The sequence below is a fragment of the Dendrobates tinctorius genome, unplaced genomic scaffold (genome assembly GCF_039654945.1).
Source record: "Dendrobates tinctorius isolate UK_male_01 unplaced genomic scaffold, ASM3965494v1 ptg000020l, whole genome shotgun sequence".
NCBI lineage: Eukaryota > Metazoa > Chordata > Amphibia > Anura > Dendrobatidae > Dendrobates > Dendrobates tinctorius.
This window is the reverse complement of record NW_027361688.1, coordinates 30,944,955-31,087,264: the sequence shown is the minus strand read 5'-3', so window position 1 is coordinate 31,087,264 and position 142,310 is coordinate 30,944,955. Positions and strand designations below refer to the sequence as shown.

At 43.6% G+C, this 142,310-nt stretch overlaps 3 protein-coding genes and 1 long non-coding RNA gene across 5 annotated transcripts; 3 read left to right on the top strand and 1 right to left on the bottom strand.

Annotated features, from left to right (window-relative positions):
* The first annotated feature begins 13,633 nt into the window (after window positions 1-13,633).
* On the top strand, window positions 13,634-35,836 carry LOC141083591 (ganglioside GM2 activator-like). The gene is made up of 4 exons (XM_073567935.1): window positions 13,634-13,879; window positions 15,329-15,481; window positions 32,867-33,049; window positions 34,012-35,836. Exons 1-4 carry the CDS (start codon window positions 13,712-13,714, stop codon window positions 34,171-34,173), a joined length of 666 nt encoding a protein of 221 aa, XP_073424036.1. The 5' UTR covers window positions 13,634-13,711; the 3' UTR covers window positions 34,174-35,836.
* Window positions 35,837-57,902: 22,066 nt separating this feature from the next.
* Window positions 57,903-122,802, top strand: LOC141083588 (proton-coupled amino acid transporter 1-like). 2 transcript variants are annotated; one of them, XM_073567933.1, is made up of 11 exons: window positions 57,903-58,052; window positions 65,251-65,413; window positions 67,164-67,254; window positions 69,564-69,652; window positions 69,839-69,934; window positions 77,891-77,975; window positions 78,534-78,752; window positions 87,176-87,274; window positions 99,168-99,334; window positions 101,669-101,838; window positions 117,257-122,802. In XM_073567933.1, the coding sequence occupies exons 2-11, from the start codon at window positions 65,256-65,258 to the stop codon at window positions 117,529-117,531; spliced, it is 1,449 nt and encodes a 482-aa protein (XP_073424034.1). In that variant the 5' UTR covers window positions 57,903-58,052; window positions 65,251-65,255; the 3' UTR covers window positions 117,532-122,802. The 2 variants fall into 2 exon arrangements, with proteins under 2 accessions (XP_073424034.1, XP_073424035.1); XM_073567934.1 differs by lacking the exon at window positions 87,176-87,274.
* Window positions 87,281-90,422, top strand: LOC141083590 (uncharacterized). The gene is made up of 2 exons (XR_012230760.1): window positions 87,281-89,717; window positions 89,808-90,422. It is a non-coding gene; the product is annotated as an uncharacterized lncRNA (long non-coding RNA).
* Window positions 122,803-127,587: 4,785 nt separating the features above from the next.
* Window positions 127,588-141,855, bottom strand: LOC141083587 (melatonin receptor type 1A-like). The gene is made up of 2 exons (XM_073567932.1): window positions 141,200-141,855; window positions 127,588-128,469 (listed from the first exon to the last, which is right to left on the bottom strand). The coding sequence occupies exons 1-2, from the start codon at window positions 141,384-141,386 to the stop codon at window positions 127,691-127,693; spliced, it is 966 nt and encodes a 321-aa protein (XP_073424033.1). The 5' UTR covers window positions 141,387-141,855; the 3' UTR covers window positions 127,588-127,690.
* Window positions 141,856-142,310: the final 455 nt, after the last annotated feature.

Sequence of the window (142,310 nt, the reverse complement as noted above, 5' to 3'; positions counted from 1 at the left end):
AACAGCTTTGTGGGCATTCCAAAGGGTAAAAGGGTTAGAAAGTTCAGTATTGTTCTCTTTGAAGTAATTTAGGAGGGCTGTAGTAATCTCTGCATTTTAATGTGGGATATTAATTAAAGAAGAGTTGCACTTCCATAAAAATTGTTGGTTGGTAGCAGGGCCGAGAGTGAATGTAGCTACTACTGGAGCGTGATCAGAGATCGTTTTGGGGAGGATAGAAATGGAAGTAAATTTGGGGAGAGAAAAGACATCGGTTAAAATTAGGTCAATACGAGAAGCAGTGTGATGGACATCCGAAAAGTGAGTGTACTCAATTGAAGTCGTGTTTATGGAACGAAATGTGTCAAAGAATTCATTGTAATATATCCAGTTGTTTAGTGTTCCTGCCTTGTGTCTATTGGGGGCTGAGGAGTCCAATTTTCCGTTTGGGACCATGTTAAAATCTCCCGCGAATATTAAAGAACCCTTTTTTATTAGGTTGATTTTCTTTAGAAGTTTGTTTAAGAATCTGATTTGACCTGTGGTAGGGACATAGACGTTCACAATAGTGACAGTTGAGTTATTGATATTGCAAACTAGAATGTGGTAGTGGCCTTTCTCGTCTCTTAGTTCTTCTATGAATTTAAAGTTGATGGAATTTTTTATCATAGTAAGGACTCCTGCCTTTTTCTTTACTCCCGATGATTCATATATGTGGGGAAAGTTTTTGTGAGAAAAGTTGGGGTGGGCCTCTCTTTTAAATTTCGTTTCCTGAAGACATACAACATCGGAGCCCAGCCTGTTGGCCTCGCAATGTGTTACATGGCGCTTCCTAGGGCTGTTCAGACCCCTGACGTTGTACGTGGCCAGGTTTATTTTCATTGTCAGAGTGGTGTTTTGTGGTTGTGGAGGTACCTGTGATGTTGTTGAACTCGGTTGGGTTGTGGCTGATGAAGAAGTTTAGGCACAGATGGATAAGGTTGAGGTTGTATAGGCTGCAACTGAAACACAATATAATGGAAAAAACAAGACAAATTAGACAAATTTGTAGCAAATTTGGTCAGAATAATCTTACATGGACCCAACAGGAGCAGATTTCTACGATGAACTCTGCTCAACTCAGGGGGGACCACCAGGAGAAGGTTGCCTAGGCAAACTCTTCTCTAACTCGGTGGAAATTCCGTGGGAGAATATCCCGAAAACAACCTCTGAGAGGAATAAACCAACATCCCAGCCAAGTAGGGCACTTGACAGGAAAAAAGAATCTGCAGTCCATCTTTGCAATTTTAACGATGGTGACAAAATTAACGGCCCAAAAAGGGAAATGCTGCGTGGCCTGCTAAATAAAAGGAAGAAAGGAAAGAGACTTGTGATGGTTAAGACCGCTCGGGTGATCAGGTTGGAGTCTTGGGATGAAGCCGGCCTGTTCCTGGGCTTGATGTTCATTGACTTCAAAAATCTGTGGCCTTCTTCTATGGAGGAAAGGACTGTGGTTTTGCCATTGTGGAGGACCAGGAGTTTTAGGGGAAAGCCCCATTTGTATTGAATATTATTGTCTCTCAAGGGGATGGTGATATCTTGGAAAGCTTTTCTTCCTTCTATGGTATGTTTTGAGAGGTCTGTGAAGATCTTGAGGTGGGAATATGGGTCTGGGAAGCCTCCATTATCTCTGATGTTATTTTGGATCCGTTCTTTGGTGTGGAAAAAATGGATTCGAAGGATTGTGTCTTAGGTAGGTGAGCCGGTTTTGGTAGTCTGTGTATTCTGTCAATGATAGTATCATGGGCTGAGAGAGTCGGTTCGATTTTTTTGAAGACTTTTTGGACATAGTCTTCTAGTTTGGTAGAGGTAACGGATTCTGGAATCCCTCTGATTTTTATATTGTTTCTTCTGCTGCTGCGATCTTCTAGGTCTGCCAGCTTGTGTTTCAACTGGGTGATCTCTGTTCTGATTTGGTGACTCTCATTAGTTGACTCCTCGGATTTCTTTTCTACTGTGACAATCCTGGATTCGAGGGTTTCTAATTTTTTGTTAAAAGATTCAAATGTTGATTGGAAGATTTTCATTTGAGATTCGAGGGTGGCTTCCAGGGTGATTTTGAGATTATTATTTATTTTTTCCGCCAAAGAGGTCATATATAGTTCAATAGAGTCAAGGTTTGTTTTGTCACGGGAGTCCAGTTTTGGTTTGGATTTTGCTGGGCTGGAATTCGGAGTTGAGGCCCATGAATCATTATCGGAGTCGTCTTTATGGTCGATTAGAGGAGCGAATCTCTCGTTTCTGGCTCCTGGGTTCCTTCTTTTTGTGGAGACAGAAGTGTCCATATTGGGAGCGATTTTATGTGGGGTCCTGGACCTAGTGGGGCTGATTGTGTTGACTTTGTACGAGGGCGGGTGAGATTTGCCCCCTTGTCTCCACCCCCTTTAGGGGATAAGGAGGCAGAGGAGGTCGGTGTTTTGGTTTGTTTAGCAATATTTGATTTATTCTGGCTCATTTTGCCAAACTGTGTAGAGCACTCCTGTAGGATGGGAATTAAAGAACGCTTGTAGGACGAATTCTAGTAATTTAAGGGAGAAGGCGGTTTATATTTGAATATGGTGCCCTGGTCGGAGTTAATCAACCCCTTTGTGTTAATGTTTGGTGTGACAATGATATTGTGGTTGCCACTTTTATGCTGGGTAGCCTTGGGTTGTTAATTTTTATTAAAACAGACAGGCTCAGCAGCACTGTTTTTTTTTTTTTGTTTTTTTTTCCCTTAGGCTACGTTTTTTGCGTAGCCGGGGAACGTAAGCTACGCAATTGGCGTAAGGAGTGTGCGCGCCTGCGCACTGAAGCACCTCTTTGTCAGCGGTGAACTCCGCTCTGATGTCGGGACATTGAAGGCTGCAGACAACCCGGGTGGCTCCCCACTGATGTCCAGCAAGGAGGGAAGGACCCCCCGGGATCCGAAGGAGTTGGGAGCGGTAATGTTTTAGACTCCTTTTTATTACAATTATCCGCGGCAGATGGGGATGACAGGCGGGGTCGCGGCTAATGCGCCTGTGCGCCGGCTTGTATAACTAGCCGCCCAGCCGCGGCAGCAGATCCTCCCCACCTCCTCCTCACTCCCGATGGCCGGTGGGGGGTCCCGGTCAGTGGGAGGAGATGTTTTTGAATGCGGGCAGGGGCCACGGGATTCCCCGAAGTCAGCGGAGGTTGTGGAGGAGTTATTCACAGTACTCCGGTTGCCGCTATTGTCCCTGTCGCCTCGGAGTTATCAGCCCGGGTGTGGGGCTGTTGCACATGCGCAGTAGGAAGGAAACTCGTCGGGGCCGAGGCGGCAGTGTAATAAAAGAAACGGCCGCGGCTGTTCTTACCGGGGATAGTAGTAGGAGTAAATTTAAGTACCGAGCACCTCCTCGGGGAGCACCGGGGGCCCCTCTTTCGCTGTTCTTTGCTGCAGTGGATCTTGAAGGAGCCGTGGTGCGGGCCGGAGAGGTGGGCCGACAGGCACAGGGAGACAGGGGCTACAATTGTTTTTTCCTGGGCCAGATGAGTCCTTCCGAGGATGGGCACCCGTCAGGAATTCTGTGGGGATAGATTAGTCCACGGACAGTCTTGGAGGGGACAGTCTTGGTAGGGATAGGACCGGTAGGCCTCAGTGTGCCTCAGAAATGAGATCAGGCTTTGCAGTTCTGATTTTTCCTGGATGACAGTCAATGGTGGTTTCAAAGTAGGTCTGTGATAGCCGTTGAGTATTCTTTCAATAAAGAATTGGTCAGGATGGGTCTTTCCTGGTTGATGGATGTTGATTTAGATAGGCTGTATCAGGAGCTCTCGGGCTGCACCTCTTCCTCCATTGCAGTCCAGGCCACGCCCCGTCTGTGGTCGGTTGTAAGGAGGGAAGACGAAGAGCCGCATTCACCGTGTTTCTTGTGCTGCGTTCGTCGTGTGGTCCGCATAAGAGTGTCTGAAGAAGTGAGGTGCTGCTGTAGATGAAGATGTATTGCTGGTTCCGTGCTGAGAGCCCTAAAGGCATCATGGATGTGCTGTGTCCTGAGGAAAATAAAGTTGAACTGTTTGGCTGTGTACCCACATATGCAGAAAAAATAACTGACTCCTTCCCAGGAAAAACGCGCTTTTTTTGCACATTTTTTATGCGTTTTTTACAGGAGCATCCACCTGCTCATAGAATATAGTTAGAAATGCGGATTTTTCAGCGAAATTAATGAACATGCTGCGTTTTTTTCCACGAGATGTGCGCAAAAATCGCGGAATTCATTAAAAAAATGGGATGCTTCTTTTAAGCGTTTTTGCCGGGAAAAACGCTTAAGAAACATGAAAAAAATGCTTACATGGGTACACAGCCTTTATGTTTATTCCTAATTCTGACTACAATTCTTTGAATGCCAGGAAGAGTGAGCATCGTACCAGGAATGAAGCAGCCTCCAGCACAGTGAGTACTGGAGCTGCTGATGACGCTACCCCCCAGCACCTCCCGTCTTTTTACAGCTGCATTGCTGACTCTGAACCCTCAGACAAATACTACTTATACCTAGAGAAACATCTGTACATAGCAGTGTATTTCTACAGTGGGTACGGAAAGTATTCAGACCCCTTTACATTTTTCACTCTGTTTCTTTGCAGCCATTTGGTAAATTCAAAAAAAGTTTATTTCTCTCTCATTAATATACACTCTGCACCCCATCTTGGCTGAAAAAAAAACAAAAAAACAAATGTAGAAATTTTTGCAAATTTACTAAAAAAGAAAAAAATGAAATATCACATGGTCATAACTGGTACTGGTCAGCGCAGTCTGTGCTGACTAAAAGGATAGGGCAAAGGCTGAGCTGCAGGTGGAGACAGTCAACATGCTGGTACTCTGCAGCACACTGTGTTAACTAATCAGAGAGGACAATGGCTGAGCTGAAGGTGGATATCGTCAACATGCTGGTATTGGTCAGCACAGTCTGTGTTGACTAAAAGGATAGGACAACGGCTGAGCTGTAGGTGGAGACAGTCAAAATGCTGGCAATATGCAGCACAGTCTGTGCTGACTAAACGGGTAGGAGTACGGGCTGAGCTGTAGGTGGAGACAGTCAGCATGCAGGTACTGGTCAGCACAGTTTGTGCTGACTAAACGGATAGGACTACGGGCTGAGCTGCAGGTGGAGACAGTCAGCAGCATGCTGGGACTGGTCAGCACAGTCTGTATTGACGAAAAAGGATAGGACAGTCTGCTGACTAAAAGGATGAGACTACGTGCTAAGCTGTAGGTGGAGACAGTCATCTTTCTGGTACTGTGCAGCACAGACTGTGCTGACTAAAAGTATAGGACAACGGCTGAGCTGCAGGTGGATACAGTCAACATGATGGTATTGGTCAGCACAGTCTTTGACTAAAAGGATAGGACTACGGGCTGACCTGCAGGTGGAGACAGTCAACATGCTGTCAATGTGAAGCACAGTCTGTGCTGACTTAAAGGATATGATTACGGGCTGAGAAGCAGATGGAGACAGTCAACATGTTGGTAGTATTCAGCACATTCTGTGCTGACTGAAACGATAGGACTAAGGGCTGAGCTGCGTGTGGAGAGTCAGCAGCATACTGGTACTGTGCAGCACAGTTTGTGCTGACTAAAAGGATAGGACAAGGGTTGAGCTGCAGGTGGAGACAGTCAGCATGATAGTACTGTTAAGAACAGTCTGTGTTGACTAAAAAGATAGGACAACAGGTGAGCTGCAGGTGGAGACAGTCAACATGCTGGTATTGGTCAGCACAGTCTGTGCTGACTAAAAGGATAGGACTACGGGCTGAGCAGCAGGTGGAGACAGTCAGCATGCTGGTACTGTGCAGCAGAGTCTGTGCTGACAAAAAGGACAGGACAACGGCTGAGCTGCAGGTGGAAACAGTCAATATGCTGGTATTGGTCAGCACAGTCTGTGCTGACTAAAGGGATAGGACAGCGGCTGAGCTGCAGGTGGAGACAGTCAACATGCTGGTACTGTGCAGCATAGTCTGCTAACTAAAAGGATAGTACTATGGGCTGAGCTGCAGGTGGAGACAGTCAACATGCTGGTACTGGTCGGCCCAGTCTTTGCTGCCTTAAACGATAGGATTACGGGTTGAGCAGCAGGTGGAGACAGTCAACATGGTGGTACTAGTCAACACATTCTGTGCTGACGAAAAGGAAAGGATTACGGATTGAGCTGCAAGTGGAGACAGTCAGCAGCATGCTGGTACTGTGCAGCACAGTCTGTGCTGACAAAAAGGATAGGACAACGGCTGAGCTGCAGGTGGAGACAGTCAACATGGCAGTACTGTTAAGAACACTCTGTACTAACTAAAAGGATAGGACAAAGGCTGAGCTGTAGATGGAGACAGTAAACATGCTGGTACTGGTCAGCACAGTCTGTGTTGACTAAAAGGAGAGGACTACGGGCTGAGCAGCAGGTGGAGACAGTCAACATGCTGGTACTAGTCAGCACAGTCTAAGCTGCCTAAATGGATAGGACAAGGGTTGAGCTGCAGGTGGAGAAATTCATCATGCTGATACTGTGCAGCACAGTCTGTGCTGACTAAAAGGACAGGACAACGGCTGAGCTGTAGGTGGAGACAGTCAACATGCAGGTACTGGTCAGCACAGTCTGTGCTGACTAAAAGTATAGGAATACGGGCTGAGCTGCAGGTGGAGACAGTCAACATGCTGGTATTGGTCAGCACAGTTTGTGCTGACTAAACGGATAGTAGTACGAGCTGAGCTGTAGGTGGAGTCAGTCAACATGCTGGTAGTAGTCAGCACACTCTGCTGACTGAAAGGATTGGACTACGGGCTGAGCTGCGGGTGGAGAGTAAGCAGCATGCTGGTACTGTGCAGCACAGTTTGTGCTGACTAAAAGGATAGGACAACAGCTCAGCTGCAGGTGGAGACAGTCAACATTCTGGTACTGTGAAGCACAGTCTGTGCTGGCTAAAAGGATAGGACAACGGCTGAGCTGTAGGTGGAGACAGTCAACATGCTGGTACTGTGCAGCACAGTCTTTCCTGATTAAATGGATAAGACAACGGCTGAGCTGCAGGTGGAGACAGTCAACATGCTGGTACTGGTCAGCACAGTCTGTGTTGACTAAAAGGATAGGACTACGGGCTGAGATGCAGGTGGAGACAGTCAGCAGCATGCTGGGACTGGTCAGCACAGTCTGTATTGACGAAAAGGATAGGACAATGACTGAGCTGCTGGTGGAGACAGTCAACATGCTGGTACTGGTCAGCACAGTCTGCGCTGACTAAAAGGATATGATTATGGGCTCAGCTGCAGGAGGAGACAGTCAACATGCTGGTATTGTGAAGCACAGTCTGTGCTGACTAAAAGGATAGGACAACGGCTGAGCTGTAAGTGGAGACAATCAAAATGCTGGTACTGTGCAGCACAGTCTGTGCTAACTAAAAGTATAGTATTATGGGCTGAGCTGCAGGTGGAGACAGCCAACATGCTGTTACTGTGCAGCACACTGTGTGCTGACTAATCAGAGAGGACAATGGCTGAGCTGAAGGTGGATATCGTCAACATGCTGGTACTATGCAGCACAGTCTGTGCTGACTAAAGCGATAGAACAACGGCTGAGCTGCAGTTGGAGACAGTCAACATGCTGGTACTGTGCAGCGCAGTCTGTGCTGACAAAAAAAATAGGACTACGGGCTGAACAGTAGATGGAGACAGTCAACATGCTGGTACTGGTCAGCACAGTCTGTGCTGACTAATAGGATAGGATTACAGGCGGAGCTGCAGGTGGTGACAGTCAATACGCTGGTACTGGTCAGCACAGGCTGTGCTGTCTAAAAGGGTACGACAACGGTTGAGCTGCAGGTGGAGACAGTCAACATGCTGTTTATGTGCAGCACAGTTTGTGCTGGCTAAAAGGATAGGACAACGGCTGAGCTGTAGGTGGAGACAGTCAACATGCTGGTACTGTGCAGCACAGTCTTTGCTGATTAAATGGATAAAACAACGGCTGAGCTGCAGGTGGAGACAGTCAACATGCTGGTACTGTGCAGCACAGTCTGTGCTGATTAAAAGGATAGGACTACGGGCTGAGCTGTAGGTGGAGACAGTCAACATGCTGGTACTGTGAAGCACAGACTGTGCTGACTAAAAGGATAAGACAATGGCTGAGCTGTAGGTGGTACTGTGCAGCACCGTCTGTGCTGACTAAAAGTATAGGAATACGGACTGAGCTGCAGGTGGAAACAGTCAACGTGCTGGTACTGGTCAGCACATTCTGTGCTGATTAAAAGGATAGGATTACGGGCTGAGCTGCAGGTGGAGACAGCAGCATGCTGGTACTGTGCAGCACAGTCTGTGCTGACTAAAAGGACAGGACAACGGCTGAGCTGCAGGTGGAGACAGTCAACATGATAGTACAGTTAAGAACAGTTTGTGCTGACTAAAAGAATAGGACAACAGCTCAGCTGCAGGTGGAGACAGTCAACGTGCTGGTACTGTGCAGCACAGTCTGTGCTGACTAAAAGGATAGGACTACGGGCAGAGCTGCAGGTGGAGACAGTCAACATGCTAGTACTGTGAAGCACAATCTGTGCTGACTAAAAGAATAGGACAACAGCTCAGCTGCAGGTGGAGACAGTCAACATGCTGGAACTGGTCAGCACAGTCTGTGCTGACAAAAAGGATAGGAGAACGGGCTGAGCCGTAGGTGGAGACAGTAAGCAGCATGCTGGTACTGTGCAGCACACTCTGTGCTGACTAAACGGATAGGAGTATGGGCTGAGCTGTAGGTGGATACAGTCAACATGCTGGTACTGTGCACCATAGTCTGTGCTGACTAAAAGGATAGGACTACGGGCTGAGCTGTAGGTGGAGACAGTCAACATGCTGGTACTAGTCAGCACAGTCTGTGCTAACTAAAAGGATAAGAACGGCTGAGCTGTAGGTGGAGACAGTCAAAATGCTTGTACTGGTCAGCAAAGACGGTGCTGAGTACAAGGATAGAATTTTGGGCTGAGCTGCAGGTGGAGACAGTCAACATGCTGGTACTGGTCAGCACAGTCTTTGCTGACTAAAAAGATAGGGCAACGGCTGATCTGCAGGTGGAGACAGTCAGCAGCATGCTGGTACTGGTCAGCACAGTCTGTGCTGATTAAAAGGATAGGACAACGGCTGAGCTGTAGGTGGTGCAGTCAACATGCTTTTTCTGTGCAGCACAGTATGTGCGGACTAAAAGGACAGGACAATGGCTGAGCTGAAGGTGGAGATCGTCAACATGCTGGCACTATGCAGCACAGTCTGTGCTAACTAAAAGGATAGTATTATGGGCTGAGCTGCAGGTGGAGACAGTCAACATGCTGGTACTGGTCAGTACAGTCTGTGCAGAAAAAAAGGGTAGGATTATGGGCTGAGCTGCAGGTGGAGACAGTCAGTAGCATGCTGATACTGTTCAGCACAGTCTGTGCTGACTAAAAGGACAGGACAACGGCTGAGCTGCAGGTGGAGACAGTCAACATGATAGTACTGTTAAGAACAGTCTGTGCTGACTAAAAGGATAGGACAACAGCTCAGCTGTAGGTGGAGACAGTCAACATGCTGGTACTGTGAAGCACAGACTGCTGACTAAAAGGATAAGACAATGGCTGAGCTGTAGGTGGTACTGTGCAGCACCGTCTGTGCTGACTAAAAGTATAGGAATACGGACTAAGCTGCAGGTGGAAACAGTCAACATGCTGGTACTGGTCAGCACAGTCTGTGCTGATTAAAAGGATAGGATTACGGGCTGAGCTGCAGGTGGAGACAGCAGCATGCTGGTACTGTGGAGCACAGTCTGTGCTGACTAAAAGGACAGGACAACGGCTGAGTTGCAGGTGGAGACAGTCAACATGATGGTACTGTGCAGCACAGTCTGTGCTGACTAAAAGGATAGGACAACAGCTCAGCTGCAGGTGGAGACAGTCAACATGATGGTACTGTGCAGCACAGTCTGTGCTGACTAAAAGGATAGGACAAAGGGATGAGCTGCAGGTGGAGACAGTCAGCAGCATGCTGTTACTGTGCAGCACAGTCTGTGCTGACTAAAAAAATAGGACAACGGCTGAGCTGTAGGTGGAGACAGTCAACATGCTGGTACTGGTCAGCACAGTTTGCTGACTAAAAGGATAGGACTACGGGCTGAGCTGCAGGTGGAGACAGTCAAAATGCTTGTACTGTTCAGCACAGACGGTGCTGAGTACAAGTATAGAATTATGGGCTGAGCTGCAGGTGGATACAGTCAACAAGCTGGTACTGGTCAGCACAGTCTTTGCTGACTTAAAGGATAGGATTACGGGCTGAGCTGCGTAGTGGAGACTGTCAACATGCTGGTACTGGTCAGCAAAGTCTGTGCTGAATAAAAGGAGAGGATAACGGCTGAGCTGCAGATGGAGACAGTCAACATGCTGGTACTGTGCAGCACAGTCTGTGCTGACTAAAAGGATAGGACTACGGGCTGAGCCGCAGGTGGAGACAGTCAACATGCTGGTACTGGTCAGGACAGTCTGTGCTGACTAAAAGGATAGGACTACGGGCAGAGCTGCAGGTGGAGACAGTAAACATGCTGGTACTTGTCAGCACAGTCTTTGCTGACTAAAAGGATAGGACTATGGGCTGAGCTGTAGGTGGAGACAGTCAGCAGCATGCTGGTACTGTGCAGCACCGTCTGTGCTGACTAAAAGGATAGGACTACGGGCAGAGCTGCAGGTGGAGACAGTAAACATGCTGGTACTGGTCAGCACAGTCTGTGTTGACTAAAAGGATAGGACTATGGGCAGAGCTGCAGGTGGAGACAGTCAACATGCTAGTACTGTGAAGCACAATCTGTGCTGACTAAAAGGATAGGACAACGGCTGAGCTGTAGGTGGAGACAGTCAACATGCTGGAACTGGTCAGCACAGTCTGTGCTGACTAAAAGGATAGTACGGGCTGAGCTGTAGGTGGATACAGTCAACATGCTGGTACTGTGCACCACAGTCTGTGCTGACTAAAAGGATAGGACTACGGGCTGAGCTGCAGGTGGAGACAGTCAACATGCTGGTACTAGTCAGCACAGTCTGTGCTAACTAAAAGGATAGGATAAACGGGCTGAGCTGCAGGTGGAGACAGTCAACATGCTTGTACTGTCAGCACAGACGGTGCTGAGTACAAGGATAGAATTTTGGGCTGAGCTGCAGGTGGAGACAGTCAACATGCTGGTACTGGTCAGCACAGTCTTTGCTGACTAAAAAGATAGGGCAACGGCTGATCTGCAGGTGGAGACAGTCAGCAGCATGCTGGTACTGTGCAGCACAGTCTGTGCTGACTAAAAGGATAGGATTATGGGCTGAGCTGCACGTGGAGACAGTCAACATGCTGGTATTGGTCAGCACAGTCTGTGCTGACAAAAAGGACAGGACAACGGCTGAGCTGCAGGTGGATACAGTCAGCATGATAGTACTGTTAAGAACAGTCTGTGCTGACTAAAAGGATAGGACAACAGGTGAGCTGCAGGTGGAGACAGTCAACATGCTGGTATTGGTCAGCACAGTCTGTGCTAACTAAAAGGATAGTATTATGGGCTGAGCTGCAGGTGGAGACAGTCAACATGCTGGTACTGGTCTGCACAGTCTTTGACTAAAAGGATAGGACAACGGTTGAGCTGCAGGTGGAGACAGTCAACATGCTGGAACTGGTCAGCACAGTCTGTGCTGACAAAATGGATAGGACTACGGGCTGAGCTGCAGGTGGAGACAGTCAACATGCTGGTACTGGTCAGCACAGTCTGTGCTGACTAAAAGGATAAGAGTACGGGCTGAGCTGCAGGTGGAGACAGTCAACATGCTTTTACTGTCAGCACAGTCTGTGCTGACTAAAAGGATAAGACAACGGCTGAGCTGTAGGTGGAGACAGTCAAAATGCTTGTACTGTTCAGCAAAGACGGTGCTGTGTACAAGGATAGAATTTTGGGCTGAGCTGCAGGTGGAGACAGTCAACATGCTGGTACTGGTCAGCACAGTCTTTGCTGGCTAAAAAGATAGGGCAACGGCTGATCTGCAGGTGGAGACAGTCAGCAGCATGCTGGTACTGGTCAGCACAGTTTGTGCTGACAAAATGGATAGGACTACGGGCAGAGCTGCGGGTGGAGACAGTCAACATGCTGGTACTGGTCAGCACAGTCTGCGCTGACTAAAACGATAGGATTACGGGCTGAGCTGCAGGTGGAGACAGTCAGCAGCATGCTGGTACTGTGCAGCACAGTTTGTGCTGACTAAAAGGATAGGACAAGGGTTGAGCTGCAGGTGGAGACAGTCAACATGTTGGTACTAGTCAACACAGTCTGTGCTGACTAAAAGGATAGGATTATGGGCTGAGCTGCAGGTGGAGACAGTCAACATGTTGGTACTGTGCAGCACAGTCTGATATGCGCTGCCGGAAATCTGTCCATCGGTGACCCCTGTCACGTGACTGTGGGTGACCTTTGGGTTGGCCTGAGAACCAGAGATCTCTTGCATAGCAAGTCAGCAATTCTGCTACATACGGGCGAACTGATCATTGCTTGTATGTAGCAGAGCCGATCGGGTTCTGGCAGATTCCAGTCTGCCATGGAAACTATTGACACATGCCAAAAGTAATGAAAAAAGAAAAAAGTTTTTTAAAAATATAAAAAGAATTAACAAGATTTAATAGTACAAATCATCCCCCTTTCGCCCCATTTAAAATAAAACAATAAAAAAATCCCACATGCACATCTTAGGTATCGCCGCGTTCAGAATCGCCCGATCGCTAAACGGCGTAGCGACAAAAAAAAAGGAAAAACTCCAGAATTACGGTTTTTTGGTCGCCACAACATTGCATTAAAATGCAATAACGGGTGATCAAAAGATCGTATCTGCACAAAAGTGGTAGCGCTAAAAGCGTCAGATCGGCGCGCAAAAAATAAGCCCCCACCAGATCACGAAAAATGGAGACGCAACCGGTCTCGGAAAATGGCGCAATTTTTTTTTTTTTTTACTAACTTTGGATTTTTTTTTTCCACTTAGATAAAAGAGAACCTAGACATGTTTGGTGTCTGTGAACTCGTAATGACCTGTAGAATCATAATTGCAGGTCAGTTTTAGCATTTAGTGAGCCTAGCAAAAAATCCAAACGTAAAACAAGTGTGGGATTGCACTTTTTTTTTGCAATTTCACCGCACTTGGAATTTTTTTCCCGTTTTCCAGTACACGTCATGGTAAAACCAATGAAGTCGTTCAAAAGTACATCTCGTCCCGCAAAAAAAAACAAAAAACCCAGCCCTCACATGGCCATGTTGATTGAAAAAATAAAAAATGTTACGGCTCTGGGAAGAACGCGAGCGAAAAACGAAAACGCAAAATAAAACGAAAATCCCTCCAGTCACGAAGGGGTTAACGCCTATGGATTTAGAATGGGAGGTCGTAAAAGTTCCTGTACGTGGAATATTTGGCGTCCCTATATTTTGCGAATAAAGCCTTAACGGCGAAATAAAAAATGTTTTGACTCGTAATGATGAAGTGATGAAAAATGCAGAGAATAAAACTGAGTTCATGCTATTGCATGTGCTAACAGCAGAGGGCAGCAGAGCACCTACAACTGCAACTGTGTGGTCACACAGTACATAACAAGGCAGCCTTGTCAGCTGTTGGGTCATGATGTGATTGGCTGACTACCAGCTGGGAAGGGACAATATGCAGCATTTCCTCTTTCTGACAGTGCATGCAAGGACTCTGCAGCACCCATAGGGGACGACTCGGGGTCTGGGCGCAGTATTCCTCCACTATGGCACGGCTATATATATGTTTTGTCCTGGTGTGCATGGCTGTAGTGCCGATGGTGACGTCTTCTGGAATAGTAGTCAACCGACTACCATGGAAGATCAAGACGGTAAGTTGTAACATCCTTTAAATGATTTACGATGTTAATTTCACTGTATTGTTAAAAGATTCGTTTTATAAATAAAGTTTATTGAAACGCGGAATTTGGAAACAAACGCGACCTGTCCTTGTGCCTACGGTCCCAGAGAACCGCCACGATTGCTACAGGGCCAGTATGACAACCGTAGACAGTGTCCTTTTCAATAAACTTTATTTATAAATAAGATAACACATCCCCTTAAGTCAGTTGTCGCCATCTTGTGCCAAGTTACAGCTCCAAACATGCCCCGCTATGATCCTCTGGTGAGTCATAGCCTTATGGCCTTATGGCATGGTGGGAGTTATAGTTTTGCAATATCTGGTGGAAGACGTATGCCTTAAAGGGATGTTGGCATCAGGTTTTTACTTATGAAAGTAGTGGTATGGCTGTGAGGGCGCTTATCCCCTGATAAAAATGAGACCTTTTTTCTAGAGATCCGATGTGCCAGTCCTGAGAAATCCAGTGTAGAAGCAGTATGCAGATCAGGCTGGGAGAGCACTAGGGGTGTGTCTCAGTGCATTGCCACACCCCAGCCTGATTTCCATACAGCTTCAATGCTAAGTTTCTCATGATTGGCATGTGAGATCTCTATTAAAAAAGGTATCATTTTTATGGGGATGCAACCGCCTTCACAGCCATACTGCTACTTCCTCTACTTCTGTGATAACAGGTTCCCTTTAAATATTAAAGGGGTATTCCCATCTTAGTGATGTGATCGTATAACGGTAGAATATGTAGTGGTTGCTGGAGGTTGGGAATAATTCTATAGCAGTACTGTGTCCCTCCATTGCCAGGATCATTCGGGGGCCCTGCGATCGAACTCCGGGTCATCATTAAGTGATGGCACATCCTAAAGAGGTGCTACCACTTACTGAGATGGGAATACCTCTTTAAAGGGGTTGTCCGGGACTATAACATGGATTGCCTATCTTTAGGAGAGGTCATCGATGTCTGATCGGTGTGACACCTGTAACCCCGCCGATCAGCTGTTCCCCGTATCGGTGGTAGCTGGAACTGCTCAGTTACGGTCCTGTACAGAACAGCTCCATCGACGGAATTGTGGCCGTGGCCGGTACTACACATCCACCCCCTATAGAATTGTATAGGGGATGAATGTGCAGTTTCCATGGTAACAGACGACAGATAAACCCCTGTGTAGTCTGATGCTCCAGCCACGCTCCCTTCCATCTGTTTCCTACTTATTGCTCACATATATTTGATATTTTTGGAGAGAGTAGGACTGACGGCTCAGACTACAGGGGTCAGGTTGTAGTCTGTTACCATGGAGACAGAAAATATTACAAGGAAGAATGTAAATTGTGAAGGGTCCGAGTCCCAGTGCGCTTAGTCTCTCTCCCCCAGAGGGGAGGCGATACATTACTACTTCAGTTATTTCACAATTCTATGATGTTTTTACAGATTAATGGTTTCTCCTGGGCCAATTGTGACGCCGAGACGCTACCTGGTAAAATAAAGTCTCTCACTCTTCTGCCCGACCCCTTAATAATTCCCGGGGAGATTACAGTGTGCACCATCCTGAACACCACGGTACCAGTGGAGTCTCCAGTCAGGGTAAGTCCTACAGCTTCCGGTATATAATATGGCCCGTGTGATTCTTTCCTACTCTAGTCCATGACTGTCACAGGGAATTATGGGCGCAGTGTTTCGGTAGGAAAGCAAAAAAATTTCAGGATGTTTGGAAGAATTCTTGTTCTCTGTCAGTGGTGTAATATGAAGGTGGTGCTTCCCAGTGCAAAATCTCAAGAGGGCCTCAACTCGCCCGGGTCCTCAATAGTATTTGTCTTCTCATAAAGGCCATAAGGACCTCGTGGGCAGAACCCAATATTACCTGCCTGTAACAACCTGGCGCGGCCACTGTGCTGCCTGTGCCGAGACGCCATTATGGGTCAGAATCTCCGTCCATTTGTGTATGTGTAATATACGGCGTATGTGTGTGTGTATTTAGCATACAGTGTGTGTGTGTAATATACGGCGCATGTGTGTAATATACGGTGTATGTGTGTGTGTATATAGCATACAGTGTGTGTATATAGCATACAGTGTGTGTGTGTGTAATATACAGTGTGTGTGTAATATACGGTGTGTGTGTGTGTGTATATAGCATACAGTGTGTGTGTAATATACGGCGCATGTGTGTAATATACGGTGTATGTGTGTGTGTGTATATAGCATACAGTGTGTGTGTAATATACGGCGCATGTGTGTAATATACGGTGTATGTGTGTGTGTGTATATAGCATACAGTGTGTGTGTGTAATATACAGTGTGTGTGTAATATACGGCGTGTATGTTTAGAAAGGCTTGTGTGTAATAGTATATGTGTAACATGCAGTGTGTGTATGTGACGTTCAGTGTGTAACCTACAATGTGTGTAGCATGTGTAATGTACAGTGCAATATACAGTGTGTGTGTAGCATGTAGTGTGTAACGTACAGTGTGTGCAATATACAGTGTGTGTAGCATGTAGTGTGTGTAATATACAGTGTGTGTGTAACATAGTGTGTGTAATATACTGTACAGTATGTGTGTGTAACGTACAGCGTGTAGCATGTAGTGTGCAATATACAGTGTGTGTGTGTGGCATGTAGTGTGTGTAACGTACAATGTGTGCAATATACAGTGTGTGTAGCATGTAGTGTGTGTAATATACAGTGTGTGGCGTGTGTAACGTACATTGTGTGTAATATACAGTGTGTGTGTAATATACAGTGTGTGTAATATACTGTACAGTATGTGTGTGTAGTGTGTGTAACGTACAGTGTGTGTAGCATGTAGTGTGTGTAATATACAGTGTGTGTAGCATGTAGTGTGTGTAAGGTACAGTGTGTGCAATATACAGTGTGTGTAGCATGTAGTGTGTGTAACGTACAGTGTGTGTAGCATGTAGTGTGTGTAACGTACAGTGTGTGCAATATACAGTGTGTGTAGCATGTAGTGTGCAATATACAGTGTGTGTGTAATATACAGTGTGTGTAATATACAGTGTGTGTAGCATGTAGTGTGTGTAACGTACAGTGTGTGTAGCATGTAGTGTGTGTAACGTACAGTGTGTGCAATATACAGTGTGTGTAGCATGTAGTGTGCAATATACAGTGTGTGTAGCATGTAGTGTGTGTAATATACAGTGTGTGTGTAGCATGTAGTGTGTGTAACGTACAGTGTGTGCAATATACAGTGTGTGTAGCATGTAGTGTGCAATATACAGTGTGTGTAGCATGTAGTGTGTGCAATATACAGTGTGTGTAGCATGTAGTGTGTGTAATATACAGTGTGTGTGTAGCATGTAGTGTGTGTAACGTACAGTGTGTGCAATATACAGTGTGTGTAGCATGTAGTGTGTGTAACGTACAGTGTGTGCAATATACAGTGTGTGTAGCATGTAGTGTGTGTAATATACAGTGTGTGTGTGTAGCATGTAGTGTGTGTAACGTACAGTGTGTGCAATATACAGTGTGTAGCATGTAGTGTGTGTAATATACAGTGTGTGTGTAACATAGTGTGTGTAATATACTGTACAGTATGTGTGTGTAACGTACAGCGTGTAGCATGTAGTGTGCAATATACAGTGTGTGTAATATACTGTACAGTATGTGTGTGTAGTGTGTGTAACGTACAGTGTGTGTAGCATGTAGTGTGTGTAGTATCCACATGTAGAAATCCTAGCAGTGCAGATAAGGGTTTGTCTTGTAAGTGTAAATCTGACACCTATTATCCAGCGATCGATCAGAGCTTTCATACATTCATTGGATTATTTACTCCGACACCAAAATCCTAGTTCTCGGCAGCAGATCGGCCAGTATGATGATGGTGATATACAGTATGATGATGGTGATATACAGTAATGATGATGGTGATATACAGTATGATGATGGTGATATACAGTATGATGATGATGGTGATATACAGTATGATGATGATGGTGATATACAGTATGATGGTGATATACAGTATGATGATGGTGATATACACTATGATGGTGATATACACTATGATGGTGATATACAGTATGATGATGGTGATATACAGTATGATGATGGTGATATACAGTATGATGATGGTGATATACAGTATGATGATGATGGTGATATACAGTATAATGGTGGTGATATACAGTATGATGATGGTGATATACAGTATAATGATGATGGTGATATACAGTATAATGATGGTGATATACAGTATAATGATGATGGTGATATACAGTATAATGGTGGTGATATACAGTATGATGATGATGGTGATATACAGTATAATGATGATGGTGATATACAGTATAATGATGATGGTGATATACAGTATAATGATGATGGTGATATACAGTATAATGATGATGGTGATATACAGTATAATGATGATGGTGATATACAGTATAATGATGGTGATATACAGTATAATGATGATGGTGGTGATGGTGGTGATATACAGTATGATGATGATGGTGGTGATATACAGTATGATGATGATGGTGGTGATATACAGTATGATGATGGTGGTGATATACAGTATGATGATGATGGTGATATACAGTATGATGATGATGGTGATATACAGTATAATGATGATGGTGATATACAGTATGATGGTGATATACAGTATAATGATGATGGTGATATACAGTATGATGATGGTGATATACAGTATAATGATGATGGTGATATACAGTATAATGATGGTGATATACAGTATGATGATGATGGTGATATACAGTATAATGATGATGGTGATATACAGTATAATGATGGTGATATACAGTATGATGATGATGGTGATATACAGTATAATGATGATGGTGATATACAGTATAATGATGGTGATATACAGTATGATGATGATGGTGATATACAGTATGATGGTGATATACAGTATAATGATGATGGTGATATACAGTATAATGATGATGGTGATATACAGTATGATGATGGTGATATACAGTATAATGATGATGGTGATATACAGTATAATGGTGGTGATATACAGTATGATGATGATGGTGATATACAGTATGATGATGGTGATATACAGTATAATGATGGTGATATACAGTATGATGATGGTGATATACAGTATGATGATGGTGATATACAGTAATGATGATGGTGATATACAGTATGATGATGGTGATATACAGTAATGATGATGGTGATATACAGTATGATGATGATGGTGATATACAGTATGATGATGATGGTGATATACAGTATGATGGTGATATACAGTATGATGATGGTGATATACACTATGATGGTGATATACACTATGATGGTGATATACAGTATGATGATGGTGATATACAGTATGATGATGGTGATATACAGTATGATGATGGTGATATACAGTATGATGATGGTGATATGATGATGGTGATATACAGTATGATGATGGTGATATACAGTATGATGGTGATATACAGTATGATGATGGTGATATACAGTATGATGATGATGGTGATATACAGTATGATGATGGTGATATACAGTATGATGATGATGGTGATATACAGTATAATGATGATGGTGATGATATACAGTATAATGATGGTGATATACAGTATGATGGTGATGATATACAGTATAATGATGATGGTGATGATATACAGTATGATGATGGTGATGATATACAGTATGATGATGGTGATATACAGTATAATGATGATGGTGATATACAGTATGATGATGATGGTGATATACAGTATGATGATGATGGTGATATACAGTATGATGATGATGGTGATATACAGTATGATGATGGTGATATACAGTATGATGATGATGGTGATATACAGTATGATGATGATGGTGATATACAGTATAATGATGATGGTGATATACAGTATAATGATGGTGATATACAGTATAATGATGATGGTGGTGATATACAGTATGATGATGATGGTGGTGATATACAGTATGATGATGATGGTGGTGATATACAGTATGATGATGATGGTGGTGATATACAGTATGATGATGATGGTGGTGATATACAGTATGATGATGATGGTGGTGATATACAGTATAATGATGGTGATATACAGTATAATGATGATGGTGATATACAGTATGATGGTGATATACAGTATAATGATGATGGTGATATACAGTATGATGATGGTGATATACAGTATAATGATGATGGTGATATACAGTATAATGATGGTGATATACAGTATGATGATGATGGTGATATACAGTATAATGATGATGGTGATATACAGTATAATGATGATGGTGATATACAGTATGATGGTGATGATATACAGTATAATGATGATGGTGATGATATACAGTATAATGATGATGGTGATGATATACAGTATGATGATGGTGATGATATACAGTATGATGATGGTGATATACAGTATAATGATGGTGATATACAGTATAATGGTGGTGATATACAGTATGATGATGATGGTGATATACAGTATGATGATGGTGATATACAGTATGATGATGGTGATATACAGTATGATGATGATGGTGATATACAGTATGATGATGATGGTGATATACAGTATAATGATGATGGTGATATACAGTATAATGATGGTGATATACAGTATAATGATGGTGATATACAGTATAATGATGGTGATATACAGTATGATGATGATGGTGGTGATATACAGTATGATGATGATGGTGGTGATATACAGTATGATGATGATGGTGGTGATATACAGTATGATGATGGTGATATACAGTATAATGATGATGGTGATATACAGTATGATGATGGTGATATACAGTATAATGATGATGGTGATATACAGTATAATGATGGTGATATACAGTATGATGATGATGGTGATATACAGTATAATGATGGTGATATACAGTATAATGATGGTGATATACAGTATGATGATGATGGTGATATACAGTATAATGATGGTGATATACAGTATAATGATGGTGATATACAGTATGATGGTGATATACAGTATAATGATGATGGTGATATACAGTATGATGATGATGGTGGTGATATACAGTATGATGATGATGGTGGTGATATACAGTATGATGATGATGGTGGTGATATACAGTATGATGATGATGGTGGTGATATACAGTATGATGATGATGGTGATATACAGTATGATGATGATGGTGATATACAGTATAATGATGGTGATATACAGTATGATGGTGATATACAGTATAATGATGATGGTGATATACAGTATGATGATGGTGATATACAGTATAATGATGATGGTGATATACAGTATAATGATGGTGATATACAGTATGATGATGATGGTGATATACAGTATAATGATGGTGATATACAGTATAATGATGATGGTGATATACAGTATGATGGTGATGATATACAGTATAATGATGATGGTGATGATATACAGTATGATGATGGTGATGATATACAGTATGATGATGGTGATATACAGTATAATGATGATGGTGATATACAGTATAATGGTGGTGATATACAGTATGATGATGATGGTGATATACAGTATGATGATGATGGTGATATACAGTATGATGATGGTGATATACAGTATGATGATGATGGTGATATACAGTATAATGATGATGGTGATATACAGTATAATGATGGTGATATACAGTATAATGATGGTGATATACAGTATAATGATGATGGTGGTGATATACAGTATGATGATGATGGTGGTGATATACAGTATGATGATGGTGGTGATATACAGTATGATGATGATGGTGGTGATATACAGTATGATGATGATGGTGATATACAGTATAATGATGGTGATATACAGTATAATGATGATGGTGATATACAGTATGATGGTGATATACAGTATAATGATGATGGTGATATACAGTATGATGATGGTGATATACAGTATAATGATGATGGTGATATACAGTATAATGATGGTGATATACAGTATGATGATGATGGTGATATACAGTATGATGATGATGGTGATATACAGTATAATGATGGTGATATACAGTATAATGATGATGGTGATATACAGTATAATGATGGTGATATGCAGTATGATGATGATGGTGATATACAGTATGATGGTGATATACAGTATAATGATGATGGTGATATACAGTATAATGATGATGGTGATATACAGTATGATGATGGTGATATACAGTATGATGATGGTGATATACAGTATAATGATGATGGTGATATACAGTATGATGATGGTGATATACAGTATGATGATGGTGATATACAGTATGATGATGGTGATATACAGTATAATGATGGTGATATACAGTATAATGATGATGGTGATATACAGTATGATGATGGTGATATACAGTAATGATGATGGTGATGTACAGTATGATGATGATGGTGATATACAGTATGATGATGATATACAGTATGATGGTGATATACAGTATGATGGTGATATACAGTATGATGATGGTGATATACAGTATGATGATGGTGATATGATGATGGTGATATACAGTATGATGGTGATATACAGTATGATGATGGTGATATACAGTATGATGATGGTGATATACAGTATGATGATGGTGATATACAGTATGATGATGATGGTGATATACAGTATAATGATGATGGTGATGATATACAGTATAATGATGATGGTGATATACAGTATGATGGTGATGATATACAGTATAATGATGATGGTGATGATATACAGTATGATGATGGTGATGATATACAGTATGATGATGATGGTGATATACAGTATGATGATGATGGTGATATACAGTATGATGATGGTGATATACAGTATAATGATGATGGTGATGATATACAGTATAATGATGATGGTGATGATATACAGTATAATGATGATGGTGATATACAGTATGATGATGGTGATATACAGTATGATGATGGTGATGATATACAGTATGATGATGGTGGTGATATACAGTATGATGATGGTGATATACAGTATGATGATGATGGTGATATACAGTATGATGATGATGGTGATATACAGTATGATGATGATATACAGTATAATGATGATGGTGATATACAGTATAATGATGGTGATATACAGTATAATGATGGTGATATACAGTATAATGATGGTGATATACAGTGATGATGGTGATATACAGTATGATGATGGTGATATACAGTATGATGATGATGGTGATGTACAGTATAATGATGATGGTGATATACAGTATAATGATGGTGATATACAGTATGATGATGATGGTGATATACAGTATGATGATGGTGGTGATATACAGTATGATGATGATGGTGGTGATATACAGTATGATGATGATGGTGGTGATATACAGTATGATGATGGTGATATACAGTATGATGATGATGGTGATATACAGTATGATGATGATGGTGATATACAGTATGATGATGATGGTGATATACAGTATGATGATGATGGTGATATACAGTATGATGATGATGGTGATATACAGTATAATGATGATGGTGATATACAGTATGATGATGATGGTGATATACAGTATGATGGTGATATACAGTATGATGATGGTGATATACAGTATGATGATGGTGATATACAGTATGATGATGATGGTGATGATATACAGTATAATGATGATGGTGATATACAGTATGATGATGGTGATATACAGTATAATGATGATGGTGATGATATACAGTATGATGATGGTGATGATATACAGTATGATGGTGATATACAGTATGATGATGATGGTGATATACAGTATGATGATGGTGATATACAGTATGATGATGGTGATATACAGTATGATGATGGTGATATACAGTATAATGATGATGGTGATGATATACAGTATAATGATGATGGTGATGATATACAGTATAATGATGATGGTAATATACAGTATGATGATGGTGATGATATACAGTATGATGATGATGGTGATATACAGTATGATGATGATGGTGATATACAGTATGATGATGATATACAGTATAATGATGGTGATATACAGTATAATGATGGTGGTGATATACAGTATAATGATGGTGATATACAGTATGATGATGGTGATATACAGTATGATGATGATGGTGATGTACAGTATAATGATGGTGATATACAGTATAATGATGGTGATATACAGTATGATGATGGTGATATACAGTATGATGATGGTGATATACAGTATGATGATGATGGTGATATACAGTATGATGGTGATATACAGTATGATGATGGTGATATACAGTATGATGATGATGGTGATGATATACAGTATAATGATGATGGTGATATACAGTATGATGATGGTGATATACAGTATAATGATGATGATGGTGATATACAGTATGATGATGGTGATATACAGTATGATGATGGTGATATACAGTATGATGATGATGGTGATATACAGTATGATGATGGTGATATACAGTATGATGATGGTGATATACAGTATGATGATGATGGTGATATACAGTATGATGATGGTGATATACAGTATGATGATGGTGATATACAGTATGATGATGATGGTGATGATATACAGTATAATGATGATGGTGATGATATACAGTATAATGATGATGGTGATGATATACAGTATAATGATGATGGTGATGATATACAGTATAATGATGATGGTGATATACAGTATGATGATGGTGATGATATACAGTATGATGATGGTGGTGATATACAGTATGATGGTGGTGATATACAGTATGATGATGATGGTGATATACAGTATAATGATGGTGATATACAGTATAATGATGGTGATATACAGTATAATGATGGTGATATACAGTATGATGATGATGGTGATGTACAGTATGATGATGATGGTGATATACAGTATAATGATGATGGTGGTGATATACAGTATAATGATGATGGTGATATACAGTATGATGATGGTGATGATATACAGTATGATGATGGTGGTGATATACAGTATGATGGTGGTGATATACAGTATGATGATGATGGTGATATACAGTATGATGGTGATATACAGTATAATGATGGTGATATACAGTATAATGATGGTGATATACAGTATAATGATGGTGATATACAGTATAATGATGGTGATATACAGTATGATGATGATGGTGATGTACAGTATGATGATGATGGTGATATACAGTATAATGATGGTGATATACAGTATAATGATGGTGATATACAGTATGATGATGGTGATATACAGTATGATGATGATGGTGATATACAGTATGATGGTGATATACAGTATGATGATGATGGTGATGTACAGTATAATGATGATGGTGATATACAGTATAATGATGGTGATATACAGTATAATGATGGTGATATACAGTATAATGATGGTGATATACAGTATGATGATGATGGTGATATACAGTATGATGATGATGGTGGTGATATACAGTATGTTGATGATGATGGTGATATACAGTATGATGATGGTGATATACAGTATGATGATGGTGATGATATACAGTATGATGATGGTGATATACAGTATGATGATGATGGTGATATACAGTATGATGATGGTGGCGATATACAGTATGATGATGGTGATATACAGTATGATGGTGGTGATATACAGTCATATGTAAAAGTTTGGGCACCCCTATTAATGTTAACCTTTTTTCTTTATAACAATTTTGGTTTTTGCAACAGGTATTTCAGTTTCATATATCTAATAACTGATGGACTCAGTTATATTTCTGGATTCAAATGAGGTTTATTGTGCTAACAGAAAATGTGCAATCTGCATTTAAACAAAATTTGACCGGTGCAAAAGTATGGGCACCCTTATCATTTTCTTGATTTGAACACTCCTAACTACTTTTTACTGACTTCCTGAAGCACTAAATTGGTTTTGTAACCTCATTGAGCTCTGAACTTCATAGCCAGGTGTATCAAATCATGAGAAAAGGTATTTAAGGTGGCCACTTGCAAGTAGTTCTCCTATTTGATTCTCCTATGAAGAGTGGCATCATGGGCTCCTCAAAACAACTCTCAAATGATCTGAAAACAAAGATTATTCAACATAGCTTTTCAGGGGAAGGATACAAAAAGTTGTCTCAGAGATTTAACCTGTCAGTTTCCACTGTGAGGAACATAGTAAGGAAATGGAAGAACACAGGTACAGTTCTTGTTAAGCCCAGAAGTGGCAGGCCAAGAAAAATATCAGAAAGGCAGAGAAGAAGAATGGTGAGAACAGTCAAGGACAATCCACAGACCACCTCCAAAGACCTGCAGCATCATTTTGCTGCAGACGGTGTCACTGTGCATCGGTCAACAATACAGCGCATGCATAACTCCTTTTTGTATGACCAAACAACTCAATCTTTGTTTCATCAGTTCACAGGACCTTCTTCCAAAATGTAACTGGCTTGTCCAAATGTGCTTTTGCATACCTCAGGCGACTCTGTTTGCGGCGTGCTTGCAGAAACGGCTTCTTTTGCATCACTCTCCCATACAGCTTCTCCTTGTGCAAAGTGGCTGTATTGTTGACTGATGCACAGTGACACCATCTGCAGCAAGATGATGCTGCAGGTCTTTGGAGGTGGTCTGTGGATTGTCCTTGACTGTTCTCACCATTCTTCTTCTCTGCCTTTCTGATATTTTTCTTGGCCTGCCACTTCTGGGCTTAACAAGAACTGTACCTGTGTTCTTCCATTTCCTTACTATGTTCCTCACAGTGGAAACTGACTGGTTAAATCTCTGAGACAACTTTTTGTATCCTTCCCCTGAAAAGCTATGTTGAATAATCTTTGTTTTCAGATCATTTGAGAGTTGTTTTGAGGAGCCCATGATGCCACTCTTCATAGGAGAATCAAATAGGAGAACTATTTGCAAGTGGCCAATTTAAATACCTTTTCTCATGATTTGATACACCTGGCTATGAAGTTCAAAGCTCAATGAGGTTACAAAACCAATTTAGTGCTTCAGGAAGTCAGTAAAAAGTAGTTAGGAGTGTTCAAATCAAGAAAATGATAAGGGTGCCCATACTTTTGCACCGGTCAAATTTTGTATAAATGCAGATTGCACATTTTCTGTTAGTACAATAAACCTCATTTGAATCCAGAAATATAACTGAGTCCATCAGTTATTAGATATATGAAACTGAAATACCTGTTGCAAAAACCAAAATTGTTATAAAGAAAAAAGGTTAACATTAATAGGGGTGCCCAAACTTTTACATATGACTGTACAGTATGATGATGGTGGTGATATACAGTATGATGATGGTGGTGATATACAGTATGATGATGGTGATATACAGTATGATGATGGTGATATACAGTGTAATAATGATCATTCCGTCCCCATCATTCTTCATCAGCCGGTGTAAGGAGGGCGGGAAACAAGCGCTGAACGCCTTGTATGCCAAGTGGCGCACTTTTATCGGGCTGAAATTGGTCCCTGTACATTCTCCCCAAATGTTTCTCTGTGATGGGGCAGTATGTGAGCATTTGGGTCCTCACCTTTAGTTTATGCCTAGGACCCCACTTTATCTAAAATCGTCCCTGCATGCCCCCATACTGTGCTGATGCCCAGGGACTGGCGAGATCCGATGACCCCTCTTTGCCCTAGAAAATGCTTATGGAAATAGCATTGCTGATTCAAGGATTTCAGTGCAAAGGCGCTGATAAGAGCTGACCGGGTAATGGTGCGTCCAACAACAAGCAGCTCATGTCGCAATACCCCGTGTGTACAAAATATTCCTACTGAACACACGCAGCTCTTCAGATATCGGATCTTGTCCTTCAGGTCGGGGTGTCAGGTATGACTATGGTATTAGCCTCAGATATACAATCACAATGCTGCTTATGGTGACTAATTGGTGGGGGTTATAACCTCTGACTTTGGGGTCATCCAGGGCCAACCACCCCAACCGGTAGCACCCAATTTTGGTGGGCACCCACAGGGAGGAGGTATGTGGCCAGGTGACCTGATTGTCTCAACCTGGGTTCTCCAAACGTTCTTTGTGGGTTCAGTGATGGGCAGTGGAGCAGATCTGTATTTCCCTAGTTGGATCCATGGTTCCACAGTATAATAGTGAAAATAGAGAGCGGTGCGCCATAAACAAGTCATTCCTCTGATCCATGCACTGAGCTGTAAACCCATGAAGGTTACGCGAGGGAGACTGCTCCTAGACGTGGCACAGACCTTTACCCTGGATTTATTACCTGACGCAGCACTGACATATTCCACAGCGCTGGTCACACATAGAATTGGTCCTCAATAATTTTACAATGATAATTTTTGGGATTCTGAGAGAAAATGGCGTCGCCCACATGAAAACTGGGCATAGATGTAGAGGAGATGCTGCCTTACCCAAGGATGGGACAAGCTTTCACCCCACTCCCGTCAGATAAAAGTGGACTGAAATGGACGCTTTCGATCATAACAAATGATTGTCTGCTGGACAATCGGTGTCGGCGAAATATATGATTGTATTTTTTCCACCAATGACTGACCGATAAACGTTCATTTACTCAAAAGACTCATCGGCCATGTTGAATTTTTTTTCGGCCGACCATAACCGCTGGTTGTATCATTGGCCAAAAAAATAAAATGTGATATCAGATTATGTTCTGCCAGAGATTTGATCTTTGCACGGGGATGGGATGAGAGGACATGGCTGCTGAAGAGACATGAGCGAAGGGGACGGCACCTGCTGTGTGACCGGGTGACAGAAAGAGGAGCCCATAACCTAACACTGCTGACCATAGTTGTCAGGCAGCTACTTCCTGACCCACAGACAGAAGGGAGGAGAAAAATTCCATATCGGGGATAAAAATTTCCCGATCTTCCGGTCGGTGCAGGTCCCAGAGGTCGGACCCCCATTGAGTAGTATCTTATCATTTATCTGCTAGAGGTTCTGACTGAGCAACCTCTTTAAACCCCAAATGACCCACATGCTCTGCAGGTGTGTGGGGGTCTACCGTATGATCTGTGAGGGTACAACCTCTCAGAACCATCACTGACCCGCGGAGCAAAGTGAGCACAGCCCTGCTGTGTACCATTCACGTTATGGCTTTTTAGACCTCTTTACGTTCTGTGTTTTGCCAGAAAACCGCATTGGAGAGTCACGCCCCTGTTATGTGGGAAAAAATGCAGAGTGCTTGTCAAAACAAGCTTGTTATTAAGAATCCTCTCTGTTGTCAAGGTCGAGCGGGGGTGATTATTCATTTTGCAGTTTACTGCTTATTGCTTAGGTTGCCGGTCCCTTATTGCGCAGTGCTTACAAGCTCTTACCAACAGATCTTGCACTGAGGCTGTCTAGGATCAATTGAGCACTGACTGCCCCTGTGCCCCATGTATAGTGCAGAGTCAAAGCTGCCCCATATACCAGCATTAGAGAGCGCCAACATCAGGCCTGCGGAACAGGCTGAGCTGTCAATCAAGCAGGAGTGCACCGCCCTCCTGCAAACATCCATAGGCCTGTGTAATAAATAATCGGTAAGCTCCCCCTAATGGTGGCTGCTGGCAGGCAGTATTTTGTCATTTAAAGGGAATCCGTCAGCAGGTTTTTGATTTGTAATCTGACAGCTGCACAATTTAGGGAGAGAGACCCTGATTCCAGCGATATATCATTTCCCAGGTGCAGCAGTTGTTATAGAATCACTGTTTTCTCTAGCTTTGAATGCTGAGCCCTGTATAACCCCGCCCCCACCACTGATTGGCAGATTACTGTGTACGCTGTGCATAGACAGCCGCTAATCAGTGGTGGGGGCATGGATGGACCAGAAGGCACGAGACACCTAGTCTTGTAGTGATAATCTCTTGCTAATTAAACATTGATTTTATAGAAACAACAAAATACAGCCTAGTAAGTGACACGTCACTGGAAGCAGGGTCTCTGCCCCTACATTATGCTGCTCTCAGATTACATAACAAAAACCTGCTGACAGATTCTCCTTAAAGGAGTTGTTCCAATTGTGCAGTTGTTCCATCTAATCACTGGGGGAAATGAGATTTTTTTATTTTTTAGGATCTCTGTGCCTTTCATTCTAAAAATGAGTCATTTTCATGCATATACATACTGACCACATTACTTACCCAGGGGAGAGCTCATGCTTTGCATTATTAGGCTACATTCACATTATTGTATGTTTTTTTCTTCTTTAGCCCTCCATGGTCCACTGTTACTTACAGGGAAAGCCATACACGGTATTTGACCCCAGTTTTTCTCTCTTGTTTGTTCCCTATGCCCTTAAGATAAGTAGAGTGGACTGTTTAAACACTTCATGGATTATATAAGTCTTAAGTGCTGGAGTGTGTGTTTTGTTGGATCAGCTGTAAAAAATTGCTTAAAAAGCAATTTCTAAAGAATTATGGTTTTATCAAAGTCTTTCCCCTTACTAGAGAATATGTTTTTACAATGCACGTTATATGATCCGGCAAGGTGTGATCACGGGAACTTCTGTCCTGGAGGTTCGTCATGTGCAGGAATTGTAAGGGAACAAGGATGTTGTGACAAATGTGTGACAGAGAAAATGGGACCATAAATAAAGGGAACTTGGGGCCAGAACCTCTGCTGGACCACATGCCACCATGGGTGGTTATGATGCATAGAAAGGGCACCGATGATGAGACAGGCTGGAGTATAGTGCTCTGGGGCTGGGCCAAATGGAGACTGGAGTATAGTGCTCTGGGGCTGGGCCAAATCGAGACTGGAGTATAGTGCTCTGGGGCTGGGCCTAATCGAGACTGGAGTATAGTGCTCTGGGGCTGGGCCAAATCGAGACTGGAGTATAGTGCTCTGGGGCTGGGCCAAATCGAGACTGGAGTATAGTGCTCTGGAGCTGAGCCAAATCGAGACTGGAGTATAGTGCTCTGGGGCTGGGCCAAATCGAGACTGGAGTATAGTGCTTTGGGGCTGGGCCTAATCGAGACTGGAGTATAGTGCTCTGGGGCTGGGCCAAATCGAGACTGGAGTATAGTGCTCTGGGGCTGGGCCAAATCGAGACTGGAGTATAGTGCTCTGGGGCTGGGCCAAATCGAGACTGGAGTATAGTGCTCTGGGGCTGGGCCTAATCGAGACTGGAGTATAGTGCTCTGGGGCTGGGCCTAATCGAGACTGGAGTATTGGTGCTCTGGGGCTGGGCCAAATCGAGACCAGAATATAGTGCTCTGCGGCTGGGCCAAGTCGAGACTGGAGTATTGGTGCTCTGGGGCTGGGCCAAATCGAGACCGGAGTATTGGTGCTCTGGGGCTGGGCCAAATCGAGACTGGAGTATAGTGCTCTGGGGCTGGGCCTAATCGAGACTGGAGTATAGTGCTCTGGGGCTGGGCCTAATCGAGACTGGAGTATAGTGCTCTGGGGCTGGGCCAAATCGAGACTGGAGTATAGTGCTCTGGAGCTGAGCCAAATCGAGACTGGAGTATAGTGCTCTGGGGCTGGGCCAAATCGAGACTGGAGTATAGTGCTTTGGGGCTGGGCCAAATCGAGACTGGAGTATAGTGCTCTGGGGCTGGGCCAAATCGAGACTGGAGTATAGTGCTCTGGGGCTGGGCCTAATCGAGACTGGAGTATAGTGCTCTGGGGCTGGGCCTAATCGAGACTGGAGTATAGTGCTCTGGGGCTGGGCCTAATCGAGACTGGAGTATAGTGCTCTGGGGCTGGGCCTAATCGAGACTGGAGTATAGTGCTCTGGGGCTGGGCCTAATCGAGACTGGAGTATAGTGCTCTGGGGCTGGGCCTAATCGAGACTGGAGTATAGTGCTCTGGGGCTGGGCCAAATCGAGACTGGAGTATAGTGCTCTGGGGCTGGGCCTAATCGAGACTGGAGTATAGTGCTCTGGGGCTGGGCCTAATCGAGACTGGAGTATAGTGCTCTGGGGCTGGGCCTAATCGAGACTGGAGTATAGTGCTCTGGGGCTGGGCCTAATCGAGACTGGAGTATAGTGCTCTGGGGCTGGGCCTAATCGAGACTGGAGTATAGTGCTCTGGGGCTGGGCCTAATCGAGACTGGAGTATAGTGCTCTGGGGCTGGGCCAAATCGAGACTGGAGTATAGTGCTCTGGGGCTGGGCCAAATCGAGACTGGAGTATAGTGCTCTGGGGCTGGGCCGAAATGAGACAGCTGAGGACGTCAGTGAAAATGCGTGTATGGCCAGATGCAGAGAGGTGAGCCCATTATGAAGCAAACTTTGAGAGCATTAGGAAGCTTGTCGGTCCGATAGTTTTTTGTAGGTGTGGATTGGAGGCCTGTGGCGGCTCCATTAAGCAATGTTTGCCCTCTTTATAAGTCACAGCATTACTGCAGTCAATAACAAGCGGAGATACGCCCGCTGATGTGCTCTTCTAGCGACCTCCAGCAGTGCAGTGCCAATGTGGCAGATGTCGCCTAAGAGCCGCCACAGACCTTTGGAGTAGCCTAGACTGGATGAATGAAATAACTGCGAGCCCATCAGTGAGGTGGCTCTGAGGGGAGAATTCTGAGGTGATTTATGACCACATCAAAGACTTTCCTGCCATCATAAATCAGCTCAGAAGAGTTCCGTAAAAGACAGATAACCCGGCAGTGAGCTAAGACAGAGAGTTATCAGTAAACTCATTCTGCAGCCAGCGATAGACGGTGTAACACAGAGGCCATAAAAGGCAAATGGTGCTATATTTTAAATGAAACTCGCTTGAAAAAATGATTTTTAACTTTTAAATACGTGCAATTAAGTAAAGATGAAATGGCCCCCGAAAGTGTCCGTGTCCTTCAAGGTAAAGAACTGCCAGAAAGACTTAGTGGCAGTGACAACAAGAGCCTCCGACCCCACCGAGGACCACGGATGACCCCCACTGGATCTCCGAAACAGTGATACTGTCCTGTGGGTTTGCGGTCCCTGGTAGAAGGCTGTGAGAGTGCAGGATGTTACTCAACGGCACCAGCGCAGCTTCCCCTTCTCACTTCCTCACGTCATGGCCACCACACGATGTGATCCTCTGGGTGCCGGACATTTATCTTCTTGTTTTTTTTATTCTCCCCACAGGTGATTGTTACAGCGGAGAAGCAGATAATGGGCGAGTGGCTGAAGATTCCCTGCTTGGATAATGTGGGAAGCTGCATCTATGACGATGTCTGTGATGTTCTGGATGCGTTAATTCCACCTGGGCAGCCATGTCCGGAGCCGCTGCACACATACGGGCTGCCCTGCCACTGTCCGTTCAAACAGGTAAGGGCCAAAGAGCGGCGACACAGTACTGCATCATCTGCTTACATGGAACATGCAGATCTATCTATCTATTTATCTATCATTGTTGGTGCCCCTCGTTTAATGACAGAAAAACCCACAATGGTGACAGAAATAACTTGAATCTGACAAAAGTAATAATAAATCAAAAATCTATGAAAATGAACAAATGAAAGTCAGACATTGATTTTTCAACCATGCTTCCACAGAATTAAAAAAAAAAAATAAAACTCATGAAATATTTTTTTTCTGCCATTTGACAGATTGCAGCGATCCAAAAATATATGGGACATATAATGATGGGTCTGGTGTATATATGAAGACCGCTTTCCCCGCCTCTACCTGCCCTCCTGACAGTGACTGCTGGACCGCTGTGTCTAGCACTTAGCGTTCACCTGTGAGAGGGGTGAATGGAGTGATAAACTACTGCATATGCTCCTCGTAGGCGTGGCCAATTAATATTCCCAATGGCCCACGTAAAAAACAGGGACTCTTGAGGAGGCTGAAACCAACAGGCCAGACTTAATTCTGCTCAATATTAACTTTATCAGTAAATTCTAAGGTTTAGATTAGCTGCTGTTAAGAATACATAGTACGGTACTCCCTATGGGTGTGGTCTCCAGCTGTTCCTCGTGGGCGTTTACTTAAGGACCACACCCAGTATTTATATACAGGGAAGAAAGGGCCATATCTCAGGAAAGGAGAGGAGCAGGAACAAAAGAAAAACAGCGCCGGATTCAGGAGAACAGCAGCAATTATAACAGATAAAACAATTAAATGCTCATGGCAGGTGACCTTCCACAATCATGTTTAATGTCATGCCGCCACTGGAGAATGCGGACGTATAGACGTAAAATTTTTGCACCAGATGATGTGAACAGAGCCCACCCTGCAGTGTCATGTAATAATATAGCATTTAATTATATTTTCTCCTTATTTTCCAGGGCGCCTACTATTTTCCTGTCACCAGCTTTGAAATTCCAAGTCTTTCTATCCCGTCCTGGTTCAGCCACGGCAATTACCGCACAAAAATTGTGGTCGGCCACAGAGACCAGGAGATCGGCTGCGCCCAGCTCACTTTTTCTCTGGCCGGTTCTTATCTCTGATGGATTTTGGGGACAGTTTATCTCAAAGTGATTACGTGACACCTTTTCTGGCACCTTATACATGCAGCAATGGGATGTGCCGAGCCATACAAACCGCGTTTTTCTACTGCTAGATGTTTTTAACGTCTCTTAAGACTTTTAGGTAAAAAATGAACGTGATGTTTTATAACTTTACGAGTTTTTAATATGCAACAAGTGAGGATATGGATCCTTCTGTGGGAAAAAAATCTGTAAAAAAAAAAAGGGGATTAAACACAGCAATAAATAGACTAATACAGAGGAGAGGTAAGAATAAATCACAAATCCTGTCGTTTTTAGATTATACAGGTAATGGTGCACTCTAGGGATCCTGGCCAGCTTCAAAACAGCGCTTACAAGCTCAATGGATAAGGGCTTGTAAGCACTGCACAAGTTCTGCTGTCTAGCTGTGGTTGGTCGGTCTTGAAGGCAACAAGCTGTAAACAAAATAAAAGCCGTAATATCTCACAAATGGCGGAAAATTTGAATGAATTGTCAACTGCAGAATTGCTTGTATTTGCAAGCAGTATCTCGCAAATATCTGTTTATGAAGATGGGGAATAACCCTTTAAGGAACCTCTTTAATTAGTCTTTAAAGGGTTTGTCCATTTTGAGGGACTATTTATTTTTTCTCAAATGCATGCATTTTGAGCTAAAAAAAAACATTTTTTACAAGTGGTGTCATTAAAATGTTTGCATTGTTTGGCTTTTACAGGCTCTTTGTGTCCATCACAGTGAACTTTGGTGTGATCTGTAGACCGAAATCAGCTGAGAAAAAGACAGAAAAGAGTTGCAAACAAATGCTCGTAGCTTATCAGAGTGAGCTCACTGACAGATTCTCAGTGAACTCATTCTGCAGTCAGTAATAGACAGTGCTATAGGAGGCAAAAGGTGTAAACATTTTTTATGAAATCTATTTGTAAAAATGATCTTTAGCTTCAATTACACGTATTTAAAGGGTATCTGTCACTGGATTTTTACTACTTTATCTGAAAGAAGCATGATGTAGGGGCAGAGACCCTGATTCCAACGGTGTAACACTTACTAAGCTGCTTGGTGCAGTTCTGATTAAAAGTTGTTTTCTTTGCTGCGGATCTAGCAGTTTTCTGAATGCTGAGCTCTGTATAACCCCGCCCACATCACTGATTGGCAGATTTCTGTGTATACTGGGTGTAGGCAGAAAGCAGCCAATCAGTGGTGAGGGTGGAGTTGGATTACCTAGCAGCAGGGTTACTAGTCCTCTAGTGATGATGATCTCCTGCTGCTAAAACAGTAATTTTATCGAAGCTACAGCAAGCAGCCCAGTAAGTGACACATCACTGGAATCAGGGTCTCTGGCTGTGTCTTTTATTATTTCATGCACCCCGCCACCCCGAGCAATATTTTTGAGACAACTTGTAATAAACTTGGAATTGTTTGATGTCCCACTGGACCTTGACCAATTTGGCCGCATAAAAAGTGTCAGAGTGACTGTCTGTGTCCTGCTTAACGTCTGCAGCTGATTTCCTGCTCTGAAGCATTGTCTCTGGAAGACTTACATGTGCCTTGGTTGCATAAGATGTAAATAGATTTTTGATTTTAGGAATACTAATAACTAATGATGTCACATGATAATGAAAACCGATAATAAAATTTCCTAACGTGACTCAGTTTGTCCCTCATTGAACGTACTCGGGCTGTAAGGTCTCTTTCCTGTCAATGAATCATTAAACCTAAACCCAAATGTCTCACATCGTTCTGTGATATATTAGGGCAGAACTATAGTTTTTAAAGAGCTTTTCATGCCCTTAAAGGGGGTTTTCAGGTTTCGGAGTAAAAATAAACTCTGCTTTACTCACCCATCCCAGGTCCAGCGCTGAGCCTCTGGTGTCTGTTTTTGTTTGCAGCTCTGCAGTTATTAGCCACAGGGAGTATAGTCGGAGGCTCCGTGCTGAACCCAGGGAGGGTGAGAAGAGAACAGGTTCGTTTTTTTTAACAAACTGAAGCTGAGGAAGAGGGGGTTTCTAACTCTGGAGACCCCTTTTATTAGTGGTGATATTTTCTTGGAATAGGTCATGAGTATAAGCTCTGTGTCTCCAGCAGGGGTGTGTATAGAAATCATGGCAGAATCCTAATTGGGCACCTCTCCCATCACCCCCCCCCCCTCCCCCCCAAAAAAAAAGTTAAATATTTCTCAGGATCACAGAAAATCATAGCTCACAACTATGCACCCATTACAAAGTAATAGTTCTCCTTTTGAAGCCCCTTATATACCACTTTCACCCCCATACAGCCCTCTATACAGTATAATGCCTCTTGATACAGTATAATAGCCTCACACAGCCCTCTATACAGTATGATTACCCTTACAATGCATTGTGGGCCCCCATACTGTATAAAGCCCCATCACGCAGTATACTTGCCCCAACACAACCCTCCAGTTTAATGGCCCCATATAGCCCTCCAAACAGTGCAATGACCCCCCCACATAATATGATCATCCCAATGTACTCACTGATTAAAAAAACACAGCCTTACTACCTATGGAGATGGCAGTGACAGCTTATTACTGCACTGCTACGCAGTCAGGAGGCTGCATTTTCCTTGTAACTGAGGCTAATATACCAGTCCCAGTTATAAGGGAAATAAGATGCAAATAAAAAAAACCGAAATATTGAAATGCCTCTGTGAGGAGACAGCCTGGACAAGGGGAAAAATGTAAGGATACAGTATGGGGGGTATTTGAGGAAATAGTATGGTGGATGTGTGAAAAGAAAGTATTGGGGGATGTGTGAGGAGACAGTGTGGATATGGGGTTGGGGAATATGTGAGGAGAAAGTATGGGCATGTGAATGTTTGAGGAGACAGTATGGCAGGGTGGAATGTGTAAAGAGACAGTATGGGCAGGGGGAAATGTATGAGGACAAAGTTTTGGGAGGGGCAATGTGTTAGAAGACAGAATGGGCAATGCGGGAGAGAAATGTGTGAGGAGACATTATGAGCAGTGGGGGAATGTATGGATGAAGAGGATGTGCAAAGAAACAGTATGGGCAAGGGATGGCAACTTTGTGAGGAAACAATATGGGCAGGCATGGGGAATGTGTGAGAACACAGTATGGGGAGTGGGAAAATGTGTGAAGAGACAGTATGGGGGACGTGTGAGGAGCTAGTATGGTAGGATTGTGGGACAGTATGGGGAGGGATGGAATGTGTGAGAACTTAGACAGTATGGGCAGGAGGGGTGGGTATGTGTGAGGAGACAGTATGGGGAGGGGAATGTGTAAGGTGTTAATAGGGGGAATGTGAGAGGAGATTATGGGGAGAGAAAAGGGGACAAAATACAGGTAGGTAGTGTGGGGGTGGTATAGAGATGATACAGTATGAGGGACAGTGAGAGTGGACAGGATAGAGGAGTCAATATGCAGAGGGGGAGTGTGAGGAGGCAAATGAGTAGGGCAGATATTATTATGCAAGGAGCATTATAATTCTTATTTTTAAAGGTACCATGTCGGGATGTGCTGAAGTAGACCGGAGAAGATGGGAGTCTGCAGAAACGAGCTGTAGTTGTGAAAAGTCATTGTGGCATTTGGAAAAGCTGGAGAAGAAAAGAAAGAGAACTACTTCAATCAAACATGCAGGTCTCCTGGCGGTGTGCCTATTACACACTTGCTCCGTTTCTTAAAGGTGCAGCGCTTTGGAAATGTCCCCAGCCAATAGCTGGGAGGTATCCGGTATTTAAGGCACTCTCCCCAGTATGGAGGTGCCTGAGCAACCTCTGTAGTTTCCCTATTTAGTGTGTGCAGCTAGTATGTTGCCAGGTCACTGTCCTTCAGTTCTGTATTGTCTGAACCTGAATCCCGTGTTGTCTGAACCAGATCCTGTTCCTGAAACCTGTGTTGTCTGAACAAGCACCAGTGTCCATCCCGGCTAGTGTTCCAGATTCCGTACCGTCTGTACCAGCTCAGATACCTGTATTCGAATCCTGTCAGTGACTCCGTGTCCATGACTGCTATTCTGACCCTTGGGGTCATCAGCTGCAGTAGCGGGGACCGCCCAAGAGTTTTACCTGGCAGAGCAAGCCTAACTCCACTGTAAGGAGCGCTATCAAAAAACAGGTAGCTGCTTTACCACTCCCCTACTGGGTAAGCCCGGCTTGTGGCAAAGTGTGTCCACGATCCATGTGTGTGTGAGTTTGCTCAGGACCCTGCTGATCCCAATGCCTCCTCACACTCAGAATTGTATCAAAAGATGTCCCGCCAACGAGATCAGCAGGATAAAATTCTGTCCTATCCGTGGACAGTGAATACCTGTTTGGAAGCCCTGACGTCTGCTGTATCATCCACTCCAGATCAAGTTACAGCAACTGCGGCCATGACTACTCAGCCAGCAACTCGTCTATCTGCTCCGCCACATTACGGCGGGGATCCTAAGCAGTGCCGTCGGTTCCTAAATCTGTGCTCGCTGCACTATGAACTATTGTCCCATCAGGTTCCCTAAGGATCGGGCTAAAGTGGGAATCCTAATGTCCCACCTTGAAGGAGAGGCCCTAACGTGGCTCAACCCCTTGAGGGAGAGAGGGGACCGTGTGACCTTGGGTCTACAAGCCTTTCTGATGGTCTCCCATAAGGTTTTCGATGAGCCGGGTTGTATGTCTTCTGCTGTATTTTCGAAACCGTCTCAGACTGCGTCATGGAGGTCTGTAAACCAGTATGGCGTCCGGTTCCGCACCATCTTCCAAAATTTGCTGAAACAATTAAGCTTTGCCAGCCGCCTTCTGAGAGGGTTTGTCTGGAAGGATTATGCACGAGATGGCTGATCGACCACAGGTTCCAGGAACAGAACCTACAGGGTCTGTGGGCGAGAGTAATAGGTCTCCAGTGTTTACTCTGACTGTTTCTGTATCTTGTGGAGGCTTCCAGTTCGGTGAGACCGCCTACCTCGACTCCGGTTCAGCAGGAAATTTTTTTGCAGCAAGCCGTGGCAGATCGGTATCAGATTCCTGTCTGTCGTCTCCAAGAGAGAAAATGATTCTTGCACTGGTTTCTGTTTTAAAGCATTTCTTTTGCTTGTCATCTTCATAAGCGTACCAGCCCTCTGCCTCCTGACTTCTTTCCTGGGCGGGAGGTGCTCTTCTTAAGATTGATAGTTCGGACCAGTGGAAGCAGTGGCAAAACCAGAGTGTGGTGGGCCCCAGTGCAAAAATTGGACCAGAGCCCCAGCTGCTTGTTGGTCAGATGTATGGGCCCTTGTAGCTTTCTAGAGCCAATAAAAACATATGTGGTCGTCCCTCACCTCCATGTAATAATGTGAAGTTACTGTAATAATGTGACCCATCATGGCCCACTTCCTGGTAAAATGTCCCACATCCTGGCCCCTTCCTGTATTAATGTACTACTTCCTAGGCCCCCCACTGGTATAAAGCCCCCTTGATGGCTTCTTCCAGTAATAATGCCCCCCTTCCTAGGCCCCACCCTGGTATAATATCTCCCATCCTGGGCCCCTTCCTGGTAAAATGTCCCACTTCCCGGCCCCTTTCAGTAATAATGTCACCCTTCCTAGGCCCCGCCCTGGTATAATGTCCTCCATTCTGTGCATCTTCCTGGTAACATGTCCCATATCCCGGACCCTTACAGTAGCAACCTACCCCTTCCTATGCTCCGCCCTGGTAAAATGTCCCACATCCAAGTTCTTTCCAGTAATAATGCCCCCCTTCCTAAGCCCACCCCTAGTATAATGTCCCCCATCCTGTTCTCCTTCCTGGTAAAATGTCCTACATCTCGGCCCCTTCCAGTAATAATGTATTTATTTATTTTACTCACTTATATAGCGCCATTAATTTCACAGTGCTTTACAGATATTATCATCACTGTCCCCGATGGGGCTCACAATCTAAAATCCCTATCAGTATGTCTTTGGAATGTGGGAGCAAATCGGAGAACCTGGAGGAAACCGACACAAACACGTTTACCCCCTTCCTAGGACCCAGCCTGGTATAATGTCCCCCATCCTGTGCTCCTTCCTAGTAAAATGTCCCACATCCTGGTCCCTTCCAGTAATAATGTCCCCCTTTCTAGGCCCCGCCCTGGTATAATGTCCCCATCCTGGTAAAATGTCCCACATCCTGGTCCCTTCCAGTAATAATGTCCCCCTTCCTAGGCCCCGCCCCGGTATAATGTCCCCCATCCTGTGCTCCTTCCTAGTAAAATGTCCCACATCCTGGTCCCTTCCAGTAATAATGTCCCCCTTTCTAGGCCCCGCCCTGGTATAATGTCCCCATCCTGGTAAAATGTCCCACATCCTGGTCCCTTCCAGTAATAATGTCCCCCCTTCCTAGGCCCCGCCCCAGTATAATGTCCTCCATCCTGGGCTACTTCCTACCACCTCCGGGTTAGCCCCCCTTAGTGAGAATTTGGGTAAAAAATGATTACATTCGTTAGATCTTTGTTAAATCCGGTTTGATCAACCAAAACTAATGTTAGATCACCCCTACAAAATGAGATATTTACGATCTTTTCCAGGGGGGGCTAACCCATAGCTAGCCCCCCCAACTTTGAAATTTGCCGTTTTTTGGATGGATTCTGATAGATATTCGTTAGATCCGGTTTGATCAGCAAACAGTAACGTTAGATCTCCTTTCGTTCCCGAGATATTGGGGGTGTCAGGTGGGGGGTTAGCCCCCCCTAATTTGAAATTTGCCGTTTTTTGGATGGATTCTAATAGATATTTGTTAGATCCGGTTTGATCAGCAAAAATTAACAATAGATCTCCTTTCGTTCCCAAGATATTGGGGGTGTCAGGTGGGGGGTTAGGTACGGGTTAGCCCCCCCTAATTTGAAATTTGCCGTTTTTTGGATGGATTCTGATAGATATTCGTTAGATCCAGGTTAGATCCAGTTTTATCAGCAAAAATTAAAGTTAGATCTCATTTCGTTCCCGAGATACTGGGGGTGTCAGGTGGGGGGTTAAGTACGGGTTAGCCCCCCCTAATTTGAAATTTGCCGTTTTTTGGATGGATTCTGATAGATATTCGTTAGATCTGGTTTGATCAGCAAACTCTAACGTTAGATCTCCTTTCGTTCCCGAGATATTGGGGGTGTCAGGTGGGGGGTTAGCCCCCCCTAATTTGAAATTTGCCTTTTTTGGATGGATTCTGATAGATATTCGTTAGATCCGGTTTGATCAGCTAAAATTAATGTTAGATCTCCTTTCGTTCCCAAGATATTGGGGGTGTCAGGTGGGGGGTTAGCTACGGGTCAGTCCCCCCCTAATTTGAAATTTGCCATATCCTGCGCAATGGGAATCTCTTGAATACCATTAATAGAAATAATAACGTGTATAAGGTCAATAATACTTGCCCATTTGACTCTCTGCTGCATAGTTTGTCAACCATGTTTGTTGATTATGACTCATACAGAAACTTCATAACTAACTCAGAAAACCCATTTTTGGGTGTTTTTAAGTATTTTGTGGAATTTGGGGCAAATCAAAACATGTACAGAAAGAGAGCTCAGTTGATACTGGAAAATTACACAAGCCACACACTTCTAGGTGGAATTACGAGCTTGGATGCAGAAGTCCAAGAAGTATCATTTCTCCTTGCGGAGAATGACATGCTAAGCATGTCGAGGTGAGGAGACTTAAAGCCGCAATGCTCCTCTGGGAAATATGCTAATTATGCAAATTGTCTCTTCAGAGAGGAAGAGGACTAGAACTCTAGTGCCACCTATTGGAGGTAGCAATCCTAAAAGTCAATATTGATTCTTTAACGAGCCTAGTTACATGACTTAGGATAAAAACCAAGCCAGAATCTCCATTTGCAGACACTGTGTTTCTTTTTTTTTTTTTTAAACCATTCAGGTTAGTTATAAACAACTCAATATAAGCTCATCAACTTAAACGTCGTTGTTTCAACTCTCATCATCATGGTTCATATTTATTTTAGTATAACAAACCAAGGGTATACACAAAAGACATCCTGAACATCAATAAACATCACTAAAATTCACTGATATTTAATCAGGTGCTGCCATTTTTTAAATTTCCAGACACCCTCTGCATCAGAACCACCACTGCCTTCGCTGTCTAATTTATAAATCAAGTATAATCTAGAAAGGATCAGCCCGACATACTTATTCACAGATACATGCTTTTCTTTGAAAATTCCTAAATTCCTCACATCCCACAAACTCTGCATCACACAAGTCATAATTAACCATAGGATTCTATTTTTCACACGACCACATGCACCAATTCCAAACATCGCAACACGCCAGTCAATAAAACTCACACCTGCTAACTCCTTACACAACCCACCTACACACTTCCACACACTGCACGTGTAATCACATTCCCACATAGTATGCCACACAGTCTCCCATCCACCACATCCTTCCCTTGGGCACACATCAGTTCTGGTCAGACCTCTTCTCTTCTGAACCTGTCGCACAGGCAAAATATTGTGCAAGGACATCCATACAATATCCCTTTGTCTATTAGACATCCTGTGCGTTTCCAAGCTCTTCCATGCAACCGAAACTTCATTCCCTCTCAACCCCACAATATTACATTCCACATCATTCTTACGTATTATTTTCATCACATTCTTAGCCATTCTAAAATCATTCATCAGTACACTCAGAAAATCATGCTTCCTCACAAACTTCTCAATCACTTCATACCAGACCGGACACTGGAAAGCAACAAGCACTCTAGCATCCCTCATTCTCCAACATAAGCCATATAACATCCAACCAGCAGAATAACTTTCCATATACGCTCCCTTATTTCCTTTATTCAGCAAAATAACAACAGTTTTGATATACTGAAGCCCCAGAAAAATCTCAGTGTTTGGAAAGGCCATGCCACCATGGTGACACGCCTTGAAAAGACTTTCTCTCTTAAGTTTCTCTATGTTACTGCTCCAGAAAAAAGTAAAAACTAACTTTTCCACTCTTTTTATTTTCCTACATGATGGTGGAAAAACTGTTGCAATAAAAAGCAAAATCGGAAGAATCACTGCTTTTATGACCAAAATCTTACCACTCAAGGTCAAGTCTCTCAGTCGCCAAAAATGTAACTTACGCTCTATGCACAAAACACACTCCTCCCAGCTCTCCTTACCTTCCAAGTCCTTATTAAATAATACTCCCAGCACTTTGATAGCACCCTCCTCACACTTTACCCCCTCCATTTTAACCCTGTCATCCCCAAAACATTTAAAACTACATTTATTCCAATTCACTCTAAAGCCAGATGCACCACAGAAAAACTCCAGAAGCAACTTAACCCTACTCATAGACGCAACACTTTCATTCACAGCCACAACATCATCCATATATCCAAGAACTTTCACATGCTTCCCACCACTCCCAGGTACCAACAAACCTCGCATCATTTTATCACGTCTCACCAAGCACACCAGAGGTTCAATCACACATACAAACAAGACAGGGGACATGGGACACCCCTGCCTCACACCAGACTTAATATTCACTTTCTCACTCAACCACCCATTAACAAGAAACTCACTTGACACACAATCATACAAAGACATTATCCCATTCACAAATTTTTGAGGAAATCCCATTCTCTCCAGAACTTTAAACAAAAACACATGCGAGACCCTATCAAACGCTTTCTCAAAATCAATTGACAGAACCATACACTTCCGTTTCCTTCCCATGCAGTCTCCAATCAAATCCCTTAATAACAATAAGTTATCACTCATACTTCTTCCAGGCACAGCACACACTTGATCCTCATCCACAACACCACCAATCACCTCATGCATACGATTCGCCAACAATTTGCTATAGATTTTGTAATCTGCGTTCAGCAATGTTATAGGTCTCCAATTCTCTAAACACTTTCTCTCACCTTTCTTATGCACAAGCACAACCACCCCCTCTTTCATTGATTCACACAACTTACCACTCTCCCACATATACTTACATATCTCAGTCACATCAGCTCCCAGAATATCCCACGCCTTCACATAGAATTCTACCGGCAATCTGTCTTTACCTGGAGTCTTATTCTTTTTAGCACTCTTCATCACATTTTCTACTTCTTCCATAATTACGTCCTCATTCAAAATATCACATTCTCCACTATCCAACTTGTCCTCTAACCCAGGGGTCCCCAACCGCCGGTCCGCGGCCCAGCACCGGGCCGCTGCAGTGCCCTTGCCGGTCCGCGGACACAAGGGGAGCCAGGGGCGGTCAGTGGCGTAGCGGGGGCTGGGGCGGCGCGCAGCAGTTCTTAGCGGCGGCCAGGGAGCGAACCAAGCAGCTCCGCTGCCTGCAAGAGGGAATAGCAGGAGCGGAGCTGCAAGGACCCGTCCAGCTTCCTGCCCGCCGCCCGCGCTTCCTGTCTCTGACTGACACAGAGAGGAGCGCGCCGCTGCTGTGTCAGAGCGAGGAAGCGCGGGCGATGCTGCGACAGGTGAGAGGAGAGAGGTGGTGTGTGTATGTATGTATAATGTGTGTGTGTGTACATGTATGTCTGTGTGTGTGTGTGTGTGTGTGTGTGTGTGTTGGTCTGTGTTTGTGTAGCCTGGCCCTGGAGGAGATGGGGACATGAGGAGAAGGCCATGAGGGGAGTGATGGAGAGAAGGGAGTGATGGGGTGAAGGCAATGATGGGGAGAGGGGAGTGATGGGGTGAAGGCAATGATGGGGAGACAGCAGTGATGGGGTGAAGGCAATGATGGGGAGAGGGGAGTGATGGGGTGAAGGCAATGATGGGGAGAGGGGAGTGATGGGGTGAAGGCAATGATGGGGAGACAGCAGTGATGGGGTGAAGGCAATGATGGGGAGACAGCAGTGATGGGGTGAAGGCAATGATGGGGAGAGGGGAGTGATGGGGTGAAGGCAATGATGGGGAGAGGGGAGTGATGGGGTGAAGGCAATGATGGAGAGACAGCAGTGATGGGGTGAAGGCAATGATGGGGAGAAGGGAGTGATGGGGTGAAGACAATGATGGGGAGAAGGGGGTGATGGAGCACTTATTCAAAACCTATGGTGAGTTGAGTCACATTATAAATGTTATTTAATTATAAGTATGCACTGCTACACTACAACCGCGTCCATAGCCCCGCCCCCTTATGACCAAAGCCCCGCCCCTGCCACACCTCCATCCCCGCCCTGCCGGGCCATGGAAGAATGGTCTTGCTTGAAACTGGTCCCTGGTGCAAAAAAGGTTGGGGACCACTGCTCTAACCCATTCGGCACTTCTGAAACAAGACCAGAATCAATCCATTTTTTATCATATAACTTGCTATAGAACCTATTCACCTCCTTTATCACATTGTCACCTGACACACACAAACCATTCCTATCCAGGATTTTATCCATATCAGCCTTTCTCCCATTCATTTTCTTAAAAAAGAACCTCGTGCACTTTTCATCTTTCTCAAGATGTTCTATTTTGGTGCGATAGATGATTTCTTTCCCTTTTTCATCCATAACACTATTTAATTCACTCTTTGTCTCAGCCAGCAGATCAGACACATCCATGCCACTTTCTCCACACTTCCTTAACCAGTCTAAGCGCCTGTTTAAATCATTAAATCTACTCCGACAAATAGCAGCTTTTTTATAGCCCCATTTTTTGAAGAATTTTTTGCAACACACCTTAACCCAGTCCCACCATTCCAGTACACACGCAAAATCCCTCTTACATACTCTCCACTCTTTATACTTTATTTTTAATTCATTCATCACATCCTAATCTTCTAACAATCTTACATTCAGCTTCCAAACCCCACCCCCATACACACGGTCATCAATCGCACTAAACACACCTCAAACACTCATGATCAGAAAAAGGTACAGCATTTTGTTCAAAATTCATACACAACATATTTTTGGAAAACAACATTTTATCTATCCTGGATGCAATACCACCCCTATCAGCATGGTACGTTGGCGGTGGTGGGATGCCAAATTTCAGAGCAGCAGCATCTAGAGGGGAAAAATCAGAAGTAAGATTGGATAACTTTTTACCAGTTATGTCACAATTCCCTTCTGTGGTGCAATTAAAGTCTCTAACTAAAACTGTAGGCATTTTGCCCGGAAGAAACAAACTTAATTTTTCCAAAAGAGCCAGACGCTCCTTTTTCCTGTCGTGTCCTGATGGACAGTACACATTAATAATTCTAGCCCGCCACCCCCTATAGCTAACATGTGCAATTATACATCTACCCACCTCTACCACCGTGTAGCTATCTAAACTAATCTCCCTGTTACCCATTAATATCCCTACACCATCATTCCTATTAACACATGAGCCAGACCATACATGCTGTCCGTAAGGCCAGTCCTTATCGCTTGGAGCGTCCACAATCCCACATTCCTGAAGACAAAAGATGTGAGCATTCATCTGTTTAATATAATCTAGAACGATTGCCCTCCTGAATTTGGATCTAATTTGCCTGACATTCAGGGACGCAATGCCCCAACCAGCTTGGGGAGCCATAACATGACTGTGTTATTTACATGACGACAAACACGCCACTTCCTCTTCAGCCGTTTTCGTCTTCCATCTGGAACTGCAACTCCTTGAATCTGTTTACGTCCGCGGGAATGCCTAAAAAAGCATTGGTGTCAGGAGAGAAGACATTCTGAGGGTAACTACGTTCACTCACCGGACTTAAACCAACTTCACCGGGGTCTGCCCAATCCGTTCTGGGCTTCTTACAGGAAGTTCCAGGCTCCTCATCCTCAGAGGGGACCTCGCAAGAGTGAAGTCACCTTGATCTCCATAACTGGCCAACTCCTCCTCAGTAGCAAACCAAGATACACTGGGGGTATTGCCAAGAGTACTCTCCAACTCTCCCTCCCCACAGACATCAGACTGATGAGGGAGCTCACATTCAACATCAGCAACTTCCAAAACAGCAACCTCTGGGCTGGGAGACTCCGTTTGGTGCAGGGCCTCCTCATGTGCATCCATGATTTCAGGTTCCTCAATAAGTTCCGGGTCTAAAACCTGTGAAATGTCAACAACAGCAGCAGGGGGCGCAGCTGCCCCACCTGAGACATCAGCGTAAGACCTAGGACTGATCCTGGCCTTACAGTCCCGATACTTATGGCCCTCCTCACCACAAGCATTACACATAACAGGATTTGTGCAGTCTTTTGCCATATGGCCAGAAGCATTGCAATTCCTACAAGTTGGCATCTCCTTGCAACTATCCTGGGTATGCCCGAAATTTTTACACCTCCTGCAATACATCGGGGCATCTGGAAAGAACAAAAAAACAGTATTTTTCCCAATTGAAAAATTAAGAGGGGGGTAATGGACGCCTCCCGGGCCTTGGGGATCCATCCCAAATCTCACAACAAATTTGTACTTCCCAGTCCAGAGCCCTTCTCCATTCAGGACCCTGTGGGAGTACTGAACATACATGCAATGTCTTTTCAAAAATAAAGCAATGTCCTCCAGGGAAACAAAAGGGTTGTGCATGAAAACTACAAGTGGGATATCTCCCTTAGAGTACAGCACAGTAAAGGTAAGACCTTCCAGCAAAGGATTTGCCACTCCATTTTTCAGGGCAGTAAACAAATTCTGGCAAGCCGCCATAAGAAGATAGCACCAGTACATACCTGCCTTCTCTCCTAAACTCCTGCAGGCATATTATATCGGACTTCCGAATCTTCAGGATGTCATAAAACACCATGTTGACCAAATATCCCAGGGAAAAATGCAACTTCTTATCTTCAGCGATGTCAATCCTGAATCCATGTTTGACCCGGCTATCACCGGTCCCAGAGAATTGAAGTCGGACTCCCATCGTCCACAACTCCAAGGATTTCCTCCCCGAAACCTCCTGGCTATCTCCCAAAAGCAGCGACCGGCTTAAGCCACCGAAGTGGCGATGCCGGAAGGCCAAGAGACAACACTCAAGGTATTCAGGACACTCTGCACCTCATCAGTGCAAAGTGGGAGAAGATCTGGTTTGGCTGTGAGAGAGGCGTCTGACCGATATCCAAGAAGTATCATTTCTCCTTGCGGAGAATGACATGCTAAGCATGTCGAGGTGAGGAGACTTAAAGCCGCAATGCTCCTCTGGGAAATATGCTAATTATGCAAATTGTCTCTTCAGAGAGGAAGAGGACTAGAACTCTAGTGCCACCTATTGGAGGTAGCAATCCTAAAAGTCAATGTTGACCCTTTAACGAGCATAGTTACATGACTTAGGATAAAAGCCAAGCCAGAATCTCCATTTGCATGCAGAAGATTACATTGGCCATACAGTAGAAGTGTTTTTAAAAGACATCCCCAGTTCAACAGAAATATCTACATGCCAAAATGTCACATGTAAAAACAACAAAGAACGATGCAATATCTTTTGGCCAATCAACACTAATGATGTAAAACATGGTTTTGAGTGTGCTATGCAAATTTCATCTAAGGTCATTAATAAACCATGTAGACCCAACGTACTACGATTGTCTACAAACCAGGACCACATCTTATAATAGAGCCACGTGTTGGTTTACCGAGAAAGCGACGGATCTCTGAATTCCCCACTCAAGTGACCATATCAGATATTCGTTATACATTAGGAGCCATTATAATGCATGTTCAAGGAAACCACTACATTTCATATTGTAGAAGAAAGGACAGTTGTTGGGAAGTTTACGACGACATGAGCTACTCTGTAAAAACGGGAGACCCAAATAAACTATGTGGAAATGCAGAAGTTGTAATATAGGTTAAAATGTAGCTTTTCCTGTTTACAGGTATAACAAATGAGTAAAGACAATCGCTCTTTAACCCCTTCACTACCAAGGGTGGTTTGCACGTTAATTCCCGGCCCAATTTTTACAATTTTGACCACTGTCCCTTTATGAGGTCATAACTCTGCAACGCTTCCATGGATCCCGGTGATTCTGACACTGTTTTCTCGTGACATATTGTACTTCATGTTAGTGGTAAAATTTCACTCATATAACTTGCGTTTATTTGTGAAAAAAATGGAAATTTGGTGAAAATTTTGAAAATTTCGCAATTTTCCACCTTTGAATTTTTATGCCCTTAAATCACAGAGATACGGCACACAAAAAACCTAATAAGTAACATTTCCCACATATTTACTTTACATCAGCACAATTTTGGAACCAAAATTTTTTTTTGTTAGGCAGTTATAAGGGTTAAAAGTTGACCAGCGATTTCTCATTTTTACAACACCATTTTATTTTTAGGGACCACATCACATTTGAAGCCACTTTGAGGGGTCTATATGATAGAAAATACCCAAAAGTGACCCCATTCTAAAAACTGCACCCCTTAAGGTGCTCAAAACCACATTCAAGGAGTTTATTAACCCTTCAAGTGCTTCACAGGAATTTTTTGAATATTTAAAAAAAAATGAACATTTAACTTTTTTTCACAAAAAAAATACTTCAGGTTCAATTTTTTTTTATTTTACCAAGGGTAACAGGAGAAATTGGACTGCAAAAATTATTGTGCAATTTGTCCTGAGTACGCTGATACCTGATATGTGGGGGGGAACCACTGTTTCGGCGCATGGCAGAGCTCGGAAGGGAAGGAGTGCCGTTTGACTTTTACAATGCAAAATTGGCTGGAATTCAGATCGGACGCCATGTCACGTTTGGAGAGCCCCTGATGTACCTAAACAGTGGAAACTCCCCACAAGTGACCCCATTTTGGAAACTAGACCCCCCAAGGAACTTATCTAGATATGTTGTGAGAACTTTGAACCCACAAGAGCTTCACAGAAGTTTATAACGTACAGCGGTACAATTAAAAAATCATATTTTTTCCACAAAAATGATCTTTTCACCCCCAATTTTTATTTTTCCAAGGGTAACAGGACCCTAAAAGTTATTGTGAAATTTGTCCTGAGTACGCTGATACCCCATATGTGGGGGCAGACCACTATTTGGGCGCATGGCAGAGCTCGGAAGGGAAGCAGCGCCATTTGACGATTTTGGCTGGAATTGACATAGGACACCATGCCGCATTTGGAAAGCCCCTGATGTACCAAAACTGGTCCGTGACCGCCCCTGACACATTGTGCCGGGTGTCAGCTATGATAATTAGCTGACACCCGGCCGTGATAAGCAGCGCTCACCACATGGGCGCCGCTTATCGCTATGACGTAATATTCCGTCCATGGTAATTAGGGCCCAGGGCACATGGACGGAATATTACGTCCAATGAAGGAAAGGGGTTAAAGAGTAGCTAAACTTTTAAGCGAGTTTACCTCTATTGTCTCCTCGGGCCTTGTTGTTATGACTTTACTTAGTCCCGCAGCAGTACGGCGCTCCTGGCCGCCCCAATGTCCACCAGATATTTCCTCTTGCTGGTGACTACATATGGAGTCACCCAAGATTGCACCAGAACTGATCAGAGCCTTCCTTTCCTTACTGCTAATCGGATTTCACAGGAAAGGAAGCCTCTGATTGGGGCTGATGCCATCTTGGGTGACTACTCATGTAGACACTTGCCAGAGAAAATATTGGGTGGCTGTCAGGGAGACAGAGCGAGTGTGAATGGCAAGAACCATGGCTGATACCACAGTGTAGGAACACAAAACTGGCAGGGCTAAGGTAAGTTAGAATGAGGGCGGGGAAGCCAATTGATTTAAGCAGGTTTGAAAGTTTAGCTTGTAAAGCTGAGGCTGGGGGTCAGGGGGGTTTCATTCAGCTCCTCTGTCAAAAATAAGAGGCTGAATACAACAAAACAAAGACTTTTGCTTCCCCGATAACTTGAATAAGGATACAAGCCTTCTGAACTGCTCGTACTAGAAATGTTAAGGCTGCTTTAAAATAGGGGGGTAAACAAAAGGCCAGCATGTAGGAAGAAAAAAGTGCTAATATTTTGAGCACTAGCAGTTCAGTAAGTTACTGTCCCCGCTCCAGCAATCAGGGAAGCAAACTATGATATTTGGTTCTGTCCAGCCTCTCCTTTGGACAGAGAAGCTGAATATAACTATACGATGTCCTTGTGAACTCAGCCTGCGCTAAGTGCATTTACAGACCATTTTCATATACCCTAACCGAAACCAAACTAGATTTCAAAATTAGCTAAAGGTCAAAAGCAATAAGTAAAAAAAAAAAAAAAAAAAAAAAGGAGGACTATCGGTTAATTCTCAAAGAGTAACTAAACTTTTCTATTTCATAAGTGGGCAGGGAGGGGGCATATATATTTACTTCTATATAGATGCAGGGTCTACAGATTCTGTAAGTGCCCCCAAGTTACCCCGCCAACCAACCACCGGATTTTATTTCTTCAGCCGACTGGCTTAATCAGCCTGACTGACAAAAGGGGAGAAAAGGGGAGAGCAATGTGACCGTGGTCCTAAGTGGCTGGTTGCTGTTAGAGCTAGCCGTGCCCGTGATATCATGCAGATCATGGAAGAAAAGGAAATCTAGTGGACAGCTGTGGCAATTGTAAGGGGACATTTGAAGGCACTTACAAGAGTCTTTAGACTCTGCATATAAATACAGTACAGGTTAGTATGCAAATCTCAGTGGCTTTCACTGCCACACTGTACCAACCAAGAAGAAACCAAAAAAAAATGTAAATTTGCATGGATTTCTACAGACATGTAATACAAGTAACAACCCTCACATACCCCCACCTTAAGCAATAATGCCCCCAAAGTCAGTAATGTTGCCTTCGTTTTGCTCTCCTGTGTGTCCCGAGTCCCACTCCTCACCACCTGCCGCACAGCAATATCACTTACATGGCAGCAGGAGCGAGTGGCTCCATGGAGCTCATCATCCCGCTCACCTACAGGAGGGCTGCTGCTGTATGAACTGATCCGACATCTGCAGTCTGGGTCAGGACGCTTAGGAGGCAGTGACACACCGCAGCGCTTGCCAAGCTCCTCACAGGCTGAGCACAGCTACAGCCTCTACTAGGAGCTAAGCCCGCCTCCGAGGAGCGCTCTGACCGCCACACACTTCTTTCTATCCAAAGACAGTTCCTCCATTCCTAAGTAGGGTTTTTGTATGAGTGGAGAAAAACTATAAGGGAAATGGAGATAAATTTATTCAAACATGTTTAATCTCATAGAATACCAATAATAATTTACAATAAATATTCAGGAAAGCTGTAGGCTGCATCTAAAGAATAGAAGGACTGGAAATTCCCATTAGTGCAAAGTAACTCAAACAAAGGAAAGAAGAAGAAGAACAGGAACAGGTGTTGGGCTGTTAGTGTTCTTCTTTCTTTTGTTTGAGTTACTTTGCACTCATGGGAATTTCCAGTCCTTCTATTCTTTAGATACAGCCTACAGCTTTCCTGCATATTTATTGTAAACTAACTGAAGAGCCCGGCACTGCCCGGGCATAGTAACTAACTGTGGTAAGTTATAGAAAATTATAATTATCCTCCATCCCATAGTCCCATGCCCATATACCCATCATACATATCCTCCATCCCATAGTCGAGTGCCCATATACCCGTCACACATCCTCCATCCCATAGTCGAGTGCCCATATACCCATCATACATCCTCCATCCCATAGTCCCATGCCCATATAACCATCATACATATCCGCTATCTCATAGTCCCGTACCCATATACCCATCATACATATCCGCCATCCCATAGTCCCATGCCCATATACCCATCATACATATTTGCCATCCCATAGTCGAGTGCCCATATACCCATCATACATCCTTCATGTCATAGTCCCGTGCCCATATACCCATCATACATATCCACTATCTCATAGTCCCGTGCCCAATACGTCATACATATCCTCCATCCTATAGTCCAGTGCCCATATACCCATCATACATATCCTCCATCCCATAGTCCAGTGCCCATATACCCATCATACATATCCTCCATCCCATAGTCCAGTGCCCATATAACCATCATACATATCTGCCATCCCATAGTCCCATGCCCATATAACCATCATACATATCCTCCATCCCATAGTCCAGTGCCCATATACCCATCACACATATCCTCCATCCCATAGTCCAGTGCCCATATACCCATCATACATATCCTCCATCCCATAGTCCAGTGCCCATATACCCATCATACATATCCTCCATCCCATAGTCCACTGCCCATATACCCATCATACATATCCTCCATCCCATAGACCAGTGCCCATATACCCATCATACATATCCTCCATCCCATAGTCCAGTGCCCATATAACCATCATACATATCTGCCATCCCATAGTCCCATGCCCATATAACCATCATACATATCCTCCATCCCATAGTCCAGTGCCCATATACCCATCACACATATCCTCCATCCCATAGTCCACTGCCCATATACCCATCATACATATCCTCCATCCCATAGACCAGTGCCCATATACCCATCATACATATCCTCCATCCCATAGTCCAGTGCCCATATAACCATCATACATATCTGCCATCCCATAGTCCCATGCCCATATAACCATCATACATATCTGCCATCCCATAGTCCCATGCCCATATACCCATCACACACATCCTCCATCCCATAGTCCACTGCCCATATACCCATCATACATATCCTCCATCCCATAGTCCAGTGCCCATATACCCATCACACATATCCTCCATCCCATAGTCCAGTGCCCATATACCCATCACACATATCCTCCATCCCATAGTCCACTGCCCATATAACCATCATACATATCCTCCATCCCATAGTCCAGTGCCCATATACCCATCACACATATCCTCCATCCCATAGTCCAGTGCCCATATACCCATCACACATATCCTCCATCCCATAGTCCAGTGCCCATATACCCATCATACATATCCTCCATCCCATAGTCCAGTGCCCATATACCCATCACACATATCCTCCATCCCATAGTCCACTGCCCATATACCCATCATACATATCTGCCATCCCATAGTCCGGTGCTTGTAAATTATTATTGGTATACTATGAGATTTTGAATAAATTTATATCTAGTCACATTAGTAATTTTCTTTGTTTTTTTGTATAAGTCAAACACCGATAACTCTGGAACTCCGTCTAGATGTTAAAACGTACGTGTTCTATTTATATTACAGGGATTTGCAGTCGTAAACTTTCAGGTTTTCACTGTTATATATCTATTTCTGTAAAGTATTACTTTTACTTGTGTTTTTCACTGTACTAATAAGATTTATTTTTTTGATAATTAAATTGATTAAAAATGAGACCACATCAGGAGTTTTTGTTTAGTCTATGTACAGGCTTTTTTAACCCCTTGACGACCGCCCATTGACTTTTGCCGACGGGGCTAGCCGGGCCTTATTCATCCGCCATAGAGTTTTCACATCGGGCGGGGAATGGCAGCCCCAGCTAGCCCCGTCGGCAATCGCGGGATCCCAGCTGTCCTACCGTCAGCTGGGATCCCAACCCCCAAAAATTAAATATTTTAATATTTATTCCACACGGTAAACGCCATAAAAAATAAAAAAAAGCCATAATTTCTATTTTTTTCACTGTTTGAGCCACAAAAAAGGCACAAAACGCGATAAAAAAATCGGATATACCCCAAAATGGTCCGAATAAAAACTACAACTCTTCCCGCAAAAAATGAGGCATCCCACAGCTCCGTAGTCAGACAAATAAAAGATCTACGGGGCTGCGCATGCGGCGAGACCAAATCCTCTCATTATTTAAAAAAAAAACGTTTTACTTTATAAAAGTAGTAAAAAAAAAAAAAAAGAAATTACATAAATTTGGTATCGGTGTGTCCGACCTGACACGGAGAATAAAGTAATTCTGTTATTTTTACCGCACGGGAAATTAACTAAAAATAAAACTCAAAAAACATTAGTGTAATTAATTGTTTTTTAAATTCTCCCTCTCCTAAAAAATAAATAAAAGTTATACAAAACATTATATGCACTCCAAAGTGGTGCCAAGGAAAAATACAACTTGCTACGCAAAAAACAAGCCCCCCGTACTTTGAAATTTGCCTTTTTTTTATGGATTCTGATAGATATTCGTTAGATCCGTTTGAGCTGCGGCGACTTCGGTGGCGGCCAGCTGTGGGCAGCATCAGGACTTCACTGGCGATGTGTCGCGGTGAGGAAGGGGGGGAAGTGTGCACCGATGATTGCGGAGAGGCGGGCCTGTAGGCATCACGGGGGACGGGAATGACTCACTGACCGAACTTTCAGATTGTCCCACTCACTCCCCACCTCCTCACTTCACTCTCTCTCTGTTGGTCTCCCCCAATGTTCTGTCCTTGGACGCCTCCTCTTCTCCATCTACACCTCATGACCGCTGCTGAAACGGATCTAACGAATATCTATCAGAATCCATCCAAAAAATGGCAAATTTCAAATTAGGGGGGGCTAGCTACGGGTTAGCCCCCCCTGGAAAAGATCGTAAATATCTCATTTTGTAGGGGTGATCTAACGTTAGTTTTGGTTGATCAAACCGGATCTAACAAAGATCTAACGAATGTAATCATTTTTTACCGAAATTCGCACTAAGGGGGGGCTAACCCGGGGGTGGTCTCCTTCCTGGTATCGTATTCCCTGTTCTGCTGCTCTTAAAAAAAGATTCTTCCTACCTTCCTCCGCTCCCACGACATGCAGCGTCCCCCATAGCCGACAGAAGACTTTGATGTGCCAGCCATGGTCAGCGCATGATGTCACTGCGATGCCCCCGCCCATGACGGGCACGCCAACATCAGCTATCAAACTCTGATTTGCTGTAGGCTTGTAATGCAGGTGGGTCTCTGCGCTGAAATAACCACTGGTGTCGGCGATCCACCCTCCTGCACACGTCTGATCGCACCCTCTGCGACTGCGATCGTTACGCTCGAGTGGTAGTTGTTCCACTTGTCCGATCTCTGAGGCTTCATCAAGGACACTAATGCTGGTTGGATCGTGCGCTCCAGCTACCCGGCCGCTTTATACCAGCGCTTACTGTGCTCTATTGAAAAAAGCCTGTAAGAACTGTGTCTGCTCGGCAGCACTACAAGCCAGCAGCAGTGGCCGGTATCCTAGGCAACATGGATTAAACAATAAGGATGTATGACTATTTTTTTTTTTAAATTGCTAAGCTGCTATTTGCTTACGAGCATTTTGGCCGACCTGAAGAGCCTCTTTAAAAATAAAGTCGACCAACTTCTACAACAAAACTTCTTATACTCCTCTCCCACACCGCAGCTGTTTAGGCAATGTCTGCGCCGGGTCTCCCGTGAGATTATTATGCCACGTGAACCCTGCGACCGATCAACGTCCACTGCTGCGCTCTCACTTTTTCCTCTTGCCTGGGGTTTGTCTTACGGTGGTGGGAGCACAGCAGCCTAGCCAAAACCGCTTGTCATGGGTTTACCGCGATGAAGAACAACCAGAAGTCCGCAGTGTCTGATTTCTCCTACTCCTGCACCGATTAGAGGCACTTCACCGTCTTATTAAACAGTGTAAAAATTTTTTTTGGGCAGTGCAGGGGTTAATCTGCTCTGTTGAGAGCTCCTGGAGTGTTATGGCTCTCAGCTGTGCATTGTTTTCTGCTCCCATCTTCTATACCAGGGTTCCCCAACTCCAGTCGTCAGGGCCCACCAACAGGTCATGTTTTCTGGATTTCCTTTGTATTGCTCAGGTGAAGCAATTATCACCTGTGCAATACTAAGGAAATCCTGAAAACATGACCTGTTGGTGGGCCCTGACGACTGGAGTTGGGGAACCCTGTTCTATACAATCTGTGTCTTAGCTAGCACTCATTGTCAGAGATAGCTTATGCTGCATGGTTAGGGGGTTGTTGTTAGTTATTACTGGAGAAGGCATTTGGTGGATTTATCTGTGACTGTTGCTAGGTTTCGAGTGTGTGATAATTCCCTTCCTTCTCCTACTTTAGTTTTACCCCTCCTCCACTCCCAGGTGTATACCTCTGTTGATTGTGTGAGTATATTTGTATGATTGGTATTTTCCTTTATCCCTGTTCGTATTACCTTGTTAGTCTGGTTGGTGTACCACGGTACACTACTACTCCCCTCTTCCCTGGGTAGAGGAAGAGTACAGACAGGTCAGATTCAGGTGCTAAGGCAAGGTACGTGGCCCCGTCGTCTTCACCATCAGAAGTAATCCAGGTAACAGAGTGAGCGCCCCTAGTTTTAAGGACAGGGAAGGAGACCCTGGTCCTGAGACTCCTGACAACTGAGTTGTGACACCGCTGATCGGCTGCAGGGCTCACATGGTATAACAATGTCACGTGCAATCTGGCGCCAGTGCAGGAGGTGAGCATCCTTCATTGTTATCTTACAAGTGGGACTACATCATTTAAAAGAGGGGTTGTCCAGGTAGTGAAAAAGCCCTTTAACCATAATTGATGTTGAAACTATCCCTTTAATAAGTAATGTTGAGACTCTTGTGCCATTTTCATTCCTTCTGATAGATTTTCCCTTATACAGACCGGATTTCGCAAGGTTCTTATAGAAGGATAAAACTACCTATCCAATAGCTTTGTATACACAGCGCCACCGTGTGGCCACCTGACTCCATGACGCTATAGCTTTCTCTAAACGCTCTAGCGCCACCTAGCGTAAGCAACTGTTTATTGCAAGTAACCCGACACTAAAGTGACTTCGAACACAAAACCCACTAGGACAGCCTTGTAATAAATAATACTCACGGAGAAGACAAAAAGGTATAAACAAGAGACTACATAAAGGCCTAAACGGGGGCACGGGTCCTCCTTGTAAACAAAAACAATAAAGTTTTCGAGGTTCAAAATGAAGAAAAAAAAATGAAATGATAATTCAGTTGTCACGGCGACGGTCAGCTGATCCGCGCCTCACGTGACTGGAGTGTTTGCTGCTTGAGGGAATGATGAGGAGCTGACAGAGCGGAGGAGCAGGAAGCGCGTGAGGAGGACGCTGCGGGTGTCACTGCCGAGACCGCGGCCCCTGAGCATGTAAGTACTGGGGAGCGTGGTGTCAGCAGCCGGTACGGCGGCCGGAGAGGGTCAGTGTGGTGTTACTAGGGTGATATGGGCAGTACGGCGGCCGGAGAGGGTCAGTGTGGTGTTACTAGGGTAATATGGGCAGTACGGCGGCCGGAGAGGGTCAGTGTGGTGTTACTAGGGTAATATGGGCAGTACGGCGGCCGGAGAGGGTCAGTGTGGTGTTACTAGGGTAATATGGTCAGTACGGCGGCCGGAGAGGGTCAGTGTGGTGTTACTAGAGTAATATGGGAAGTACGGCGGCCGGAGAGGGTCACTGTGGTGTTACTAGGGTAATATGGGCAGTACGGCGGCCGGAGAGGGTCAGTGTGGTGTTACTAGGGTAATATGGTCAGTACGGCGGCCGGAGAGGGTCAGTGTGGTGTTACTAGGGTAATATGGTCAGTACGGCGGCCGGAGAGGGTCAGTGTGGTGTTACTAGGGTAATATGGGCAGTACGGCGGCCGGAGAGGGTCAGTGTGGTGTTACTAGGGTAATATGGGCAGTACGGCGGCCGGAGAGGGTCAGTGTGGTGTTACTAGGGTAATATGGTCAGTACGGCGGCCGGAGAGGGTCAGTGTGGTGTTACTAGGGTAATATGGGCAGTATGGCGGCCGGAGAGGGTCAGTGTGGTGTTACTAGGGTGATATGGGCAGTACGGCGGCCGGAGAGGGTCAGTGTGGTGTTACTAGGGTAATATGGGCAGTATGGCGGCCGGAGAGGGTCAGTGTGGTGTTACTAGGGTAATATTGTCAGTACGGCGGCCGGAGAGGGTCAGTGTGGTGTTACTAGGGTAATATGGGCAGTATGGCGGCCGGAGAGGGTCAGTGTGGTGTTACTAGGGTAATATGGGCAGTACGGCGGCCGGAGAGGGTCAGTGTGGTGTTACTAGGGTAATATGGGCAGTAAGACGGCCGGAGAGGGTCAGTGTGGTGTTACTAGGGTAATATGGTCAGTACGGCGGCCGGAGAGGGTCAGTGTGGTGTTACTAGGGTAATATGGTCAGTACGGCGGCCGGAGAGGGTCAGTGTGGTGTTACTAGGGTAATATGGTCAGTACGGCGGCCGGAGAGGGGCAGTGTGGTGTTACTAGGGTAATATGGGCAGTACGGCGGCCGGAGAGGGTCAGTGTGGTGTTACTAGGGTAATATGGTCAGTACGGCGGCCGGAGAGGGTCAGTGTGGTGTTACTAGGGTAATATGGGCAGTATGGCGGCCGGAGAGGGTCAGTGTGGTGTTACTAGGGTGATATGGGCAGTACGGCGGCCGGAGAGGGTCAGTGTGGTGTTACTAGAGTAATATGGGCAGTACGACGGCCGGAGAGGGTCAGTGTGGTGTTACTAGGGTAATATGGGCAGTATGGCGGCCGGAGAGGGTCAGTGTGGTGTTACTAGGGTGATATGGGCAGTACGGCGGCCGGAGAGGGTCAGTGTGGTGTTACTAGAGTAATATGGGCAGTACGACGGCCGGAGAGGGTCAGTGTGGTGTTACTAGGGTGATATGGGCAGTATGGCGGCCGGAGAGGGTCAGTGTGGTGTTACTAGGGTGATATGGGCAGTACGGCGGCCGGAGAGGGTCAGTGTGGTGTTACTAGGGTAATATGGGCAGTACGGCGGCCGGAGAGGGTCAGTGTGGTGTTACTAGGGTGATATGGTCAGTACGACGGCCGGAGAGGGTCAGTGTGGTGTTACTAGGGTGATATGGGCAGTACGGCGGCTGGAGAGGGTCAGTGTGGTGTTACTAGGGTAATATGGTCAGTACGACGGCCGGAGAGGGTCAGTGTGGTGTTACTAGGGTACTATGAGCAGTACGGCGGCCGGAGAGGGTCAGTGTGATGTTACTAGGGTAATATGGGCAGTACGGTGGCCGGAGAGGGTCAGTGTGGTGTTACTAGGGTAATATGGTCAGTACGGCGGCCGGAGAGGGTCAGTGTGGTGTTACTAGGGTAATATGGGCAGTACGACGGCCGGAGAGGGTCAGTGTGGTGTTACTAGGGTACTATGAGCAGTACGGCGGCCGGAGAGGGTCAGTGTGATGTTACTAGGGTAATATGGGCAGTACGGTGGCCGGAGAGGGTCAGTGTGGTGTTACTAGGGTAATATGGTCAGTACGGCGGCCGGAGAGGGTCAGTGTGGTGTTACTAGGGTTATATGGTCAGTATGGTGGCCGGAGAAGGTCTCTATTGTGCTTTATAACAGGGAAGGTGCAGCTCCTGTGAGAAGTGTTCCTGGGGTCTTCCTGCCGCTCCCTGATGCATTCAGCAGGTCTCGTGACCCACCCTGGATCCACCTGTCCAAGAAATAGCGTGTGTGCACATGCTGCGGTGTACGGTACCATTATAACCTATGTAAAATGAAAACCGCTGTGCAGACACTACGGAATTTTCCGCGCAGTTTTTCTGCAGTTTCAAATCCACAGCATGTCAATTCTTTGTGCGGATGCCGCTGCGGTTTGGCACCTGCTCCATGACAGGTGTCAAACCGCAGGGGAAACCCGCAGGCTAAACCACAGAAAAGCTGCAGATAAACCGCAGGTCTTTTGAGCTGCGGATTTACCTGTGGTTTTCATTAAATCCGCACGGAAAATTTTGCAGAGCAATCCGCAGCGTGTGCACACAGCCTTAGTCTTCCTCCATATTTCCTGCTGACAGGTGTGATAAGGTATAGGCTGCTGTGTGCAAACAGCGCCATGGACCTCAGCTTCCGGATGCTTCTTGGATTCAATTTTCATTTTTATCCTTTTAGTTTTTTTCTTCTCCCTGTTTAAAGAGCTAAAACTTTTTTATGTTTTTACCTTTTCCCCTTTTTTTTTTACTTTCCATCCACACCACCGTATGAGGACTTTGTTTTTTTTTTTTTTTTTTTGCAGAACAAGTTTTGGTATTAAATATGACACCATTCATTTTATCATAATTTACTGAACCGCGGGGAAAAAAAGATCCAAGTGTGGTGAAATGGTCGCATCCCCTCCCCCTCAAAGGAAAGGGGGGGGGGGACGTTTTTGACAGGGTTTTGATTTTCTGTTCCAACAGCATTTATTGTGCAGCAAAAAAAAAATCCTTGTGACTATAATTCTCCGGATCTGTACGATTACGGGGACCCCAAACAAGTATTCCTTTATTATTATTTTATTGGTTTAAAATTTTGGGGGAAAAAAAAATTTCTGTTTCCAGAGGGGTGAGAGGGTTTTTTTTTGTGTGTGTGTGTGTTATATATGATTGGAAAAATATATATTTAAATATTTTTATTATAGTATACAAAATATTTGTATATATGTATTTTAATATAATATATATTTATAATTATAAATATATTTAAATATTATGTTTTATTATAGCAAAAAAAATATTTCATAATAACTAAAGTATATAACATTTGAGTCACCCTATTTGTGCTGTCACATAACACGCTGAGCCTCCGACTCAGCACTTTTTCTGTATCGCTGGTTTGTAAGTTCCCCATATTAATTTAGTTCAAAAGTCTCTGATTGTGCAATCTCCAGAGCAGATGTGAGCAGGGCTCCTGGTAAATCGAGAATCGCTGCTCGGACGTCAGAATGTCAGCATTTTATATGGGGCTAATGGGGGGCCTGTTTTCCGCACTAATTGACATATAGTTCTGCCTATTAGGCCACGTTCACATGATCAGTATTTGTTCCACTTCTGGTTTTGATTACAATCGGAGAAGTATAAGAGAAGCACCTCGCCACTTCTGGATTTTTCACCCTCTCCTGATTTCGGCTTACAAACTGACCAAATACTGAAGGTGTGAATGTGGCCTTAGCTGGACTGAAAACAAATGACTTCCCTACCTGTATTAATTGGAGATATTCCTAGTGATATCAGTGACGTAATATAATGACCTGCTGGTGACTGGTAATGCATGCTAATAGTTGTAGTCGTACTGATATTAGGTATATTTGTAGAATTTGGGCATAAGATCGCTGTATGCACTGTTGGGTTGCAGACTTGATTGCAGCTCTCTTGTGGTTACCCCTCGTTAAAGGGGTCATCCGGGCATAGCTGGGCACGCTGGCGGTACAGTTTCTCGGCCACAGCCAGGCTTGCTCTCTGATGGTGTAGCTTCTCGGCCACTGCCGGGCTCGCTGTCTGATGGCGTAGCTTCTCGTACACAGCCCGGCTCGCTGTCTGATGGCGTAGCTTCTCGTACACAGCCCAGCTCGCTCTTTGATGGCGTAGCTTCTCGGCCACAGCCGGGCTCGCTCTCTGATGGCGTAGCTTCTCGGCCACAGCCGGGCTCGCTCTCTGATGGCGTAGCTTCTTGGCCACAGCCGGGCTCACTGTCTGATGGCGTAGCTTCTCGGCCACAGCCGGGCTCGCTCTCTGATGGCGTAGCTTCTTGGCCACAGCCGGGCTCACTGTCTGATGGCGTAGCTACTCGGCCACAGCCGGGCTCGCTGTCTGATGGGGTAGCTTCTCGGCCACAGGCGGGCTCGCTGTCTGATGGCTTAGCTTCTCGGCCACTGCCGGGCTCGCTCTCTGTTGGTGTAGCTTCTCGGCCACAGCCGGGCTCGCTGTCTGATGGTGTAGCTTCTCGGCCACAGCCGGGCTCGCTGTCTGATGGTGTAGCTTCTCGGCCACAGCCGGGCTCGCTGTCTGATGGTGTAGCTTCTCAGCCACAGCTGGGCTCGCTGTCTGATGTTCAATGCTTCAATGTTTTGAGCTTATAGATCCATTCACATTCCTTTCTTTTCAGAAGACGGATTCTATCAGCTCCCCGTCTCTGTACAGGGAGAGTATCTATGATTCTAAATTTGAGTTGCTTCTCCGTATGCCCCACTTCTACAAAGTGTTTAGACACCGGAAGGTCCAACTTCTTCTTCCTTATGGTATATCGGTGATGATTTATTCTGGTCTTAAGGTCCCATGTAGTCTCACTGATATACCATAAGGAACAAGGACACTGCAATATATAGATGACCTTTTCCAAATTACTTGTATGGTAATGCTCTATCTTGTAACTTACATTTGTTGCGGGGTGGATGAACGTGGGACCCTTTAGCATCTGTGAACAGTTCACACATGAAAGACATGGATAACAACCCTTCCTTGATGTCCTTGTTAGATAAGTTTGGGCTTGTTTTTTTAAGAGAGCCTATATCTGAATTAATCAGGCAATCCCCAATATTTCTGTTCCTTCTGTAGAAAAAGAGAGGTGGTTTTTGGAGTTCTAAGATACTAGGTAAACAATTATACAACATCTCGAAATCTTTTGTTATTATACTATTTCCACTTTTTTCCGTGAATGTTGTCACCATCGGCACCCTACCCATCTGACCTTTTGTCTTTGTTTTTTTTTATCAATAGTGACAATCTTGTTGGTTTTAATGCTTTTTGTTTTTTCAGGTAACCTCATTTCAAAGTTATTTATCAGTGTGATCAGAACATTCCTTTTCACTAACAATCCTTCGTACTCTCATAAATTCACTGAAAGGATTAAGGCTATTATACATTAATATATCATTCCCATCTGTTGGTTTAGTGAACATCATTGTTTTTAATGTTCCAGCATTTTGCTTTACCATCACATCTAAGAATTGTACTTGTTCCACTGATGAAACCAGTGTGAATTTGATGTTTGGATCCACTTCATTTAGATGTTTCTGGAAATTCTCCAACCCCTCTTGTGTTCCAGTCCACCGGAGGAAGACATCATTTATGTATGCACACCACTTCAGCACATGCCGAAAGTGGTGGGACACACAGACAGAGTCCTCCTCCATGGCACTCATGACGATATTTGTGTGTGTGGGCGCCATGTTCGTACCCATGGCGGTCCCGCGCAACTGCAAATATAAATCATTGCCAAATAAAATATAATTAAATGTCAAAGCGATGTATAGAAGGACAGTAATGAATTGTTTGCCTTCCCTAGATATGTATTTTGTTGTTAGTTTCTTCACCGCTTTCCTCCCTCTGTTATGATCAATTGAAGTGTACAGTAAGGTGACATCGAAGGAGGCCAGTATAACTCAAAATGTACATCCTTCAACTTATTCAAGAAATCTGTGGTGTCCTGTATATAGGAAATAGCTTGTTTGGCTACTGGATTTAAGATTTTATTAAAAAAAAAAAAGTCCAAATTTTACTAAAAACTGAACCTATCCCTGTCACTGTGGGTCTTCTTGGAGGATTTTTTAAAGATGTGTGTGTCTTGGGTATGGTACTGTATATAGAACCGTAGTTCTGGGGTTCTCCACTAGTAAATCGTCGTATAGATCTTGTTTTCTAATCTGTTAGATACATTTCCTTGTCCATGATGACGACAGTCCCATCCTTATCAGTCGATTTAATTACTATGTCGCCATCATGAACGAGTTCAGATAATGCTTTTGCTTCAGCCATGAAGAGATTAGGATATCTGTGTTGTCTACTATCCTTGTTTCTCAGCTCTTCTATATCACATGTGACTTCTGTTATAAAGTCCTCTATAGCTGTTGCGCTTGAAGGGGGTACAAACATTTATTTATTTTTTTTTATTTTTTAAGGACAACCAATGATAAATTAGTCACCGGTCCTTTCTTTGGTTGGAACCTTGTCACTAATCCATTCCTTCAATTTTAATTTTCTAATGAATTTTTGTAGGTCTATCTGCAATTGAAACCAACCCGTGTGGCCGGACGGACTACATGAGTACTTTAATGTGTATTTCTGAGAGTACCTTCACTACTAAGTCTGTTCCCTTGTCTCTGAGGCTGGGATTTCTTTTTCTCTGGTTTCCCTTTTTTCTTGTGTATGGTGACGTTTACCCCTCTCCTTTTCCGCCATCGGGTCCCTGAGTAGAAGTTTCCATCCCTAGAATAAACAGAATTATTAGAATATACTCCTTTCAGCTTAGTACTAGATTACCCATCGGACATAAAACCTCTTTTTTTTTATTTATTTTTTTTTTTATTTTTTTCCATGCCGCATTTCTCCACACACCATTTACCATGTTTTCTAGCAAGTATGCCATTGATATTCTCCTTTTGAATATTGAATTTTTACAAAAAACACACAAGTCAAATCGCAGCTATGAAGGTATCATTTTATTCGCCTTTCTATGACCTACATGTCCATATAGAATGCTTAGGAGGGGTGATCCTACTGATGGATTCCCATTAAGTAAATGTGCTGACCTTTGCTTTATACTCTTTACCCTTCTGTTGGTCTAGGAATCATGGCGACCACCAGACTGACAAGTGACGCATACAATGACTACAGCTCCACAGAGGTCAGTCCCAGCGAGGAGTCTTCCCCTGGGATCATCAACAGATTCGTAGTACCCCGACCAAACCAGTACGAGAGACTCGGAGAACATGGCAGCAGCAGCACCACGTAAGTTCACAGCAGTTAACTGCTTATTGTGATTTTTTTTTTTCTCCATTCCCTTAGAAATGAATGGAGAATGCACTGACAGCTGACACACCAATAACTTGGTTAGTACGGTTCAGAGAAGACACGTCTGTCAATGTTAACTGAGGGATTGGAAAGGACAAAGGCAATGGGGTTTAGGTACATCTATAATGCATGACCCAGTCTGCCCTAAAGAGCAAGATTCTCTCCTGTATACATTTGCATATGCAAATTCTCTTCAGAGAAGACGAGGACTGGAAATCTAGTGCCACCTATTTGTAAAAAAAAATAAAAAAAAATAATAATACTAAAAGCCAAACTAGAATCTCTTATTTGCAAACACATGTTTCGGGGTAGTTACCTCTCCTCAGTGCAGAGTGTGAGATCTGATTTGGCTGTATGAGAGTCCTTCAACTGGGGTCTCAGTGGTAATGTTTCTCCCTGCCTGTTGAGAGTGACATGTCAGTGTAAGGAGACTTATAGGCCATGCAATGCTCCTCTTGGCATGTTACTCCACAGGGAGAGCCATTAATCGATGTAGATTGACATAAGTATTTATCCTATTTCTTTCTTAAAAGAAAAGCACAAAAAAAATCTAAGTCCCTCTTGAAACCTGATGTGACATTTTCTATGAACCGGTGCCCAGAATGAACTTCCTATTCCAGATGAGGTCACGCTAAAGTAGCGGTATTAGGTCCCTGTCCCTCATCTTTATACCTCTTAATATATGACCGTACCCTGTTGGCTTTAGAAGCTGATCATTGACGTCACATGCAGTAATTTAGTCTGTGATCTCCATGTCCATCCAGATCCTTCTCTACAAGTGACTCTCCTTGTTTTTCTTCCCCCTAGAACATACGATGCTGGCATAATTTTTTTAGCACTCAGATGCATAACGCTTGTGCACATCAGCTTGTAATGTCTGAACTTCCTCCTTATACTATACTGTGTAGTTTGGTGTCATCTGCAAAATTAGAAACCCTATTATTCCCGTCTTCTGGACAGCAATAGAGGGACTCGAGCTCATTGACATCTATACGAGATGCACCCTGCATTTCAGCCTAAGGTCACAGTGACAGGAGGAGGAAATGGCGAGCGGCGACCATCATACCATACCTGGAAAATGGTTGTTTCATGATGATCTTCAGTGATTATAATACTGCTGAAAAGTCTAATGAAACAGAACAGGAAGAATGAGTCTAGTATTAGGCATAGTAGCCAGTGTGACAATTGCAAGTTTTCTGAAAAAAGAAAAAAAATGAAATAATAAGATATATAGTTCTAAAAAATGTTTTAAAGAAAGTTTTACTTTAATATCAAAACCTAAAATAATCCCTCCCTGACATGTATTTCACACGTCGGGTGCCAGTGTATGGAGTGAGCTCCGATCGCTGCTGTTAAACCGTTTAAATGCCACTGTCAATCACTGGTCTCCAAATTTTTTCCTGAAAAAAAAAAAAAAAAAATTATGCCATAAGAGGCAATCCAAACTTTGAATCTACCCCAGAATGATTAAAAAAAAAAAAAAGTCAGCACTGCATGCAAAAGAACAAGCCCTCACACAGCCCCATCAAAGGTTAAAAATAAAAGGTTCAAAAATCGGTGAAACCCCCCCCCCCAAAAAAAAAATAAAATAAAAAAATAAAAGTGTGTGTATATATATTGTGCCTACTGCCAACTATATATCCTGATTTTGTTGTGATCCGCATCCTTTTCTTCGGTTTTCCTACAGATGGTTCCAGACTTTTATCCATTTACTAAAAGGGAACATTGGGACCGGACTCCTCGGACTGCCATTGGCTGTGAAAAATGCCGGGATTGTGGTATGAAAAGTTATTAATTGCTCTTAAAGAACCTGGGGGTGTACATAGAAATCACAGGAACCCATAGGGAAAGTCTGGATTGCCCCCTTTCTTCTCCCCAAAAAGAAAAGTTTTTTTTGTGCGGTCACCGCATATAGACACCGTGACCTTTCAACTTTTAAAGACCGGGAGAGGGCCATAAATTAGAGACCCTAATGAAGCCCTTAAGGGGGTTCATTAGGGTCCCACACTCCGATGCCCACTTTAAGGCCTCATGGCTTTTCTACAGTGCACTCACCCTCACATTTTACTCTCTCAATACAAACCCTACAGTACTCAGTATAATGCCCCCCTCAGTTCCACCATGCACATTTTGTTGCCCTCCAGTCTCCCAATGATCAGCCCATATTTTATGTGGTCTGTGTGTACATCCGGCCTGAGCGGCAGACATCTAATTGGAGCAGGCGATATCTGATATCGATGACCTCTCCTAAGGGTGCAGTCAGAAGGCTGTATAAATCGCAACACCATGCACGGACTGGCCAGCAGCTCTCCCTACCTGAGTGTGACAGCTGCAGAGAAATGCATGTAGCAGTCAGACTCCGGTAGGGAGAGCCGCCGGCCAGTCCGTTCACTGCCGATTTATATGTCCTCTAAATATAAGTTCCCTTTAATGTCCATGGTTGCGATGCCACTTGAATTTCATTAAAGAACACTCCAGCCAGTCTGTCCGCACCCCAAAAAGGCTGATAACGGAGAAAGATAAATGACCATAAACAATCTAGCAAACAGATGACATTGCTGCTATGAGGAGCGTCCCCCTTCATCATCCCTTTTCTTTGTGTATGTTTCTTCTCCGCAGCGTGCAGATCACAGGACGCTGCTCATGTTCCAGGTCGCGCTGCGCTTAGTTATCGGCTTTTATCTGCAGATCAGCTTCTTATCTGGATGACTGGAGAGGCAGAAAGCTTTCTGTTGTTTGTGCGTCACTCGGCTTTGATGACATATGACTCCATTTTTTGTGGTTATTATTCACTCTTTCATTATCAAAAAGATCAAAAAAGATGTTATTTCTGCAGCTGTGGTTGAGCCATAAGATGATAGCACCAAGCTGGAGCCAGTGTTATGTATCAGGCCTGACATAGCTGGAAGCTACACTTAAAGGAATTGTCCACCTTTGGTCATTATTATTATTTACATATATACATTTGGGGATACGCAGTTGGGTTTCATTGCCAATTTTGCATTTTTATCTTTTACTGACTTCCTTTCAGCTGTGGTCATAAATCTGCTGAAAGGAGTCTAGAAGAAGACAGCCAAGCATTACAATCTTTCTTGTCTTTTAGTCTGCTTAGCTCACTGTTGGATTTTCAGGTGACTCATTCTGCAGCCTGCAATAGATGGTGCGACACAGAGGATATAGCATGCAAACGGTGCAAAATTTTAATTGCAGATATTTATTTTTATCCATAATTGCATGCATTTAGTAAAAAAAAAAAAAAAAAAGTAACCAGAAGGGGATCTTAGTGGTCACCTTTAAAGGGGTAGGCCACTTTATACCTAATGTGATGTAATGGTGCAGATATAGCAATTACTCATATATCTCTTGTCTCTTTGGCAAGAAAGGAGCTGCCCCTTCCCCTGTTTCGTCCAGTCTTCCGGTGTCCTCGCTCTCATTTATAAGGTGGCCGCTGGTGGTGAAGCGACATCTAACCAAAGACTCCCTCCATAGTAATCGCAGAGGGAGTCGAGTGACACGTCTGGTCACGGTCATCACCCATCGTCCATCATCCAGCTGATTGAAGACACTGGAGCGATGGCAGCCTCTTCTTGGGTCACCAGGCACAGCGCCTTATGTTTTGTAGTGGCTGTCCCTGGTATTGCAGCTTCGTTTCATTGACTTGATTGGAACAGATTCACAGCCCCCTTCTCTGCCTGTACTTTACCTTGGCTCCTCATTTCAATAGCTAAACTAGACCAATGTTTGACCATAAAATAAGAAATAACTTATCACTGGTGTCTGACTGTTGGGACCCTCAGCGATCCCAAGAGTCCATTCTGAAAGGAGCGAAGGTCGTGTCTGCACAGCGCTCTGTCTCCAATCCCCCCCCCATACGATGCATTCTCCACCTCCTCTCTGACATCTGTAGGGGTCCCAGCGTACAATATGACTTGACCTTGCTACAAATCCTGTGATTGCTGTTTGTGAGCTTGTTCAGATCCGCTTTGTCTGTATTCAGTAAGGCGTTATAACAGTATGATGTATTATTATATTTCCATTGATTTGATTGTTTTTTTTTTTCCCCCTCTTTTTTTTTTTTTTCTTGCAGTTGGGTCCCCTGAGCCTTGTTGTGATGGGAATCATTGCTGTTCATTGCATGGACCTCCTAGTAAAATGTGCAAATCACATCTGTCAGAGGTAAATACTCAGCGCGTCATGGGGTAAGTTTTATTACCTATGAAGAGCCGAAAAAGCCTCTCCTGGAATTGCCCCATTTTTGCTCTGTGCCATAGATGTCCTTATTAGTGCTCCCCTTAGTGGTTGCCTGCCACTATGTAATTTTGGGGAATTTCTTTTCTCATCCTATCTTCTTTACCCCCCAAGGAACCAGCTGCCATTTGTGGATTACGGCGATGCAGTGATGTTTGGCATGGAGTCCTCTCCGAGTCAGTGGCTGAGAACACACGCCGTATGGGGAAGGTATGGGATAAGTCATTCTGTCCTGGGGCTTCGGAATTTCAGGGAAACATGTGATATTGCACAAATAGAAAAAAATGGGCTAAAAAAGCCCTAGCCAGCTCACCAGCCACAGCCACAGCACGGAACCTTGTCTGGACCCAATGATAGTTGATAGTAGACAAAAACATAAGGGGCGTTCCAGCTGATAAAATTTCTTGCTTTATTGAAAAAATTAAAATAGTACAGCGGCTTACTCCTCAAGAGCAGATGGATGTGCTATGAGGCACTGAGACACCAGCTACGCGTTTCGACCCCACATGGGTCTTTATCACAGCTGCAAATTACTAACATAATGCAAACCTTATACTTAGTGCTGACCAATGAGAACTGCAATGTAGATCACATGAGCATTTATGGATTACATTAACTCTAATACCTATAATATCAGATATACTCACAAATACAATAAAACCCAAATATCATTTCTAGATCTAGAACTACGGGGAAATGTAGGACAGGAAATTATGTCCAATACTTACTGTAAACCCATTACGGGGAACACCATATTGCATGCCCGAAGTGGACATCCTAGGCATGTAATTAAATCTATTCCCGTCGGTGAACATATAAGGTTAAAAAGAAACTGCCCGGAGGAACAGGTGAAAAACAAAGAATTTGATGCGCTGCACAAAAAAATTGAAAAAACGAGGTTATGCAAATTGGATGTTAGTAATTTGCAGCTGTGATAAAGACCCATGTAGGGTCGAAACACGTAGCTGGTATCTCAGTGCCTCATAGCATATCCATCTGCTCTTGAGGAGTAAGCCGCTGTACTATTTTAATTTTTTCAATAAAGCAAGGAATTTTATCAGCTGGAACGCCCCTTATGTTTTTGTCTACAAACATGTGATATGCCTTAATTACAAGCAACCAGACCGGTTTTGATATATACTGATCAAATAATAATTCATAATTTTTTGTCAATACTTTTTTTCTCGTATATAAGCCGAGGCACCTAATTTTGCCGCGAAAAACTGGGAAAACTTATTGACTCGATTATAAGCGGTGTATGCATTGTCCCCTCATCCCTATCCTTGTATGCACAGCTCCTCATCCCCATCCTGGTATGCATGGTTCCTCATCCCTATCCTTGTATGTATGGCCTCCATGAGAAAAGCATTAAAAAAAAATCCTACTTACCCTCCCTTTTCGCCCTCGCTGCATCTTGTTCCGGTGCCAGCAGCGGCCGGGCAATCACGTGTCCCTCTCATTAAGGGAATGATAATTCACTTCACTCCACGCCTATGCGAGTGGAGAGAGGTGAATGTTCATAACTCCTAAGTAGTGCGCACCCGTGAGTGCCTGGCCTCTGCAGGGTACATATAATTTAACTAATTTTTATAATTTAGGGGCATGGTGGGTAAAAAAAAATCCTATATTTTTATTAATTTTATTTCTGTGATGCAATGTGTAGTAGTAATTTGTTTAAAAAAAAAAAAAAAAAAGTCAGTATTTTCCTAGACCCATAACGTATTTTTTATTCCGCTGATGGAATCTACGGCTAAGTTTTAAGTGAACATCGTGATTTGGTCTTCGCCCGACATCCTGGTAGTAAAGCAGTGTTTGTGCGCGATGTAAGACCCCTCAAGCTCGTCCGTCTGAGTCTGTCCAACCATTGGCGATTCCTAGTAGATTTTAAACTCCTCTATCTGTAGATTTTATCACTGATCTCCACGTGTCGACAGGTAATATAATTCTGGTGGTGGTGGACAGGTTCAGCAAGATGTCACATTTAATTGCACTACAGGCGTTCCCTAACACCACCTTGGTGCAAATTTCCATGAGAGATATAACATTTAGGCTGCGTTCACACGTCGCGGTTTTTCGTGTTTTCGTGGCAACTTTAACTCGCTATTTTGCCGCGAAAACGCAAAAAAACAGCATCCCATGCAATCTTATGGGATTCCGCAATGCTGTGCTAATGCTGCGGATTTTCCCGCAGCAGAATCGCATCGCGGAAAAATACGCAGCATGCTCATTATTTTGCGTAATCGCAGCAATTCCGCCCACATATGAATGCATTGTTCTGCTTACTTTCCGCATGTGGCTATGCCCACCATGCGAAAAGTAAGCAGAACATTTGCGGATGGTACCCACGGTCCGGAGGAGAGGAGACTGTCCTCCGGGCTCTGGGTACCATATCCCTGTAAAAAATAGAATTAAAATAAAAATCGGGTTATATTCACCTTCCGATGTCCCCAGGCCTCAGCGATACACGCGGCAGGTCCCGTTCCCAGTAATGCATTGCGATAATGACCTTTGCTGACTTCGCTGTCTCGCGATGCTGTAGCGGTCTCTCAAGACCGCGACGTCATCAAAGGTCATTGCTGCAATGCATCATTGGGAACGGGACCTGCCGGAGCATCGCGATGATCGGGGACGATGCGCGGGACGTCGGGAGGTGAATATAACCCGATTTTATTTTTTTATTTTTTTTTTTACATCCTATCTTTTACTACTGATGCTGCATAGGCAGCCTCAATAGTAAAAAGTTATTCACACTCGTCAAACACTATGTTTGACGAGTGTGACCAACCTGTCAATCAGTTCTCCAAGCGATGCTATAGATGGCTTGGAAAACGTTAGCATTCTACAAGCTAATTACGCTTGCAAATCGCTAGTTTTTCCGCGGGAAAATCGCGGGAATTTAAAATGCGATTTTCCCGCAGAATGGAATTCCCGCCGTAACTTCTGCGGGAGTTCCACTACATGTGAACTTAGCCTTACATGGGATTCCTACCAACATTGTTTCTGATCAGGAAATACAATTTATTTCCAAATTTTGAAAAGCATTTTGCTCTCGTTTGGGGATCATCTGTCGTTTTCTTCAGCATTTCATCCACAGTCTAATGGGCAAACTGAACGCATTAAAGCAAATTTGTCACCAGTTGTGGCTGATATAAGGTGAAACCATCGCCTTTCAGGTCTTATATGCAGCATTCTATAATGCTGTATATCGACCCCCAACCCGACCTGTAAGCGGAGAAAAAACTTTTATTATACTCACCTGCGGGGTGGTCCAGTCCGGGGGGTGTTAATCTTCTTGTTCCGGCGCCTCCCATCTTCTTACAATCGCCCTCCTGCTTGCTTCATGTGGGTGACGCGACCCTGCATCATCCACACAGTCTCTTCGGCATCGCACTCCTGCGCAGACGTACTTCTCTGTTTCTCTGGAAACATGTAAGAAAAAAATGGACAAGAGTTATGAATTGTTACTTGATCAGTATATATTAAAACGGGTCTGGTTGCTTGTAATTAAGGCATATCTGTTCAGCTGAGAGCTCCAGGAGGCTTTTCTGCTTTGATGTATATTATATATACTCTCCGCCGGTATTCAGGCATTGCCCCGTCACACACAGCGAGATCGCTGATTTTGTGACGCCACAGCGATCTCGCCAGCGAGATCGCTGTGTGTGACGGGGATCAGCGACCGGCCCCCCTGCCGGGTATCGCTGATCGTGCTCAATTGACCTGGGCCGTTTTTCGATCGCTGGTCTCCCGCTGCCCAGCATGCATCGCTGCATGTGGCAGCGAGAGACCAGCGATCAGCGACGCTGGTTTCTAATGTAAACATCGGGTATCCAGGAGCCGCGCGGCTCTTAGATACCCGATGTTTACCTTGGAAACCAGCGTGTACGCCAGTTTCCAAGGTAAACAGCGGGTATCCAAGAGCTGCGGCTCCTGGATACCCAATGTTTACATTAGAAACCAGCATCCAGCGTCGCTGGTCCTGATCGCTGGAGGGGCTGTCTTGTGACAGCTCACCAGCGATCAGCCTAACGATGTCCCAGCAATCCCATCATGTCGGATCGTTGGTGGGATCGCTGGGACATCGTTATGTGTAACGGGGCCTTTAGTTTCATACTGCCTGGTTTGGAACCTGGAGGTGTTGGTTGTTTGGAGAGGGGTTTTGGGGTTTTTCAGGACACTGCTGCTTGGTGATTTGTCTGTGTGCATATCCTCATTCACCTCTATTTGTTTTTTCCTCCCTTTTACTCTTCCCGGTGTTCCACTCTGTTGTTTGTGATTGCATATTTGTATGATTGGTATTTTCAGTCATCCCTGTATGTCTTCCCTTGTTAGTTTGGTTTGTGTATTTAAATACACAATTACTCCACACTTCCCCGGGGGGGGGGAGGGGACAGATAAGTGCTGATTCAGGATCTCCGTAAGGCTTGTGGCCCCGGCTTCTTCACCATCAAACGTAATCTTGAGGGATATCTAGGGCACCCCTAGCATTAAGGCCCTTTTACACTTAGCGATGCACCAGCGATCCGACCAGCGATATGACCCGGTCAGGATCGCTGGTGCATCGCTAAATGATCGCTAGTGAGCTGTCACACAGGCAGACCTCACAGCGATGCAGCAGCGACACAGTGCACGATACTCACCTTTCACACACAGCGATCCTGACGTCCTCCCACCCGCCTCCACACGTCGCTCGTCTCCCACAGCAGGAAGCGCCCGACGAGAAATGGAGCCGGACATTGTCGCGCGATCAGCGATGGACAGCGGGGGAGCCGGTCGGAGGTAAGTATCACACATAGCGATATCGCTAGCGATATCGCTATAACGTCACAAAATCGGTGACGTTATAGCGATATCGCTAGCGATATCGCTATGTGTAAAACCCCCTTTAGGGATAGGTAAAGGATCCTCTTCTTGCTACTGGGCGGTGACAGTAACCCTCTACGTTTGTCACTCTATCATGGCTTGGATTTTTTCCCCCCACTTAAATAAAAATTGACCTACACATGTTCGGTATCTGTGAACTCGTAATGACCTGGAGAATAATATTGCGAGGTCAATTTTAGCATTTAGTGAAAATGCTAAAAAACAACAAAAAAAAAAACAAACTTTTTTGTGCACTCTTTTTTGCAATTTCACCGCACTTGGAATTTTTTTTCCCCTGTTTTTCAATACACTATATCGTAAAGTCAATGATGTCTTTCAAAAGTACAACTCGTCCCACAAAAAACAAGCCCTCACATGGCCATACTTACGAAAAAATATATAAGTAATGGCTCTGAGAAGAAGGGGAGCAAAAATACGAAAACTGAAAATTATGCTGCCCCCTTCAGAATAAAAGATACTGCAGCTGTGCATTTACTGTCCACAAGGGGGCGCAGTTGAATAAATCAACGCTCTTCGTTGGTGCTTTCTCCTTGTAGTCATCACTGGGATTGGTCCTTACCATTGCTAAATGTTCTTCACTCCCGGAGCTTAGAGGGTTCAAATTTGGGGATGTCAAACTCAAATACACAGAGGGCCACAATTAAAAATTTGGAACTCGAGCCGACCCTGATAAATATGAAAGAAAAAATACAAATGTGGACGTTTTTCCTTATAAAATATAACAATTTCATATGCAAACTAACTTAAAGGCGTTGTCCCACAATCAAAGTACATTTCAATTAATAGATCTTAGAATAAAATCAACACATGGCCACAAATGAGACCTGGTGGAATAATGTGACATGTTATGTAAGAGCAGTAGAAAGCACATGGCCCCAATGGCCTCATTTAAATATGTAATAGCAAAGGATAAAAAAAAGTGAATAGTGCAGATAACATATGATGCAAGCAAAAGTGCCCCCAAAACACAGTATGATTCCCCCACAGTGAATTCCCCCACACGCACAGTATGATGACCCAACTGTGATCCCAACACAACCCTCTACACAGTGTAATAGGCCCCGCCTGCAGTGTAATGGGCCCCCGCGTGGTCCTACCTGCAGTGTAATGGGCCCCGCATGGTCCTGCCTGCAGTGTAATAGGCCCCGCGTGGTCCTACCTGCAGTGTAATGGGCCCCGCATGGTCCTGCCTGCGGTGTAATGGGCCCCCGCTTGGTCCCGCCTGCAGTGTAATAGGCCCCGCGTGGTCCCGCCTGCGGTGTAATGGGCCCCCGCTTGGTCCTGCCTGCGGTGTAATGGGCCCCCGCTTGGTCCCGCCTGCAGTGTAATAGGCCCCGCGTGGTCCCGCCTGCAGTGTAATAGGCCCCGCTTGGTCCTGCCTGCGGTGTAATGGGCCCCCGCTTGGTCCTGCCTGCGGTGTAATGGGCCCCGCATGGTCCTGCCTGCGGTGTAATGGGCCCCCGCGTGGTCCTGCCTGCAGTGTAATAGGCCCCGCGTGGTCCCGCCTGCAGTGTAATGGGCCCCGCGTGGTCCCGCCTGCAGTGTAATGGGCCCCGCGTGGTCCCGCCTGCAGTGTAATGGGCCCCGCGTGGTCCCGCCTGCAGTGTAATAGGCCCCGCGTGGTCCCGCCTGCAGTGTAATGGGCCCCCGTGTGGTCCTGCCTGCAGTGTAATGGCCCCCCCCCGCGTGGTCCTGCCTGCAGTGTAATGGCCCCCCGCGTGGTCCTGCCTGCAGTGTAATGGGCCCCACATAAAAAAAAAAAAATACTCACCTCTCCTCGTTCTTCCCCTATTGCTCCGGTCTTGGCAGCGAGGGCCCTGAAGCTCTTCACGGCACAGAATGCATGAAATAGTGAGGTCACTGCGCTGATGTTATACGCAGAGGATGGATGGTGGTGGAGGGAGCGTCGGCTGATGGCTTCCTCTTCCATCGTTGCTTTGAATTGTATAGGCCAAATATATTCTGTGGGCAGAGCTTGACCTGTGTCTCCTAAATTTATGGGAAAAATCAGAATGAGAGATCCTAAAAGAAAATATAAATTTTAAATTTATTTTTTTGAAAGTATAAATTCCTTGTAAGGCCGTCCCCCAACTTTCTTGGTGTCTGCTTATTCCTGTGTATCACTCAGTCTAAATAGCTTCTGATGGACGCCTTTGACATTACGCACATTCTGAATTAAAGGGTTACAATAAATTGTAAAAAAAACAAAAACACTTTTCCCAATAAAAAGGCTTTATTATTAGACGTTAACTTGCTGATCTCTGGAATCATAGAATCATAGAATCGTAGAGTTGGAAGGGACCTCCTGGGCCATCTGGTCCAACCCCCTGCTCAAAGCAGGATTCGCTAAATCATCCCAGTCAGATGTCTGTCCAGCCTCTGTTTGAAGACTTCCATTGAAGGAGAACTCACCACTTCTTGTGGCAGCCTGTTCCACTCATTGATCACTCTGTCAAAAAGTTTTTTCTAATATCTAATCTGTGTCTCCTCCCATTCAGTTTCATCCCATTGCTTCTAGTCTTTCCTTGTGCAAATGAGAATAAAGTTGATCCTTCTACAATGTGACAGCCCTTTAGATATTTGTAGACAGCAATTAAGTCTCCTCTCAGTCTTCTCTTTTGCAAACTAAACATTCCCAAATCCTGCAACCTTTCCTCATAAGACAGGGTTTGCAGACCGGTCACCATTCTGGTCGCTCTTTTCTGAACTTGCTCCAGTTTGTTGATGTCTTTTTTAAAATGTGGTGCCCAAAACTGGACACAATATTCCAGATGAGGTCTGACCAAAGAGGAGTAGAGGGAAATAATGACTTCACGTGATCTAGACTGTATGCTTCTGTTAATACATCCTAGAAGTTTTACCGCTGGGACCCCCAGCTCTCCTGAGAAGTCCTATCAGCCCCGCACCATGCATTACAATGGGACTATCTATGGGAGTGCCGGAAATTACAGCGCACTACTCGGCCATCTATAGCAGTCCCACAGATCAGGAGTAGAGAGGAGCTTCACTCTGCATAGTCCGAATTGATCCCAGAGGATTCGGACCCCCAGCAATCAATAAGGTATCTCACGGATAGGTTATAGCGTTCAATCTTGGGGATAATCCCTTTTAAAACAATTAATTGGTTTCACCAAGGTCTCTATAATTTATGACGGCAAGTAAACTAGTATGACTCCATTAACTGACATAAAGCAGAGGTGTAGAAAATGGCGAGGAGCATGTGTAATGTATAAAATGGCAAAAACGTACGTCTAATGTATTCCTGATGTCTTTGTTTGGTAGGAGGACTGTCGGTTTCTTCCTCATCCTCACTCAGCTGGGATTTTGCTGTGTGTACTTTGTGTTCCTGGCCGATAACATAAAGCAGGTATCAGTGCAATTATTTATTCTGACTTTATTATTTTTATTATTATTATTTATTTTAATCTTTTTGCATTGAAACTTGTAGTATGCACAGGTGTCCACCAGATGGTGCCAAGATCACGTGTGTTCCTTGCGCCACCGGGTGGACGCCAGTACTCACTACAAGCTTCAATGCAGAAAGAAATATTTTTTCACAATATTTGTCAGGCAGTATTTAAGGCTAGGATCTTTTTTATTTTAATATACTGATAAGCCATCTGTGTTATTTAGATTCACCGCCACAATCTTGGAGGGAACAACCAGTAAAACAGGCCTCTATTTCCACCTGAATAATTAGGTCCCACTATATGTCAGTTACTTCCTGCTGAAAGAATTTTGGTGTAGAAATAGGAAGTGCATCTTTTACATTTTTTTTTTTTTAGTCATGGCCATTTTCTGTCCTGGATCTGTTGACTGCATTTTTTTGGCCTCTGCTTCAGTGAGATCTCACGGGGACAGAGTACAGCAGACCTCTTTTTCTTCCACCTGTGACACTTACAGTTCCCATCTTGTCTCCCTGAAGGTAGTAGAAGCCGCCAATGGCACAACCAACGACTGCAGCTCCAACGAGACTGTAATACTAAGATACAGCATGGATTCCCGGCTCTACATCCTTTCCTTCCTACCGTTCCTCATCCTCCTGGTGTTTATCCGGAACCTCCGCTACCTGTCTGGCTTCTCGCTCCTCGCTAATGTGGCCATGCTGGGGAGTGTAGTTATGATCTACCAGTATATTGGGCGGGTGAGTGCTGAGGTCATTTATTATTTATTTTTTTAACATTGCTGACTACTCTTATCGGGTAAAGAGCGACCTTATTAGTTTTAACCCCTTCCTGTCCTGTGACACAGCGTATGTGTCATGAAAGTCGGTGCCAATCTGACCCATGACGCATACCCTGTGTCATGACTTCAAAGCCCCCCTGCGGGTCGGGTGACCGGGTCAATGAAAGGTCACCTGACCCGCAGATACAGGGGGCTTTGTAATTCACCACAGGGGGCGTGGCTTCGTCCCCACATGGCTACGATCGCTCTGATTGGCTGTTAAAAGTGAAATAGCCAATCAGAGCGATAGTAATATTTCATCAATGAAAATTGATGAAATATTACAATCCTGCCATGGCCGATGCTGCAGTAGCATCGGACATGGCTGGTGACACCGATCTGACCCACCCCACAGGCGATCGCCCCCCCCCCCCCCGGCCCCGCTGCTGTCATCATCTGCCTCCCCTCACCTTCCCTCCGCTCCCCGCCAGCTTCGGATTTCCCCCCTCACCCCCCCCAGTACCTTCTGAGTCCCCCTGTTGCTCCCGTTGTCCCTCGGGTCCGGATCATGGGCGCCGCCATCTTGGAAAATGTCTGGCGCATGCGCAGTGCGCCCGCCCGACTCTGCCGGCTGCAGATTCCATTCTTTCATTTTGATGACTCTCACAGTGATCAAAATGAAATAAAAAGTAAATAAACCCCCCGATTATCAACCCTATAGGTAGGCGCAACTGATAAAATAAAGAAAATATTTTTATTTTTATTTTTCCGTTAGGGTTAGAATTAGGGTTAGGGGTGGAATTAGGGTTAGGGTGCAATTAGGGTTAGGGTTGCAATTAGGGTTAGGGTTAGAGTTAGGGTTGGAATTAGGGTTAAGATTAGGGTTAGGGGTGTGTTAGGGTTAGGGTTGGGATTAGGCTTGGGCTTGTGGTTATGGTTGGAATTAGGGTTAGGGGTGTGTTGGGGTTAGGGTTATGGCTAGGGTTGGGATTAGGGTTAGAGATGTGTTGGGGTTAGAGATAGAATTGAGGGGTTTCCACTGTTTAGCCACATCAGGGGTCTCCAAACGCAACATGGTGCCACCATTGATTCCAGCCAATTTTGCGTTCAAAAAGTCAAACGGTGCTCCCGACATGTGCCCAAACAGTGGTTTACCCCCACATATGGGGTATCAGCGTACTCAGGACAAATTGCACAACAACTTTTGGGGACTAATTTCTCCTGTTACCCTTGAGAAAATAAAAGATTGGGGGCTAAAAAATTATTTTTGTGGAAAAAACATGATTTTTTCATTTTCACGTCTCTGCATTATAAACTTCTGTGAAGCACTTGAGTTCAAAGTGCTCACAACACATCTAGATAAGTTCCTAGGAAGGTCTAGTTTCCAAAATGGGGTCACTTGTGGGGGATTTCCACTGTTTAGGCACATCAGGGGCTCTGCAAACGTAACAACGACCGCAGACTATTCCATCAAAGTCTGCATTTCAAAACGTCACTACTTTCATTCCAAGCCCTGACGTGTGCCCAAATAATGGTTCCCCCCCCCCCCACATATGGGGTACCAGCGTACTCAGGACAAACTGGACAACAACTTTTGGGGTCCAATTTCTCCTGTTACCCTTGTGAAAATAAAAAATTGCGAGCTAAAAAAATCATTTTTTTTGAGGGAAAAAAAATGATTTTTTATTTTCATGGCTCTGCGTTATAATCTTCTGTGAAGCACTTGGGGGTTCAAGGTGCTCACCACACATCTAGGCAAGTTCCTTATGGGGTCTAGTTTCCAAAATGAGGTCACTTTTGAGGGGTTTCCACAGTTTAGGTACATCAAGGGCTCTGCAAATGTAGCATGATGCCCGCAGACCATTCCATCAAAGTCAGCATTTCAAAATGTCACTACTGTACTTCCCTTCCGAGCCCTGACATATGCCCATACAGTGGTCATCCCCCACATATGGGGTATCCGCGTACTCAGGACAAACTGGACAACAACTTTTGGGGTCTAATTTATCCCGTTACCCTTGGGGAAAAAAATTGCGGGCTAAAAATCTTTTTTTTTTTTTTGAGGAAAACAAAATATTTTTTATTTTCACGGCTCTGCGTTATAAACTTCTGTGAAGCGCTTGGAGGTTCAAGGTGCTCACCACACATCTAGATAAGTTCCTTGGGGGGTCTAGTTTCCAAAATGGGGTCATTTGTGGGGGAGCTCCAAACTTTAGGCACACAGGGGCTCTCCAAACACGACATGGTGTCCGCTAACGATTGGAGCTAATTTTTATTTCAAAAAGTCAAATGGCGCTCCTTCCCTTCTGAGCCCTGCCGTGCGCCCAAACAGTGGTCCCCCCACATATGGGGTACCAGCGTACTCAGGACAAACTGGATAACAACTTTTGTGGTCCAATTTCTCCTGTTAGCCATGTGAAAATAAAAAATAGCGTGCTAAAAAATCATTTTTGAGGGAAAAAAATGATTATTTTCACTGCTCTACGTTATAAACTTTTGTGAAGCACTTGGGGGTTCAAAGTGCTCACTACACATCTAGATAAGTTCCTTAAGGGGTCTAGTTTCCAAAATGGTGTCACTTGTAGGGGGTTTTCACTGTTTAGGCACACAGGGGCTCTCCAAACGCGACATGGTGTCCAATAACGATTGGAGCTAATTTTTCATTCAAAAAGTTAAATGGCGCTCCTTCCCTTCCGGGCCCTGCCGTGCGCCCAAACAGTGGTTTATGACCACATATGAGGTATCGGTGTACTCAGCAGGGCTGTGGAGTCGGAGTCGTGGAGTCGGAGTTAGTTTTGGTTGGAGTCGGAGTCGGTAGAAATGTTCCGACTCCAGCTTTAAAAAAAAATGTATTAATATTTCATAATTGAACTTTCATATGAATTTTATAAATGTTACTCAAATATATATGTTCTATCAAACTATGAACAACAGTGATAAGCAGTTCTGCTGGAGATAGAGACATTTCTTACTTCTTGTGTGTCACTGTTCTCCACTGCCCTTATCTAATCTTATACTTGGTTAACCTCATGCTGCCCCAACCCCCCTACTTACAATGTATGAAACTGAAAGTGAAAATGTGTTGCAAATTCTTAGTAGTAAAGCTCCTCCTCTAGACTAGATCATACTAGGTGTTCGTCTTCCAAGCATCTCACAGCTGCCTGCTACTCAGAAGAGGAAGACTGTAAGAAGTATTATCCTTTCAACAAACTTTGCATCAGTTAACTGTGAGTACATGAGGAATAATAACAGTATTACTGACCACTATATCAGTTGTACGACCTGGCAATAATTTTGTACAATTGTTTTTAGGAAAAACAATTGTCATTTGGATTGTGAATGCAGAATTAAAAACCTGAGAATGTCAAAGAAGCATCACATTAAATCAGCTGTATTTGAACATTTCACCATCACTCAAGATAGAAAACATTATGTCTGTCAGTGTATGACAAATGATCCAGACGAAACCAAATGCTGTGAAGCCAAGATGAGTGCATATTCAGGCAAAGATAAAAATGCTCCTACCAGAGCTTCTAATCTAAAGAGACATTTACAGCGCTTTCATCCAGAAGTACTGAAAGCAGTGGATGAGAAAGACTGCATCCAAACCAATGAACCAGTGCCCAGCTCTTCCAGCCAAACAAAGGAGCAGAGAACTTTGCAGCCATCAGTTGCAAGATATTTTGTCAGTGACAAAGTTACTGTGACAATGACAGTAGATACATTTAACAAACAGATCATAGAGCTTGTTGTAAAGGATAGTGTGCCTATTTCATTATTTTCACGACCAGCTTTTATGTGTCTGAATGAGGAAATGGCCCACAAGCTTGGTGTTTCTCTGGAGAGAGAGAGTATTAGAAAATTAGTAATCGAAGAAGCTTTTAAACAAAAGGAAGAACTTAAAAAAACTCTCAAGGGACGCTTTCTGTTTCTTAAAATGGATGCCTGCACACGTCACAGAGTGAACTATTTTGCCATCAATGTCCGATTTGTTTGTGACAAAAATGAAATAGTTACCAAGACATTGGCAGTAAAGTCACCAAAGCTCATCACACCAGTGAGTTTCTCCAGGTCTTGGTGGAAAAGGTTCTGCAAGACTATGAACTTAAAAAAGAGCAAGTTCTTTCTGTCGTAACTGACAATGCTTCAAATATGATAAGTACTATTAAGCTAATGAATGAGAGTAATGATGGTGACCAGCAGCTAGAAGAACATTCTGGGTCCACAGACACAGAAATGTTTGAAATAGAGGAACACAGTATTGTAACTGAGGAGCAAACTGAAGTTGCTTCAGATGAACAGCAACATGATAGTTTAGATGATCTTGTTGAAACTGTGTCAATATGTTCTTTCATTCATCACATGCGCTGTGTTGTGCATACGCTACAGCTGGCTATAAGACAGTCTGCAAGAAGGACATGCTGCTGCACTGATTGGCAAGGTGAGAAAATTGGCTACTGTTGCCAGAACCCCTAAAGTTGACTCAATTTTGAAGAGACGTGCTGGAAAAGGGGCAGTTATTGATCAAGCCACACGATGGGGCAGTACTTACTTAATGATTCAGCGCTTGGTTGAACTGAAAACCTTTCTTGTAGACATGGCTAACCCTCAACTGACGCTAAATGAAAGTCAGTGGAATCAGGTGACTGAGCTGGAAAAATTGCTAGAGCACCCATTTACAGTGACTAAAAAATTACAAGCAGAGGACTTAACTCCAGGTATTTTCTTAAAGGAGTGGAAGAACCTGATGTTTCGCCTGTCCCAAAGAGGAGGGTTAATTGCAAGTGGCATTGCTACATCAATGAAACGGAGAGAGGAGCTACTATTACAAAATAACATTCTTTTGGCAGCTGTTTATGTAGACCCAATGCATCGGATTCTTCTAGATGATCAACAGCTAAGTAAAGGAAAAGAAGCTCTGTTTGAAATAGCAGTAAGGATGAAAGGGTTGCAGAACAGTCAGGAGGAACAAGAAGAATTTGGTCATCCTGCCACATCTTCACCCTCATCATCAACTGATGAAGAATTTAATTTCGAAAAATATTTGGATCACAAGGACCGTGCAAAGCGTTCCCGCATAGAAGAAGAGTCATCCCCATCAAGGAACACAGCCAGTACATTTCAGCAGAATTTTTCATGTGCACTAAAAGAAATTGAGAAATTTGACCGTTCATCAAAAATAACAGTGCAACAAGCGATTCCTCTGTATCCTGACATTGTCAGAGATGTTGCCCGAGTGGTTACTGCTTTGCCACCAACACAAGTTAGTGTAGAGAGGTTGTTCTCTGCTCTCAAAATAATTAGATCAGATTTGAGGGCATCCATGAAGGAGGATCTAACAGAGGCAATACTTTTTCTGAGGACAAATTTATAGATTTCTTCTTATTAACTGCATAAAAGTGTTTATTGCATATTTACTTACAGTTTAGAAAAGTTTATAAAAGTTATTTGCTATATTCTAATTGTATTCTAATAAATGTAGTTGTTGCACTAAGTGGTCTGATTACTTATATGATGGTGAGAAACTGAATAAGCACGATGTTTAATATTTTACAACAGTAAATTTGTTGTTATGAATTGGCCATTTATGAAGGAGCCGGAGTCGGAGCCTGATAAAATCCAGGAGTCTGAGTCGCAACTGTGGCTTACCGACTCCACAGCCCTGGTACTCAGGACAAATTGGCCAACAAATTTAAGGATCCATTTTATCCTGTTGCCCATGTGAAAATGAAAAAACTGAGGCTAAAAGATAATTTTTATGAAAAAAAAAAAAAAAAGTACTTTTTTTTTTTTTTTTTTTTACGGATCAATTTGTGAAGCACCTGGGGGTTCAAAGTGATCACTATGCATCTAGATAAGTTCCTTGGGGGGGTCTAGTTTCCAAAATGGGGTCACTTGTGGGGGAGCTCCAATGTTTAGGCACACAGCGACTCTCCAAACGCGACATGGCAACCGCTAAATATTCCAGCATATTTTCCATTCAAAAAGTCAAATGGCGCTCCTTCCCTTCTGAGCCCTGCGGTGCGCCCAAACAGTGGTTTATGACCACATATGAGGTATCGGTGTACTCAGGAGAAATTGCCCAACAAATTTTAGGATCCATTTTATCCTGTTGCCCATGTGAAAATGAAAAAAAATGAATGTCCATTTTTTCCTTCCACGTTGCTTTAGTTCCTGTGAAGCACCTGAAGGGTTAATAATCTAGAATGTAGTTTTGAGTAGTTTGAGGGGTGCAGTTTTTAGAATGGTGTCACTTTTGGGTATTTTCTGCCATATAGACCCTTCAAAGTGACTTCAAATGTGAGGTGGTCCCTAAAAAAAAAAAAAAATGGTTTTGTAAATTTTGTTGTAAAAGTGAGAAATCGTTGGTCAACTTTTAACCCTTATAACTTCCTAACAAAAAAAAAATTTGTTTCCAAAATTGTGCTGATGTAAAGTAGACATGTGGGAAATGTTATTTAGTAACTATTTTGTGTCACATAACTCTCTGGTTTAACAGAATAATAATTCAAAATTTGAAAATTGCGAAATTTTCACCAAATTTCTGATTTTTTTTTTCACAAATAAACGCAAAAATTATCAACCTAAATTTACCACTAACATGAAGCCCAATATGTCACGAAAAAACAAGGCTGGGTCATGAAGGGGTTAAAGACGATGACTTCTAGTTTAAAGGTTAACGTTAAAGGCTTAACTTTTACAGTAGTGGACAACTCCGTTCAACCTTCACAGAGGGATAGTGTTTGTAAAAATGATCACTTTTCCAATTTAGCTTTTCTTAAAATTTGCATTCGTTCTTGAGATGTTTGCATTTTTCTTTTGTTTTACTACTTGTTGCCTACGAGACCGACCACCACCGCTGCCTAAGGGACCGCCCCTAGCTTGTAAGCACTTGACGCTGGATGGAATTAGGAGGTAACAGCGATCCAGGCCAGCTTTTGAGCAGGGCTTACATACTCCAATAGAAAAGAAGCATGCTTGGCAAACCACCGCAGCAGTGGTCGGTCACCTAGGCAACGAGCAAAAAGCGTTGATATCTCAAGAACGGCTAAACATTCTAATAAGAAGGAAAGTGCTTGTTTGTATATCATCCATCTATTAAATTACAGGTGACCATAACATAAAAAACACAACAATGTATACAACAAAGAAAAAGTTAAAAACAAGGCTGCACACCCAGACATAAGAATGACCGTAGTCAAGAGGGAGAGATGGGGCTAAATGTTGAGTGCCAAGTACTACGAATAAATGGATAAATGTGCAAGGGTACAAAAAATAAAGAATATATAAAGAAACCACAAATTCTATGAAGTGCATATAAGGAGTTGTTCAGACTGTTATTAATAACAAAGTGCTAGTGCAAGACAGCTCCAGTAGGTGTCACTATAGATCCATGGTATTAATATATATGTAATAATTTTACTGGTACTGGGGCACAGTGAAACAATATATTAGCTATGTATTAAAGAGAGAGGAAAAGCCATGTAATGCTGTGAAGAATCAAGCGAAAATGGTGAAGTATTGGTACTTACAGGGGTAGTGTAGGACTCCCTCTCCTGGATGGCGTCCACCCCGACGCGCGTTTCAGCACGCTGCCTTCATTGGGGTGGCAAGTGTTTTTTTTTTACAATACTGTGCTGTATGTTAATTTTGGCGGCACTTTTTCAGATGAGTTCCAGACTGAATTCCCCCCCCCCCCCCAAAAAAAAAAAAATTTATTTTTTTTTATTAATCCCAAATTTTGAAAGTTGTAAAATGTTTAATCGGGGATACCATTAATTTTGCGCTCCTTGATCACTTCTAGCAGACCACTTGCAAAATTTTGCAAAAGAAACATTGAAAATAAAACCTAATTCAAGCTCGTAAGGGTTTTTCTTTCCATGTCTGTTTTGTCTGGAAGTGTTGAAGGTGTGATGAGACTTGAGTTTTTTGGGAGCAGAAAAATTTGACATGATGAAGATAATTTTTTATGTAGTTTTAAGCATTATTCTCCCAGTTGATTAACTGGGCAAATTTTGGAGAGTTTTCTAGCCCCCAAAATGCTCCAAGACTCGAGAGCCTGTAGGATTTTTACCCCATGAAAGTGAATTGGAAGGTTAGTAAAGCGTTTTACAAAGTAGGTTTTGATTGGAATCGCAGCCATTATTACTGTTCTTCTTGGACGTACAGAACATTCCTGGATAGTAACATAACCCCCCGGTCGCTCCACTCCCTTCCTACATGAATTATAAAAAATAATTATTGGCTTTGTGTAAAATCCAGAGTTTTCCGCATTTCCAGCCAGGTGAGTGATCGTCGGCTAATGAGAAGCCGCTTCCTTTTATGCTTCTGGCCTCTGGGAAAGTGTTTGGTGTTTTATGAGTCTGTTTGGTGTATTAAGAAGATGACTTTTCTCACTTTCAGGACATACCGGATCCGACGCACCTTTCCTACGCCGCCGGCTGGAGAACGTATCCACTGTTTTTTGGGACGGCCATCTTTGCCTTTGAGGGCATTGGGGTGGTAAGCTGATGGATATAATGAATGCAGCACGTATTACGGCCTCACCTCGGCCATAACCGTACAGATCAGCGGGCTGCAAGTATGGCTGTCTATATAATGGGGGCTTAGCATAAGCCTCCAGTAGCAGATAAGTGGTGATTTGATTCCCAAAACCCCCACCAGTCTGCTGCAGGACTCCCGTCAGATGATTAACCTCTCATCTCAGTAGTTTGATCCTTTTACACTTAAAGGGCTCCATTTTTCTGCCCATTGGCACCTTGTGATGTACTGTACTTATGGGGTGCCAATGGGTTACAGAGGCAAAAGGGGGCATAACAAAGGCCATAGCTGTGGTGTGACCTCATGGCGTTCCTTCCCCAAAGTATAGGGCAGGAATAAAAAGAAACTCCCTTTTTATCAAGTCTAAACATGTTAATGGGGTTTATACAAAATTGGCCCCAAAATTACCTCTTGAAACCCCTACTGCACTAGAGGCAACGTCTGTCCGTCAGTCATGTGAATGTTGCATTCACATACTCCAGCAATAAGATTCTGAGCATATGCATGTCTCTGAGGCTGCTGATTGCTAAAAGAAGACCACTCTCTACCGGGATCAGCTTAGTAGGCTGACCTGTCATGTAGCCGTCACAATTTGTCATGTGTCTAAATTGGCCATACACATTTAGACGTATACACATTGGACAGAAGTGCGTGGCCGGGGAAATTAGATGGCTGTCGGCTGAACGAGCACTCGTGTCCGAGGGAGTTAGATGGCTGTCGGCTAAATGAGCACTTGTATCCGGGAAAATTAGATGGAAGACGGCCGAACGAGCCCTCGTGTCCCGGGGAATTAGATGGCTGTCAACTAAACGAGCACTCGTGTCTGGGGGAGTTAGATGGCTGTCGGCTGAACGAGCACTCGTGGCCGCGGGAATTAGATGGCTGTCGGCCGAACGAGCACTCGTGTCCAGGGGAATTAGATGGCTGAAGGCAAACGAGCACTCGTGTTTCGGGGAATTAGATGGCTGTTGGCTAAATGAGCACTTGTGTCCGGGGAAATTAGATGACTGTCAGCCGAACAAGAACTCGTGTCCAGGGGAAATAGGTGGAAGATGGCCGAACGAGCACTCGTGTCCGGGGGGGTTAGATGGCTGTCGGCCGTACGAGCACTCGTGTCCGGGGAAATTAGATGCATGATGGCGAACGAGCACTCGTGTCCAGGGGAGTTAGATTGCTCTCGACCGAACGAGCACTCGTGTCCGAGGGAATTAGATGGAAGACGGACGAACGAGCAATAGTATGCGGGGGGAATTAGATGGAAGACGGCCGAACGAGCACTCGTGTGCGGGGGAATTAGATGGATGACGGCCGAACGAGCACTCGTCTGCGGGGGAATTAGATGGAAGATGGCCGAACAAGCAATAGTGTGCGGGGGAATTAGATAGAAGACGGTCGAACGAGCACTCGTGTCTGCGGGAATTAGATGGAAGATGGCCGAACGAGCAATAGTGTGCGGGGGAATTAGATGGAAGATGGCCGAACGAGCACTCGTGTGCCGGGGAATTTGATGGATGACGGCCGAACGAGCACTCATGTGCGGGGGAATTAGATGGAAGATGGCCGAACGAGCAATAGTGTGCGGGGGGAATTAGATGGAAGACGGCCGAACGAGCACTCGTGTGCGGGGGAATTAGATGGAAGACGGTCGAACGAGCACTCGTGTCTGCGGGAATTAGATGGAAGATGGCCGAACGAGCAATAGTGTGCGGGGGAATTAGATGGAAGACGGCCGAACGAGCACTCGTGTGCGGGGGAATTAGATGGATGACAGCCGAACGAGCACTCGTGTGCGGGGGAATTGGATGACGGCCAAACGAGCACTCGTGTGCGGGGGAATTAGATGGAAGACCGCCGAACTAGCGCTCGTGTCCACGGGAATTGGATGGAAGACGGCCGAATGAGCATTAGTGTCCGGAAGAGTTAGATGGATGACGGCCGAACGAGCACTCGTGTGCGGGGGAATTAGATGGAAGACCGCCGAATGAGCGCTCGTGTCCGCGGGAATTAGATGGAAGACGGCCGAATGAGCATTCGTGTCCAGCCTTCGGACCGCCACCGATTAACAACTGGTCTCGTGGATTGGTGATTAACTTTTTTCACAGGACAACCCCTTTAACTGCAGGACTTGGCCGATGAGACCTGCATCTACCATACTATCGGTCACAAAGGAGGCACGGGCACATTGCGTCCCCTCACACCACAGTTTGTGTCTGCCAAATTTATTATAATATATATATATATATATATATATATATATATAATCTGTAAATTGAGTATTGCTAATGGGAGCTCATTTTTTGCAGTTTCCAGTCCTATCTCCCTGTATTTGATAATTCCCTTTGACTGCCATGACAGGGCCGCTCCATGGGACCCCCCCATTGTAACTGCATCCAGCCATCCGCAGGTATAATACTGAAGGGCTGAAATTCCTACAATTCATGCTTTCCGGACTGACTGACACTTCTCGTGTGTTCTGCGCCCGTTCTTGTCTCAGGATTTCACAGTGAAACCTGTAGGTCGTTGGGATCGCAGCACACGGGGGATTGAATTACCGCTGCTGGCCTGAGAGAGCGGTTACACACAACATCAAAGCCGTCCTCCTCCGGGGTCGCTAATTACAGATCACTCTCTCTACGCTCTCATGTCGGGAGGTCGCTCCGCTGGAGGGTTCGCTGCCGGTGGCCACCAAATCCCCTCATTTCACCTGCGTGGCTCCATTTCTGTGAAGGTTTGCGCTGCTACTCACACAAAAGGCAAAAAGAAGCCTAATCCTATTAAGATGTCTAATTTTATAATACACAAATCTATATCTTTATTGCTCTGTCTGTAGATGAATGCATCATGAGATGAAATGTATACATCTGTGTGTGTATGCTTATGTCTCATCTCTTCTCGTATGTATATATAATGTTGTAGGTATGTGTGTGTAGATCTCATTTCATGTGTATGTATAATGTGCCTGTACACGTGTTTTATATGCGTGCACGTATATCCGTGTGTTCGCCTCTCTCGTGTATGTAAATGCATATACAGTCATGGCCAAAATTGTTGGCACCGTTGAAACTGTTCCAGAAAATGAAGTATTTCTCCCAGAAAATTATTGCAATTACACAGTTATTTCCTTTTATGTGTATTGGAACAAGACAAAAGAAAAACAGAGGGAAAAAAAGGCAAATTGGACATAATTTCATACAAAACTCCAAGAGTGGGCCAGACAAAATTGTGCGCACCTCAACTTAATATTTGGTTGCACACCCTTTGGGATAAATAACTGCAATTAATCGCTTTCTATAACCATCCACAAGCTTCTTACACCTCTCAACTAGGATTTTGGACCACTCTTCTTTTGCAAACTGCTCCAGGTCACACATATGTGAAGGCGCCTTCTCCCAACAGCAATTTTAATATCACTCCTCAGGTGATCAATGGGATTTGGATTCGTACTTATTTCAGAACCCTCCGGCACTTGGTTTCCATCCATTTTTGGAAGCTTCTTGAAGTATGTTTGTGGTCATTGTCCTGCTGGAAGACCCATGATCTAGGACAGAAACCCAGCTTATTGACACTGGGCACTACATTGTGGCTCAATCTATTGGTAGTCTTCAGATTTCATGATGTCTTGCACACAGTCAAGGCTCCCCGTGCCAGAGGCAGCAAAACAACCCCAATATATTTTTGAGCCTCCACCATATTTTACTGTAGGTACTGTGTTCTTTTCTTTATAGGCCTCATTCTTTTTTTGGAAAACAGTAGAATGTGTTAGTAAATGATAGTCCTATAGTCAGAGTATGCTAGCATCTCAAAACTATTGAAGGGGTCGTCAGACCTAAAAAAAAAAAAAAAAAATATATAGACGCAAAGGATGGGTAAATAAAATTATGTTCTTAGAGATTTTTCACCACTGTGGTGGCGGGACAGAAAGTAATGAAGTCCTTTTTTTAGTCACCTAGCCACAAAGGTCTGCGATTGGCTGCAGCAGTCAAGTGACTGTAAGGTGCTTCTTCAGCCATGGGCCTCAGTAGTCTGAGTAGTGACTGCAAAATGAGAGGTCATCACTTCCTGTCTGCCGAGGACCAACAGAATGACTTATGTTGAAGCTACTTTAATGCGGTGGGTGAGTATGGTTCGGAAGTAACGTCGTGCTTCAACGATCTTGGCCAGCTTGAAAATGACGCTTACAACATCAATAGAAAAAAGCTTCTAGGCATTGCACAAATTCTGGTGTCTAGCAGCGGTAGTCAGTGTCCATGGCGATGAGATGTAAACAAAAGAAAAGTAACTCAAGAAGGGATGAAAATATTAAAAAGCAGTAAATTGCAAAATTGCTTGTATTGACCATCTCTATCTGACAATATCCATTTTTGAAGCTGAGAATAACCCTTTAAGTGCCAGAGTTCTGTACTCCTGATGTTATATTCATGAAGCAGAGTAGTGCTCATACTGAGCCCTATTATCTACCATACCAGGAAGGATAAATTACTTTTATTTATGGGAAATATGACCATTCCTGTAACCTACATATCATAGGCCAGGCTGCCTTACTCTCTTTGAAGCTTGCTGACGGTAATTATCGTTTGGAAACGTTGACTTGCGCCTAATTCCTTAATTGTCTGGATATCGTTGTTGGCTAAACCCCATATTACAGGTAAAATAATCTCATTCTCTGCACCACGTACCCAACACCATGACCGAAATCTATTCTGTGACTGGCCGCACAACAAAGAGAAGCATTAATGGAAAGCGATAGCTAAAGTGCATGTGTATTATACATGGAGACAATGGGCAGCCTTACCAGGTGTTGGGTCCTATCAGAACGTGGGAAATGCTGCACATTTGTGGGAACCGAATTGTACCCCCTATGAATGTGTGTGTGATACCAGTTAATAATTTACTGCAGAAATTGGCATAAATTATAGCTGAAATCTACAATTGGAGATAAGTTTGGGGAGAAGTGACCGAGGCAACGGCACTGTTTCTTACTCTAGATGCGAAAAGGAGATGAATCCAGCGAGCCAGGTTTGAAGTACGTAAAAAATCTTTTTCTTTATTTCAAATGTAGATTAAAAATATTTATCCATAGCAGCATATTATGAATATAGGCAGAGATGGGAAAAATTACTGCTGTAAAGCGCACGGCAAGACTCGTTTCGGCTAAACCTTTATCATTGCCATAATATATATATGGCAATGATAAAGGTTTAGCCAAAACGCATCTTGCCGTGCGCTTTACAGCAGTAATTTTTCCCATCTCTGCCTATAGTCATAATATGCTGCTATGGATAAATATTTTTAATCTACGTTTGAAATAAAAAGATTTTTTACGTACTTCAAACCTGGCTCGCTGGATTCATCTCCTTTTCGCATCTATTGTTGGCAAGAGCTCCTGTCATTTATCCGTTGCTGAGAGCCTATACAGTTTAGCAGCTTATGGTTTGAACCAACTGGGTAAGCTGGCATTTTTTCCTTTTTTTGTTTCTTACTCTGGCGCCCCAGCTTCTTACTGTGAAACAAGATGTAATCAAGGGGCAGCGATAGAAGCAATCTGAGTGACACCAGCTCTGCTCACTCATGATTTGTGTGAAGGCGGTGATGGAGGCTGTCGCTGGTGTCATTCACTTTGCCTTTATCACTGCCCCCTTGATGACTTCTCGCTGGTGTCACTCACTCTGCCTTTATCACAGCCCCCTTGATGACTTCTTTCAAAGTAAGACTATGCAGCTGGCAGTTATGGAAGCAGAATATCAGAACCTCGGTCATTTCTCCCACAGCTTCTACTGTATCACCGCCATGGATCCAGGATGTCTTCAGAGGGAGTATTTGAAGAAACTGATAAATGAGTGCAGCGCTGTCTCATGGGACTTCCTATTCTAGGGGGGATGATAGACACTGCAGGAAAGTGAGTGCAGCCCCAGCCTCCTGATGACACTTTTTTTGAGAGTGAAAGGAAACTTCACAGAAAGTGAACTAAGGCACATGTAGGGATTAGCAGGATTCAGAGAAGTGTTGGATATTTCATAATAAAGCAAATTACAAAACTGCTTGGGGTGTAAAAATAGATACAGTGCCTTGCAAAAAAAGTATTCGGCCCCCTGGAACTTTTCAACCTTTTCCCACACATCATGCTTCAAACATAAAGATACCAAATGTAAATTTTTGAAGAATCAACAACAAGTGGAAAACAATTGTGAAGTTGAACGTAATTTATTGGTTATTTTAAATTTTTGTGAAAATTCAAAAACTGAAAAGTGGGGCGTGCAATATTATTCGGCCCCTTTACTTTCAGTGCAGCAAACTCACTCCAGAAGTTCATTGTGGATCTCTGAATGATCCAATGTTGTCCTAAATGACTAATGATGATAAATATAATCCACCTGTGTGTAATCAAGTCTCCCTATAAATGCACCTGCTCTGTGATAATCTCAGGGTTCTGTTTGATGCACAGAGAGCATCATGAAGACCAAGGAACACAACAGGCAGGTCCGTGATACTATTGTGGAGAAGTTTAAAGCCGGATTTGGATACAAAATGATTTCCAAAACTTTAAACATCCCAAGGAGCACTGTGCAAGCGATCATATTGAAATGGAAGGATTATCATACCACTGCAAATCTACCAAGACCCGGTCGTCCCTCTAAACTTTCATCTCAAACAAGGAGAAGACTGATCAGAGATGCAGCCAAGAGGCCCATGATCACTCTGGATGAACTGCAGAGATCTACATCTGAGGTGGGACAGTTTGTCCATAGGACAACAATCAGTCGTACACTGCACAAATCTGGCCTTTATGGAAGAGTGGCAAGAAGAAATCCATTTCTCAAAGATATCCATAAAAAGTGTCCTTTAAAGTTTGCAGCAAGCCACCTGGGAGACACACCAAACATGTGGAAGAAGGTGCTCTGGTCAGATGAAACTAAAATCGAAAGTTTTGGCAACAATGCCAAACGATATCTTTGGCGTAAAGGCAACACAGCTCATCACCTTGAACACACCATCCCCACTGTCAAACATGGTGGTGGCAGCATCATGGTTTGGGCCTGCTTTTCTTCAGCAGGGACAGGCTAGATGGTTAAAATTGATGGGAGGATGGATGGAGCCAAATACAGGACCATTTTTGAAGAAAATCTGATGGAGTCTGCAAAAGACCTGAGACTGGGACGGAGATTTGTCTTCCAACAAGACAATGATCCCAAACATAAAGCTAAATCTACAATGGAATGGTTCACAAATAAATGTATTCAGGTGTTAGAATGGCCAAGTCAAACTCCAGACCTGAATCCAATCAAGAATCTGTGGAAAGAGCTGAAAACTGCTGTTCACAAACGACCTCCATCAAACCTCACTGAGCTTGAGCTGTTTGCCAAGGAAGAATGGGCAAGAATTTCAGTCTCTTGATGTACAGAACTGATAGAGACATACCCCAAGTGACTTGCAGCTGTAATCGCAGCAAAAGGTGGCGCAACAAAGTATTAAGTTAAAGGGGACGAATAATATTGCACGTCCCACTTTTCAGTTTTTGTATTTCCACAAAAATTTAAAATAACCAATAAGTTTCGTTCAACTTCACAATTGTGTCCCACTTGTTGTTGATTCTTCACCAAAAATTTACATTTGGTATCTTTGTTTCAAGCGTGATATGTGGGAAAAGGTTGAAAAGTCCCAGGGGACCGAATACTTTCGCAAGGCACTGTATTAAGGACATTTTAGGTATTGAACAAAAACCACATTTCCTCTGAATTTAAGCCCTGGAAAATCAGACCTACTAAGGCCTCTTTCACACTTCAGTTTTTTGCATCAGTTCAAATCCGCCAAAAAGTCAGAGAACCGGATCCGTTCTCAACTGATGTGAACGGATGGCACAGGATCCGTTTTCAGACGGATCCTGAAGATGAGGAAATAAAGGAACTTCTGGCCGAGAGAGAGAGAGCGCGCTCCGTTTTGAAATCTTTGAGGATGGTGACGGACAGCAACTTTTGGTGGATCCTCAAAAAAAACGGATGCAACGGACAGCAATCCGTCACAATCCGCCATTAATGCAAGTCAATGGGGGAAAAAAACGGATCCTCAAAAGAAAATTGAGGATCCGTTTTTTTCAAAACCTGGCGGATTGTGACTGATTGTAAAAAACTGAAGTGTGAAAGAGGCCTTACAGTCCAGCAAGTGTCAGGACCATCTCCTAAAGAGGATTCTGCTATAGGATTGGTCCGATACCTTACAGCGGGTGTTGGTGTTGGTGCTTCGGCACACACAGTGACGTGAAGGTATTTGGAGGTGGCCTGGTGTGGTGTCACGAATGGCAGCAAAGAATCCACTTCTTTCCAAGAAAAAATCAAGGACTGACGGACATTCTGCAGGAAGTGCAAGGATGGGTCTGCTGAGGACTGGGGTAAAATTATTTTCTCTGATGAAACCCTGTTCAAACTCTTTGGTCATCCCAATAGAAAAGCATCCTGAGACCATTCATGTGTGGGAGCTTCTCATCCATGGAGGGGTCTCTCTCAATTTTGCCTATCTATGTTGCTATGAATAAAGAATTGAATCTAAATATCCTCCAAGAGCAACTTCTCCCAACTATTCAGGAGCAATGTGGTGATGAACAGTGCTTTCTCCAGCATGATGGAGGCCATGTTACAAAGCAAAAATGATATCTAATTAACTTGGTGAACAATTTTTTTCACATAATGGCCAGGTGTTCTCCAGATCTCAATCCCATTGAGAATCTGGGGACAAGCAACAAAAAGCGGGTGGACAAGCAAAAATGCATAAAGCATTGATTAGACAACTATGCGCAGTCATTAGTCAAAATTTGGCCCAGAAGCTGATATCCAGCTGCCAGGGTGAAGGACAGAAGTTTTGGAAAATAAGGGTCAACATTCGAAATATTGAGTCTTTGCATAAACTGTTTGTTAGTCAAAGTGTGAAAACTTATGAAATGTTGATATTTTTTCTTCAATCACCATGGAAAAGTGTGACAAAGCTCGAAAAACGCTGAAAATTTGTGAAAACCAGTTTTTTGTCTGTCTCTAAACTCTTGGCCACGACTGTAGGCCTGCCGATAGGGGATGTAAATTTTTAGTTTATCATCCACAGATACATTCGGCACATCTTACACCAGGAAACTTCTTCTCAAGGCCGGCTTCACACGTCCAAGAGTCTGTCCATGTACAGGTCTCAATGTCCGAACTAGTTTCAGATCTCCTGATCCAAACTCCACAGCCTCATAAATTTCTGTAGATTCCGCAGGTTCGGGTCAGGAGACGTGTGGCCTTTCTGGACCTCATGATCTGTTTTCGGACTGTGAACACTGAACATGCCAAAGTGATCTTGGACTATGGTATGAAACTTCAGTATAGGTAATTTCACCCTATTAGCACCAGCAGTAATGCCTGCTGGGTAACTAGGGAAAAGTAATAGTAGCACCTATAGTTCTGGCAAAATGCTGTGGGAACCGCCTACATATTCTGTGCATCTTACGGAACAGAAAATGATGGCACAAATCCTTTTCATGAAATAGAAAATGCCTGGCTACGTAAGAGATATGAGGTTGCCGCTTACTCTGAGGTTGACGTGCAGATGACTTCATTAATGTCAGAGTGTCCATAATTAGGGCAGGTAAATCGGCAGCCACCATGATCAGGAGGTAAGTGCAAGCCAGTATGCCATTGTAATAGATTAGATGAGTGAAAATGGGGAAGTTGATGGCCCTTCTTGAGGCATTTTGCTTTTGTCCTCACTTCTCTGCTAGTCTCCGTCAGGAGAGCCATTCCCACCACCTGGTGCAGCCATATAGGCCATTCTACATTTAGAAAATGTGCAGATGTCATAAAGATTGTTAGGCTATGTGCACACGGTGCAGATTCTTCCGCGGATTTTACTAAATCCGCAGGTCAAATGACCTGCATTCTTCCTGCGGATTTCTTCCTTTTTTTGCGGTTTTACTGCCGTTTTTGTGCGGTTTTCCACCTGCGGATTTGTAGAATGGAGCAGGTGGAAAACTGCAGCAAAACCGCACAAAAGAAGTGACATGCTGCTTTTTTTTTTCCCGCGAAAAATCCGCAGCATGTGCACAGCGGGTTTTTTTTTTTTTTTACATAGGCTATAATAGTACTGTACATCACCTGCAGTTCTGCTGCAGATCTGCAGCGGCAAATCTTCTGCGGATCCGCAGTAGAAACCGCACCATGTGCACAGACCCTAAATCCCTTCATGACCATCTGGGCAGCACGGTGGCTCAGTGGATAGCATTGCAGCCTTGCAGCGCTGGAGTCCTGGGTTTGAATCCCACCAAGGCCAACATCTGCAAGGAGTTTGTATGTTCTCCCCGTGTTTACGTGGGTTTCCTCCGGGCACTCCGGTTTCCTCTCCCACACTCCAAAGACATACTGATAGGGAATTTAGATTGTGAGCCCCATCGGGGACAGTGATAAATGTGTGCAAACTGTAAAGCGCTGCGGAATATGTTAGCGCTATATAAAAATAAAGATTATTATTATCTTTGTTTTTTTTGCGTTTTTTGGCTTTTACAAGGATGATATGTCCACCTCCTGAACTTTTGCCCTTCTGGATACCACCTTCATTCAGCCATGAAGATCTGATCTCCAGGGCAGGTTGTAGACCTCTGCTCCTTGACTGTTTAGTTTCTCACGGTAATATCAGTACTGCTGATCTCTGGATGGGACTAATAATTTTGGGTGAGATAGGTTAATGCTTAGATGATGAGAAGAGAACGTGCCACAATGAGGACTTCTCCCGAGGGTTATAGACAGGTCACCATTTCGGGCATTGCAAGCCTCAACGTATGCAGCCATTTAGTGATCTGTACAGCAATGCTAATTGCATGTTAATTATCCAGAATCCTAAAGTTGATGGGTCAATGGCCCTGGGGCAGAGAGTTGATGGCCCTTTTAACAATTACCTCAATTTTTGCTGTATGGTCAAGTATGAACGATCTTGTATAATCTGTGATAAGTCCTGATCGTCCTGGAAATTGCAAGAAGACACAGTGGTCTTCAGTAATGTCTGATATTCTGAAGAAGTCATTGCATTCTTTGACACACTGAGGTTCTGCAGCAGCTGAAGTATGTGACAGCCTCATTAATATCTATGTCGAGTGGATATTGTGTGAAGGGGAATCTAATTAAAATGTCACCAAAGGAGTCAGGTCACCACTGGTTTCCATGGTCCTGAGATCCCCCATCGAACCCTAATGGCAGAAGCAAATGTGTTTCCTCGAGCGTGAGCAAAGCCCGGGTGGAACCATAGACTTTTCTATTGAGCCCATACATAACCCCGTTAATGCCCTTTCTCAGGAACCAACTACTAAGCAGGGGCCACAACATACCAAAACTTTCCCTTTAATGTCACTAGTAATAGAAATCTCTGAACAGTGTCAAAATGAGTCTGAGCTCTCCACAGCATTGTATGTCCTTTGTCCAAGTGAGGCTCTTCAGTCAATTGTTGCATCCTAGACACGCATCATAGGGCCAATTTACCATTGTCATTGGGACCTGAGCTGTAGTACCAGAGAATGGCCACTACGTGGTGTACGGAGCTGTAGTACCAGAGAATGGCCACTACGTGGTGTATGGAGCTGTTATGTACTCTGGGTACTGCCAGAAGCAGCGGGACCTGCTAACAGGTGATCTGTGGGGTGCAGACTGTCCAATCCCACTGATCGGATAGTTCATGAACTATCCCAGGATTGGGGACAGCTCCTTTAAGTACCCAGAGAAAACCATGCAAACTTCATTCAGATGATGTCCTTGGTTGGCTCCAAACCCAGGATCCCCCCGTGCTGCAGTACTGCTAAGCATGGAGTTGCCTTACAGTTTTGTTTGCTCCTTTTTGTTTTCTCCAGGTCTTGCCCTTGGAGAACAAGATGAAAATCCCTCATCAGTTTCCGGTCGTGTTGTACGTAGGCATGGGATTCGTAACACTTCTGTACATCAGCATGGGGACACTTGGCTATTTGCGGTTTGGCTCCGTTATCCAGCCTAGCATAACACTGAATTTGCCCAATTGTTGGTAAGTTTTTTTGCCTCAATGCTACTCTGTCAAGAATTGGTCATTTTGATACCTGTATTCAGGACTTCTCCGATTTAGAAAACCCATTTCTGTGTTCCCCATTAGGTGATTATAACTTAATAGAGAGGTGAACTTATGTTCCGAATCCACATCTCTTGACCAAAGTGTAGAGCGGTTACAAAGAGCGTCTGTCCCACTGGAGGACCCAACCTGTCCTGTATTACACAGACAGCCATTGATTCACATGGACTCTGAGCAGTGCTTCATTTCACCCTGTGGTGGCGCTGTAGGAAAATTTGAACACGTACCATCGTGTTTTTCCACCGTTTACAGCTGCTTTTTGGGAGACTCTGTGATCAAACTGATTATCAAGGAACAGTTTCAATAAAATAGGCGTTGTCTAAGGCGAAGAACCCCTTTAAGGCTGGGGATAGACTTGCGAGATACTCGCACGAGTCTCGCACGTCAATACCCGGCACTTGGGACCGGAGTGTTTAGCTGTATAGAAATACATGGAGCTGAACGCTCCGATCCGAGGGCCGGCGGCAGTGCCGGGTATCGGAGTGCGAGACTAGTGAGTTTCTCGCAAGTCTGACCCCGGGCTAAGATCTGCTATTTCACATACATTCTCACATTTGCATTAACAGACTACAAACAAAACCTGCGTAGTCTAATTGAATTGTCCATTTTTCTTTCTTCTACTTAAGGCCACATTCACACGTTTGTGTGTCACAGTCCAAGCATTGATGGCCACGGGTCTCGAGTTCGTGTCTGGAGCCCTGTGGCCAGTCAGTGTATCACTGTCTGAGTGTGACACCCGGATGTGTGAATGCGACCTAAAAAGGACAAAATATGGAAGGAAGAGCGGTGGCAGGACCAAACCTCTACACAAAAGATTCACATATATGTCTTAAGATACTGCAACCTCTAAAATGCACATGGAGGATAAGAAATGAAAAAAGGATGTCTATATATCACGCTAGATGTTATGGAATATAATATGATGCATCAGTGTTTGAAAAATTAAACAAATAGCAGCATAACAAAGATCCTCCTAAATGTACCTGGAGAATTTGTATGTGGGGTAATTGGCAACCGCGCGTTTCGCTGCTAAAGCTTCATCATGAGGTAATAAAATGTAGAAAGATTTTTCTTACGTATTTCATGCAGCAAAGTATCTCCATTTTCCAAGATTTGGAGGCAAGTCTTTTTTGTCACGTTTTCAGCAATTCTTCCTTTGGTCCGTTCTTGCAATATATGCAGTACTTACTATCATATACTTCCAATCAGTGCTGGGAACAGCGAGTCATGGGTCACTTTCTGGAGGAGAAAGGAACTCCTGCAAATGTGCCAAAGTGGCCTGGCTAGAGTAGATGATGAGACCCTTTTTGTGCATGGGCCAAGGTGGCATGGCTAGAGTAGACAATGAGACCCTTTTGCGTATGCGCCAAGGTGGCGTGGCTAGAGTAGATGATCAGACCCTTTTGCGCATGCGTCAAGGTGGCATGGCTAGAGTAGAGAATCAGACCCTTTTGCGCATGCGCCAAGCTGGCGTGGCTAGAATAATCAGACCTTATTGCGCATGCGCCAAGGTGGCGTGGCTAGAGTAGATGATCAGACCTTTTTGTACATACACCAAGGTGGCGTGGCTAGAATAGATAATCGGACCATTTTGCGCATGCGCCAAGTTTGCGAGGCTAGAGTAGATGACTAGATCCTTTTTGTGCATGCGCCAAACTGGCGTGGCTAGAGTAGATGATCAGACCCTTTTGCGCATGCGCCAAGGTGGTAAGGCTAGAGTAGATGATCAGACCCTTTTACGCATGCGCCAACTTCCTAGAACGCAAGGTCACAGGTGACTTTGGGTCAATGCAATGAGGCATGAGGTGACAAGCTGGTAGTCATCCAGGAGAGCAGTGAGGGAAGGAGACAGCAGTCTTAAGATGGTGTTGGGTGGGTGTTGTGGGCGGGTAGGGCTTGTTTCACACATTCGTTTTTTGGCATCCGCATGCATCCGTCAAAGTGTAAAAAAACGGATCCGTTTCCGTTTTGCCGCAAACGGATCCGTTTTTTTTGACGGATCCGCGGTAGCCGCTAATGGAAGTCTATGGGACTAAAATCGGATCCTCCAAAAAAATGGCGGATCCGTTTTTAAGCGGAAAACGACGGATTTAAACGGATTTAAAAAAATGGAAGTATGATCCAGGCCTAAGGAGACAAAGCGGTATTATAGGCAGACGTGCGATGTAAGACTGAGAAGCTGTTGCTAGTGGAAGGTTCTGCATGTTGGGCAATGATATGTCCCGTCTTATGACTCCATTCTCTTTCCTACAGGTTATATCAGACTGTGAAGTTGCTGTACTCCTTTGGTATATTCTTCTCCTTTGCAATACAGTTTTATGTGGCTGCAGAAATTATAGTCCCTTCGGCCACTGCTCGAGTGGGTGAACGCTGGGTGCTCTTGGTCGACCTTTCTGTGAGGGCAGCTCTAGTTTGTATCACATGTAAGTGTCTTTCAATAGAAAAATATAACTTAGTTCTAATCTACTATTAATTGATTTCAGAATATAAACCCTTAGTAATATACTGCAGAAGGGCATAATTATAAATGGGGCATATGCATGTCAGAACCCTCACTAAGGACCATCCTTCATGAATCAACAAGCCCTGCCACTTGCTAACATGGTTTGCCACTCAAATGATGTAATGCCGCATGAGCAGCCCTCAAAACTTTGTGCTGTCAGACAATATATCCCTTGCACGTGGTTGACGTTTTACATGCAGCCATTCAATCTTAATGATCACAGTCAACATAATTTGGAATCTTTTTTATTTAGTATTTAGTCAAATATCTTACTTTATCCACTCATGAGCCACTTCATTTCATTCCCATTTGTCCTATATTAATCGATCACTTTTAAGAACTGCTGATATTCGTCTTGGTCAAAACAAGACTGACAGGTGACTGAGAAATCAGTTTATGGCTAAGGGGAGCAGGAAGCAGCACAGAAAGATGGTATTGTTGTTCTTTAGGAAGTTTTTATCTCGCCCCCAGTGTTGAATTCACAGCTACACTGTTCAGTACTGCTATATAATGGTATCTATGCTGCTATGATCTCTTTCTGTGCGCTACAAAGAGACAAGGGAGCAGAAATTGCTCATGTCTCTGTGTGCCATTTATGGCAGACATCATAGCTGTTAGTGTTCACCACTAGCTCAGAGACAACTGATAGAGTGGATATGTAAGTTACTCCTTAATGTCCAGAAACTTTGTTGTAAACGGTACATTATCTAAATGGGATAAGATCAGCAGTGTGGATCACAAGGATCGGTGTTGAGACCAATTCTTTATAATCTTCATGGATCCAATACTGTCATGTGGATTGTATTGAGCGTAAAGTGTCAGTCTTTGCTGATAACTTCAAACTATGTAGGACCATAAAGATGAATGAAAATGGAGCTTCATAGTACAATATTACAGAACGACCTGGATAAGATGTCTGAATGGGCAAACACTTGGCAAATGAGGTGTAATGTAGATAAATGTGATGGTCACAGCTCACCACCTCCGCACAGATCACAGAGCATGCCCACAACACTGCTCCTATAAAGGTGATCGAACGGCTCCAGTCTATTGTTTCCTATGGTCCATGTAGCTGATGTGAAGCAGATCTCTGAATGCTGTTACAGCCACTCCTGAAATCGATTAAAAAAAAAATGTACAATCAGAAACCAAAACCAAAAAAAAAAATGTATTTGTGAATTCTAAATGATAGGAGTTACTGATCTTTTCAAGGGCGAAGTATACCCAAGTTTTCCTTCCCGAATGGCCGGGCGAAGATCAGGCAATGACGTGTCTCATGACCCCACTAAATGGCACTACAGCGATGCTATTACTCTTCACGCGTCATCCAATATGGCTGTAAGAAGCCTTTAATTTTCTTTATGCTTCTCCCTTTGACTGGCGGCACTTTGGCCTTCATGGCCTGGACCAGAGGTACAAGGCAACACTTTCCTCTCATGTCACTGACCTCGCTCTTCCCGAGCTTTCCCCGACCTAAGAGCTCCAGAATTGCCATAATTTGCCTTTTGAGCTCTCAGCGTTTCATTCTAACCCTAAGAGCAGCCACGAAAGCCTCCCGTGCAGAAAGAGAGTGATATTATTTGACAGGTCAGCCCCTTTTTATTGGAGAGGAGGGGGGGAACCTATGAATTTTTTTACGCATCCTGTGCTTTGTGTGAAATGCAAGAGAATGAGCAAATTGCAGACATCTCCTATTGCCGCTGCTGTCAGACAGCCTGGTACACCCTATGTTACCTGCGTGCCTCTGGACTAGCATTTTCATTCTCTTTCTTTCTTTTTTTTTTTTTTTTTACTACTTCTGTCTTAGTAAATACTTTTCTTGAATCTCGGCTTTGTGATACTCTGTTATTCCTCCTGAAAATGTACAAATGAATAGAAAAATAGATAATATCCTTACACAATATGATTTCCAATCCAATCGGTGGTAACACATCCTGCTGGCAATATGGAAGTATCCATAAAACTGGATTTTTTGTTTTCTGCCTGGTGAGGGCCCAAAGATCCCATATCGTATCACTAATTTATGCTTGCTTTGGTAGTGATCCAACCTGAGAATTAGGGGGATGCAGTGCTGGTTTCCCTCCCCACATAAACGGCCAGGCTATTCTGCTGTGCAGTGAGCTGAATGTGTGCTCGAGTAAGGTGCAGTTTTCTGGATAATAAATGTCCGTGGGTGCCGATGTGTTTTAAAATGTTAGCATGGTGTCCCTTTCACTATCCTGGTCAGACCCCTTTGAACATAGGGCGTCATTGAGGCCTTTTATAGCTTCTATCTGTTGCTGCATTCAAAAGAAATTGATGTTTTAATTCAAATTCTAGTCATGCCAGAGCACTTCCTGAAGCTCTGAATCTTGAGGCTGTTTCCCCATCCAGCACCTGTCTCTTTAACTCGATTGATAGCTCACAGATATCAGACATTGAGCTATAAATCATGCTGAAAAGGCTGTTGCTGTGCTGTTGAAATAACCTCAGGGGGCACAGGCTTGGGAAACGCTTGGTCATACCCAGCGCACTTGACATCAAATGTACGTGTGAATTCAAACTCTTAATTTCTTGGGAAATGCAGCAACAGATAGAAGATATAAAGGAATGTCTTGAAGAATACATTGCAGTTCCCTCATGTACACGTAAGTCACAGTCTGGGTGTACGAAGAGAGCTTAGATGGATGCAGATGGCAGCTGTGGTTATGCAGCGGGCATCTGACTGTAATAGTAGCAACCGGGGGCAAGCTCCAGCACAAAAATAAAACATGGCCCAGTCCGAACGGGGTTAAGGGGTTTATCCCATGATTATCATTGACCTATCCAGGGAAGAGGTGATTTTTTTTAATAATTGGAGGTGTCTCACCCCCACCAATCACAATAACCGGGGTCCTATGTTTGCTCATCACTAGTGCTGAAGTGCTCCATTCACACACATGAACCCTACCTTCATTATTTAGGTGGTGTAATTTGTGGGATAGTCCCTTTAAACGCTCTCTTTTATGTCACGCTCTCTCCTCCTGCCAGAAGCTTGCCGCAGATGCGCCGATCAAGGGGAATGTTCAGCCCATCTGTAGCAGGCCAAGTACAATGACCCCAGACATTGATGATAGTGATGATGCCAATCAAGTCAAAGCCAAGAGAGCATTTATGGGAGATGTTGATGGCAGTCCGAGCACTTGCCTTGGCACCGCCCACTGGACACTTGAGACCTCATTTTTATAAAGATTTATAGTTTGTTTTCTCAGCAATGGAACATAGATCCGCAACAAGAACTATATGTTTTTAAGTGGACTGCCTGGCTATTGCCTCAGTGCCATAGACTTGAATGGGACTGCCGCTCCACTAGGCTTTTGCAGCCAAAGGTGAATGGCAATTGATTGGGGTCTTGCTAGTGTTATCAACCCTGAGCTAACATTTGTAGGTGATGACTCTCTCAGACCAGAGTACCCCTTTAAGATGAAATTTTCTTTTAAAGGAAACCTGAGATCTGATCCATGTTATCCAATCCACAGGCAGCATACACTCACTGGCCACTTTATTAGGTACACCATGCTAGTAAGGGGTTGGACCCCCTTTTGCCTTCAGAACTGCCTCAATTCTTCGTGGCAGAGATTCAACAAGGTGCTGGAAGCATTCCTCAGAGATTTTGGACCATATTGACATGATGGCATCACACAGTTGGCGCAGATTTGTCGGCTGCACATCCCTGATGCGAATCTCCCGTTCCACCACATCCCAAAGATGCTCTATTGGATTGAGATCTGGTGACTGAGGAGGCCATTTGAGTACAGTAAACTCATTGTCATGTTCAAGAAACCAATCTGAGATGATTCGAGCTTTATGACATGGCGCATTATCCTGCTGAAAGTAGCCATCAGATGTTGGGTACATTGTGATCATAAAGGGATGGACATGGTCAGCAACAATACTCAGGTAGGCTGTGGCGTTGCAACGATGCTCAATTGGTACCAAGGGGCCCAAAGAGTGCCCAGAAAAAATTCCCCACACCATGACACCACCACCACCAGCCTGAACCGTTGATACAAGGCAGGATGGATCCATGCTTTCATGTTGTTTACGCCAAATTCTGACCCTACCATCCGAATGTCGCAGCAGAAATCGAGACTCATCAGACCAGGCAACGTTTTTCCAATCTTCTACTGTTCAATTTCGATGAGCTTGTGCAAATTGTAGCCTCAGTTTCCTGTTCTTAGCTGAGAGGAGTGGTACCCAGTGTGGTCTTCTGCTGCTGTAGCCCATCTGCCTCAAAGTTCGACGCACTGTGCGTTCAGAGATGCTCTTCTGCCTACCTTGGTTGTAACGGGTGGCAATTTGAGTCACTGTTGCCTTTCTATCAGCTCGAACCAGTCTGCCCATTCTCCTCTGACCTCTGGCATCAACATGGCATTTCCGGCCACAGAACTGCCGCTCACTGGATTTTTTTTCTTTTTCGGACCATTCTCTGTAAACCCTAGAGATGGTTGTGTGTGAAAATCCCAGTAGATCAGCAGTTTCTGAAATTCTCAGACCAGCCCTTCTGGCACCAACAATCATGCCACGTTCAAAGGCACTCAAATCACCTTTCTTCCCCATACTGATGCTCGGTTTGAACTGCAGGAGATTGTCTTGACCATGTCTACATGCCTAAATGCACTGAGTTGCCGCCATGTGATTGGCTGATTAGAAATTAAGTCTTAACACACAGTTGGACAGGTGTACCTAATAAAGTGGCCAGTGAGTGTATATCTGGCACTTGAAACACTGCTGATTTTCAGTAATAAATAAATTTTGGGAAGCCGCCGGGATCGAGCCTGGTCAGAAAGGCGAGTCCCCAGCATCTTCTCCCCACCTGCTCACCTCAAGTGACAAGTTTCTCCCCGCATTCGTGTATTAGGAGAGACCTATCAGTCACTGGCATCAATTTAATCACAAAAATTGCCCCGATTAACACAACCTGTTACCTGTAAGGGTTAACGTACCACCAAATAACTGATATCACAGTTATGGTAACCATAAGTAAAAAAAAAAAAATGGACCCAATAAATGGTACTCTCTGAATAAAAAATATCACTTTATTGTAAAGACAATTTAAAAAAAAAATTGTCTCCCGGACAAGCAGAGCGAAACGCGCGTCGCGGCTGAGGGACGCCCGAGGATTTCCACGTGCCCACAACTAGGTATGAAATGCCCGTTTACTAACTATTTTAGAGATGAAATTGTGCAGTGCATACTTTATATATAGCGGCTATTTCAGTTTGGGTCCGTATTAAGACACCTGATTCCCTGCATTTCTTTCATAACATGCACTTCATGGCCATTATTACTAAAGCAGGTCTTTTGTGCCTTTTGATTACTATTTATTGTTTCATTACATTGCTGCTGCTATTTGCATAATTTTCAGCGCAATTGTTTTCATTTTGATGTACTCATGATTGATACCTACAAACTTTGCACCTTAGACATATCTCTGTCCATTAGTTTTGGGCAATATTCCATTTATGGGCTTTGTATTTAGGATACCCCATGGCATTATAGTCCCTCTTTATATGGTCTAGCACCTTTATTTTGTATGTATGGTGTTTTTTTTTAATTGGCTTTACAATAAAGTGATATTTTTTATTCAGAAAGTACCATTTCTTGGGACTATTTTTTTTTTTAACTTATGGTTACCATAGCAGTCACTGGCATCACTTGGGGAAAAGCCTCTGGGGACCCACCTGTCCGACTAGTCACCGGCAGCTCTTAATGTATGGTTTTTCTCTGAAAAGCTGTAACAATTCAGACTCAAACATGTATGCCAGTGTCTATCAGCTGTCAGGTTCCCTTTAAAGAGCTGTCATTTTCATTTTTATTATCTCATAAATCAATAATACACATGAAAATAATACATGTTGTAATACAGCTTATCAAAGAAATCTGCTCCTTTCTCAAAATTCTGAATTCACAGGTAAACTATGTATCTGAGATAGATGACAATTGGTGCTTGTGAGATTTTATGTAGAGAGGAGGAGCTCTGTCTCTTCCCCTTTAAGAATGAAGCAGATTTCTCTGATCAGATACATTAGAGTCCCTTATTTCCACTGAACTACTGAGTTATAAAATAATTAAAACAGTGGTTAGACTTTATATTAGTATTTATTTAAGAGTTTGGAGTGTTATATGCAATATGTGCAAAATAATTCTGCAATGGTTACAAGGAGGACTCGGATGCGCTTTCCTTTTGTGCCGATGTTTTGTAGATGTTTTGCAATGCCCTTCAGGATTTTTCTTAAGGGGAAATTTTCATTTGATGCACTCTGAATTATTGCATTGGCAATGGAGAGCGATTTCTAGAATCCCGCCGACCTCTGTCCGCCCCCCACATTTTGGTGTCTGAATTTCACTTAATCCCATTATATGGCTGTCCGGGTTAATGTGGATATTAGATGCAGGCACCACATGTTGATCTCCTTGCCACATAGCGAGCCTTCCATTACTGTATTGACTAATGCCTTAATTTCTCTACTTTCCCTTCCATTTTTGCTTTGGACAGTTCTTTATTTCATCTGGGGCCTTCACAATAATCTTAACATTGCCGTTCAAAGCAGGGCTGTGGAGTCGGTAAGCCACAGTTGCGACTCCGACTCCTGGATTTTATCAGGCTCCGACTCCGACTCCGGCTCCGACTCCGACTCCTTCATAAATGGCCAATTCATAACAACAAATTTACTGTTGTAAAATATTAAACATCGTGCTTATTCAGTTTCTCACCATCATATAAGTAATCAGACCACTTAGAGCAAAAACTACATTTATTAGAATACAATTAGAATATAGCAAATAACTTTTATAAACTTTTCTAAACTGTAAGTAAATATGCAATAAACACTTTTATGCAGTTAATAAGAAGAAATCTATAAATTTGTCCTCAGAAAAAGTATTGCCTCTGTCAGATCCTCCTTCATGGATGCCCTCAAATCTGATCTAATTATTTTGAGAGCAGAGAACAACCTCTCTACACTAACTTGTGTTGGTGGCAAAGCAGTAACCACTTGGGCAACATCTCTGACAATGTCAGGATACAGAGGAATCGCTTGTTGCACTGTTATTTTTGATGAACGGTCAAATTTCTCAATTTCTTTTAGTGCACATGAAAAATTCTGCTGAAATGTACTGGCTGTGTTCCTTGATGGGGATGACTCTTCTTCTATGCGGGAACGCTTTGCACGGTCCTTGTGATCCAAATATTTTTCGAAATTAAATTCTTCATCAGTTGATGATGAGGGTGAAGATGTGGCAGGACGACCAAATGCTTCTTGTTCCTCCTGACTGTTCTGCAACCCTTTCATCCTTACTGCTATTTCAAACAGAGCTTCTTTTCCTTTACTAAGCTGTTGATCATCTAGAAGAATCCGATGCATTGGGTCTACATAAACAGCTGCCAAAAGAATGTTATTTTGTAATAGTAGCTCCTCTCTCCGTTCCATTGATGTAGCAATGCCACTTGCAATTAACCCTCCTCTTTGGGACAGGCGAAACATCAGGTTCTTCCACTCCTTTAAGAAAATACCTGGAGTTAAGTCCTCTGCTTGTAATTTTTTAGTCACTGTAAATGGGTGCTCTAGCAATTTTTCCAGCTCAGTCACCTGATTCCACTGACTTTCATTTAGCATCAGTTGAGGGTTAGCCATGTCTACAAGAAAGGTTTTCAGTTCAACCAAGCGCTGAATCATTAAGTCAGTACTGCCCCATCGTGTGGCTTGATCAATAACTGCCCCTTTTCCAGCACGTCTCTTCAAAATTGAGTCAACTGTAGGGGTTCTGGCAACAGTAGCCAATTTTCTCACCTTGCCAATCAGTGCAGCAGCATGTCCTTCTTGCAGACTGTCTCTTATAGCCAGCTGTAGCGTATGCACAACACAGCGCATGTGATGAATGAAAGAACATATTGACACAGTTTCAACAAGATCATCTGAACTATCATGTTGCTGTTCATCTGAAGCAACTTCAGTTTGCTCCTCAGTTACAATACTGTGTTCCTCTATTTCAAACATTTCTGTGTCTGTGGACCCAGAATGTTCTTCTAGCTGCTGGTCACCATCATTACTCTCATTCATTAGCTTAATAGTACTTATCATATTTGAAGCATTGTCAGTTACGACAGAAAGAACTTGCTCTTTTTTAAGTTCATAGTCTTGCAGAACCTTTTCCATCAAGACCTGGAGAAACTCACTGGTGTGATGAGCTTTGGTGTCTTTTACTGCCAATGTCTTGGTAACTATTTCATTTTTGTCACAAACAAATCGGACATTGATGGCAAAATAGTTCACTCTGTGACGTGTGCAGGCATCCATTTTAAGAAACAGAAAGCGTCCCTTGAGAGTTTTTTTAAGTTCTTCCTTTTGTTTAAAAGCTTCATCGATTACTAATTTTCTAATACTCTCTCTCTCTCCAGAGAAACACCAAGCTTGCGGGCCATTTCCCCATTCAGACACATAAAAGCTGGTCGTGAAAATAATGAAATAGGCAAACTATCCTTTACAACAAGCTCTATGATCTGTTTGTTAAATGTATGTACTGTCATTGTCACAGTAACTTTGTCACTGACAAAATATCTTGCAACTGATGGCTGCAAAGTTCTCTGCTCCTTTGTTTGGCTGGAAGAGCTGGGCACTGGTTCATTGCTTTGGATGCAGTCTTTCTCATCCACTGCTTTCAGTACTTCTGGATGAAAGCGCTGTAAATGTCTCTTTAGATTAGAAGCTCTGGTAGGAGCATTTTTATCTTTGCCTGAATATGCACTCATCTTGGCTTCACAGCATTTGGTTTCGTCTGGATCATTTGTCATACACTGACAGACATAATGTTTTCTATCTTGAGTGATGGTGAAATGTTCAAATACAACTGATTTAATGTGATGCTTCTTTGACATTCTCAGGTTTTTAATTCTGCATTCACAATCCAAATGACAATTGTTTTTCCTAAAAACAATTGTACAAAATTATTGCCAGGTCGTACAACTGATATAGTGGTCAGTAATACTGTTATTATTCCTCATGTACTCACAGTTAACTGATGCAAAGTTTGTTGAAAGGATAATACTTCTTACAGTCTTCCTCTTCTGAGTAGCAGGCAGCTGTGAGATGCTTGGAAGACGCACACCTAGTATGATCTAGTCTAGAGGAGGAGCTTTACTACTATGAATTTGCAACACATTTTCACTTTCAGTTTCATACATTGTAAGTAGGGGGGTTGGGGCAGCATGAGGTTAACCAAGTATAAGATTAGATAAGGGCAGTGGAGAACAGTGACACACAAGAAGTAAGAAATGTCTCTATCTCCAGCGGAACTGCTTATCACTGTTGTTCATAGTTTGATAGAACATATATATTTGAGTAACATTTATAAAATTCATATGAAAGTTCAATTATGAAATATTAATACATTTTTTTTAAAGCTCGAGTCGGTACATTTCTACCGACTCCGACTCCAACCAAAACAAACTCCGACTCCGACTCCACGACTCCGACTCCACAGCCCTGGTTCAAAGTAGACATTTTCCTATCAGAACTGCATGAATCTGCACCTGTAGAAGGTGACTTGCTTCTCTCTGTACCTTCTGACTTTGACAACCCATCTAACAGTATACAATAGTGAGTGTCAGCATTTTACCACCTTGCTGTAATTATCGATACAAAGCTCCAAATCCTCAGATTTCCCTTCACAAAGCCTTAGGCTACGTTCACACATTGCTTTTCTTTTTTTTTTCTGCAGCCAAAATCTAATCTCTTGGCAGTAAAAAAGCAGTTAAAAAAGCATATTTTGCTGCCTTTCTAGCTACATCTTTCAGGATCCCAAAGTTCAGATTCACTTCCACCATATAAGTGTGAACAATACAAGACGTATGTGAAACCATAAAGCATTTTTGGGGAAAAAAGGACAATTTAGCGGAAAAAGATTTTTATGTCGGGAAAAAAAAGACTATTCTGAACAAAAAAGTTCATATGAGTTCATAAAAAAATACACAGTTACAAATGTAAAAAAACAGCTGTGGGGGGGTTTGAATTGGTTAGGCATAGTTTACCTAAGATACTGGCAGCTTTGAGTTGGTCGGGCAATGTTTACACACATTGGTAGGGCAATGAGTTGGTCAGGTATTTTTCAGTTTCACACATTGGTCAGGCGTTGTTTACTTTTGCACATTGGCAGGGCATGGAGTAAGTCAGGCATGGTTTTTGTTCGCACATTAGTAGGACAATGAATTGGTCAGGTATTTTTTCAATTTCACACATTTGGTCGGACATGGTTTACGTTCACACATTGGTACAGCATGGAGCTGGTTAGGTATTGTTCAATTTCACACATTGGTCAGGCGTTGTTTACTTTAACACATATCACTAATTTAATTAAACTGTACTAATCCTAGCTGCCAGGCTCAGGTGAGGACATGGCCTTAGTGGGATTGTAGGTGCTTAGGCTGGGTTCAATTGAATTCTGTTTTTTGTTTTTTTTTGTTTTTTTTTTTGCTCCATTCTCACAGATCCGGAATTCATGTTGGTCACAAATGGAACCCAACAACCCTAATTGGGTTCCCATCATAATATCTATTTTTTTGAACATTTTTGCTGTAAAAAAGAGTGTAGCATGCTTCCCTTCTTTCCTGGAAAAACAACGGACACCATGATAAAAACCTGATGGCCGCTTCTTTTTTTAAGTAATTTCACTGATCCGTCCTCTGTATGTATTCTGAATCTGTTCTGAGGTGGGAACATAGAATCTGTGGTGTCTGTATAGGTTTTTAATGAGTGTCCCTGGCTGGAACAAGCTATCACCTATCCCATTTTTATATCCGTGGGGGGTCTGAATCAGGGACCCCCACTGGTCCTAGAATGGGGCGGCAGTATACTGCGTTCTTGGCTGTTTCTCCATTCATTCTCTATTGGGATGTCTGAGAAAGCCAAAGGCAGTAATCCAACAGTCACGTAAAGAAAGATAGAGCGGCAGAAAGGTGATAGCTTGTTCCATCCGGTGTAAGTTGTGTAAGAATAATGGACTTCCAAACCTAACCAAGATAAACTAAGAATTTTAGGGTTTTTTCTTAGGGAGTGTTTTTTGAGTTATGGATCACTATAAAGTTGGGATGTTGGGTTTCTTTCTGGCATCAGTGTGAAAAGCCTATATTTTATTTTATTTTGTAGCTTTGACCATATCTATGACTTGTAGCATCTTCACAAGTGTGTCTTAAAGGGGGCATTCCCATAATTTAAAGTTACGCATGTCCCATAATTTAAAGTTACGCATAAGATAGCGGCTAATTGCTGTTTGCTGGTGGTCCTCACCCCCCCCCCCCCCCATCGATGGAGAACCTAGCAGTAGACTACAGCGAGCCTTTTAGGGTGGAAATAAGCATTAGATGATTGTTGTCTGGACCTGCGGCCACTCTCGAGTCATCAGAACACTTCCTTGACTGTGGATAACAGGGGAAAGAAGGATCAGTCCTGTTGGATTTCAACATGCCCAATTCTCATTTTGTATATATATTTTTTTTTCCCTGACTGGTATCTATGATGGAATGCCTTTTGAATGGTAAAAGGGGGTTTGGCAAGTGGAAGCACCAATCCACTGCACCCCTCATGATTTTGGAATGCGGCTGGGTATTTGGAACCACCATACGTGGTGAAAAAAAAATATTACCTAACTTTTCGGGTGAAACACCATGATTAAACAGTACCAGAAATATCAAGACAATGAATGAGAGGAGAGCGCGATATTGTGACATATAAAAATAGGAGCAAGGATAAAGACAGAGATTCTGACGAAAGACCAAGGTGGTAGAGATCGCATCGCAGTAAGGATCACAGTCCATCAAGGTACATCTGTGCTTAGTATATTTTAAGAGTTTTTCTCAAATTTGGAAGTTATTCCCCTATCTCTTGTATAGGAGATAACTTCTTGATCGCTGTTCTCTCTACCCATTCAGATAACCGGGGACCTGAATACCCATGTTGGACTGGAGCAGTGGTCAATCATGGGCATCTTCGCTTCATTCATTCTCAATGTGACCACTGGAAATGGATGTTCTTCAGTACTTCCATATGAATTGAGTGCCAGTCGCATGATTGGCCACTGCTCCATTCACACGGGGCTCTACTAAGCCTTGGTTCTCAGAAATGGTGGAGGCCCCAGCGGTCTGACTCCCGGCGATTGGGAAGTTGTCTCCTATCCAAATGGATTTGTGATAATTTCCAGTCTTGAAAATACTCCTTTAAGGCTGAATAACAGGAGCAGTAAAAAAGAAAAGAAAAAAAAAAAAACAAAAAACTGAAAAATTAACAGATATGTAGATTAGGTCTTTGCATTTGGCTGACGGCTATCTCTCCAAAGTTCGTCATACACATGAATTGTCCTATTACACTATTGTTGAGAATCTGTGGAGAGAAGGGAGTAAGTCGCTGCCAAACTGCCCCGGTGGCGGCTTATCTAGTAGGAGAACAAAAAAAGAAAATTAGATTTTTGAATTCTAACTTTCCGTTCCTTATCTTGCCCCAACATCACCTGTCAGGAAAGAGAGTTGAGAGGCCTTCAGACTTGCTTTTCTATTGAAATCTGCATTTGGCCACTTTATTGTGTATAGTGATCTTTTTTTCCCATGTGCTAATTTTCTCATAAGACAGAATTGGACTTCTTGGCTTACACGGATGGCCAAACATAGTGCTGAGAACCCAAGGGTCCTATGGTTACCTGTCTGAGGCTGCCCATGAAGGAGGGGATTTGTGGTTTTAGCCAGATATTTTGGAAATCTAAAGCTGACAACAAACATTAGATAATTGTTCAATCGGGGATGTTCACGATATAATCACTCTGGAATCCACTCGCTACAATGAGAAGACATCGCAGTAATCCTTAGCTATGACCTGTAATGCTGGAGGTCCCCATACCTCGCAGATGGCGCTCAGTGTGCTCTCTCTACATGCAGGAAGCATCGCTTGATTAAAGAGCGCCTTCTCAGATTGGACAGTCTTCTATGACTTGTCCAGGCAGTGACCGCGGCGCCCTTTATCCATTAGGTACTGACAGGCTTTTTCACATGCATTACCCAGTAATCCACTTCACTTGATTACTCGCTGACTCCAGATGGACCAGTGATATTCTGAAGCCAAAAACCTTGTTTTCATTCATCCTCCCTCTTTGCGTCATGCGTGGTTTTTTTTAATGTGTTTTTTTTATCAAAATTGATAATTATACACAGGACATGCTGGAATTTTATTTATAGAAATTTCTATTAACCTTTAAAGAAATATTGAATAAGATTTAACCGAGCTTTTCGGAGTGTCAAGGGTAGTGTTCTGTAAGTTTTACGTAAGCGTTTTCAAAAGTCTCATTATCATCACAGGTATGATTTCAATGAAATGTTTATATTCAGATCCCGAAGATAAAATTTTGAGAAAACCTTTTTAATGCTCAAGTCTTACTCTTTGCAATGTTAGAATATTCTCCTGCTTGTTGATGGCTTCCAGCAATAGCAGACTTTTTTTCTCCCAAGACCCCTGAATTTTCATACAATATTCTTAGGCCATAGCACCCTGGACTAAGGCCTCTTGGAAAAGCTTGTTGCATCTTTGCACCTGTGCCATAAAATCAATGAGATTTAGGGAGCCAACAGGTGTCACGTTGTTGGGCATACATTTTCTTACAGCAAACTTCCTGGAGGTCACCTTTAGGATGTATCTGTGTGAGACTGGAACACCAGAGATTTGGTAAAATCTATAGTGGATCCCTGTAACAGGCAAGTGGATGAGTGGCCTCCTAAGATCCTTGCTTGAATTGGTCGGAGCAATTAATTCAGGCAAGGATACTCTATCCTATTGAGCTCTCCTGTTCTTCCCCCACCTGGCTTGGATGTCTGATTGGCTGCAGCGGTCACGCGACTGCAAAAGGAAACCGTCCAAGGCATCATTCAATCCTGTCCCTTTCCAGTCACCTGAGCACTGCGGCCAGTCAAAGACCTCAGCGGTCATGTGTCAACACATTCCAAGTTTCTCAAATCAGATGCTTCATTTTATATGGTAATAACCCTGGAATGTTTCTACATATCCCAACAATTGAAATTTGTGTTTTTGTGACACATTGTACTTTATGTTAGTGGTAAACTTAGGTTGATATAATTTTACATTCATGAAACTACCAAAAATTTGCCTAAATGTTTTTGAAAAATTAGCACGCTGAATGTTTCTACCCTTAAACCAGATACATACTGCAAGAAAATATTTAATACATTTTTGTGTCACAAATATGTCGCTGACCATCACATGGGCCAGACCCAAAAGCTATTACTTGCCATGGCAACCATCGGGACCACACGATCAAGCTTGCAGTGTGCCAATGGTGTTGGAGAGGAAGCCCGCTCGCCATTAACAATTTAGAGGCTGCTGTCACTAATGACAGCAGCCTCTAGGTGGTTAATCAGTCGATCCATAATTAAATTGATTGTGACCAATTCCGTAGGGTGTCAGGTGTACTAGACAGCTGACACCTGCTGCATTTTCTCCTGTTAGGTTTGGAAAAAGGCGGCGCTATCTGCTTATTCCTCCCATCCCGCATTCACAGATTACAGGCCTGGCTGATGGACCAGAGTCCTGCAAATCGATGTTCCCATCTGTACCCACATTACACAAATGCAAGTACACAAATGCGAGCACACACATGCGGTATACCCACATGCACGCTTGCTGTATACCCCCATGCATGCTTGCTGCATACCCACGTGCACGCTTGCTGCGTACCCACGTGCACGCTTGCTGCGTACCCACGTGCACCTTTGCTGCATACCCACGTGCACGCTTGCTGCATACCCACGTGCATGCTTGCTGTGTACCTACATGCATGCTTGCTGTGTACCTACATGCACACTTGCTTTGGATCAAAATTTGAGACGAGTTTTATGGGGAAATTTGGACAAATTATGAAAAGGGCATTAGTTCTCCTGATCACCCACCACTCAGTATCCACTCATCATTTACATGACCAAATCAACCAATTGCTGGCCTTGGCTGTCATGTGCCATACGAGTAATGAGGCTTGATAATACAGGATGGGCCATTTACATGGATACACCTGGGTGGGCCGACTTCAAAATGGCCGCCATGTTCCCCCTCCCATATACTAATGTGCCACAAACAGGAAGTTGATATCTCCAGCCATTCCCATTTAATTTAGGTGTATCCTTATAAATGGCCCACCCTGTACAACACACATCGGCGTTTATGGGACAGGGAGCGTGGTGGCCAAGTGCCCTGATGATAATAAAAGCAATCCTGTGTTGTTTGTCCAGACATATATAAAACCTTTTTTTGACTTTTGTTTTTAATCCTCAGGTGTCTTGGCAATCCTCATTCCTCGCCTGGACATGGTCATCTCCCTGGTTGGATCTGTCAGCAGCAGTGCACTGGCTCTAATCATTCCTCCTCTTTTGGAAATAACCACATACTACTCAGAAGGTCTCAGCCGTTGGGCCATAGCCAAAGACGCCATCATCAGTCTTGTAGGCTTCCTGGGGTTTATTTTGGGGACATATGTGACCCTATGGGAGCTGATTGCACCTGATTCCAGCGCAAGTCATGTCAACGCCACCCTATTCGCGGTGCAGTGAGGGTGCAGAGCTCCACGCTCCGGGACCTAGAGGTGAAGAATGTCCTGCTAGTAAAATCCATCTTTATATTTATGACATCTTTTGTGACGACGAATATATTTATTTTACCTGATCGCTGCCAAATGTGCTACATTTGTGGTAAAACAACACCAAAAAAGTCTTGTCGCTCAGTGATCGCTGCACTTTGCTTCTTGTGGTTTCACGTTGCAAATACTGCCAATTCTATTCCTTGACACAAAGGGATATTTATTAATACACCTTTTCAACTTTTTTTTTTTTGTTTTCGTTCTCATAGTATTTGCTAATACTACATCTAGGCGTATGTCATTCTGTAGCTTGGCTGCGGTAACTGTAAAGAAGCCTTTCTTATATATTGCGATACAGGTTTATATAAAAAAAAATTGCAGGGAAAATTTCCTCTGGCGTAGGATAAGTTATAGGAGTTCTGAACGTTGGAAATTGCCTAGTTGTTGAAAAGACCCCCTTGCTTAATTCTGATGTCACTCAGCAATCAGCTGTAATCTATAGGGAAACCTTGCAGAAAAGGATTGATTTTTTTTTTTCTGCAGTGCCCCCACAGGGGGAACTGAGTATTGTCCAGTATCCTTTCAAATCAATCAGAACGAGAGATGCTCCTTGTAACCAAGAGATGAGAATCCTGACGTTGAAGTTTCTCCCCTCCAAAGAGAGGGTTTTCTAAAATGCCATTTAAAGGGTTTGTCCCAGAAACTACACTGTTTATAAATGTATGAATGGTGGAGGTCCCATCACTGGGATCCCCATGGTCAGATGAATGGGGTTCCCAAAGTTCCAGGTGATGGGAACCACTTCTGCATTCCTTGTCTATAGGATGGGTGGTCACACATGCTCCCTTCTGTGCCAAACATGTAGTTGACTTTTGGGCTCCCTGTTTTGGTGACTGTGGCAGTCTCTCTCAACAATAATACATTTATCATCCATCCTATGGTTAGGTTAAAAAAAATTTCTTTTTATAGGACACCTTTTAACCATTAATAGGATCCTGACCCATCAATCCCTTGAGCTCTTGAGGGTCTGGTTTCTGAAAACCCCTCGTGATTAGCAACGGAATATTCAGACCGTCATTCATTTCCCTCGCGGCTGCTGTACAGTGTTATGTGGTACCCATCGCATGGTGCCACGTTTACCAGTCATCATTGTGACGAAAAGATGGAGGTTCCCCAGACGAGATCTTCCAATTTTAAGTCTTTATGCTATGAAAGACTATATAGTCAAAGATCGGGGGTAGGACACAGAAAGTGCAATAACAAAAGAGAATAGCTCATGACATTGCCACTAAGGACTTAAATAAAGGGGTCACGAGTCTGAATTTTAATGGAGAGGTGGTCGACTGCTCGCTGTGCCACCCCATTCGAAGTACATGGGAATGACTTGAGAAAGTGGAGTAGTGCACCCATTCCCGATGACCACTCCATTCATACACAGTGCTGGGGTAACTAGGAATCGGTGACTGGTGCTCCTGTTTTAGAGGATAGTGAGGGTCTCAGGGATCATACATTGATCCCCGTTGTGGTCATGCTGGGACGACAGGTACCATCACCAGTCTTGGGCAACCCATTCATTCAAGGGGGTGTCAACATTCTAATAAAGTACACCTAGATCTCTCCCTTTTTAAAAGGGATGTATGAGATTTAAACATTAAAAGAACACTGTTTTCCCCTACTTATGGTCTGGGGCTTAGTTGCAATACCATGCACAGACCATGGACAAGGTTGGCGCTGTTTCTGTTAGAAACCTGCCATTATTGATGAATCTCAACCCCCTTTAACATGTAAAACAATGACTTCTTATCAAAGATAAACCCTGTATATTACTGAGATTGTCCATGGCTGATTGGTGCCAAATGTGGTTAATAGAATTTATTTTTTTTGAGGTTTTTTTTTTTTTGGTGTGTGTTTAATCTATGGTGAACTGGAAATGATACTTGATATTTCTCTAATTTAATTGATTTAAGATGTACAAGATGATAAGATGTCTGCGGCGTTCATGTCACCTAGTTATTGCAGCTGAATCTCATTGATGTGAATGGGGTGTAGCTGCAGTACCAAGCACACACTAAGGACAAGGGTGGCGCCTTTTGTGACTGAAAGATTGATATAATGCTCCAGTTGTCACGCAGACTCCGGAGCCAAAATCTTTTAGTTTTATGTATTTTTAATAGATTTTCGTAGTTAAAAATACAATATTTTTACTTGAATGTAAGTTTGTTTACACCTATGATTTTTGTCCCAAAAATGGGATCACTTTTTCTCTCTTTTTGTCAAGCACAGACTTAAAATTACAACCGTGTGAACATGTCCCAAACATTACAGCAGACTCGCAGTTTGCTCTTGGCATTACAGGCGCTGCCTCGCGTCTCCATCCTCTGTCTATATACTCTACGAAAGTGAATTTCAAAGTTGGGGTCTCTGCCCACTTAAAGGAGATCTATCTACAGAATTTCCAGTGCAAAAAGTGTATATTATTAATTACTCCTCTTAAACCTGATGAGGCTGGTATACTTTCTTTAAAAAAGGATTTTTAGTATAAATTTTACATGGATTTTCAACAAAGCTTCCCTGGCATTAATATCTTCAATTTATGGGTCCAGCTCAATCTAAATGCTCATAATATCAAAGGAATATACCACCATTCTGATATGGTTTTTACAGTAAGTACACCTGCCCTATCAGGCTGTGTTTAATAATATATGTAGTTTATGTGAAATCTCGTGACAGATTCAACTTAAAGGGAACCGGACTGCTGTTAAATGCTGCCCGAATCACGAACTCCCTCTCAGGGACACGCCTTTCTGACCTGTCTCCGGCGGGTTTTAAAGTTTGTTTTCTTCTGAAACGCCACAGCCATTACAGCACACCTGGCTGAAGTCATTCATCAAGTGTCTGATACATGCTGCCCATGGATCGGGCAGCATGTATCAGCTGTGAGGATCCCTTTAAGCTATGAGAAAAGTCTATGTTCTCAGCCCAATTTGTACAAAAATGTTTTTGGTGCTTTTTAGGATGGACTTGAATTTGCTTTGAGTTTTGTGTAATGTCACATGCATGGGGCCTTTGCCAGCTTTGTGCAGCTTTGCATACCCTTTGGCATTCGATATGAAGCCATTTGGTGCCTCAATTTTTCTTTGAGGGAGAGACTAGTACCATAAGGCCGTTTCACACATACAAATACTGACCGTGATATCTGGAAGCCGGCACTTGTCTCTCTACTTAAAGGATCTGTCACTTGGCCAGAACAATTGAGTTACATACCTTGTAAAAATCCCTGCCCTCCCCTGATTCTGTTGCTTTTTTCCATTTTGCTCTGCATCGCTCTGTTGTAGAGATATTAAAATTTGTTTCTTTTAAAGCGTAGCATGTGAAATCTTTGCTCTCATTCCAACTGGGAGTTTCTTCAGAGTCTTCTCTGGGGGTGTGTGCTTTCACTCCTCTCAGATGTGGCCAATTGTAGTTCATAGTGTCTTAGGCTAATTTGTCCGTCTCAATCAGCTGCCCAGTTGTGTTTGACATCATCTGGGAGGTATGAAGGCACACGCCCCCAAGGAAGACCCCCAAATAAAGAAGGCGCCAAGTTGGACTGCAAGCAGAGATTTCACATACTGTGCTTCAGAAGAAGCAAATGTGAATATCTGTGGCATAATCTGGGAAGCTCGGGGATTTTTACTAAGTATATGACTCAGTTTTTTTGAGCAAGTGATCGGACCTCATAAACAGTCATAATAATCATATTTGAGGTTGTTGAGTTTAATTCCGGAGACCTGACTATGGTCCAGATGTCGAGGTCCATTCTCAGACTGAATGTCGGACATGTGAAAGTGTCATGTAATAGCCATAGCTCTATTTTTAATTTTTTTAGGCTGGGACACTGTTTGAGGCCAGCAACCCAAAATCCAACACTATTGGGAAAAAAATAAAATAAATAACTCTCTCTCTCTCTCTATATACACTATCTACACTTCTGTAGTAATGCAGGTCTTCTTCATTTCATGCTGGAGCCCCTTGACTTGTTATTTTGGTCAGTGAAGGATCATCTTAGAATGTAATCTTGCTCTTGGGCATTAGGTACGTATGCATGAGTCTCATCCCCCAAGGAACTACCTTATTCGGTGGGCAATGGACCCAAGGATCATTTGAATTGCTCAAGAACAGAGGAGTTAACAACCTTTGTAAGTCTCCTATGTCCTAGGTAGCCAACCCCTGATCTATAACAGCTGTGAATTACCGTCACTGCATATTCATGAGCTATCTATGCAGGAGTCTCCTCCCCCGAGGAACTGCTTTACTAGTAAAAGCGAGGGGAGTTGACCCAAAGGGTCATAAGCAGCATATAATGAGTTAATAAAGGGATCGTACATGTAGTTCAGCTACTAACAGACTAACTTCCGTAGCTCAAAAGGATTCAGGGGGGCAATGTTGGAATTTGATGGGAAGGATGGACCAAACCAACCTTTTCTTGTGTACTCCAATACGGACATTTCATAGATTTCTCAGACCTAAACTGAGAGCGTTCAGTATTATATATTTGCCAGGATTACATCCTATGACCAATACTTCTTGCATATATTTTTTCGGTGCCCATTCTGTCATTTTACCTTATAGGGATTTTCTATAAGTGACATGGCTCCATGCATTGATATGACCAATTGTGGTACTGCAGGGCGCTCTCCTATGTAGGTCGGTTTCACATGTCCATATAACACCGATCGCAAGAAGAGACCGGTGAGGCCTCCCAACAGTCCGGCGGACGACTTCAATCAGCTGATCGGTGGGAAAGACACCTAAATCTGACCGCCACTTATCTGATTTTTCATTACCTCTTCTCTGTTTTAGTAAATGCTCAGTAAATATTCAGAATTTTGTTATGCCTTTCCTCTGCTATCCCTCCTGTAAAAATAGGAACAAATTGACAACTGGGCGTCAATATTCCTGTTGGGTGCGTCCCTACACAATTAAATTGTCCAATCAGTGCCGACTATGTCAGACCCACCCAGTTGACAAAGCGATGGTAATGCCCAGTGGTCAATTTACTCTACCATTTCCAGGAGGAATAACAGAGGGACAAGTATTACACGTGTGAAATCTGTTTTACAGACTGACTGCTTACTGTTTATATATGTTTTGTACTAGACTTTTGGACTTGTATGCTGTCAGATCGACACCATGTAGTGACAGTCTTTGTAATCCGGATTTCTCTGTATTGACGTTTTACGAAATAAATGATCTGTTGATTCTGGTTTTGCATGCCGCTGTCTTTTACTTTTTCGATCCCCCTTGGAAAGTGTTTTAGAGATGGAGAATATTGATCACCTTTAGCAATGTCACCTCATCTATTGGATCTCAGGCTTGGGCGTATATTGCATTTTCTCGGGATCAGCGCCATTCCAACCCAAATCAAGGCCAAAATTGGAACATCAGAGGTGAGTGCCATGTCTGGGGGGGCACAATAACATATATTACCATTATTTTATTCCTTCATCTCATCATCTGAAATATTGGGGCCAATCAGTAAGTGTTTTGTTTCCTTGTAGTACCAGTTTTCCAACCTTGACAGCCCTAATTCTGGTATCTCTGTGTAAAGTAACGGGAGCCGAGCGGTCTGCTCTGCTCTCTTTGCTGAGAGGTGGTGACCATGCACAAAGAGAATAATTTAAAGGGAATCTGTCACCTGGCACTTGAGAGCCACATAATCTAGAGCCCCTGATTCCAGCAATGTATCATTTACTGGGCTGCTTAAAGCAGTTTTCATAGAAGCACTGTTTTATCAGTTTCAGATCTAGCAGTTCTCTGACTCCTGAGCTCTGTATAACCCCGCCCATACTGCTGATTGGCAGATTTCTGCCCATGCACACAGCGACCAATCAGTGTTGGGGGAGGGGTTATACAAAGCTTATGAATATGGAGGACTACATGGCAGCAGGTTTACTAGTCCTGTAGTGACGGAATCACTTTTTTTAATTGTAATTTTTTAATTGAAATTTTTCAGTTTTTACAGGAAAAGAGAAAATAGCCATTTTAGAATGTTTCATGACAACCAATCTTATACTATAGTAATATCTAAACATTTTCAAGAGTAAAATCTTACAAACACACAGACTCCGATAAAAGGAAAGGGGGAAATGATGTGGATTGTTACGACCTAGTTCTTTCCATGTCATAGAGTTCATATATTTAACATGGCCCTAAAGGAATCCCAAGGAGACCAAGCAAGGTTAAATCTCTCTGCAGTATTGTCATTAAGGGCTGCCCAGTATTCAAAGTTCCTGACATCCTTAATGCGAAAATATAGATCTAGTTGGGAAGTAGGAGAGGTTTTCTTCCAATGGTAGGCAATCAAACAGCGTGCTCCTATTAACATATGTAAAAGCAGTCTAATGGATCTCCTGTATATGGATTCAGGGAAAATATTTAATAGAAAGAGCTGAGAATTGAATGGGAGATCCACTCCAGAAACTTGCTTAATGAGGAGTTGGAGTATCACCCAGAACTGTTTAATCAGTGGACAGTCCCAAAAAATGTGAAAAATAGTCTAGACAGGACGCAATTTCTGGTATGCATCATTGGACCCAAGAGGTCTATTGATGGGGGTTTTGTAAGCTCCATTCCAGATCAGGGATTTGGGGTGAGCTGGGGCAGGTTTAGGAGACCATGATGGGATCATGCGGAGGTGCGATGCCAAATAATAATGAACAAAGTTAGGTGCGCTAGACCTCCCATGTTTTTATCAGTCAACATTACTGATTTTGGAATTCTATGACGTCTTCCTGCCCATATGATTTTCAAAGTGACTTAGATCTCTGAGCGGGACCGATTTGGGTAAAGCCTCAGAAACATATAACATTTTTGGGAGGATAGTCATTTCTTTTTTTTTTTTTGCTGAAATGCGTCTCAATAGCAAGATTTATGTATATAATGGAGGGAAATTGGTCTTGTATAAAGTGGAGTACGAGGTTGTGAGATTAATTCCTAGGTATTTGAGAGAGGCGGTGCGCCAGTGGTATTTATAGTTACTCTGGAGGTGATCTAAATGGGGACCACTTATGTTAAGAACCATGACAATTGGCCAAATTTTAAAAGCAATGAATGAAGGCTGGAGAGCGATGTATGAGGCTTCGTGAGTGTTAGGAGTAGGTCATCGGCAAAAAAAGGATAATTTCAATTATTTGCCTTTTAAACTGGTGCTCTAATAGCAGCAGCCAAAGGCTCAATGCAAAGGACGAAAAGTGGGGGGGGAGCGGGCAACCCTGTCTGGTGCCGCTTGGAATCACTGTTTTAACAGCAGGAGGTTATAATTACAGTGAGCAGTCCAGTAAGTGACACATCACTGGAATCAGGGTCTATATCTCTACATCATGCTGCTCTCAGATAAGCTAGCAAAAGCCTGACCAATTCCTTTGAAGAATTTATCCCATAAGCATGCAAGATAGGAGATAAATGTCTGATTTACATGGAGTCCAATCACTGGGAAACTCTACAGATTACAAGAACAGTGGACCTAAAGTCCTCTGAGTAATTGCAGTCTAGTGAGCATGTGCAGCCACGGACCCTGTCTGTAGGTGTGGTGGTTGCACATGCTCACTAGCAGCACTCCATTCACACAAGGAGCTGTGGGCCCCATGTTCTAAGGAACAGTGGGGGTCTTGACAGCTGAAGACCCACAGATCATATATTTATTGTGGAATAACTTGCCTACCCCTATAAGAAAAAAAAAATGCGATCTATTTTTTTTTTTTTTTTTGGCCCAAAAACCCGAGGACTAGAGTGGCGCTGATTTAAAAAAAAAAAGCATATGCTTTTTGTCCCATTTTTATTTTCTCGCTGAAGCTGTGTGTCGGTGATCGTCCTGACCAGTCTGTTATTCCATAGTGAGTAGATCACATCCTAACTGAGCTCCGGCCTAAACTACACTCACTGGCCACTTTATTAGGTACACCATGCTAGTAACGGGTTGGACCCCCTTTTGCCTTCAGAACTGCCTCAGTTCTTCGTGGCAGAGATTCAACAAGGTGCTGGAAGCATTCCTCAGAGATTTTGGACCATATTGACATGATGGCATCACACAGTTGGCGCAGATTTGTCGGCTGCACATCCCTGATGCGAATCTCCCGTTCCACCACATCCCAAAGATGCTCTATTGGATTGAGATCTGGTGACTGAGGAGGCCATTTGAGTACAGTGAACTCATTGTCATGTTCAAGAAACCAATCTGAGATGATTTGAGCTTTATGACATGGCGCATTATCCTGCTGAAAGTAGCCATTAGATGTTGGGTACATTGTGGTCATAAAGGGATGGACATGGTCAGCAACAATACTCAGGTAGGCTGTGGCGTTGCAACGATGCTCAATTGGTACCAAGGGGCCCAAAGAGTGCCAAGAAAAAATTCCCCACACCATGACACCACCACCACCAGCCTGAACCGTTGATACAAGGCTGGATGGATCCATGCTTTCATGTTGTTTACGCCAAATTCTGACCCTACCATCCGAATGTCGCAGCAGAAATCGAGACTCATCAGACCAGGCAACGTTTTTCCAATCTTCTACTGTCCAATTTCGATGAGCTTGTGCAAATTGTAGCCTCAGTTTCCTGTTCTTAGCTGAGAGGAGTGGTACCCAGTGTGGTCTTCTGCTGCTGTAGCCCATCTGCCTCAAAGTTCGACGCACTGTGCGTTCAGAGATGCTCTTCTGCCTACCTTGGTTGTAACGGGTGGCAATTTGAGTCACTGTTGCCTTTCTATCAGCTCGAACCAGTATGCCCATTCTCCTCTGACCTCTGGCATCAACATGGCATTTCCGGCCACAGAACTGCCGCTCACTGGATTTTTTTTCTTTTTCGGACCATTCTCTGTAAACCCTAGAGATGGTTGTGCGTGAAAATCCCAGTAGATCAGCAGTTTCTGAAATACTCAGACCAGCCCTTCTGGCACCAACAATCATGCCACGTTCAAAGGCACTCAAATCACCTTTCTTCCCCATACTGATGCTCGGTTTGAACTGCAGGAGATTGTCTTGACCATGTCTACATGCCTAAATGCACTGAGTTGCCGCCATGTGATTGGCTGATTAGAAATTAAGTCTTAACACACAGTTGGACAGGTGTACCTAATAAAGTGGCCAGTGAGTGTATATTCTAGTTACCGTCCACAATTAAATGAGTAATTGCAGTTGTTATGGACACTGCCAAACAGTGATTGATTTCTTATCCCTAAGTGACCTGCTACATGCTTGAGTCTGAACGATGTCAATAATTGTGAATGCCTTGAAGGAGGGTTCGCTGTGCTTAGGAGCTTATCCTTCTGTTCTCCACAAATTTTTAATATATGTGTTTGCTGCAAAAAAATAGTGACTCATCCATGTAATATCTACCTGCAGTGGAGTAATTTGAAGATCGTGGACCCCAATGCAAAATCTCCAACAGGATCCCCAACTATTGCAAGACTTTAATATTAATAGTGATGAGCGAGGATGTTATCCGAGCATGCTCGTGTGCTAACCAGGTGTCTTCGGCGCGCTCGAAAAATACGTTCGAGTCCCCGCGGCTGCATTGTCTCTCGGCTGTTCGAGAGTTCAAACACATGCAGGGATTTCCTGTTTGTTAGGTAATCCCTACATGTGTTACAACTGTCGAACAGCCAAGAAACATTGCAGCCGCGGGGACTCGAACGTATTTTTCGAGTACGCTGAAGATACTTCGTTAGCACACTGATAACACCTTATCCCAGCATGTTCGCTCATCACTAGTAATAGTCTTTTCACATGGGTCAAATGGACCACTTGGGCTCCAGGGCCAGGGTGTAATTGGAACCCCTGCACCTATTATAGATATGCTCCCGCCTACCAGTAGTGTAATGTATGTAAAGGCGTGTCGCACCTTCTCCTTTTAGCCTTAGTCTTCTAATCAAAGCTGCTCCTAAGAACCTCATGGGTGGTGGTTTGATAATGGTAAACTCCGCCCTAGAGGTTCCTTGCAAAAAGTGTGGCACTGTTTTGGGAAGAAAGAACCCATGTTGTTTTTCTAAAACTGGTCAACCTCTTTAATTAGATCTTTTTAGATACCAGTACATGTTAATCTAATTTATTTGTTATGGAATATAATAGGAAATCACATGAAATAATACATTTTCAGGCTTGAGCCAACTGGAAAACATTTAGCAAGATTCTCCTATATTCTCTCCGGAAATTCTTATTCAAGGCGCCATAAACCACAGCATTGAGGCAGCTATTGAAATAAGCCATGAAGTAGCTGGCAACAAAGAGCCAACGTGGGATTGACATTGCCATTTGTGGGTACAAGCCCACCAGGAACCCGATGATATTCAGGGGGCCCCAGCATACAGCAAAAAGCACAAAAACTATGAACATGGTGATGAAACTGTGCATGTTGTTCGGCCGTTTCTGGACTTGGACCTGTCTTGGTTGTCTGACCCGATGCCGACTTTGGAAAACTAATATCCAGATCTGGAGATAGCAGAAGCTCACAACACCAGTGGGTAAAAAGAAATGGAAAATCACAGTGAGAATCGTATACAACGGGCTGACTGACTGAGAAAACGTGCAGGAGAAGATTCTTGGGTCGTATTGCAAGGATCCCACGAATAGGTTCGGTAAAATGGCTGCTAAAGCCAATGTCCACACCAGTCCCACGTACAGCATGGTGCTCGTATTGGAGAACAGGCGAGCGTAGCAGCTGGGATGACAGATGAAGAAGTATCGATTGATGGCAATGCCTGTTATATTGAAGACTGAGCTTATCACGCTAAGTCCCATGAACAAACCACTCAGTAGGCAATGCATGTGACCCATGCGCCAGCCACGGTTGAAGATCGCAAGAAGAACCATAGGGAAAGGGTAACATGCCACCAGCAGGTCCGCCACAGCAAGACTGACCACGAAAGCATTCCCTGGAGGAGATAGAAGCAATATGGTTACTGTGTATTCACATATAGTATTAATGCTTATAGTGAACCCTTCTGGAGGTCACACATAATGGTCATTTACGCCGTCCAGACTGTAAAGAAGGAGTGATTGATAAGCCAAAGGGGATCTGACACCACTAATCCAGCTTTGGAATCCATGCTTCTTGGGCACTTATGCCTGCTTACTTGCCTTGGCCACATCCATGCTTCGCATGCGTTGGGAGATGAGACTGTGCTGCGGTACTCTTGTCTCCTGGCACATGCGCGGTGAATGGGTTAAGTACACCTGGACGGTGAGTATTCAAGCAGCAACCCCGCCTCTATGACTAGTCATGTTTATTTTACACTGCTTTTTCGTATAAATTATACAAACGTTCCCATACAAGAGGAGCAGGGTGGTGATGGCAATTTAGTGTGCCAAATCCAGGTGACTGGTTTCTTTCAAAGTCAGCACAGACTGACTTCAAGCAAAGTACCGGCGCTCGATGCATTATGGCGGCCAATTATTATATACACCTTCCCACCTGTTTGTTTTGCCTCTATCTTCTCCTTTCGCTGGCTCTATGAAGCCAGAGCTGTCAATCAAATAAGGGGGTGGTGGGAAGGTGTATTTAAATGCCCTCCATAAGTCACCGAGCGGCGAATTTTAGTACGAACAGTCCTTCTATGCTGACAGTCCCTTTTAAACTTTTCTCTCATCAAATAAATATGTATTAAAGGGACTCTGTCAGCAGGTTTTTGCTATCTACTCTGTGAGCAGCATAACCTAAGGTAAGTGAGTCTGATTCCAGCGATGTGTCACTTATTAAGCAGTGTGCTGTAGCTTCAATACAATCAGTGCTTTATCAGCAGAAGATTATCTCTGCCTGACAACGTCTCACATGCAAGCCCATCAGGCTAATCTGTCTATCCCCCGCCCCCTCCACTGATTGGCAGCTTGCTGACAGTGTACACTGGAAGTTGCCAATCGGTGTGGTGGGCGGGGTTATACACATCTCAGCATTCCGAGCACTACATTTACAACAGAGAAAACAGGGATTCCATCAAAACTGCACCAAGCAGCTGAATAAGTGATACATCGCTGGTATCAGACTTTAATGCTCTGTATTATGCTGCTTTCAGATTAAATAGCAAAACCCTGCTGACAGATTCCTTTTAATAAACCAAAACTCAAAAAACGATCTGTCTGGTTCCTAACGAATTTAATCACTTTTTGGACCTTAAAGGCATTGTCCCACCACTTAATTATTTTATTTTTTCTGAGATGCTTAGACAAGAGTAAATCTTAAAAATAAAAATATTCACCTCCCCAATCCTCCGCTGATCCCTTTCCCTTAGTTTCCAGGTCCCCTGCCGGTCTCTGTCTTCTGCTCCACCTGAGAGGACATGTGATGGTTTACAGCGTCACAGACACCAGCAGGGGACCTTGGAAGAGTCGGAATGGGAGTGTCAGCTGATCAATAAAGTATTACTTTCTTTTATTAGTTTACACCACTCAATTTTTGCTGAAAATAAAAATCAACGTGGCGGACAATCCCTTTTTTAAGATTGAGAAAAATATTTTCCCATTCTGAATCATAAACGTTCCCTCTGTGACCTTCCGGAAACGTGGGAGGCATATTGGAGGGAGAACCTGTGAAGACTCAATACTTGCGCTGCAGACAGACAACTGTGGGAACAGTGGCTGCTGTGTGACAGATGGACTGATCTCTGTGTTGCGATGCCGCTGACTCTTGTATGTGTATAAAAAATAGTTTTAACTGTATAGTATGGATGCTGGGTGGTCTCAGATATGTAAATATACTAATGCCTCTTTAACCCCTTCGCTACCAAGGGTGGTTTGCACGTTCATGACCGGGCCAATTTTTACAATTCTGACCACTGTACATTTATGAGGTCATAACTCTGGAACTCTTCCATGGATCCCGGTGATTCTGACATTGTTTTCTCGTGACATATTGTACTTCATGTTAGTGGTAAAATTTCATTCATATAACTTACGTTTATTTGGGAAAAAAACGGAAATTTGGCTAAAATTTTGAAAATTTCTCAATTTTCCAACTTTTAATTTTTTTGCCCTTAAATCACAGAGATATGGCACACAAAAAACTTGATAAGTAACATTTCCCACATGTTTACTTTACATCAGCACAATTTTGGAACCAAAATTTTTCTTTGTTAGGAAGTTATAAGGGTTAAAAGTTGACCAGCGATTTCTCATTTTTGCAACACCATTTTATTTTTACTGACCACATCACATTTGAAGCCACTTTGAGGGGTCTATATGATAGAAAATACCCAAAAGTGACACCATTCTAAAAACTGCACCCCTCAAGGTGCTCAAAACCACATTCAAGGAGTTTATTAACCCTTCAGGTGCTTCACAAGAATTTTTTGAATATTTGAAAAAAAAAAAATGAACATTTAACTTTTTTTTACAAAAAAAATACTTCAGGTTCAATTGCGTCTATCGTTAAACGGGTTGTCTGGCCATGGGATACAAGTCTGCAATCACTCGTGACTGAAGACTTGTGAATCCTCACATCACCCGAACTGCGCGCTGTGAGGATTCTCCCATACTGACACCTGGAATGGTGGGCGCATGTCGGCAATTATGTGATTTGCATATGTGGTCACATGCTGACTAGTTGGGAGCTGCCTCGCTCAATGCAAGTATACTGTATGAAGTCGGACACGTCTAGTCGGAATGTGGCCAGAAGTATAGAATGTACTGTAATTGCAGTGTGCGTGATAGGAGGATCACAAAGAGTCACTGCAAGCTTGTAGCCTAAGGCCGAACAACCTCTTTTAATACAATTGTATTAAATATTTAACTATTTCCAGCAACTTCACTGAATCCTGCATGTGTCCAACCTCTATCATTCATCTTTGCAGCATATATAATGGTATATAGTTATTTCAACTCACCCTGCTTGTCCCCTTATGCGATTGAGGTCAAGTAACTTTTCAAAGTGGTTTATGATCCATGTAGGCCTGGACACTTGTTTATCTGCTAAATACATTTATTGTGTCCTGCTGTCCTAACTTAGTTTGATTGCTAACGAGTAAGGAGAGAGAAAAAAAAAAGGAAGATCTTAGAACTGGCCTTCTGTAAATTCAGAGCTAGCCTGGGGAAGGCATTTATGCAGGGGGGGGGGGCATTTATGTACATGTAATCGAAGTACATGTATCAAAGTACGCTGGCAGTTATAACATGGCAGTTAGACAGGGCAGGAGACAGGTAAGACGAATAAATAAATCTATTCCCTGTACATTTGGGCTACCGCAAATATTTACCATATGCATTTGTATAATTTATATCCTGGCCGCTGCATTTACACACATCCACCGCTCTGGTATTAACTCTCTACACTCCGTCCATATTGGCCCCTCACTCCTTTCTTCTATGTATAGCACTCATGCTCTTTTCACATTATTAAATTGCACAGATCCAGTCAGTCCCACCATTCAACATCAGAGACGCTCTCACAAATCACTCAACCATCTGCTCACTCTTTCTATCCTCCTTCTCCTTGTCGCAGGAGACATTGCTCCCAACCCTGGTCCCCCATGTTATAGAAAGTCAAACCCCCCAACTGCTACACTCAGAAACCCCTCTAATCTTATTAATATTCCCTGCCTGCCATCTGTCTCTCTTAATTGTGCCCTTTGGAATTCTCGCTCAGTGTGTAACAAACTCTCCTTCATTCATGACTTTTTCCTTTCTAATTCTCTTAACCTTCTGGCTCTTACTGAATCCTGGATCCAGCAGTCAGACACTACCACTGCTGCTGCTCTTTCATATGGTGCACCACACTTCTCTCATACCCCAAGATCAGACAATAGAGCAGGTGGAGGCGTTGGTCTGCTCCTATCACCAAAATGTACCTTTCAAGTTATCCCTCAAGTACCCTTACTTGTCTTCCCTTCTTTTGAGGTCCATGCCGTCAGACTCTACACCCCCTTCTCCATGCGAGTGGCGGTGGTATATCGTCCTCCCGGCCGCTCCCATCAGTTCCTGGATCATTTTGCCACTTGACTTCCACATTTTCTCTCCTGTGACATCCCTACCCTCATCATGGGCGATTTCAACATCCCCATTGCTCTTCCACTCTCCCCGTCTGCTACTCACCTTTTATCTCTAACCTCCTCGTTTGGCCTTTTGCAGCTTACTAATTCTCCAACGCATGAAGACGGAAACTCCCTCGACTTGGTCTTCTCTTGGCTTTGTGCAGTGGAAGATTTTGCAAACTCCCCTCTCCCGCTCTCTGATCACAACCTTCTTTCATTCTCTATCAAGAACTGCCAGGCCGCTCAGGTCACCCCCACTGTCCAGACTTATAGAAACATACAGGCCATTAACACCCAGAAACTTATGAAGAACTTGCAGTCTTCATTGGCCCCTATCTCCTCCTTCTCATGTCCTAATTCTGCACTGAAGCATTACAATGAAACACTTCAAAGTGCCCTGGATGAATTTGCACCTCCTATACATAGAACACCACAACACAGACAGCGACAACCCTGGCAAACCCTGCAAGCACATTTCCTGCAGCGGTGCTCCAGGTGCGCCAAACGTCTGTGGAGAAATTCCAATCTACACGAAGATTTCATCCATTATAAGTTTATGCTTAGAACATACAACACTGCCCTTCACCTCTCCAAACAAACTTATTTCAACACCCTCATCACCTCACTGTCCAATAACCTGAAACGTCTCTTTGACACTTTTCATTCTCTGCTCAACCCAAGAGTACAGGCCCCAACCATGGAGCTCCGAGCTGACGATCTGGCCAATTACTTCAAAGAAAAAATTGACCAGATCCGACAGGAAATTATCTCCCAATCACCTCATACCATGCACTGTCCTCCCTCCCCCACTGCATCTAACTCTCTCTCTGATTTTATACCAGTCACAGAAGAAGAAGTAAGCAGGCTCCTTGCATCTTCTCGCCCAACCACTTGCACCAGTGACCCATATCCGTCACATCTACTCCAGCCTCTTTCCTCTGCTGTCACCCCTCACATAACTAAAATATTTAACCTCTCTCTCTTCTGGTATCTTTCCCTCCTCATTTAAGCATGCCTTCATACATCCACTACTTAAAAAACCATCCCTCGACCAAAACTGTGCCGCTAACTATAGACCTGTCTCTAATCTTCCCTTCATCTCTAAACTCCTGGAACACCTGGTCTACTCCCGTCTTATCCGCTATCTCTTTGATAATGCTCTTCTCGACCCTCTCCAATCCGGTTTCTGCTCTTTACACTCCACTGAAACTGCCCTCACTAAAGTCTCTAATGATCTACTAACAGCTAAATTAAATGGTCATTACTCCATGCTAATTCTCTTGGATCTCTCTGCAGCATTCGACACTGTGGATCCTCAGCTCCTCCTCACTATGCTCCGTTCCATTGGCCTCAAGGACACCGTTCTCTCCTGGTTCTTCTCCTATCTCTCTGACCGCTCCTTTACTGTATCTTTTGCCGGATCCTCCTCCTCTCACCTTCCCCTTACTGTTGGGGTTCCTCAAGGATCGGTTCGAGGCCCCCTCCTCTTCTCCTTGTACACTGCCCCTATTGGTCAAACAATCAGTAGATTTGGTTTCCAGTACCATCTCTATGCTGATGACACCCAATTGTACGTTTCTCCTGACATCACCCCAGCCTTTCTAGAAAACACCAGCGATTGTCTAAAAGCTGTGTCTAATATCATGTCCTCACTATATCTGAAACTGAACCTGTCAAAGACTGAACTCCTTGTGTTTCCTTCCGCTACTAATGTACCTATACCCGACATTGCCATTTCTGTGTGTGGTTCCACTATTACTCCCCAGCAACATGCCCGCTGTCTTGGGGTCATACTTGACTCCGAGCTTTCCTTTGCCCCCCACATCCGATCACTGGCTCTCTCTTGTTATCTGCACCTGAAAATCATTTCTAGAATTCGACGTTTTCTTACTTTTGACTCCGCAAAAACTCTTACTGTTTCTCTTATTCATTCTCGTCTGGACAATTGTAACGCTCTTCTAATCGGTCTCCCTCATACCAAACTCTCCCCTCTCCAATCTGTCTTGGATGCTGCTGCCAGGATCATTTTCCTCACCAATCGTTACACCGATGCCTCTACCTTGTGCCAGTCATTACACTGGCTACCCATCCACTCCAGAATCCAGTACAAACGTATTACCCTCACCCACAAAGCTCTTCATGGCTCAGCACCACCCTACATCTCCTCCCTTGTTTCAGTATACCACCCTACCCGCGCCCTCCATTCTGCTGATGACCTGAGGTTAGCATCCTCAATAATCAGAACCTCCCACTCCCGTCTCCAAGACTATACATGTGCTGCGCCAATTCTTTGGAATGTACTTCCCAGGTCAATACAATTAGTCCCCAATCCCCACAATTTTAAGCGTGTCCTGAAAACTCGTTTATTCAGACTGGCCTACCGCCTCAACACATTAACCTAATCTATCCCTATGTGGCACAGCCAAAAGTTTTTACCATAACCAGGTTCCCCGCATCATGTTCCCACATGCTTTATGCATCCATTAGCCCTCTGCGTCTGTACTGTTACACTCTTAACATTATGACTGGTCCATATAATCAGGGCAACTGTTACCACCCACCTTTCGTGTCTCCCTTTTTTCCTCATAGATTGTAAGCTTGCGAGCAGGGCCCTCATTCCTCTTGGTATCTGTTATGATCTATGTGATTATTGTTATGCTGCAATGTCTATTGTCTGTACAATTCCCCTCTGAAATGTAAAGTGCTGTGGAATATGTCGGCGCTATAAAAATAAAATTTATTATTATTATTAATAATCGTACTGTGCGCGTAGTATATAATGCTATCTGCAGCACATGCCTTGATTACACAGGGTGAATTGCTGCCGAATTTAAAGATAATTTTTAAGCCTGCTCAAAAATTATCACAAAAGACAAACGAGCATTTTTCCTTTTCACCGGGTGATTACCAGCCTGCTTATACTTGCCACTAGTTGTATGAACATTCGCAAGCTGATTATTAGCTCATGTGTTGTGAATTCTCTCTCTGGCTTCCCTCTGGTGATTACTGAAGATAGTGGAGCTGGTCAGATTGAGAGTTCTCTTTCTGGGCTCCCTCTGGTGGTTACTGGAGGTAGTGGAGCTGATCTGATTGACAGAGGTTTGCCACCTGATAATGAGGAAGACGATTGGAGATCTGGGGTTTCTGATTGGGATTTAAGACAGCTGACTCCCTCTATCCCTGCTGGTGATTTTTTTTCCTGTGCCTCCTGAAGTCTGTTGTCTCCTGCTCTTTCCCTGCATGTTCTGCTAAGTGGTTCATTTGCTAGTCTGTTTGCATTTGATCTGGTTTTGTTTATCTCGGCTTTGTGCGGGTCAGCTAGCTCCGGCTGGGGCTGTGCTGAATCACCGCCCATATGTTACTTCATGTGCCAGTTTGTGTTGTCCCCTTTTATATTGGTCTCTTTTTGCTTTGCTTTCAGAATATACCAGAGTGCTGATATAGTGGGGGGCGAAGTCTAGTTTTTGTGACTTCAGTGTTTTTTGCAGCAGACGTGTTGGACTTTTGCAGGGTTTTTTGCGTGATTGCAGACAGTGTCTTTCCTTTCCTGCCCTGTCTAGTCAGTGTGGGCCCCATCGTTTGCTCAGTCTATTTTCCTACCTGCGTTTGTGTTTTCATCTTGTCTCACCGACAATATATGTTTGAGGACTATCTATTCCTTTGGGGTCTGCGCTGGGGCAGTTTAGATTTCCCCTTTCTTGCTTTAGGCTTATTTAGCTCTCCGGCTGTGTTGAGGCATCTAGGATCATCGTAGGCACGCTCCACGGCTACTGCTAGTTGTGTGGACAGGATCAGGGGTCTGCATCCACTTAGTTACCAACCTCTCTGGTTTTCTGTGGCTTAGTCTGGGCCTGCCATCCTCCTCGGTGACCCATTCATAACACTCATGGCTTTAAGGTTTGCCCTCCTTGCAGAAGTAAATAAGTAAGTTCTGGGGAGCCTATTGAGGATGTGCTGAGAGACAGAGGGAGCCTAGGAGAACTAAGTAATCATCTCCGGTCCATAAGAGGCCGTATGAGAGCCAGTAACTGGCAGTGGAGAATGGTTTGCCCTGGAGGCCTATATTGTGGCCTTTGTTGGGGCCCTGTTGGATCAACAGGGGTCTGCGACACAAATGTATGTGTTCTATTTGTGTTCCAAATAGTAAGTAATCTTGCAGCCAGGCAAACGTCTGACTGAACAGGTGGTATGAAGAAGGGATCGGTAGATAAAGTTCTAGTGAGATCGGGGCTAGGAGTTGCAGTGACTCTACTTGTCTCTGTGTACAGAAAGTTATGTTGGTGTCCAGCTCTCGTTTACACGAGTCCAGTTGAGTGGACAATGTGAAGATAACCCGGTCTAGTGATCTGTGTGAAGTTAGCAATGACTTTGTTTGCGTTGGGTTCAGGAAAGTTCAAGTGTTGCAACCACCAAGCGCATCGTGCCTTTTGAAGTGTAACCATTACATTTGTTGTACCACGGTCAAGTGAAAGAGAGAAGTAACCTGGAAGGTCCGCGATCTGTTCCATCAACCACTCGAATAGTGTGACACAACTGTGATTATTTTATTTCAATACTCAAAAGAGACGTTAGACCATTTTCACCTTCAGATAAGAAAACCGGAATAGATTTAGAAGACCCCAGTAATGACACGAATGTTCTGATCTCTGCTTTCCAGTGGAAGTTAGACCTCTTAGTGTAATCTTGAAGTCAAACATTGAACTTGAGCAAATCCCATTCTTTGAAGCTTATCTGTGACAGTAGTGAAATGTGACTGGCTGCGCTCTCTCGGAGACAGCTCCCTTAATGTAATTGGCGTGTAATCGATGACATGGATTTCTGCCGCTAATATGTTGTAATCTGGTGTGTCTTCATGTCACGCTGATTTAGGAAGTCACTTATCATGTGTCTTGGGATGTGTGTTGTGTATAATACTGTGCGGTGAGGCAACATTGAAGACTCCTTGGTCACCATTGTAATTATTGCCTAGTTATTTGCACCTCTACTCTAATTTTGTGCTGTGTCCTCTGATCATTTTTTCCACCTGGCTGAGCAAGAAACCATAGCTGCCCCTATATGACTAGGGTCTCCATTAATTGTGCTGATTCTGGAGCTCCTGCAATCAAAACCCCATTAAGATGTACCGTACTCCAATCTCTGCCATTTATGACAAATCCAATGGATATGCCATAAATGTCTGATAGAGACTGTTCACACCTCTAGACCAACATTATCTAGAGAGCGGGATCACTCATGTGCCGCTTTAGGCTCTCCCGATTTACTATAGGAGTCCTTAAGCATGGTCGATGTGGGTACAGAGGGAAGTGCATCCACAACCACCTCTCCAATAATGATAGCATAAGAAGAGGACCCTGTTCTTAAGATAGTTGCGGGTCCCAGAGTTGAGATGAACATCTACTAGACATTAATGACATCTGGATATCGGAGATGGGACTGCCTCTTTAGTGATCGGTTATCCATGTATAAGTCCTAAAGAACTCCCATAACCTGTAGAGTGTGCAAAATTTATCTAAAGTACAATTCTCTCAACTAGGCTGTGTTCTGGACTTCAGGCTACAACCATCCCTGTGAGTAGTCTCATCCTTTAAAGGGAACTCTACTTTCGACAAACTTTGCATAGATCAATAGTACATGTGAATCTAAAGAAAATTTGTATAATTTCTGATCAGAAAAGTCAGCTTCTTTCTCCACTTATGAGCCACTTTGCACCCTCCCTCTGAAGAAACAACTTACCTTTGTTTTGCTCAAGACAAGATGGAGAAAAAGCACTATGAGATATCAGGTTGCACCTCGTATTATGCTTTATGGAGAGGAGAAGTAGAAGAGCGAGAATACAAGCGGAGGGAGACACAGAAAGATCGTGCTGAGCTTTTTAACAAGTCTTTTATCTCACACCAGAGCTGGATTCACATGTACACAGCCTAGAACTACTGTATAATGTCCTCCATGCGGTTCATCATTCAGTTCTAATGCTAAGGTATGAACAGCAGGAATACCTCTCACTGTGCTGCATTCTGCCTGATTCACGTCCATCCCCCAGCTCAGAGTCAATTGCAATTTAAGAGATAATGACTGCAAAAGGGAAAACTGGTGAAAATGCAGGATATCATAGAATGTTAGAGTTGATGGGGACCTCAAGGGACATTGTGTCCAACCCCCTGCTCAATGCAGGAGTCACTAAACCATCTCAGACAGATGTCTGTCCAGCCTCTGAAAACTTCCATTGAAGGAGAACTCACCAGCTCTCATGGCAGCCTGTTCCACTCATTGATCTCAGTTCTACAATGGCCAGAAATGGTACACACAGAATAAGTGCAGCTTATTCTGAAAAGTTTCTTGAAAGCATGGTTACCCATTAAAAGGTTATTCCCAAAACAAAATCTATTCATCCACTTTCCCTAGGATAAGGGACAACTTGCTGCTCAATGGGAACCCCAGTGATCACAAGATTTGTGCTTTGCAGCTACATCAAGAATGGAACAAAAGTGGCCATGCATCGGTTTTGGCTTCATTCATTGTTGCAATACTCCGCTTTCTCCAACAGTCCCATGGACATTGAATGGAGTGGAGTACAAGTATGCACACTTTTTAAGCGATTCCCTAGTATATAAGAAAAGGAGAACCTTTATTAAACATAGAGGACATTCTTTTCAACACAGATTTTCCATACAGAGAGCAGTGTTGTTCCCGGACATTGACGTCTAGCATTGGCTCATGCATTTTCAGCATTTCTCAGACCCATCACACGTTTCTGCAGCCAAATTGGTTCAGAGGCGAAAACAGTTGAACATTCCAATAATTTTGTGGTGCTGAAAATTAATATGACTCTTAAATTTGCTGATTGGCTCCAGTTTTCAGGATCCAGAGGTTGATATAATACTTAAGATACCTTTCTTACAGGCTGTTTGAAAAATTCTCTTTATTACTGTATTTTGTCCCCTGCATTCGCTCCCTCGCTGTATGAGGGGCCCCCATACTTTGATTCCCCCACAGTCTCACCACACATTTTAAGTAACATAAAAAACATCCTATACTCGCCTAATCCAGAATCCTGACTAGTCCACACCGCAAAGCATACGCAGACCTACGAGCTGTCATCCCACGCACAGGACGTCAAAGTCCCGGTGCGGCACGATGACGTCACCGCGGCGGGAATCTGAAGTCTCTTGCTTAGACCGAGTCTCTTTGCTGTACCATGGAGGTTTTGCATGCTGATATAGTTAACAGTGACAGTAGCTCCGGGGGGCCCTCCGAACGCGGGGCCCAGGGTGACCGTAACCTCTGCCACCCCCGGTAGCTATGCTACTGGATATATCATACATTTTAGATAGGTATGGGTCCTAAATTTGGGGCCAACATCTGCATCAACCCATCTTGTGGCCTACACTGTGGCCATGGGCCATGTGTCACAGATGTTTAGTCCGAGGTCGGTTCCCAGTGGCTTCTCCCCACCCTAATCCCCATATACAATACAATGTACCAATAAGGGAGGAACCAATCAGTCTAGAGCAGGGTTCCCCAACTCCAGTCCTCAAGGCCCACCAACAGATCATGTTTTCAGGATTTCCTTAGTATTGGTCAGGTGATAATTGCTTCACCTGTGCAATACAAAGGGAATCCTGAAAACATGATCTGTTGGTGGGCCTTGAGGACTGGAGTTGGGGAACCCTGGTCTAGAGGAGTTGGAATAGGAGAAGCTTCCGGGACCTGCCTGGTACTAGTCATCTGCCACACACAGTCCCTGGCCAACTTCTCAAAGTATATGTTCTGTGAAATACTGCAGGGTTTGAGTCAGGCTATGTTCACACGTTGCGTTTTTTTCTGCTGCGAAAATCTTGACAAAAATGTGGAGTTCAAAACGCCCGTTTTTGTGGCGTGTGCATGAGATTCCTGAAATTCATAGCCTTTGCTGGTACTTTTAAAACACAGCTTCTTTTCAGCCACCCACAAAATGCTGCTGCAAAAACGTAATATGTGAACACACCTTAAGCATTTTTGCACAGGTTGAGTATTTGCAGCATATTTTTGTGCCGCAATAACGAGTATTGGCAGGAAAAACGCTGCATGTTTTTGTATGCATTTTTGATGGTTTTACATGCGTTTTTTTTTTTTCTATTCTTTTGAATGAGTAAAAAACATTGAAAGAATTGCTGCAGATTTGATAAAAAGGTTTTGATGGTTCAAGTCCACAAAGAAAAGATAACCATCAAATCCCATTCACTTTGCTGGTACTGTAAAATGCTGCATTTTTTTTTCCTGTAGCAAAAATACATGAAAAATTAGCGGCAAAAACATAGCATGTGAACAAGCCCTAAAACGTACATGGATGCAATAAAGAAGCCACTGTCTGATCATGCTGCTCGAAATTCCAGGATGGGACCCTCATTGTCCCCTTTAATACATAATCTCCTGTATACAAGAAAAACTATTGAGAGCAAAATTATGACTTTTGGGATTAGTTTGAGATTGGCTGCAAAAATTTAATTTTCACAAATTATTTTTTTTTAAAGTTCTAAAATGTAAAAGCTGTGTGTAGATGGATGAGTCGGTGCCGGGACTCGTTCTTTCACCTTTCACTCCGTGAAATCCAACCAATCGCAGGAAATGGATGTGATATATGTCTAAATGTAAAAGAAAAATTCACCTGCTTTGCAAAGTTTCTTGTTCCGGAACACAGATATGATGACCAGAAGGTTCCCAAAGATGTCACCACTGATGGTCACAATGAGGATTGTAGTGAGGGTGCTGACCGCCCAGGTGGGATATTCTCCTTCCTCTTCTTCGGGGTCCGCAGGTGAGTGCTCACTGTGGGTAGGGACCACCTGTTCCATCTCCCTGACAGCAGTGCATGCTATGTCTTCCCCCTACATTGTGGATACGGTCAAGACATCTTGTAGCTGGAACGTCCTTCACTTCAACCTATCAGCGCCAGAAATACGACTCATCAGTCTCCTCTCCCCTGCATCACCGTATGGGTGGGATTTATCGTTTTCTCCATTCAGCTTTTCATAATCCATGGGAACGACTCTTCCTCGAGAGTGACAGCTCTGATAGTACAAATGGATGGATTGATTTTCAGCTCGCGTGCTCTATCATTACTACTGTTATTCCTTCATGGAAAGGGCAGTAAACCACTTCAAGACCGTGCATTAAGGCTGTAGGAGCTGGTGCAGATCGTTAGATTGTCATTTTCTTATTGGCGCCCCCGGTGTATAGTGCTTATAGTGTGCACTGGGGTCTTCACTCTCCACTTCTCACCTTTCCTTTGTGTTCTTTGGAATAGAAAAAATAGGTGAATCTTGATTCTCCGTAGGGAGATTGTAAATGAATGTGTATGCACGTTCGGGGGAAAAAAAGTGCAATAAACAGTACAAAGTTAAATTTATGATCAAGGGCCATTTTTGCATCACGTTTTTGTAGTGCACTGTTTTTCTGATATGGCAATTCGCACCAGTTTTTTTTTTTTTTTTTAACATTTTGCAAGATACTGTAAAGTTCCAGACAATGTGGAGAGACTGAAAAACCCTCTGATGGGCGACGGGTCTCTTTAGATGTCGTTAAAAAATGTAATCTGTACAGGTACAAACTAAAAAAACACATCAAACTATTTTACGCTAAGTGTGAACGTCATAACACACAAATGTCTAACGTCAGAACTGATTATGCTTTTGGCTTAAAAAAAATGTAGATAGAGATATATAGATATCACTACTGTATTTGTATCACAAAATTCCCAAAAAGAACTCATCATGGGA

Bases quoted from the DNA above. Each gene is read 5' to 3' on its own strand.
- LOC141083591 (XM_073567935.1), top strand. From the start codon at position 13,712: ATGCAAGGACTCTGCAGCACCCATAGGGGACGACTCGGGGTCTGGGCG. The intron at 15,482-32,866 runs GTAAGTCCTACA...TTCTCCCCACAG, and splicing joins CAGTGGAGTCTCCAGTCAGG to GTGATTGTTACAGCGGAGAA. The intron at 33,050-34,011 runs GTAAGGGCCAAA...CTTATTTTCCAG, and splicing joins GCCACTGTCCGTTCAAACAG to GGCGCCTACTATTTTCCTGT.
- LOC141083588 (XM_073567933.1), top strand. From the start codon at position 65,256: ATGGCGACCACCAGACTGACAAGTGACGCATACAATGACTACAGCTCC. The intron at 65,414-67,163 runs GTAAGTTCACAG...GTTTTCCTACAG, and splicing joins CATGGCAGCAGCAGCACCAC to ATGGTTCCAGACTTTTATCC. The intron at 67,255-69,563 runs GTATGAAAAGTT...TTTTTCTTGCAG, and splicing joins TGAAAAATGCCGGGATTGTG to TTGGGTCCCCTGAGCCTTGT.
- LOC141083587 (XM_073567932.1), bottom strand. From the start codon at position 141,386: ATGGAACAGGTGGTCCCTACCCACAGTGAGCACTCACCTGCGGACCCC. The intron at 128,470-141,199 runs GTGAATTTTTCT...TATCTCCTCCAG, and splicing joins CAAGAAACTTTGCAAAGCAG to GGAATGCTTTCGTGGTCAGT.